General features: G+C 40.1%; 1 protein-coding gene across 1 annotated transcript; it reads left to right on the forward strand.

Annotated features, from left to right (window-relative positions):
* The first annotated feature begins 32,704 nt into the window (after window positions 1–32,704).
* On the forward strand, window positions 32,705–103,862 carry LOC128745378 (calcium/calmodulin-dependent protein kinase type II alpha chain). Its single transcript, XM_053842439.1, has 3 exons — window positions 32,705–33,309; window positions 64,389–68,454; window positions 99,630–103,862. The coding sequence occupies exon 2, from the start codon at window positions 65,103–65,105 to the stop codon at window positions 66,573–66,575; it is 1,473 nt and encodes a 490-aa protein (XP_053698414.1). The 5' UTR covers window positions 32,705–33,309; window positions 64,389–65,102; the 3' UTR covers window positions 66,576–68,454; window positions 99,630–103,862.
* The last annotated feature ends 40,141 nt before the right edge of the window (window positions 103,863–144,003 follow it).

Here is a 144,003-nt window from a genome sequence, read left to right on the forward strand (position 1 = left end):
CACCAATAAAACTTTAGCTTCTCCAAAAAAATCTTAATAAAGAAAAAAAATTCGTTTACTCGAATATTTAGGGATTTCACAAAAATTTAGTAACTTAGGTACGAAGATAAGTTTGAAATCGTCCTACTCTTCTTCTTCTTCTTTAGCAGCGTAGAGCCGGGGTGGCTCGTGCTGTTTCAAGCACTCGTCTCCATTCAACTCGGTCTTGGGCCACTCGTTACCAATTTCCTAGTCGTCTCAGAAGTCGCAAATCGCTTTCGACCTGGTCGAGCCATCGTACACGTTGGGCCCCCCTGTTCCTGGTGCCGGTGGGGTTGTTGAAAAGGACTATTTTCGTCGCACTGTCATCCGGCATCCTTACGACGTGTCCGGCCCACCGTGGCCTGCTAACTCTCGTTAGATGTACGATGGGTGTCTCCCCAAGCAGTGCCCGTAGCTCGTGATTCATACGCCTCCGCCACTCTCCGCTTTCAGTTTGTACTCCGCTAAATATCGTCCGCAGCACTTTTCGCTCGAACACGGCGCGTATGTCCTCCATAAGTAGCGTCACGGCTTCAAGTCCATAAAGAACTACCGGTCTAATAAGAGTTTTGTACATTGTTAGCTTCGTACGGCGGCGTACGCTTCCTGATCGTAGCGTTTTACGAAGGGCAAAGTAGGCCCGATTTCCCGCTAGGATGCGCCGCTGGATCTCCTTATTAGTGTTGTTGTTCGCGGTCACCAGCGTTCCTAAATACACGAACTCCTCTACCACTTCTACTTCGTCGCCGTCAACGGTTACCGTCCGTGGGAGGCGCGCGTTTGTTTCCTTTGAGCCTCTTCCTTTCATGTATTTGGTCTACGATGCATTTATTTTTAGCCCAATTCTCCTAGACTCCGCTTTCAGTCTGGCGTAGATTGCCTCCGCCGTCGCAAAGTTCCTGGCTATGATATCGAAGTCATCTGCAAAGCCTAGAAGTTGGCTACCCTTGGTAAAAATCCGGAAAACCGTGTTCGTGCACTATCTGCCATAGCTTGTCTCGATCGACTGTATCGTATGCTGCTTTGAAATCAATAAAGATGTGATGCGTGGGCACGTTGTACTCCCGACATTTCTGCAAGATCTGTCGGTTAGTAAAAATTTGGTCCGTAGTTGCGCGAGAACCCATGAAACCGCCTGATAATTCCCTACGGAACCTTGTGCTATCGGTGACAGCCGGCGTAACAGGATCTGGGAGAGTACCTTGTAGGCGGCGTTTACCAGCGTAATACCGCGATAGTTGCAGCAGTCTAGCCGATCACCCTTTTTGTAGATGGGACAAACCACTCCTTCCATCCATTCCTCCTCCTCCTTTGCTAGCGTTTCTCCGCCATGCTTATAAAGCTCTGCCGGTAGGCGGTCCTTCCCAGCGGCTTTATTGGTCTTCAGTAGCCCGATTTCTCGTTTGACATCTTGGAGATCAGGTGCTAGGACATTACTATCTTCCATGGGCGCACCTAGGTTAATTTCCGTTCCGCCTCCTTCTGCGACTTCGCCATTGAGGTGCTTATCGAAGAACTGCTTCCATCTGTTGTCCTACTGGTACTTCGTTTTACTTTGGCGTGGCTTAAGCTTGGTCCAGTCAGAATCCGTGCATGAAATTTGTTTTATAGCAGAACCTCTGGTGGTCGGTTCTGGCCTGTTTTGACAGTAGTTTGTCTTAAAACTACCTATCGTTCAGCTCTAAAAGTTTTATGCTTCTACATGCTCAGAGAATTTTAAACAGAAACAAAACTTACTGATCCGCTACGTGAGCCTTTTCAATAAGTCAATTGTAATATGTGGGATGTAGCATGTTGCGCCGTCTTGTTGAAGTCACAGATCGCTGTAGCGGTTATCATTAAATGTTATGTTCTGATCGGCATTATTGTTTGAAGAATGATGGACGCTAACGATTCCGCCAGTCTAAAAACGAGCGCTCCAGACGCATATTGCGGCAATGTCATGAGGATTCTAGCAGGCTTCTAGCAGCAGGATCGTAGCAACTGGCCTTGCAATTGGCCTGTACTCTTACAACTGGCTGCAAAGTCTGTCGTATAAAAACAGAAGGTCAAGTTTCGATAACGGAATGTAGCACCTAGGATTTGCTTTGCATGAGGATTATCTTGGTACCAAATCTGGCAGTATTGCTTGTTGATGCATTCACAAAAACAAAACAAGTGACAGCTGTCAAAATAGCAAACAAATCAAAAAGTGTTGCCAACTTAAAGCACAATAGCATTATAAGCATCCGTCAAGCGGTTTCGCAATTTTCAGATCCTAAAAATTGTTTCCTAATTTTGATCACAAAGTTAGGTAAATTAGTAATTTGTTAAGTCTGACGTCTGACGTTTCACAATGTCACAGTTCACAGCGAATGCACATTTCAAAAGTTGCTTAATTTTTTTTATTTCATCCTGTGTTCTTTTGATTTCTAAACGACATTGGCTTTGCCTAAAGTTTTACGTCGATTCCTCTTGTTCACGCAAATCTAAAGTGAGTGAGCATCGAAAAATTTTCTGCATTCATAAGCAACCATTTCAGTACGGATACTCTGAAAACTGACGAAACCTTTCTGAAGGATACTCGCAAAAGTAGAATATTTCCAAAACTTTTCCACTGACGGAAACATCGCCATCGCTCTGGCAAATAACAAATAAAACATATAAAAATAAAAGGATTTCAACCGCCCACAATTCTGTCATCCTCCGTACCGTGCTGCAACGCTTCCGCCACCACCCTCACCAACACCACCGTTCCAACGTTTCGTCATTGACGTTGATGCCCGCCAGCGGACAGGACTGTCCCGGTCCATCTCGGCACGGCACGGCACGGGAAGCAACGATTCGCTCCTTCCCCGTTCGGTATGCTCAGTTGTCTGTCCGTCCGCTTATGTCTGTTCGTGAGGGATGGTTGATTGGGCAGAAGACTACTTATTTGCTCTTCCTACTTCCGGCTCCTCCTCTCCCCCCCCCCCTCCCTCCTACCACACGTCGCACCCGCAGTCAGCGTGGCTCACACAGCGTCGAAACCGGACTGGAACCGAATATTCATCATGCAGCCGAGAGTTGAAAGCGGCTGGGAATTTTCATGTTCGACGGCAGTAAAATACTCGAATGCCCGTGAGCCAACCCGTGTGGCCACGGCCTGGTGGTGGTGATTTTGGCGGATGGTCGAATTGATTGAGCACTTTGGGGGACTCCACCCGTAAATTATTTGTCAGCACAGCACCGAATCATTAAATCAGGAGACATATTTTTTGCTGACGGTCTTGATTACCATCCTGGAAGCGACAGAAAAAAAGACTCACCGCCTTCCTGCCTTGCAATCTCTTGCGGAGAAATCAATCTTTCTCAATCAATATTATTTGACAGATCGGAAGCGACGCACAAGTAGCGTCACGTGGCCAGCACCAGCGTTCCGGCGTTCGCCATTTTGCCTTTTGTTGAAAAGGAAACACAGTCCGTGTGGGACGAACACACACGTGCAGCAGCTTTAAAAATTTCATATCCTAACACAACACGCAGCCTTGTCGGCACTGTCAAACAGTGTTACGTAACTGGCAGAGTTTATCCACGTAAACATCGAAGAATGCCATGTCTGGCAGACGTTGTGTATTTTCCTTCAATCAAGTGTACACCGACGAACAATGGGGTGTGCCTGTAAATTGTACAGCGCGTCCCTAGAGGTCTCTACGATTTGCCATTGTACGGTTTCCGACCATCCCTATACAACATCATGGGGGAGGCGGTTGATGGGCGTACGAAAACAGGATGGAAGCTAGCTTCGGTTTGAAGTTACCTACCAGGTGTAATAATCCCGAGAGGGTGAGAGACAGAAGTTGCTTTGACAGTCGTCAACCTGACAACCAACTCCCGAAGAAGAATGTTTGCAGCAGGTTAGGACACGTGGACTGACGTGAAGGAACATGGGGGAGGGGAGGGGAGGAATACTTGAACTAAACTTTTCCCAAATCTTGATCGAAAGAATCTGAATATAATGGAGCCGATAAATTCACTGCCGTTCGCATGCGACCACCCGCCGCTGGCTGCCGCGCTCTGCCGAAGGAATCTTGCGACACACTGTGAAAGTTTGGATAAATAAATAAACAAACAAAAACGAACGAACAGTAGGTATAGGCAGGCGTGCGGAACGCGACAGCAGTCGAGTCGCACCCGGGCACGCGGTAAACAAACAAATGTCGTCTGCTCGATTGGGACGCTTTGCACGACCGGCCCGTAGTGAGTAGGTAAATAAAGTGTCGCAGATTATCATGACAGTTGCTGGTGCGGTCCGGTGCGGTGTTGTTGCATCCAATGGCCAAAACACCGGGGCAGCGGGGGCAGCATTCCGGGTTAGAGTTACGAATCGTAACGAACGTCCGGCTTTGAATGCATTTGTGATTTCCGGAAGGATGTTTGTCTACTCTGGGTCTAAAGTTTCAAACCGAAACTGCAGGCTTTCATTTGTTTTGGGACCTGTTTGCTGTTTTCCTGTCCTGTGTTTTCTCGGTTATTGATTTTTTGTTGCGCTATGAATTTACTCTAAAACAAACAATAAATTCAGCTGGCAAGTCATGTCTTCGAAAAAACAAAATAATTAATTATGTATGTATAATATAGATTTGTAGAATATTCTGGATAATAAGATTTCTGGAAAATTTATTTGAGATGCACATTAAGTTGCAAATCTGTGCAAAATTAATATTGTAGAATACAACCGTTTTGCTTTATTGACACCAATATTCCTAACTACCCAACAGCTCTGGCAGCTTCTAACCGATAGAAGGGAACGTGGCATCTACATGGATGGTAAAAACATTAAAACACACTTCCCCCTATTCTGAAATGCTTAGCTCCATTTTTTTAAACTACTCAAATAGAATAGTGACTAAAATACTCCCGTGAGGAACATCAAATATCGCTCAATTGTACGACTGCACCGTCACTATTTCATAACATGTTTAGAAGCGTCTCCTTTAATAGTTGGTCTATGGATTAAACTGCTAAGTTTTAATTGAGCCCTTGTTAATAACCCTTAAAGGTTTCATCTTCCCAATTCCGTGTTGCTGCTTTCTTTTTTTCCTGTATGGGCTCATCACTGCGACCAGTGTCGTTGATCTATTGTGATATCACCCGGGTGTTTGCTGTAAAACTTGCACTGCTTTTTTGGCTATAATCGCTATTGACTGAGCGATATGCTTATTAAATTTTTATGCATGCTTGCGTGTAGTGGGATTTACCCTTCCTTCAATGCTAGATCTACTTTATCCACCTTGCTCCTCAAAAGACGAAAGTCACAAGACGAAAGTCAAAAGGCGATATTTAAAAAATGAAGATCAAAAGACAAGAAACGAAAAATGACAACACGAAAGGCGAAAAACGAAAGAAAAAAGACAAAAAAGACAAGACGAGAGACAAAAGAAAAAAGCGACAAGCGATAAGACGAAAACCAAAAAGTGAATGCCAAAAGTCAAAAGCCAAAGACAAAAAACGACACGGCAAGACGAAAGGCGAAGGGTAATAGACGAAAAACAAAAGACGAAAGTCAAAAAAATGAAAGTCAAAGGATGATACAAACGACAAAAGTAAAAAAGCGAAATTAAAAAAATTCATCTTAAAAGACAAAAACGACAAACGACAAACGGCAAGCCGAAAGCCGAAGGGCAAAAGACGAAAGACAAAAGTCAAAGAACGAAACTCAAAGACGAAAACCAAAAGACGATCAAACGACGAAAATCAAAAGACAAAATCCAAAGGGCGACGGCGACGCACAGTGGCGCTCCTCCATACAAAGCTTGGCCGAAAGTCAAAAGTTACTTCAAATCGGCTAAATATAACATCTTTAACTAATTTTGGGTTTCTGATTTCAAATTTGGGATCAGAAATCTAGAAAAAAAGATCGCTCATTAGGGTGGTTCACAAAATTTTTAAAAAATTGTTTCGTTTTTTACTTGTTTTATTGTGGTTTTTGTTTTTGAGACGGCAAATATTGAATTTGCCGTTGAAAGCATAAAAAAATTGTATCATAATGCATTAGGGTGGTTCACAAACCATAAAAAAAATTATTCCAAAAAAAACTTTAGTAAATTGCGATATCCACTAAGCTCGTTCAAGCTGTAGAATTAGCTCTTCGAAGCGCCATCGTAAGATATCTTCACTATATAAAAATAAAGTCAAATCGGTTCAGTAATTCAACAGTTACGAATTTTTAAAGAAAGAAAATTGGTCAAAAATGATGAATAACTAACTCAGAAAGAGACACCCTAAGCGCCAAGTAAAAAGTCAGGGATCTAAAATTTTCCGAAAAGAAACAACTACACAAAATTTGAACAAACCCGGAGTATTTTTAATAAGGACTTTCGTGGAATTCTCCTATGGAAGAGAAAATCATTCCAATCCATTCCAACAAGAAGAAATCACTTCTATTATACCCGCCAAAAATCGATATTACTTCCTTAGCGCAGCAAAGCGCAGAAAGCCACCTAGTTTTCCGAAGAGAAGAGAAAATTTCCTATAAGATGCATTTAACGTGATCGTTTTCTGACGTTTCCCACCATACTTTCTTGAGTGCTGAATGTTGGTGTTGAGTTTCCCATACATTTTGTATGGAAGAACAAAATATCATTCTTCAACATGTTCAACTTCAGACATTTGTCAAAAATTCATTTTAACTTCAAACTGGCTAGAATTTTCAAGTTAACCTTCCAAAGTATTCTAGAAAATGATGCAAATATAATAATGGCAAAAGCTTGATATTGGATTTTTGACTTTTGGCCAGCTTTGCGCCATAGTGCGACGGCCAAAAGACGAAAAAGCAATGCGTTGAAATTAAAAAAAAAAAACGAAAGTCAATAGATGAAAGTCAAAGGACGAAAGTCGAAAGTCGTCTTTTGACTGATGAAAGTAAAAAAAATGAATGTCAAAAGAAAAAAATAGAGATAAAAAACAAAAAACCGATAAACGACAAGTCGAAAGGCGACAGACGAAATTCAAAGAACGAAAGTCAAAAAACAAGATAAAAAATAAAAGACAAAAGAAAACGAAAAATAGAAAAAATCACGGAGACAAACGTGACAAAAACTGGACAAACGGGATAGAAAAAGAGGAAAAACGTGAGTGAGAAAAAGAAGAAAAACTGGCATAAAAAAAAGAAAAACAAAAGGAAAATCTTGGCACAATGGGAGAGCAAACAGGATGTAAAAAGAGAAAAAAATGGAAAAGAAGAAACCGAGAAAATGAGAAAGAAAATGAGGACAAACTGAACAGAGAAGAAAAAAAAACGTAATAAAAAAGAAAAAAAAAGGAAAGAAAATATGGAAACAAGGAAATTGAGAAACAAGAACAGAAAAAGAGGAAAATGGAGAGAAAACGAAAACAGAACGTGACGTCATAGGAGGAAAAGTTGTACACAATGAGAGAAAGAATGGAACATGCGAAAACAAAAAATAGAAAAATTGGAAAATAGGAAAAACGGCCTGAAAATGGGAGAGAAAAAAACAAAACAGAACGGAAAAGAGAAAAACAAGAGGAAAACCAGGGCTGAAAAGGGCAAAAAAACGGAACAGGAAAAGAACAAATAGTGCAAAAAGCGTGCAGAAAATAGGAAAAAGATAGAGCAAATAAGGAAAAGGAGACAAATAGAGGGAAGACGGGACAGAATTAAAATTAAATTAAGGTGCGAAAACAAGACAAGAAACGGAAAACTTAACAGAAAAGAAGAAAAACCGAAAGGGAAAAAAGACTAGCGAGAGAGAGAACAAAGAAAACCGATAGAGCAAACGAAGAAAACCGAAGAAAGATGTCCAACGGGATAAAATAGGTAAGACAGGAAAAGAAGAAGGAAAATCGGACCAAATCTATACCTATAAAAATGGATTTCTGTCTGTCTGTCCTTATGTTCCTTATAGAATCAAAAACTACTGAACCGATCGGCGTGAAAATTTGCATATAGGGGTTTTCGGGGCCAGAGAAGGTTCTTATGATGGTTATAAACCCCTCCCCCCACTAAGAGCTAACTCGAGAGCTAATCAAGCAAATGGAACCATATTTGGCATGTGAAGGTTTTTGGAGGCAACAATTTTTTCTATGGTGAATTAGGACCCCTCTCGACTTTAGGAGGGGGGGCTCCTATGCAAATGAAATACAAATTTCCTCATAACTCGAGAACTAATTAATCAAATGGAACCATATTTGGCATATGGGTGTTTTGGAGGCAGGAATTTTTTTTATGATGGTTTGAGACCCCTCACCTCTGTGGTAGGGGGATAAGGACTCTCATACAAATAAAACAGAAATTTTTGCGTAACTAATCGAACTCGAGAAGTTTTAGACTCTTTCATAAAACATGAATCAATAACAAGACCAACAAAAACTATCAATAGTAACTTGCGTTAGTTCAGCGCGAGACGGTGTGTGCCGGCGACCTGCCGTCGGAAGTGCCGGCCACTGCGGGGGAGGGGGGGGGCAACCCCCCGTTGAGATCACCTCTATCTAGGTTTATTTATTTTCCTAGATCTACTGACCTCTATTACTTTCCTTCAGTTGGGTCACCCCTGCGGAATGGTACTTTCTACGAAAAGATTTTTCGTGAAATGCTACATCCCGCGTAAGGTTTTTCGCGAAATGGTATTCTGCGAAACTCTATATTCCGCGATATGGTCAACCGAGAATTGGTGTTCCGCAAAATGGTCTTCGGCGAAATGGTTTGTAATGATGGCCAATATTTCAATGCTATCCGCTTTATTTTATCAGGCTAAGCAATGGGGGGAGTTGTTTTCTATTTTACTGTGAGGAAAATTTGTATATTAAAACACCCATGAACTCCCCAGCAACTTGCAAAACTCGAGATTGTGAGAAAGGTCATCCGAGATTCACGATTTATGTACAACATAGTTTACATTCTGGCAATACGAAGTTTGTTGGGTCAGCTAGTAAAAATACAAAACTAGAGAGATAAGATCGAAAAAATCAGAGATCAAATAAGAAAACTAGAGAGCTAACAGCAAAAGGGGAATCAAAAACAGAATTAACGTCATAGAAAAAAACAAGAAAAAACCGCACACCTAAAGCAAGAGGACAAGAGGAAAAACGGAACAGACGAGCAAAATGATGAAAAGGGAACAGAATGGTCGCAACAGAAAAAAAAATACAAAAACGAGCGAAAAACAGAATTAAGTAATAACCGAAAACTACAGCTGTAGCGCACTTTTCCGACACAGATATCAAATTCGCCTAGGTTTAAACGTTTCGCCGTAAAGATTTTGCAATTTGTTGAGACAACGGACTTTAGTCATTTTTTCTGGCACACTTCCCTAACGCAGACATCAAGCTGGACTAGGTTTAATTGCGTTCGAAAGAAATTTGTTGGCACGAGGGGGCTTTGTCACTCTTTGTGGCGTATTTCCCAAGCAAGGACATCAAAATGGTCTAGGTTTAATCGTGGTGTTAAGAGAGCTTGTTGAAGCGAAGAAACTTTGTCACTTGTTTTGCCTTACTTCCCAAGCACAGATATCAAATTGGTATAGGTTTAGATCATCGCAAAGAATCTTCCTACCAATCATGTAGCGAGGATTTCCAGTTGGACAATGCTTCATTATTTTCAATTTTTCAATAGTACGTGCTTTGGAATCAATAGGTTTCATTACTGGTGTGAATGCGTAGAAGATTTTCTGATCGATTGGTGTAAAAATATTTAAAGTCGATCTGGAAAACGCTAAGCTATTAGCGTTCAAAACCTATCATTTTTCGTGACGCTCGCATTTTTCGATTTTTTGGAATGTCACCCTATTCCAAACCCTGCCGTAAGACGTATGTCAAAATTTAAAAGTCAAAATAAATGTGGAATAGTCGAAAAATCAACAAACTGTAAATCAATAAGTTGAAAAACCAAAGCACGGAAAGACGATATTTTTTTTATAAATATTAGATTAGACACCTGATTTTCGTCCAGCGAAAATCTCTTCCAAAGCCAAACCAAACCGGTCCGGTCCCGGATAGTTTTGCCCCGGTGCATTTCGGTGCCTTCTTCTTCTTCGAGTGAAGTGGGTACGGGTACGGGTGGGTGGTACAGTTTGTGGCGTTGTTTGCGCGCCGAGTCATTCCTTTGTATGTAACTTCAAGCGGGGATTACCGGGGAAAGCGCTTTTCGCTCATTATTGATTTACATTCATTTCGTCGTCGTCGTCGGCGTCTTCTTCTGCCGGGAATAAAAGCAGCCATTACTAATGCAGAGAGGTACCAACCAACAGCACATCGTCAGCCAGCGCAGCTCGTGAATGTGAATGTACGTGAAGTTGCGCGCTGGTAGGTTGGTTGGTGTGACACCGGCTGGATCGCTTCACCGAATACAACTGTTCCGCGGTTGTTGTAGTTCCTTCTCTCCGCCCGACGACGGTGCCATCGCGTGTGGCAAATCGAAGACGGTGCGGCCTGTTGTCGTCGGGTTCTCGACTTCGTCAGCATTATCCTTATTCCTTAGTCGTCGTCATCGTCGTCGTCGTCGCTGTGCTTCTTGCAGCACTATAAGTTAGTGAATGGAAAATAATCGCCTGAAAGTCTGCCACAATTCTTTTTTCTTTCTCATCATATAGTCGCGCGACCAGGATCGGTGGAGCTCAGTAGGCGGAGGCGCTGAAATGAGCTTAGTATTTTATAGCTTTATTTTTTTTTTGCTCTTCTGTTACGGTGGGTTTTTTAGCTGGCTGGCCCGGCCCGGAGATTCATCCTGGCTGGTCCCGTCTGACGCGAGTGCCATTAGCTAATGTGCATTAATTAAATTCCTCTTGGCTGGGTTTGCCAAAAGAAAGTACATTTTCAGCCACTCTGTCTGGGGTGTGCACAAGCCTTTGGCAGACGGAAAGAAATTTGGATTCAAGTTTTTTTTGTACGTGTACATGGAAAGAAGGGTAATTTGAAGCAATTTCCAATTCGAAATAGGTATTTTTTGATCCTCTCCAAAGCCTGTATGTTCATATACAATAAGAAGCTCACTGGAAATCCGATGCTCGTAAAAATATAGCGAAAGAAGAGCTGATCATGGTGTCAAGTTTTTTTTCTCCGCTGAAAATGCGTCATTTTACGATGGAGACGCCAAGTAGTCTGCCAGCACGTATATGGAGCGGCTTGGTTGGGGACGAAGTTGTTCCAGTTCGCACGTAGCAACCGGTTTGCAGCCAGTTTTCCATCGCCTGCTGGAAGTCTATCGAACAAAACATGCCAGCAACGTTTGTCCTTTTCGGTGCCGCTTTGGTGACTCATCGGATTAAAATTGTGCCGATTTAACGAGGCGAACCTGTATTCACTGTGAAGGGATTGGCTAGGAGGATAAGCGTGGATCGCTTGATTTAACAGGATTAAACTCTGAAAGGGATTACAGTCCAGTCCAAGCCGATGGCTGTCGACGAGTCGGAATCAATAATGTCTCTTTTCCCGTTTGCATACTTCCAATTGTAGTCAACGAAGAAGTCCAAGATAAACAGGCAACCGAAGTCAATATTCTATCCCGCTTGACTTTACGACTCTCTCGAGCCGGTCCTCTTTTATACACTTCCAAACCTAACCCATTATTCCAAGTTGGGACGAGGAGAGAGAGAAAAAAAACAAATCAAGAAGCACCAACACCCGGACATAGCTTCTTTTTTTTGTCAGCGAAAAAACGGAAGCTATTGATTCATCGACCGGGGTCGGGGTTGGCGAAAAAAAAGGCTTCCAGCGAAAAAAAAATAGGCAAAACAGCACGGATAGCTGGATTGTCCGCAGCGCACGCACCCGGCGGCGGCGGCCAGTGTGTGCCATCGCTGTTGGAATGAGCCAGCAGACACGTACATAACTGCGCGTTTACAACCGTTGTCATCTATATTAGTTTCGTAAAATTAACGACGCAGGGCCAATAATCATAAATTTGTTCGAGTCGGACATAAATGTCTGTTATTTTGGTGTCCATTTGTTACCACCGCTGTATCTCATTCTCTCTCTGTCTCACTCGTATGTGCATGCATGTATCACATGCCCAACCACGAATGGAAATGGAAAAAGGGGATCAGAATTTTGAACGACAACGCAATGGTGGAAATATTAGCTTTTTTAATAGTGGGCTTTAGCCTTATTTGGTTAGGCTGACAAGATTGAGACAAATCGTAATCATTACGGTGCGTCGAACATTTTAAAACAAATTCAAATTCGGTCTCATGTTCTCTAGGTTTTTTACACGATGGTCGTTTCAACCTGGCCCTACTAATAAAATGACAAGTCAGTCGTCAGTCAGTTGAGCAAATATCTTGCAAAAAATCACTACTGATTTGGTTATTTATTTTATCATCGCACCCGTTACGACAAACTTAGACACATGCGTTTTCGTTTATTTCAAAACTAGAAAAAAGTCAGAATCTTTCCGTCCCAATTGGTCAAGAATTATTTATTTCGATAATGCCTAGACCAAGTTGATGTCCTGAAAGAAAACAATCTTGTAAAGGTGTAAAACTATTTCTTGCTCTTCTATTTGGATAAGGTTTCGATTTGGAATAGATTTGAATCAAATAGGGATTGGGCTTCAAATCGGATTTTCATTTGATTTGAGATGAATTTTATTTGGTTTTGGATTTAGATTCGATTGGAATCGAATTTGGATTCAATGTGGAATGGAATTGGATTTGGATCAGATTTAGATTGGATTTGCAATCACAGTAATGTTCCAATTTGAGAGCTCCCGATTTTGTCTGCCCCCGAATTTAGCAGCTTTTATCCCGATTTTGTCAGCCTCTAAATTTTGTTTAACTTTTGTGCTTTTAAACATGATTTACAAAACTTTTCAGTCTGCATGAAACTATTCTGTTTCCCTGGAGAGAGTTTTTGAATAAAATGATGTCTTTTTTACGAGTAATTCGGGGTCAAAATTGGGGTATTATTTAAAAAGTTCGATAGTTGCTAAACAAGCAAAGATGGAGGTATACTATATTCAGCAATGTTGTGTATTTTGACTATTTATATAACTCTGTAAAACAGGAAAAAGTCATACAACAACTACAAAAACCGCTAAAGTAGAAAAACTGATTTTAATGATTTTTCATATATGAGAGATAGAATTTTTCTATCTTTGCTGAAGAGATAGAAGGTTACTATCTTCAGCAAAATTTCTTGTAATAATCTATACCTATAAAGAAAGATTTCTGTCTGTCTGTCTGTCTGTCTATCTGTATGTTCCTTATAGAATCGAAAACTAGTGAACCAATCGGCATGAAAATATGCATGTGGAGGTTTTTTGGGGCCAGGAAAGGTTTTAGTGATGGTTAGAAACCCCTCCCCCCACTAAGAGGGGGGGCTCCCATACAAATGAAACACCAATTTCTGCATAACTCGACAACTAATTAAGCAAATACAACAAAATTTGGCATGTGGGTGTTTCCGGTGACAAGAATTTATTCTATGGTAAATTGAGACCCCTCCCCTCTTTATAAGGGGAATTATAACTCCTCTCCTCTTTAAAAGAGGGGGGGGGCTTCCATACAAATTTCCTCATAACTCGAGAACTAATCAAGCAAATGGAACCAAATTTGGCATGTGAAAGTTTTCGAGCGCAAGAATATTTTCTATCGTAAATTAGGACCCCTCCCCACTTTAAGAGGGGGGGCTCCTGTACCAAAGAAACACAATTTTCCTCATAACTCGAGAACTAATCAAGCAAATGGAACCAAATTTGACACGTGGGTGTTTTTGGAGACAAAATTTTTTTCTATGATGAATTGGGACCCCTCCCCACTTTAGGAAGGGGGGCTCCTATACAAATGAAATGCAAATTTCCTCATAACTCTAGAATTAATCAAGCAAATGGAACCAAATTTGGCATGTGAAAGTTTTCTAGGGCATGAATATTTTCTATGGTGAATTAGGACCCCTCCCCACTTTAAGAGGGGGGGCTCCTATACAAACGAAATACAAATTTCCTCATAACTCGAGAACTAATTAAGCAAATGGAACCATATTTGACACGTGGGTGTTTTTATAGACAAAAATTTTTTCTATGATGAACTGGGACAAATGAAATTTAAATTTCCTCATAACTCGAGAACTAATCAAGCGAATAGAACCAAATTTGGCATGTGGAGGTTTCTGGAGGCAAAAATATTTTCTATGGTGAATTAGGACCCCTCCCAACTTTAAGAGGGGGTGCTTCTACACAAATAAAATACAAATTTCCTCATAATTCGAGAACTAATCAAGCAAATGGAACCATATTTGGCATGTGGGTGTTTTTGCATGCAACCATTTTTTCTATGATGAATTAGGACCCCTTACCTTTTTAAGAGGGGGGCTCTCATACAAACGAAATACAAATTTCCTCATAACTCTAGAACTAATCAAGCAAATGGAACCAAATTTATCATGTGGGTGTTTTTGTAGGCAAGAATATTTTCTATGGTATATTTTCTATGGATTTCCCCACTTTAAGAGGGGGTGGGCTCCTATACAAATGAAAAACAAATTTCCTCATAACTCGAGAACTAATCAACCAAATGGAATCAAATTTGGCATGTAAGTGGTTTTGGACGCAAGATTTTTTTCTATGGTGAATTGAGACCCCTCTCTTCTTTAGAAAGCGAGTTATGACCCATCTCCCCTTTAAGAGGGTGGGCTCCCATACAAATGAAATGCAAATTTCCTCTTATCTCGAGAACTAATCAATCAAATGGAACCAAATTTGGCATGTGGGAGATTTTGGAGTCTTGAATTTATTTTACGATAGTTAGAAACCTCTCACCCCTGTGGTAGGGGGATTTGGACTCTCATACAAATAAAACAGAAATTTTTGCGAAACTCAAAAACTAATCGAACTCGAGAAATTCGAGACTCTTCCATAAAACATTAGTCTATACAAGACCACAAAAACTATCTATAGTAACACTAGATCATTCAGGACGAGACGGTCGCGAGTGTTGCCGGTGACCTGCCGTCGGAAGCGCCGCCCACTGGGGGGCTTACAAAATTCGAGATTGTGACAAAGATCATCCGAGATTCATGATTTATGTACAACACAGGTTAATTTGTGGCAATACGAAGTTTGTCGGGTCAGCTAGTATACTATAAAGCTTGGCCGAACACATCAATGTGTTATATTGAAACTGAAGAAAAATAATTTTTTATTGCACTTTCGCCGCGATTAATCAAAATTTCAATTCCGCTAGACGATAGAACTATTAATATGAAGAAACTCTTCCAAAGGTTCCATAAACCTAAAACCAAGTTTTCCCGCTCATAGCTCTAAAGCGCACCGAAAATGGTTCTAGACTAATGTGCTTGTGCGTGGTTGATTAGATTGCGTTGAGCTTTCGGTTGATCAATTGAGAATTAAAATTTAATTTTTAGTAGAAATGTCAACCAACATTTGAAAAGGGTGGATAAGCCAACTGTCAAACAGAACGAGTGACAGTTCATTTTCCTATGCTGCTCCAGCAAAAAATAACCTTCGCTCGGTCTGTTTGACAGTTGGCTTATCCGCCCTTTTCAAATGTTGGTCGACAAATCTTGCGATATTGCATGGTCGTAAGTCTTGAATTATGAAAAAAAATCTCCCGATTTTGTCAGTTTCACCATTTTGTCAGCCCAAAATTCAACATGGGGCTGACAAAATCAGAACATTACTATAACTTCAATTGGGTTTTATGATTGGATATGGAAAGGATTGGATGGGACTTGGTTCAGGAAGAGTTTTTCGCTGGACGAAAATCAGGTGTCTAATCTAATATTTATTTATAAAATATCGAGTTTCCGTGCTTTGGATTTTCAACTTAATGATTTTCAGTTTGTTAATTCTCGACCAGTAAACATTTCATTTTCTTCGTGATCGCCTTGCCTAACAGACAGGAAAGACACACCGTCGTCACACAAGACTCGTTTTATACAATTTTTTTCGCCTTTTCCGACTTTTTCGTTCCCTTTTTGTCATTTTCTAGCTGTCCTCCTCGCTTTTGTCTTTGTCTGTTCCATTTTTGCTCTTGCCCTCTTCCTTTAGATGCCTCGTATTTTGTTCTCTTTTCTATCACGTTCATTCCGCTTGTAATTCCCCTTTTGCTGTTTGCTCTCCAGTTTTGTCTATTTCATCCCCGATTTTTCGTTCTTTTCTCTCTAGTTTTATATTTTTCCTAGGTCAGTTTTTCCAGTTTTTTCTTCTTTTTCTATCCCATTTTGTCCCATCTTCCTCCTTTTATATCCCGTGTGACCTATTTCTCCTGTTTTCTTCGTTTCCTCTATCGGTTTTCTATGTTCTTTCTCGCTATTCTTATCCCATTTTGGCTACTCTTCTTTTTGTTTTGTTTTCCATTTTTTTACCTTTGTTATACTATATATTACCTTTGTTATACTATTAACAAACAAAGGTTAACAAAGGTTTAGAAATTGGTCGAAAAACACGAAATTGATCTGAGGCCCGGAGAGCCAAGCAAGATATACCAATCGAATAAATTCGAATCTCCGCTGGTAAAGGCTGTTAGAGTCATCGCATAGGATCGAAGCACTAGCCCTGCAATTGTCCTGCACTCTAACAGCAGTGGTCGTCTGTCGAGTAAAACAGAAGGTTTACATTGGAATTGGATGGAATTTGGATCGGACTAGGGTTTAGAATAGATTTGAGTTGGACCGGGATTGGATTTTAATTGGCTTTGGAATAAATTTGAATTGTATTTGAATTGGATTTAGATCGGATTTGGATCAAATATGGATTGGATATGAATCTGATTTGCATTGGGTTAAGAAGTAATGTTAATTAGATTTGGTTCGAATTTAAATTTGAAATGGGTTTGGATTTGGGAACAATTTTAATTAAATTTGAATCAAAATGAATTTGGCTTGGATTTGAACTGAATTTTGATTGAATTCTGATTTGAATTGGAATTGTAATGGGTTTAACCGCCCAGCAAGCATCGAGGTGGTCGATGCTGGTCGTCGTCCAGTGGCCTGGGGCCAGTCGTCGTATGGTCGAATATCGAAACTGGGCTTTGCTGGAGTCAGCAGGATCGTTGCATTGGCCCGGTAATTGTCCTGCAATAGGCTGCGAAGACTGTCGAAAAAGGATCAAGTCTTAATGACATTTAAGCCCAAGGTGTTGGTATTTTTGGATTGAATTTGAATCGAATTGTATTTGGATTGGATTTGAAGCGAGTTCGGACCTGATTTTGATTGGATTTAAACGGAATTTGGGTTGAATTTGAGACGAATTTACCGTGAACGTACCATATTCTGCGCAGTTAAGACATTTTTATGACTTCCGCTATTCTAAGTATTCTAGATTTAAATTAACAACGTGAATAGCAGCAACGTGTAGTGCTACGGTCTATAATATCTGGTAAAAAAATATGGGAATCATAAGTCGACCAACAAATGAGTATATATTTCGTTTTGTAAACTTATCCACGGTGCCTAATTCTGCGCACTTTCTTGCCCATGTTCCTAATTCTGCGCATGTTTGCTCCTAATTCTGCGCACCCAAAAAGTGAAAATAAATACTCCTGCCATGCTGTTTTTGTCTTTATACGCTGAAAGCACACCAAAACATTCGGCATTAGCCATTACCATAATTAAATCCATGATCCGGCCTTCTTGTGCTGTCCGGGTGGCAAAGGAATATTGTTATCATTTTGATTGCCTCATTTTAAATATTTTATTCTCGATAACGTGCAGACCGAATTGATTCGGGTTTTCTGCATACTGAACCTTACACTTTAGACTAATACTAAAAATTGTGTTTTCATATAGAATCCACTTCCCCACTTTCTGACAGCCCCATGAGGTTGGACATTAAAAAAAATAGAAGACATGGTTTAATGAACTGGCACTCGTAGGTTCGAACCTCGAGACACAGCACAGGATGCCAATCAATGCAAGTTAAAGATTCTACTTGAATTTTCATGCCTCTATACCGCAGCCATTTTTGGGTGAGGTTGCGTATTCTTTCGCGATTTCTTCGTAGGATACATTACTGCGCAAAATTTGGAACATGAATAAAAAATCTGTGCCTAAATCTGCGCATTATTGCATCGCATTTTTCTAACGAAAGAAATGCATGGAATCTTTTTTTTTTGTCTAAAACATGACTAAAACTAATTATTCTTTCTAGTTATGCTGGGTAATTTGATCATTGCAAAGAATTTCGATCATAAATTTGTTAATTTTCTAGAAGGACAATCTTAGCGTTGGTGCTAACGGCAATGTTTTCTGCCATATAAAATACTTTCAGTTTGACGTTAAACTATTTCGCTCTCAAATATTATGGCCCGTTTGTGAATAATGGCGTAATATTCAACAGACATTTATAAAAAAAAATAACGCAATGATTATAGTTATGCACAATGTTAAGAAATACTTATATAAAGAAAAATGCGCAGAATTAGGAGCTGCGCAGAATTAGGAGCGGTCACGGTAGATCAAATTTGGTTTAGAATTGAATTTGGATCATATATGAATCAGATTTGCTGGGAGTTGGAAGAAATTTTATTTGGATGTGGATCAAGTTTCCATTTTGGAATGAACTCTGACTGGACATGAATTGGATTTGTATTGAATTTGGATTCGGATTGAATTTGGTTTGGCTTTGGATTGAATCAGGATTCGGACAGGATTTCCTGTTAATTTCAAATAGATTTTGGATTGGATTTGGAATGGATTAGGATTAGACTTGGAGCAGATGTTGAATAAATTTCAATTGTATGTTTTAAGAATAGGTTCACATTGGATTTGAATCGGGTTTGGATTTGGAATAGATTAGAATCTGATTTGCGTTTGATATCGGAGAACTTTTCACTGAATTTAGATCGGGTGCAGATTTCAATTGGATTAGGAGCAAATTTGGATGAATTTGAATCGGATTTGCAATTAATTTCAATTGGATTTTATATTGAACTAGCTGACCCGACAAACTTCGTATTGCCACAAATTAACCTGTGTTGTACATAAATCATGAATCTCGGATGATCTTTGTCACAATCTCGAGTTTTGCAAGCCCCCCAGTGGGCTGCGCTTCCGACGGCGGGTTACCGGCAACACTCGCGACCGTCTCGTCCTGAATGATCTAGTGTTACTATAGATAGCTTTTGTGGTCTTGTATTGACTAATGTTTTATGGAAGAGTCTCGAATTTCTCGCGTTTGATTAGTTTTTGAGTTTCGCAAAAATTTCTGTTTTATTTGTATGAGAGTCCATATCCCCCTACCACAGGGGTGAGAGGTCTCTAACTATCGTAAAATAAATTCAAGACTCCAAAATCTCCCACATGCCAAATTTGGTTCCATTTGCTTGATTAGTTCTCAAGTTATAAGGAAATTTGAATTTCATTTGTATGGGAGCTCCCCTCTTAAAAGGGGAAGGGGTCGTAATTCACCATAGAAAAAATTTCTGCCATCTTAAACTCCCAGATGCCAAATTTGGTTCCATTTGATTGATTAGTTCTCGAGATAAGAGGAAATTTGCATTTCATTTGTATGGAAACCCACCCTCTTAAAGGGGAGATGGGCCATAACTCGCTTTCTAAAGAAGAGAGGGGTCTCAATTCACCATAGAAAAAAATTTTGCGTCCAAAACCACTTACATGTCAAATTTGGTTCCATTTGCTTGATTAGTTCTCGAGTTATGAGGAAATTTGTTTTTTATTTGTATAGGAGCTCCCCCCCCTCTTAAAGTGGGGAAATACATAGAAAATATACCATAGAAAATATTCTTGCCTACAAAAACACCCACATGATAAATTTGGTTCCATTTGCTTGATTAGTTCTAGAGTTATGAGGAAATTTGTATTTCGTTTGTATGAGAGCCCCCCTCTTAAAGTGAGAAGGGGTCCCAGTTCATCATAGAAAAAATTTTTGTCTCCAAAAACACCCACGTGTCAAATATGGTTCCATTTGCTTGATTAGTTCACGAGTTATGAGGAAATTTGGATTTCGTTTGTATAGGAGCCCCCCCTCTTAAAATGGGGAGGGTTTCTAATTCACCATAGAAAATATTCATGCCCTAGAAAACTTTCACATGCCAAATTTGGTCCCATTTGCTTGATTAATTCTCGAGTTATGAGGAAATTTGAATTTCATTTGTATGGGAGCCCCCCCTCCTAAAGTGGGTAGGGGTCCCAATTCATCATAGAAAAAATTTTTGTCTCCAAAAAAACACCCACGTGCCAAATTTTGTTCCATTTGCTTGATTAGTTCTCGAGTTATGAGGAAATTTGTATTTTGTTTGTATAGGAGTCCCCCCTCTTAAAGTGGGGAGGGGTTCTTATTCACCATAGAAAATATTCATGCCCTAGAAAACTTTCACATGCCAAATTTGGTTCCATTTGCTTGATTAGTTCTTCAGTTATGAGGAAATTTGTATTTCATGTGTATAGGATCCCCCCCTCCTAAAACGGGTAGGGGTCCCAATTCATCATAGAAAAAAATTTTGTCTCCAAAAACACCCACATGCCAAATTTGGTTCCATTTGCTTAATCACTTCTCGAGTTATGAGGATAATTGTGTTTCTTTGGTACAGGAGCCCCCCCTCTTAAAGTGGGGAGAGGTCCTAATTTACTATAGAAAATATTATTGCCCTCGAAAACCTTCACATGCCAAATTTGGTTCCATTTGCTTGATTAGTTCTCGAGTTATGAGGAAATTTGTATGGAAGCCCCCCCTTTTAAAGAGGAGAGGAGTTATAATTCCCCTTATAAAGAGGGGAGGGGTCTCAATTTACCATAGAATAAATTCTTGTCACCAAAAACACCCACATGCCAAATTTTGTTCTATTTGCTTGATTAGTTGTCGAGTTATGCAGAAATTTGGGTTTCATTTGTATGGGAGCCCCCCCCCCTCTTAGTGGGGGGAGTGGTTTCTAACCATCACTAAAACCTTTCCTGGCCCCAAAAAACCTCTACATGCATATTTTCATGCCGATTGGTTCAGTAGTTTTCGATTCTATAAGGAACATACGGACAGACAGACAGACAGAAATCCTTCTTTATAGGTATAGATTTGGAATAGATTTGCATTGGGTTTGGGTAAGACTTGGATTGGATTTTGAATTAATTTCAATTGCAGGATTTGGGAATGGATTTGGAATGGTTTTGGGATTGGATTTGAATCTGATTAGCATTTGATTTGGAATGAATTTCAATTGGGTGTTTTAGCGGTATATAAATTTTCACATATTATGGTAACATATGATGCCACTGTATCGTCATGAAGACTTTTTCACAAAGACTTTTTCGACATCCGACATGAAGACTTTTTCAAATTTGACGAGTGAAAGTAATAAAAATAGCATTTTTTCAATTTAAAAAAAAATTTGGGATAAGACGATAGCTGAAAAGTAAACCACTTTTCTTCTCAGCTCACCTCAGACAACACAGTGAATAGATAAACTATGGTCATCGGACGATACAGGTTTCATATGGGAGCTGTCAAAAGCTCGGTCAAAATGAAGAGCTCTATCAGAAAGATAGAAGAGAGGGAGAGAATTTTTGACATCATTTCAAGCAATCAGCTTGGTTGATATCTGTCAAACAGCAAATCATTCTATTTTTGATTTTTATTAATTTTTTCATTAAATATTGACTTGAAATAAAAAAAGAAAACTTGAAATAAAAAAAGAACTGTTAGATTCAGAAAACGACGGGCTATCAGATAAGGTGAAAAAATCCGCTTTTCTGGGGAAATTAAAATACCCAATTGAATTTTGATTGGATTTGAATTGCATTTTGATCAATTTTGGATTTGAAGTGGATATGAACTGGATTTGGATTGGATTTGGATGCAGTTTAGATTTCGAATAAATCTGGATCCCACTTGGATTTGAATCGAATCTGGATTCTAATTGGATTTGGATCGAATTAAGATTGAATCTGGAAAGGAGTGGATTTGATTTGGATCAGGCTTGGATCGGGTTTTGAATGAATTTCAAACGCAGGATTTCGGAATGAATTTGCAAAGGGGTTTGATTTGAGAATAGATTTGCATTTGATGAAATTGAGTTGAATTTGGATTGGATTTGGATCTGGTTTGGATTTCTCAATTTTGAATTCGAATTAGATTAGGATTGAGTTTGTAATGGATTTGAGTCGGATTTAAATTGGATTTATACCAGAGAATTGAATTTTGAAAATGAATTTGGATTTGGATCAGACTTGGATCAGGAACGAATGTCAATTGCTGGAATTGGGAATGGATTTGGATCGGATTAAGGTTTTTTTTCTATCGGATTTGTATTAAGATCGAACTCTATTTCAATTGGATTTAGATCGAGTTTGGATTGGGATTAGATTCGGATCAGCTTTGGATTGGATTTTGATTGGTTGTCAATCGACTTAGGATTTGAATTGAATTTGGATTGATTTTGAAATAGATTTCGAATGGTTTTGATTTAGATTCAGATGAGATTATAGTTGGATCGAAGGTCTCGATAACCTGCACCTTTAGCGTCAAAAATTCGACTTTTATAAACTAGAATTGGTTCGAAAGTTTGAGACAACGTACTTGGATACGAAAAGTGCCCATCATTTTTTTATAACACGAACGTTTGTCATAACCTAGGTTATGGTTCTACTAGATTTTCAAACAAATAAGTCTCGACATCCAATGAAGCTATCAAATGGAGTAAATCTTGGCGGAAAACTTTCCTTATTAACAAGCCATTAACCATTTGGATCAATCCGGTGGAACTTTTAGCGCCGCTGTATTCAATAAGCGAACTTCACATGAAATCGAGAAAAACAACCATTCATAATCCAACTTTTTTTTTCGTTGTTGTTTCCAGTCGCGCGTCCTGACGTTGACCGGAACCGCGGAGCCAAGTCAACGCTGGTAGTCACGCAAACATCATCTCCCTCGTTAGTCGTTACTGCATCGTTCCTATCGTGGCTCCGTCCGGTAATCGGTATTTATGAACAATATAGGGAGTTAATAGAAACTCATTTGAAAACTTTTTCCCCCCTCCCACTGAGCGACGTTGTTGAATGCGTTGGGCCACGCCTTTGATGGCTTTCTTCCAGCGGGTTGTTCCGGCCTGGCTGTGGGTGGGTGAACGTTCGATTTGCTCCAGCGATAACGAAACGAAACAGCAAACTAATGACAGTTACATTTGGTTGGTTGGTTGGTTGGTTGGAGTCCGCTGTTCGGCGAACGACGGCAAGGATGCTATTTGACGACACAAATTTGTGTTTATTATGATTGCTACCCAAACAAACCCATTTTGCTCCGAAATAAATAACGACCGCCGCCACCACCGCCTCGTGGGATTCCCTCCTGTGCATTTGTTCGGTGTTAATTATTGCTTCAGCTGACTTTTGAATCTTGTTTTCCAAATGCCAAACTGATTGTGTTTCCGGAAAAAGGAAGGGGGAGGATGGTGCGCCGTCAGCAGAAATCCTTCGTAAGCCAACCTTTGCTTCACCTTCATCCACCTGTGCGGGCGGCAATGCGGTGCCGTTGGCAATGAATAGTTAACGTTAAGTTACTATCGAAAGCGGCGCTGAATGTCGCGGCGCTCCATTTGTTTCGAACGGAATGTTCACTGTTTTATGATACCCCCTTTTTTGTGTTTGGTACCCTCTGCATTGATCGATATATGAATATACAATGTTTTTTTTCTACTGAAACGTGCCCACCAAAGCGGATTCACTCGGTTCAGGGCAGGTCAGTTAATCAATATAATCGTAATAGATCATACTTAGAATGCATACCGGGCACTGTAATTATATGTCAGCTTATGAAATATGCAAGCAGCTAGCTGTTCGTCTGCCTTAAGCTGGGTATTATAACGGTTCTGTTTCACGACATCGTTACATATTCGTTAACATCATGCTACATTTTAGCACGAAACTATCGATTATTATGCTTCTTGAAGCAAACTTCTGTTGGTCGACACAAAAAGCATGATAGTTATAACTACTGGTTTTAAAACTTTTTTCAGAAACATCACTCAAACCCATTTTGTGTGACTAACTGCTACACAGCACGAGGTCGCATCCTTTTGTGAAACACAACCAATGCCGAAGGTCGCCATTTTGTTATCAACAAAACCGGCCTGCCATACTCCGGCAGAGAAGGAGCGAGAGAGAGACGTCAACCTTAACCGAAACAAACAGCCAGGCAGGCAGCCACTTGCAGGATTCACAGCCAAGCATTAAACCGGCTGTCTCAGCTGGCGTAAAAGAGCATTAACTTTTTAAAACACTTCCATTTCCGTTGCGAGTTCCTCTTCTGCTTCTTCATGGTCGAATTTTCCTTGCTCGGTTCCTTCCTTCTTGCTCCGATCGAAGTAACAAAGCCAGTCAAGGTCAGCACACCAAGGATGGCGGCACCGAACGAACGACCGACCGACCGACCGTGGGAAAACAAGGCACATTAAGGTAATCAACGGCAGGCCCACCTCGTGTTTTACGTTGCTACACCTGTGCCGTATAGTGAAAGTCAAAGCCGAGCCCACAAAATTTGACACACGCACACACACACACACACAACCACGCACCGTACGCAATAACAAAAAAGGTCGTGACTGCTGGCTACAGATGGTGGTGCTGTGCTGTGTTGTGCTTGTGCTTGTGGTATAGTTTTTCAGGTGCGTGACTCAACTCAATGTCAAAGCCTGCCACGTTTCTGCGATGAGCAGCAGCAGTTGTCAGTCATTCGGTGGTAGAGGCAATGGCAGAGCGGGGCGCCGGTCGAACGGAGGGATTCAATTTGATATTCTCAACCAGCATTCAGCAAACGCACGTGTACACGAGTCGTCGAAGTTGGCTGTGATTTATGCCTGCCCAGCAGAATCGTCGGTCGTAGACTTTTCGCTCCACTGTACGGTCTGTAGGGCGTCCTACAACATGTGCAATCATCTTCTTCTGGGGCCGCTTGTTTGCCGCTTGCTTGGTTTTTCTCTCCATCCGGTTTCGATTCCGGAACTGCGCGCATTCGGCTTGTTTCGGTCTGTTTCAGTCGCAGAGTAAACATTGATCTGCTCTGCTTTTAGCTTGGTTATTATATTATATATGTACTTTGAATGTTCGTCGTGTGAATCCCTCCTGTATCCAGGCATAACTTATTGGTTAGATGTCAAAATGGATAAAGTCTAATTTTTACTCATATTGTCGCATTTTTTTCCTCTTCTTGTTACAGGTACGGCCACTGAACGGTAACAAAGTCTCACCCAGCAGAACGTAATGGCTCTGTGGCGGTAAAAGCTCGGTAATCCTCTAACAATCAAGGCTCCCATCTTGAATGAAGAGGAAAGGCTTGGGATGTATATGTAGACCGGTTTCAAGGTAATAAACTGCATTATTAAACCGACGACCGAACAAAGAAGATACAGTGAAAATGGGTGCGCGACAGAGAGATACGTGTGGCCGTCTTTTTCACTGCCCGAAATATTGGAACTTTTCCAATGGTGAACTTTTCTCCGAGTAATTAAAGCATTTACTAAGGGATTTGAAATTCATGAAAATGAAGATACTCCATTAAACTCTTGCACAACATTCGACCAAACCGTTTATTTATGCAAGGATTTTGAAAATTTGTTGCCCAGATAAAGAAAAAACAAGGCACCTCCATCGTACGAGAGCAAATGGAAATACACGGTTAGCTGTGGAAAAGAATAAGCCAAAGTTGGAACCGAAATAAAATTTCAGCATCGATCACTTCTTTGACACTATTTGACACGTGTCTTAATGCATGTTAAAATTTCAATTAGCGCTCACGTTTTGATTCATTGCTCTGATTTGACTGAGCTGAAATGTTGATACAGGTTATTTAAAAAGTATTGAAAGTAAAAATAAAAGAAGCTTCAACGCACTTTTTCCAACGAATGTTTTCCAAAAACATTCACTTTCAAAAACTGCAACAGTTTCTTTATTCGACGAAGAGCGATCTCAACGAATGTTTTACTTTAAATGTCTGAACAGAGTCGCCGTTAGAAACCGACTCTGATGAATATGGCGGATGTAGAAGCAATTCGTATGTTAAAGGTTAATGTGTGGTATTCAGCCACCTAATAAATAAGTGTATTGCACGTATCGTGAAAGCCATCCCCCGGCGCCATCCCGAACCCCGAAGGCTTGCTGTTCGTTCTTCGGTTCGTATGCGCAGTGAGTTCGGGCATGTTGCCATCGTACGATAATCTTATCCCTCAGTGCGTAGTTAACCTCTTTGAATATAAGTTGTGTGTGTGCTAGATGCGGCATGTTGGGTGAATTCTAGTGGATAGCAGTGTTACACAGTTAAGTACGAGCAAATTAAGATACAAAAAAACTTATTACAGTAACGTTAATCTTAAGCTTATTTAGACCCTCTTTTTTCTGCATGGACATTATCACTTCGACCAGTATTTAGGTCTATTGTGATACCGTCAAGGTGTTGTATAGACCAAATCATCATACCGTTAATTGATATATACTGGCGCCCTTGTTTACATTTTGGAAAATTTTCCTTTTCGTTTATAGCGAATGTAGCGTGTGTTTTAACATTTTAAAGGCATAATGGCGTTTTAAATTTATCCTAATGCTGTTTAAAACAACAAACTTGCCGTTTAACAGCTGAAACTTTTTTGGACTCTGCGGTCTGTTTGTAAACAAGGGCGCCAGTATCTGCCAGATGACGTCACCTTGATTTGGTCTATTCCGCACTTCATTTTTTTTTGCAGTAACGCTATGGAGTGGGCGAACTGCTTGTTATCCGTGCTTAAGTGTCGGTTTTTCACTCTTTTTCCCTTTTTTATGCGCTTCTACTAGTTTTCAACCAATCTCGCTCTCTAGAGCTAGGAAGTGCGGAGACTACCCGGGTAGAAATGCATAACGAATATTAATGTAAAAGCATTACGATTACTATGAATTTTACTGTTTACAACACTTTATGCTGTAACTTCACTGTACCGTTCTTGCTAAAATTTTCATATAATTCGGCAAAAATCCGAATTTTTTCGAAGCAAATGGCCGCCGAAAATCATCTCTATCTAAGGTCCAATCCTTAGCAGGTTAAGTTATTTTTAGTCACAAATTGTGTCTCTTCCTCCGTCTAATGTAGAAACCACCGATCGAGAAGTTTAATCTAACTCGTTTTACTGACGGGACGACGACACTATGCAGCCGCTTGCGACTTACGCTATTCGTCTGTCAGCGTGTCAGCCGCGATTCTCAACGCGGGTGTTCGGGGAAAGACTCCGTTTCTATGGAATAAACCAACCTCGTTGTTTTTATGTCTCGACTTTGAATGATGTCAGACATACATAAGTTTTTATAACGGTAGATTTTACGATTGACGGAGGGCACGATAGTAGACAGTAATGAAACAAATGTCGAATTTGTTTATTCAATCCGGGTTGAAACTGGATGAATTTTATCTGTCAGATAGGAACAAATGAACACAAAAAGTTCATCCAGTTCCAATCCGGATTGAATAAACAAATTCGACAAAAGAGTCGACAGGATTTAACAGATTGAGACCAGCCTAGGCGTGAAGGGGAAAGAGCGGAATTTGTTTATGTAGGTGTGCTGACCTCTAGCCGTTCCTAATATGAGCGATGAATGCAGCTTGAAAATCATAATAGTTCGAAGTCTGTCAAATTCATTGTCATCATATGATATCCTTTCAAAAACATAATAAATACTAATAATCCAAAAGCCTACAATTTTATTTGCAGAATTTACCTTAAATTTCATTGTAAATTCATTGTAAAATAGTGTAAACTTACAGTGAATGTACCACAAAGTTCACTGTTTTTGGTTTTTATTTCTATGGGAAAAAGCCGAAAAATTTAGTGCAACAGCACTTAATCACCCCCTTATTCGCTGTAAAATTGGTGGTTTTCATTAAAATTTACTGTGAAAATAGCGGTATTCATGGTAACTTCAGTGTAACTTTTACAAAGATTTTCACTGTTCCAATGTGGTTTTTCGATGTTTTGTTACAGTGAAATTCAATGTTTTTTCGCTATACATTTTTATTCGGATAGTTATAATTTGCCCTTGGACAAGAGGCTTCATTAGCACCTCAAGCAAGTACCACTCTTGTAGCTTGCCCTGGCAAGAGAATAAACCCATGCTAAATTCACTTAACATTGAATGGCCTGAATCTACTAAGATACGAAGCCACGACCACTCGCTTGTCAAGGCAGACTGAGTAACCTTGCGGCTACAGAACCCCCTTCTAACCCTCTTTAAACCCTCTAACAAGCAGCATCGTAAGAACTATCTGGAATGAAAGTAACGTTGAAATGAAAGATTTCAAATGCTGAAAACTACTAAACTACTGAACGAAACTGAACAATTTATATTTCGTTGGAAAGACGAAATGATCAGCACTTTTATGGAGGGGGTGAGAGAGCAATTTTATGGACGGCGTAAGAGAGGGGAGGGGGGGGGGTGTCTCCTATACAAATGAAACACAAATTTCCTCAAAACTCGAGAACTAATCAAGTAAATGGAACCAAATTTGGCGTGTGGGGGTTATAGAAAGCAGGATTTTTTTACAAAACAAATCGAATATAGCCTAAACTTATGCAGTTTATTCAAGAAATGGAGAGTTATTTTCAGTTAAAATTGAGTGTTCTTCATTTGACAAAAAAAAGAATTGAAATAAAATAAGAGAAATAAGAGAAATTTTACCTCTAAGTTGGCATCGAGGCATGTGTGTTCGAATCTCGGCTGGGAGAGGCTGTAAGAGTCCATAGGATCGAGTCTCTTCGAGGCGCGGCCAGGGTCGAAACAATCTGACAACTTATCCTGCATGCTTTTCAAGATCGCTCTTGAGGGTGTAACTCGACAAGCAGATATCCAACCAAGAAGTTTGATTTTCAATAATTGTAGCAAACTACGCAAGCTATGCGCTTTGATATTAAAGCCAGAAGCATTATCATGGCGCAGGCCATTTGCGCTAGACTGATAGCAGAGGCCAGAAGGATTGAGCTTAAAATTAGGATTAGGGAGTTTTTAGGGATTTAACAATGCGCACTGACGACATATACGACCTGGCGGACGATATTTGGCGGAGTACAAGCTGGAAGTGAAGAGTGACGCAGGTGCATGAATCAAAGGACACTACTTGAGGTGACTACTAACGGATTTGGCGATAGTCGGTAAGGTACGGTGAACGGGATACGTCGTAAGGAAAACGACCGGCACTCAGAAAAGTGAAACTGGCTCGAAAGAGGTTGATGATCTCGGACATTATAACACCGTCCGTTTTTTGTAAGAAAATGGGTAGAATACCATCCGGACCTGGAGATTTCATTGGTTGAAAAGAGCTGAGTGCCCAATTGATCGAAGGTTCCGTAAACAATCGACGTGCAAGTAGAACCGAATTATTTGGCACATTGTGTAATGACCCATTCTGCTGCTGCCCGCCTGTGTTTTGTCCAGTGGTCACTGTCGAACCAGGGAAGTGCGTGTTCATTAGAACTTCCAGAGTTTCCCTGGTGGTAACAGTGAGTCTCCCATCCTCTTTTTTTAATTGCCCTAGACCATTGCAGTGGTCTTTGCACATTGCATTCTGCAGACGCGTAGCCTCTGGCAGAGTTTGTATGCTTTCGCAAAATTTAACTCGTGATTTCCTTTTGGCTTTGCGTAGCTCAGCGTTGTATTTGAACGCTGTAATGAAAACGAATGGAAAGTGAGAGCAAAAACCAAGAAGGTGAGAAAAAGGAACAAAAACTGGAAAAACGGGAATGGGAAAGAGAAAAAGCGGAACACAAAAGAGGTAAAATGCGCGATAGAAAAAAACTACAACTGTTAATTTCTATTACAAGTAAAACTTCGAATCTAGTTTCCTGTCTATGTCTATGTTTGAAGTTAAATTTCATTGCTTAACCCTCTAACGGGCAACAGCGTAAAAACGATGCGATCGAGCAAATGATCACTTTATCATGAAAGTGCACTCAAAAGAAGCTCTAAGATTTTCATGGGAAAATATTTTTCTGGAGGACCGCTAGGTATGAAATAGTTCAATTTCTCTTTTTAGTTTTTTATGCCTAACGATCTACCCAAATATTTTTTCAGTTCAAATATCTTACAAAATTGAAAAAAAGCATGTACATTACTCATAGGAAAAGTTTGAGATTGAACGTTTTGTTCTAGATGTCCTTTTTCTTCAAACGTAAAATAGGGGATTTTCGCACCATAATTTTGACGTAGGACTACGTCTTTGTTTACTATACTGAGACTGGGTAGCACTTTGTGAAAATGAAAATAGAAGTGTAACGTTTGAATGAAAGATTTCAAATGCTAGTAACTACTAAACTACTGAACGAAACTGAACAATTTATATGTTGTTGGATAGATAAAATGCCCAGCAATTTTAAAGGGCGGTAAGAGAACAATTTTAAGGAGGGCGTAAGAGGGGGGGCTCCTATACAAATGAAACACAAATTTCCTCATAACTCTGGAACTAATCAAGCAAATGGAACCAAATTTGGAATGTGGGGGTTTCAAAAGGCAAGAATTTTTACTATGGTAAATTGAGACCCCTCCCCTCTTTAGGAGGGGAGGGCTCCCATACAAATAATATACAAATTTCCTCATAACTCGAGTACTAATCAAGCAAATGGAACCAAATTTGACATGAGGGGGTTTTTGGAGGCAGGAATTTTCATATCATATTTGCGATGAACGTGCTTTGGCTTTAATGTTATTTGTAACCAATGGGCCTTTTAAAGGCCACATACGAGTTAAAGTAAGATTATTGAAACTAATCAAGCTAATATTCAATACAATAATCTATCATTCATTATCCATTCCAACCTTTATGATGCACACAAGTGATTTTTAAAAGAAATCTCTATGTCTGAAAGGTTGCAGGCGTTGTACTCATGAAATCCCGTCCACGTATTTTCATAGCCACCGTTGCATTCAATGAAGAATCGAATCTGAATATTTCGCTCTTTTCTTCTAAAAATTCACTTACCCAATGGCACTCACAGATTCTGATAAACATACATATGCCAGAAATGCAGTTTACATTAGTCTTAAATCTGATGATCTGATATAGTCCTACGTCACCCTTTCGTACAACCCTTAGGGCTGTATACCTTGTAGTTTTTTTCGGAATTTTTCGAAATGTTTTTGAAAGATGATAACTTTTGAACGCATGGTCAGGATGTTGTGATATTAGTATCAACATGTCAGGAAATCTATTCTGAACACATTTCTCATTTTGTCAATTAAAAAAAAATTCGTATGTGGTTCTGAAGCTTCAAAAGCGAAGGCCGTCTACAGACGGTCTTACCCGTTAGAGGTTTAAATTAGTCCGAATTCAAGTCTAATTAACTGCTCTATGTTAAGTCCGATTTCAAGTCCAATTTCCAGTCCAATTTCAACTCAAATTTCTAGTCCAGTACCAAATCTAATTTCTAGTTCAATTTCATTTTCAATTGTAGATCCAGTTGCACCCGAAAGTTCGGATTTTTCAATTTAATCGGTCGGTTTTTTGTGATATGTAATAATAGATTCGCCATCCGACGATTACTCCGTTTTTCCAGCCCAAAACATTCTTCTGAAAGGTCGGATGCCCCAGCTTCTGTATATGTCCAGCGCGTAGCGTAGTGGCTGCAATGTCCTTTGACTTTAACTAGGAACACCATTGAGGCGCTTTGAACTAGACCTTTACACTGCAGTTTTGCTAAATTTCCATGTGAAAACATAATTTTTTTCTCACTTTTCCACTTGACTCACTTTTATGTGGACTACATTCAGAATGAAATACATCATTGACACAGTTACGCAGTCCTCCACAGGATGAAAGCTACGTAGCTCAAAGGAAAACTGTTCGAAATTATTAGGAAATACCAAAAAACCAAGCGAAATTGAGGCTTTTCAAAGCGCACACGCTCTTGTGAGTTAACTTTTTCGAGAACCCACTGTAAAAACAATTATATTTTATTACTATTGGTACCAACGCAACAGTTTTGTGTTCATTTTCACAATGTGCTAGTCAGTTTGTTGAACAAACAAGTATTCCAATTTGTGGTAGTTCTCCCATTTTATTGGACGAAAATTTAAACATCACCGAAAAAATTATTTTCTGCTTCTCTGTTGTTGTTGTTGTTGTTGTTGTTGATTTCACATTCAAAGAGCTTTGAGTAGTTTCAATTTTGGGTAAAATATTGGTCAACGTAAAACATTTGTGCTGTACCGAGAAGAGTGTTATTTCAACATCATAACGATTTAAAATAAAATTCGAAGGAAACGTGGGTCCATTTACCACGGTGCTTCCATTGAGCTTTCGGGGAGGAAGTTTCGCCACAAAAGCAGCAGTTCCACAGTACCAGAAGATAGACAAAACAGGAAACAGTAAAAACGATAAATTCTCCTGAATTCAAAAGGACACATAGAGTGCATGCTGCTGATGGTACGTATTGCTTGTGCAATTGTGAGCTGGGGGTTCTCCACCTCGCCGACGAGGTGGAGCATCCCCAGCTCCGGCCAGACTGGCAGCACTGCTGGCTTCTCCGCTCCGCGGAAGTATCATGCTATGCTGAGCGGCTGCTCTTTTAAGAGTTGGCTCCCCATGGCCATGCGGTATGTAGCGGCGGCGCGTCCTATTCGGCACGGTAACACGGGAGGGTTTCTCTTTATTTTTGCTCCGGTTTGAGCACGAACCGGAGCTGGAGCTGGAGCTGGAGCAGCAGCTTGCTTGCGTGCTTGCGACTTGAACGCGAAAATCACTCTCAGTTTATCACCAGCGGCGAGCGGAGTGCTCGAAAAAATCGTCTCCGGCCCCAGAAGTGTGGAGGTAACCTCAGTAGTGGTAGCAGCAGCAGCAGCAGCAAAAAGAAGAAGTTAGTTTCACCTTCATCAGTTATTTCTTCTTTTCTGGGCCACTACTGCACTGCATCGGGGACACATCGCGGGGACCGTTAATCAGTTGACCGTCGGACGGAATAGAAGTCCTTTCCGAAGACAATGCGGAATTCGGGGAAAAAATTGGTGCGAGTAAGCAAATAGTGCGTTTCGTTCGGTGCGTTCTTAAGTGTTAAGTGTGTTGAAGGCTGCGGCAATATTGAAGAGTTCGAAGTTCGAACCGCGGCTGGCTGGCAACCGGAGGTGAAATCGATTCCTATAGTGTAGTTTATTATTGTGTCCGTCCAAAAATCTGGAACAATCATAGGCTGGGCCCTTCTACCATTGTGCACAGTGATTGTTAGTGCAGTCGATATAGATAGCCCAACCAGCTAGCAGTGTTCTGCTCATGGTCATCTTTACCTTCGAGGTCGAACCAAAGAGTCCCCAAAAGCACCATCATCATCAACAACAATAACAGCAGTGGCAGCAGCAGCCGCAGCAACAACGACAGCAACAGAAAACCGATTCTCTTATCATATAGAGGTATATCATCATCATCCTATTCGCTAGTGTATTCTCATTTCCAAGTATTATTTCCATCCTGCTTCGCCACGGCCATCCGTATAAATAATTGATCACAATGCTGAATGTATAGTATTATATTCTCCGACGAGGTATCGCCTTTCTTGCTCTCTTCTCCCGTTGTTGGCCCAACGCCGGGCAGGGCAGTCAGCCACGGTCGGCCGGGTTGCCAGTGCATCCGTGAAAGCGCAACCCTGTTTGCAGCCAGCAGCAGCAGCAGCTTATCAGCTTCAGACTGCGTCGCACGCCGTCTTTCTTCGGTTGTGCGAGGAACGGACTGCGAACGGACGACTGTGTACGTGTATGAGTGAGTGTGATAAGAAACGGACCTCTGCCTGGTTGCCCGCCTGCCTGCCTACCAGCACGGCGCGGCGGGCGGTTTGGTCAGGCTACTGCAGCGAACCAAGAGGACACGCTGTCGAGGTAATGTTTCGTGAAAAAAAAACCCTGTTTACTTCGTGGCGGAAATTAGCTGCGAGTGTCACTCAGCGCCATCCACAGTGGCAGCACATTCATTCCCGTCCCATCGCCTTCGCACACTTCACGGGTCGGCCGCCCGAGCCGAAAAGGATTGGCCAAATCGGAACGACCGACCGACCGACGAGTGGGTGTTTGCCGGCGCCAACAGCACAACAAACCGTGGAACCGTGTGGCCGGTGTGGTGGGGTGGGATGGGGGTGGAAAATTCTCACAGAACCAACGACAGCAGCGGTTGATTTGTGATTGCGTTTAATTTTTTTCCCCCGACGTTGCACAAGACGGCATTTTTTGTGTCTTGCTCGGTAGAAAAGCATTCCATACAACGGATGGACACTAAAAACAATCACAATTTAAAGGAAAAACTCAAGTGGTTAAAACTCTCGAATGCTCTATTTTCGTAATGAGCTTTTAGCAAGAATTCACCGGGAAACAGCTGTTAGCAATCCGGGTCAAAGCGAAGGGCGGTGTATGTCAAAGGTTAGTCTTTTTTCCGGACTGGAAGTTCGGATTGGCTCGAGAGAGCAGGAATAATTAGACAGATTTTATTACGATGAGCACTAGCGTACCCAGACATTAGCAAAAGGTGGGGAACCTGACCTTTCAGAAGATTGTTTTGGCTTGAGAAAAAAAAAACAGAGTAAACGTAGGATGGTGAATCTACTTATTACTTATGACAAAAATACCGGCCTATTAGATGCACTGGTAATTAGATGACTTTTAGGTGCAATGGTATTTAAAATCAAAGTTGAAATTGGACTAATTTGGACTTGGATTTGGAAATCGAAATTAAAGTGAGATTTGAAATTGGACTAAAATTTTGAGTAATTTGGACTAGAAATTTCACTCACAAATCACAATTAGACAAGAAATAGGACTAGACTAAATAGCAGAGAAAATTTCAAGTTTTTATTTCAAATTGGACTTGAAATTTCACTGAAATTGGAATGGATTTGGGCTTGAAATTATTTGTGTTCCCTTTTTTTCTCTTTTCCAATTCCGTTTTTCAATTTTTTGTATCGTTGCCTTGGTTTTGGCTTTCACTTTTCTTCATTGTCACATGTTTTCTATCTAACAGTTTATTTTTTCTTCGTTTCCTGTCCCATAGTTTCTAGCTTCCAGTCCTGATTTTCCTCTTGGTTTCACACTTTTTTTTTGTAATTTTCTTTCCAGTTATTCCGTCTTTTCTTCCCTTTTTCGATTTTTCATTCCCAGTTTTTATCTAATCCCCTTGCTCGTTTTTCATCTTTATCTGTTACATTTTTCCTCATTTAGATGCCCCGTTTTTTCTTCTTCTGTCACGTTTAGTGCTCAAAACATTGACAGCCCTGCATGAAGGCGAATATAAAAGTGCATTCAGCGCATACAGCATTTACCCCCGACATGACATGTCTAGTATGAGACAAGTAGACATGGTTACTGAACTGCTCACAGTATTTGTCTTTCTTAGTTTTCTACCCTTCAAAACAATACAGCCATGAATTGCTGTGCCGAGTGATTGCTCGAGACTAACCGGTCACTCAATTATCTTGACTCTCTTGACGGATATTTTAGATTTAAAAGTTTAGTATTTTGAACTGTCTGCTTTTTACAATCAAGCAAAACTTGGCAGAAGGAAATTAATTAAAACTTTGGAGCAATGTTTACGCGTTTATCGTAATTTTGTTTGCCGTTGTCGGCAGTTCAATACGAAGGAATGATTCACATTTGATTTCATTCACTATTGTCGAGACGGAATAACACGAATATCAGCGCAAGTGATTCACTCGAATCGTTAAAAATGCTGGGTTTTTTTCATCTGTACTAGAAACAGCAAAGAATGAGTAGTATATTGCATTAATTCATGCGTATTGCATAATATGAATAAAAGGTTTCTAAGCACTGGTCACGTTCATTCTATTCTAAGCTCCCTTTGTTCACTTTAGTCTCTGGTTTTCGGGAGTAGAATTTTTCCTCTTTTTCTCACCAGTTTTACTTTGCCAGTTTTTTTTGGTATGATTTGGGTCCCAGTCCCAGCCCATTCCCATTTCCTTTTCCCGTCTTTCTCTTTTTACATGTCGTTTGACCTTTCCTGCTTTGCACTATGGGCCAGAAATTCAAATTTCGGGACAAAAATATTTTCTGTTGAACGGCATGTCTCAGCTCAATGTGGTCTTCGGCAACTTTTTGAATAAAAAATTGTTGCATATTTTGAAGGGGTCGTCCAATATTTAAGCGTTACTTAAACAATAATTTAAGTAATAGCTTTTTGAGTAAACTTTTTTTCATCTTTTTGGTTTCAAAATATTAAAGATAAACCAATCTCAAGTAATTTTTCTGAAGATATGAAACTTCTATCTTTTACCCATTTTCAGTAATAGACCTTTGTTTATAAACGATTCCTCAAATCACATTTCTTCTTGTAACATGTTTATTTCAACAGACAGCTCAATGTGATGTTCTAGAAAATATTTTGCACATAAAAGAGGAATATTTCTGCTGAAGACTGTTTTGCTTCATATGCATTATTTAATAATATATAAGTGATTTATATAAGTACTAGCTGACCCGGCAAACTTCGTACTGCCACCAATTGAATTAAATGCCGTAAATAGTAAATTTTGGATGTACTCAAACTGTAGGTTAAGTTTTGTGCGTTTTTGAGAAGTTTATCTTTTGAGGGAATGGTTAATTGACTACCGGATTTTCATCTGTTTCTTACAACTGTGCTAAACCATTAGTTAGAAATGGCAATCAAAATCGTAAAATGTATTGCCAAATATACGCCAAAAACATATAGAAAATGTTGATTTTTCAATTCTCAGTAGCCAACAGTTGTGCTGAGTGTCAATTTATTTTTTGTAAAAGTAGACTCGATGTTATTATATAACGCCTAATTCCGTCTACTGCAGTTAACTATCTAATGATATGCAATATACATTCAAAACTTTTTGAGAACAGAATCGTTTCACCACCAACTATATTTTCATTGCCGCCGAAATCTATGATTGTTCTGTTCAACGCCCTCAAATGTTTTCTTTCGCCTTTGTGCATTCCCCCATTATTGATTTGAAATTTTGTTTGTTTTTTTACGCAAATTTTTGGTTTATTAAACATATAATTTGTTGACACTTACGATTTCCTCTATCGAAGCCAGAGCTTTGTTGTGATTGCCACCGTAATTTTTGAATTTAAATTTGATATTCATATGTATGAAATGAGAATGTCAATTAGATTCATTAGATTTTTAATTTTACTTATCAATCGATTGGTAAGAATTTATCGAATGAATTATACTCTACTGAAAGTCCTCAAACAATTACCTTTGTTAGTATATTAAACCAATCTGATAGGTTTCATTATTCCTCAAAATATAATCAATGTTATTTGCTAATTTCGTTTCTTGCTAGGCTCCTCAAACATACGAAAATGTAAATGTAAACATGCATTAGAAACGCATACAACGTAGAAAGTTTCCAGTTCTGATTAATTTCAATAATTTGATAAATGATGTGAAAGAATTAGTTTTAGACTATTAGGCTCTTTTATAAACTGAACCCCCAACGCATTATACAACATTTATTATTTTTTAAATTTGCTAGCCCATAAAACTGTTTATTAGCAAGAATAAAGATTCTGTTTCAATATATGTATATTGCATACCATATTAACGGACAACTACAGCAGACGGAATTAGGCATTATCTAGAGCTATCGAATTTACTTTTACAAAAAATAAATTAACAGCCAGCTTAACTGTTGAGTGCTATAAATTGAAAAATCAACATTTTCCACATGTTTTCAATGAATATTTGGCAATAAGTTTTAGGATTCTGGAAAGATTACCATTTCTAACTAATGTTGATTTCAGATAATCGCCGCCACCGCAATGTTTGTTCGATTTAATCGTCGTTTTCGGCGAAAGAAGTATGAAGATTTTTAAATACCAGTTAGTCCGGACGTTTCGAGCTACTACTGGTCTTCGCTCATCATCTGCGGACAACTTTTTCGTCCATTAGGTTCTACTTGGACTTGGAGAAAGATAAACCAAGTAGAACCTAATGGACGAAAAAGTTGTCCGTAGATGATGAGCGAAGACCAGTAGTAGCTCGAAACGTCCGGACTAACTGGTATTTAAAAATCTTCATACTTCTTTCGCCGAAAAACGTCGATTAAATCGAACAAACATTTCTAACTCAGTTTCTAAGTATTTCAGTATTCAGTATTTCTAACACAGTTGTAACGAACAGATGTTCTGTGAAAATCAGGCACTATTGGCCATTCAATCAAAGTTACCCTCATCAACATGTTTGTTAGCCCAGCAACGACGCTTCATATTGAATGCGACGCCGGTTGATTTGCACCGAAAATAATCATAGTAGTCTAAAACATTATCTATGCGACGAATGGCGGGAAAAGTAAAATATCGGGTTTTTACTATTTTTCAGTTTTTCGCGTAGATTTTTAATATTTTTTTTGCGTATAAACCTGACGCAAACCAAAACACATCAACTGAAAAAAGAATCATCCAATTCCGTCCTGCCGTTCTTGAGTTTATCCCTTACAAACAAACGAACCAACTTGGTTTTATTATATAGAAGATGTTCTGCAACTTTTGGAGAAAAAAAACTTTTTTTTAATTATTTAAGAAAACAAAAGTTTGTATGACCCTAATAGTGCAGGAAGATGCGCTATATTTTATTATTTTACTTCTCCGAAGACACCACCCTTGAAAAAATACACGTTTTTCATCAGGCGGTTTTTAACCTAAAAACAGTTATATCTTATTAATTAATATTGCAGAAAAAGCAAAACAGTCTTCAGCAAAAATATTCCTCTTTTATGTGCAAAATGTTGTCTAGAACATCACATTGAGCTGTCTGTTGAAATAAACATGTTACAAGAAGAAATGTGATTTGAGGGGTCGTTTATAAACAAAGGTCTATTACTGAAAATGGGTAAAAGATAGAAGTTTCATATCTTCAGAAAAATTACTTGAGATTGGTTTATCTTTAATATTTTGAAACCAAAAAGGTGAAAAAAATGTACTCAAAAAGTTAATAGTTAAATTGTTGTTAAAGTAACACCTAAATATTGGAAGACCCCTTCAAAAGATGCATCATTTTATTTCAAAAAGTTGTCGAAGACCACATTAAGCTGAGACATGCGGTTTAACCGCAAATATATGTGTCCCGAAATTTTAATTTCTGACCCATAGTGCTTTGCTCGTTTCCTGTGTCAGTTTTCATTTTCCTCTCTCGCTAGTCTTCTTTGGGTTACTCCTGTTCTCTGTTCCATTTTCCCTTTCTTGTCACGCTCTTCACTTTTCCCAACTTTTCTGCTCCGTTATTCGTCATTTTTGTCCCAGTTTCAGGCTAGGTTTTCCACTTTTTCAGTCACGTTTTTTGTTATCTGTTCTGTTAGTTAACAGGACCTTTTCTATTCTGTTTTGTTTTTGTCACTTATGCCCTATTTTCCTCCTTTTCTGCCACGTTCAATTTTTCGTTTTGTTTTTTCCTGTTGGTTTAATGTATTGATATTCTTCTTTTTCTCGTTTCGTTTCTTAATTTTCCTGCTCCCGGTATTTCTCCTTTTCGTCCTTTTCCATTCCGTTTTTTTCCTTTTTGGTCTATTTTTCCATCTCTGTCCATTTTGGGATCATTTTCTTTCTCGTTTTCCTCGTTTTTATCGTTTTTCCATCTTTTATATTTAGATTTCCCAGTTTTCCAATTTTTCTCCGCTAATTTTACTTCGTTTTCACTTTTTTCTCACGCTTTTTTCGTTTTTACATCTCGTTTTCTCTCCCTTTTTTCTTTGTCCGTTTTTCCTGTTCCATTTTCAGGTCCGTTTTTCCTCTTCCCCAGTCTCGTTGCAGTTTGTTATCTGTACAGTTCATCTGTTTCGTACTTCCTTTTACTATGTCCTGCTTTTCTGTCACGTTTTGGTTTTCGTTTTATCTTGTTAGTCTTCTGTTTGTTTTTTTATTCTCCATTTCTTCTTGTTCTGTTCTCGCTACTCAATTAATTTTTCTGCTCCTGTATTTTCTTTTCCTCTATTTCTATCCCGTTTTTTTTTCATTTTTGTTCTGTTCACCTTTTCTGCCCAGTTTGTGTTTCGTGTTTATTATCTTTCCCGTTTACCACTTGTGTTTTTTGCTCTTTTCCTGCCCCGTTTTTCTTGTTTATGTATCGGTTTTCTTGTATTTATGTCCTGTGTTTTCTATGTCATTGTTTTCTGTCCCATTTTTCACTTTTCGTCCAGATTATAACCCTGTTTTTCACTCACTTTCCGTCTTGTCCCTTTTTCCCTTTTTTTCAGCTCTTCGTTTTCGTCTGTTCCTCTTTTCTAAAAGAATTCCTTTTTTAGATGTCCCGTGTTTGCTTTTTTCTTGTACGTTTAATCTATTTTAGGCTCCATTTTCGTCATTTTCTCTTCAAAAAGCAAAACTTGACCCTTGGACCCCCTTCTTTATCGACAGACTTCACGACCGGCTGTGATCCCAAAATGGCCAGAGATGAAAAACGAGACCAAAAAAGCGGAAAAAACGGAATAGAAAACGACGAAAAGGAGAAATACCGGGAGCAGGAAAATTGAGTTTCTTATTAGTTTTCTTATTATCTTCTGCTTTTTCTCCTTGTCTGTCACGTACTGGTTGTGTTTGATCCAGTTTGTTTTCCGTTTTCATTTTTTTCTTCATTTTCTTCCTTTTTCTCTGTTCTTTTTTCTTAATTTTCCTGCTCCTGTATTATCTTTTCCCTATCTTTTCTACCTTTTCTATCCGGTTTTTTCTTTTTTTTTTGTTCTGTTTTGCTCCTTTTCGGTCCAGTTTGCGGTTATTTTCTGGTTTTTCTTTCGCTCATGTTTCTGCTTTTCTCATCTCTCTCCCGTTTCTCCCTCTTTTTCTGTGCAGTTTTTTGCATCTTTTTATTTTTGCGTTTTTTTTTCGTTTCTATTTTTTCTGCTACGTGTTTTCTATCTTTTTGTACCGTTTTTCTTCGTTCCTGCCTCATTTTTTCCTACTTTCAATCCTGATTTTCCTCTTATTTTTCGCTTATGGTTATATTTTCCGTCTTTACTCTTCCCTTGTTCCGTTTCCCGCTTTTTCTAACTCCTTTTCGTTTTCATCTGTTTCGTTTTTCCTTCTATAGATGGTTCGTTTTTCTTTTTTTCTGTAACGTTTATTCTGTTTAGGGGTTGTTTTACCTTTGCTCTCCGGTTTTCCACTCTAATCTCTCGTTTTTAGAGTTTAATTCTCCAGTTTTACCATTCAGTTTGGTCCGTGTTTCTCGTTTTTCCTTCTTTTTCGGTCCCATTTTTCCATTCCAATCCCATTTTGTTCCAACTTTCTCCTTTTATGTCCCGTTTGACATCTTCTACCCGAGAAAATGTTTCTAAATGTTCTTCGCAGCCGGTCCTTAGAGTAATGGAAGCTAATTTGGTGGTTATCTCTTCCCGTTTTCCTCGTTTTTTCTACCGGTGTTGATTATTCTAGTTTTCTGTGCCGTTTTCTCTACCCCGTTTCGTCTCTTTCCCGTTTTCCCACCTTTTTAGCATTTTTTTCCTTCTATTCCATATTCCCTTTATTTGTCTCGTTTTTTTTTCTTTTTTCGTTATTTCTTTTTTGTACCAGCTGTTTGCTCCAACTTTTATTTTACTGTCCCATTTTTGGTCGCTTTCAGTCCAGAATTGCCTCGTCTTTTTCATTTTTCTGTTTCATTTTTCGTCCTTTTTCTTCCATTTTCAGGTCTATTTTTTAGTCTTTTTTTTTGCTTTCTGTCCCGTTAACTCCTCTTCTATTTTTTTGGTTTGGTTTTCCTCCTTTTGCGCCCCGTTGTTTGACGTTCGATCCCGTTTTCAGTTTCTTTTCTCAATTTTCCTTATTTTCTGTTATTTCTCGTTGCTCAAATTTCCCGCTACCTTTTTTCCCTCCTTTTCTTTTCGGTTTGTTTCCTGTTTTGTTCTATTTTTCCTCCTGTGCTGTTCTATTTTTGCTCCGCTTCTGTCCAGTTTGTGTTCATTTTCGTTCCGCTTTTCCTCGTTTTACCTTCTGTTCTCTTAATTTTCTGCTTTTCTCATTCGTTCTCCCTCTTTTTCAGTCTAATCTGTTCTTTTTTTGCCTCGTTTTCTCTTTTTCTGCCGTTTTCGTCTTTTCCTCTTATTACGTCCCGTTTTCTTTCCCTTTGTGTTACGATTTTTCTTCCGTTTTTTACCAGTTTTCAGTTTTTTTTCTTTTTCTATCCCGTGTGTCCAGTTTACGTCACATTTTCGTAAGAAACTGTTTGCTCGAACAACGTACTGTTCGGTACATGAAGAATAAACTTTTGAATTAGGCAAATATTCAGGAAAACCGAGTTTTTTCGACCATAACTCAGGAACAGGAAAAATCCAGGTGACTGAACATAATTCTCCGACTTTTCAACAAACTTTTCCGCCATCACTCAACTTAAAATTGGACTTCAAATATAAGATGGGTATAAATTGGACTTGAAACTGAATTAGAAATCGGACTTGAAGTTGGCCTTGAAAGCATTTAAAGTTGAACATGAAATCGGACATTAAATTGTACTTGAAGTTGGGCTTAAAATCAGAGTTTGAATAAGACGTCAAATTGAACTTCAAGTAGCAATTAAAATAGGACTTGAAATTATATTTGTTGATTTGTCTTTATTGATGTCTAGACTTTGACCGTTACTTCAGTTCATACATGGTTATTATGTTTTAGCTGCCTACTTGACAGCCTTCATTCGATAGATGGGCTCATTCCGGAAATAATTCCGCGACCTGTTCGTTAAATGGAACGGCCTAACTCTCCTTAACGCCACACCACGTTTGCATACACAATTGTCGTATGGACCAATGCCGTTTAAATAACGACTATCGTATAGCGATCGTCTATTTCACGGCAATGAAACGATTTCATTATTTCAAATAATAAATTTGATTTCGTTACTATCTGCTCTATGTGCTTGCTAAAGGTCAATTCATTATTCATTTTAATACCTGACTCGCAGTGGCAAGTTTTGCTTGGGACTAAATCAGCACCTAGACGGTATCCGTATTCGCTTATTTTGCGCGATTTGCGACTGAAAGAGACCACAATGCATTTGGAAACGTTCACTTTTAACCCTGTTTGGCTTTGCAAAAGCCAAGAGAATGATACAAATTCTCTTGAAGAGTCGTACAATCCTTCGGGGAATGTACAGGAACTATTTACGTCACCAGCATAGATTAACATAAAAACATCAATTACTGTATTGGGTAATTTGTTCACGACGATAGCAAACAGTAGAGGGCCTAAATGACCACCTTGAGGTACTCCTGAGCGCATTGTGAGCAGTTTGGAATTTGTATTGTCCAGAATTAGCGAGAGCAGCGTGCAGTAAGCTACCGACACAAAACTAACCCTTAGAGTAACTAAGTTAAGCAAAATTGGTCCAATGAACATCTGTTAACAGTCGGAACAATGTTTGCCAAATACCGTTCTCTCAGCAAGTGTTAGTCCCGAATGCGCTCTTCCCCCCAGATCGGTTCGCGAGTTAGCCCCCGGTAGGTTAGTGTAGGGCGCCTACTACACTAGCCGATGGTTGTCCTTTATGCCCTGTTTGGTCGGCCGTCCGGATTCACCCAACGTTAAGTTGGTCAGCTTTTTGTCTGTAAGTTTTAGTCAGACGTTTGAGGGACCTGCCCTGAACAACCATCGGCTAGTGCAGTATCCCCTAGGCCTCCTACACTAACCTATCAGGGGCTAAATCGCGAACCGATATCTAAGCAAAGAGCACATTCGAGGACTTTCCGAAAACACATATCGTAGCAAACACCATCTCGAGGGTTAACAAATCTTCATTTTTCACGTTTGCTTAATGTAGTGGTTAGTTTTCTTCGGTTTTTCCTATGCCATCCTGCTTCTTGTCGTCGAAGTGTCTCTGTTGTTCCGAGGCACAGGCAATACTGATTTTAGCGCTTCTTGAAACCGCCTACAGGAGATCGTGATTGGCTACGGTGATAGATGCAACGTAATGAGTTGGTCTCGGATGATTGCAAGCCGCGTCCGACGACCGGCAGACGTCACACACTCGGTGAAGACGATAGTGATTGCTCGATTGCAATGCCACTGTTGAGCGTTGTTTGAGGAATCTGTGTTGACAGTTTAGCATTAGAGGCTCGATCCGTATATACCAGGTATGGTTATATCACAATACTTTAAAACATCTTTGGTATGGTCAACGAAACAGAAACGCTTCTATGGTTTTTACTGATATCTTCAAACCATTTTTGTGAATCGGTGCAATATGCGATATTTTTCAGATATCTGGTAATATTCTAGTTGTCAAAGATGCGTTGAAGAGTATGTAAAGCGAAAGTAGCAAACCATCCATGCAATATTTGGGAAAGAAGTTCGGTATTTCAGCCGGTCTCGATCTTTTTGATACATCCAATTGAATTTTTTCCATGTTTAAATCGATTACAGACACTCACATATATTTGGAAATGAACTTAAAACTAGACATAAAATTGAACTTGAAATCTGTTTTGTAATTGGGCATGAATCTAGAACTTAATTTGGACTTGTAATTGATCTCAAGTTAACTTAAAGTTGAAAATTAATTTAAAACTGGACTTGAAACTGCGACTATTTTACGCAGTTAATTTACTCATCACAAAATTGTGGTAAATTAATACGAAAACTGCGGACTTCTGGGTTACAAAAAATATTTTGTTTGATATTAAATTTTAAAGAAAGGGTGGGGCACGTACCCCAGTGCAGTGTGCCCCAGCCTAGGCACGCCAGTGAGGACGAGGTCATCAAAATAATGCAATTTCACATAATATTAAAACCGTGTTACCTTTGATTTACAGTCATTATTTTGATTCCATTATAATAAGTTAGTGCGTTTGCAAGCCTCGAGACTAATGAGAGCTCGTTAGCATTCCAAAAATAAGCATCAACTTTTTTTTCTCTGCTGGTAGGTACCAGCTTTTAATTATTCCCGTCCCAATTTCTGATGGAAGCCAAAATGTCAAACCCGTAATGCCGGCTTAACTTAATAATCTGCAGCCTAATTACGAAAGCACTGCACGTATGCGGCGGCCTGCTGGCAGAATCCATCAGCTTGCTAAACTGTTTTCCCATGCAATTCACGCGTATACTTGCCTGGTTAATTGGGATCGATTTTTCACTGCCCGTTTTCGTTGTTCCACTCGGGGAAAAAATACGGAGGAAGGACACTGCTCTAGCTCTGTTCTCGGCTGCAACGGACCGGTCTATGAGGCTCGTCGTGCCGCAGCAGAAATTGGCACGCTGTCTGCCTGTCCGTGGTATTTATTGTTTTGCTCTCGAACTAGAGAAAGACAAAAACGCCACTATTCTTTCGTCACAGCAATTCAGATCGTTCCTAGCGACGGACGGACCTTACCTCGAAAGAAGGATGATGCTCTGCCCGTGATGTGGTATTCAATCCCATTTCTCATGCAGACACCGCTGACATTGATGGATTCTTTCGATAGGAATCTGTTATAACCCGTTGCATGACGATAGGCCACTTTTTTCCAACCTAAAATCGAAATTAAATTCACACCACTTTGAAAAGATTAGCGACAAACAGAACTGTCAAAAGTGAAACGAAAAACTTTCCATTTTTTCAAAGGTTGCTGCGATTGAAATGTTAACCGAGGCTGGGGAGGGAGCGTCGCCAGTGAGCAGTGAATGGGTTTTGAGACCAACACATGCGGTACTCTCGTCACAGCACAGCACAGCACAGCAACAACAACAACTAAATAGTCCGATGCGCTAATCTTGGCATTTCGATCGCTGCAAACATGAACAACACACAAAAAACAACATACCTACCTAGAACACTACACAGAGTAAAAACCGCCGTCAGAGTCGTGGCCAATTTGAATGTTCACAGATCAACAGCTTCATAGCGGCGAGTGATCAAATCTCAAAACAAAAAAAAAAGAACCTACGAATGATGAAAGACCAGCGAGCTAGAAGAAGAAAGCAAACAAAACACTAGACCGACCCATACCGAAAGGACGGACGGACGGAACGGTGGGCTGGGGAAGCTCTTTTTCGGGCAGGCAGGCAAAAGTGGCCGGTGTATGGTGCGCCCCCTACGAATATGATCGGCTGTCCGGTCCGTCCTCTTTCCTCTTTGCCAAATTGTCTCGACGCGGGAGCTTAGACGAATCACGCACTGACATCGGCAGACAGCGAGACAATGTGTTTTACTTCTCCGGGTTCCGTTGATTACGCGCTGGCCTATTGTCGTAAACTTTATCCCGGATTGATTTTGGCTCCTCTTGTTTACGACTTTGGGGGAAAAGTTTTTCGTTTTTTATCTGTGGTCGTTAATTTTCGCAAGCGATGAGTCTGTGCTTTGTCACGTTGCCCGTTGCAGAATCTATCGGAATCAATACCCCGTACCTAATTGTCTGCTGTTTGCTTACGGGATTGAAGCGAAGAATATCCGCATATTCGCTGGTGTCATTTATTAATCTCTAACATTAGCTTTCAATTTTACCCCGATTCACGGACGGTACTGTGCCGATGTTTACAAAACATGCAGCACTTGATGACGCACGAAGCAATTTTCGCAGCTTCTGTTGTTAGACTAAAAAAACAAGAGTCAGCATCGACTTCGTCTCTGGTTGACCTTGCTTATCTTGAAAAACCGCTTTTATTTCTGTTCTGACCGACCAACCAACTAACACTAGCACCAGCTACAGCCAGCGCCGCCAACAGCAGCATCAGCATCAGCTTCGGCATATGACAGCCCGTCCGTCCGTCATGCGGCAGTGTCATACATCCGCGCATTCCGCGTGACTTTATTTTGACAACAGACGGTTGTCATGTCAACGACAGCACAACAGGCACAGCGTTTAGAAGAGGGGAGAAAATAAACACGTGACGATGATAATATGGTGCTGAGCTGTGCTGCTGCTACGCAGCTGCTTTCCCTCGCAGACTCTTTCTAAACATGTGAGTATGAATTTCATATCAGAGTTGATGTTAAATTACCGGCAAAATATTTTTTCGAAGAAAAAATTGCTTCAACAATATTGTAGATAATAATTAAATCTACAATTGCCCTTTACACTTTTTTTCCGAATTCTTTATCGCTGGGGTGGCTTAGTAAAATGAGCCCCCCCCCCCCCTTTGTCAGCCTTCCTGTTCTGATTCTTCTATATCAAGGAAAATGTATGCCAAGTTAGATGAAGAACCGTCCAGGCATTCCGAAGTTATGGTGGAACATAGATGCCTTTTAGATTTTAGACGATTTTTAAACTCTTTGATGGACCATTAGGTGACCTACATGGCCTTTAGCAGATTTTCAATACCACATTTAGACTTTCAGACAATTTTTGCACAGCTTTTTGACAATTTTTAGATTTAGATGACTTTCAGAGGGTTTCAAATGACTTTTAGGTGACTCTTGGACGATTTTTATACAACTTTCGACTAGGGATGGGAAAACTATCATTAACTACTGATAGTTATCAGTAAGCAATAATATCACTAAGTATCAGTAAGGTTTCGCTATTATTGATATTTACTGATATAGTTACGTTGTCCCGTTAGAAAAATTAATTGAATTAAATTTATTGGTCAGTAGTTGCGTACGATAAACGTGGATGACACAATATATTGTAGTCATCGTCAGTAGCCTAAAGCCGGGGTAGCTCGTGCTGATTCAAGCAGTCGCCTCCATTTAACTCGAACTTTGGCCACTCGTCGCCAATTTTCCAGTCGTCTCAAAAGTCACAAATCACTTTCGACGTGATCATGCCATCTTGCACATTGAGCCCCTGTTCCTGATGCCAGTACGGTTGTTAAAGACAACTGTTTTCGTCGCACTATCGTCCGGCATTCTTACGACGCGTCTGGCCCACCGTAGCCTACTGACTTTCGCCAAATGTACGATGGGATTCTCTCCAAACAAGGCCTGTAGCTCGTGATTCATACGGTAAAAATCCTAGCAATATGTATATCAAAATTCATGAAATCACTCCTGCAGTTGATTTTTATCTATTTTATGTCGATTTGATGAGTTGTCTCCGAAATGGCCACTCCGGAGTAGGGGCCCCGTGGGGGCCTATGAGGCCACTAACATGTTTGGATAGAAATCCTAGCAACATGTATGCCAAAACTCATGAAATCCGTCCAGGAATAGATTTATTTCCGTTTCGAGTACATTTAATGGGTTGTCCGCGAAATGGCCACTCCGGAGCTTGTTCCTGTAGGTCCCTGTGAAGCCGCTAACATATTTGGATAGAAACCCTAGCAATATATATGTCAAAGTTCATGAAATCACTCCAGGAGTTGATTTTTATCCATTTTGAGTCCATTTATTGACTTGTTCCCGGAATGGCTACTTCGGGACAGATTCCCGTGGGGTCTATTATGACCACAAACATGTTTGAATAGAAACTCTAGCACCCCCTAGAAACCCTGTCAAAATTCATGAAATTCGTCCAGGAATTGATTAGTATCTATTTTGAGTACAATTGATGGGTTGTCCCAGGAATGGCCATTCCGGAGTAAGTTCCTGAGGGGCCCGATATGGCCACTAACTTGTTTGACATAAAAAGAAACTTCGGCAATATATGTGTCAAAATTCATGAAATCACTTCAGTAGTTGATTTTTATCCATTTCAAGTCCATTGGTTGAGTTGCCCCCGGAATGGCCACTCCGGGGACAACTCGTCAGTTGGATTCAAAATGGATAAAAATCAACTCCTGGAGTGCTTCCATGAATTTTGACATACATTTTGCTGTTGCTGAGTTTCTATCCAAACATGTTAGTGCCCTCATATGGCCCCACGGGAATCTACTCTGGAGTGGCCATTCCTGGGACAACCCATCAAATGTACTCAAAATGAATAATGATCAATTCCTGGGCGGATTTCATGAATTTTGGCATACTTATTGCTAGGGTTTCTATTCAAACATGCTTGTGGTCATACAGGGCCCTACGGGAATCTGCCCCGAAGTGGCCATTGCCGGGACAAGTCATCAAATGGACTCAAAATTGATAAAACTCAACTCCTGGAGAGATTTCATGAACTTTGACATACATATTGCTAGGGTTTCTATCCAAACATGTGAGCGGCCTCATAGGGCCCCGCAAGAACCTGCTCCGGAGTGGCCATTCCGAAAACTACTTGTTAAATGGACTCAAAATGGATAAACATCACCTCCTGAAGCGATTTCATGAATTTTGATACCAATATTGTGTAGTTTTATTGACAACTAGCTGACCCGACAAACTTCGTATTGCCACAAATTAACCTGTGTTGTACATAAATCATGAATCTCGGAAGATCTTTGTCACAATCTCGAGTTTTGCAAGCCCCCCAGTGGGCGGCGCTTCCGACGGCGGGTCACCGGCAACACTCGCGACCGTCTCGTCCCGAATGATCTAGTGTTACTATAGATAGTTTTTGTGGTCTTGTATAGACTAATGTTTTATGGAAGAGTCTCGAATTTCTCGAGTTCGATTAGTTTTTGAGTTTCGCAAAAATTTCTGTTTTATTTGTATGAGAGTCCAAATCCCCCTACCACAGGGGTGAGAGGTTTCTAACTATCGTAAAATAAATTCAAGACTCCAAAATCTCCCACATGCCAAATTTGGTTCCATTTGATTGATTAGTTCTCGAGATAAGAGGAAATTTGCATTTCATTTGTATGGAAGCCCACCCTCTTAAAGAGGAGATGGGCCATAACTCGCTTTCTAAAGAAGAGAGGGGTCTCAATTCACCATAGAAAAAAATCTTGCGTCCAAAACCACTTACATGTCAAATTTGGTTCCATTTACTTGATTAGTTCTCGAGTTATGAGGAAATTTGTTTTTCATTTGTATAGGAGCCTCCCCCCCCCCTCTTAAAGTGGGGAAATCCATAGAAAATATACCATAGAAAACATTCTTGCCTACAAAAACACCCACATGGTAAATTTGGTTCCATTTGCTTGATTAGTTCTAGAGTTATGAGGAAATTTGTATTTCGTTTGTATGAGAGCCCCCCCTCTTAAAGTGGGGAGGGGTCCTTATTCACCATAGAAAATATTCTTGCCCTCAAAAACTTTCACATGCCAAATTTTGTTCCATTTGCTTGATTAGTTCTTCAGTTATGAGGAAATTTGTATTTCATTTGTATAGGATCCCCCCCTCCTAAAACGGGGAGGGGTCCCAATTCATCATAGAAAAAATTTTTGCCTCCAGTAACCTCCACATGCCAAATTTGGTTCTATTTGCTTGATTAGTTCTCGAGTTATGAGGAAAATTGTGTTTCTTTGGTACAGGAGCCCCCCCTCTTAAAGTGAGGAGGGATCCTAATGTACTATAGAAAATATTCTTGCCCTAGAAAACTTTCACCTGCCAAATTTGGTTTCATTTGCTTGAACTCGAGAACGAGTTATGAGGAAATTTGTATGGAAGCCCCCCCTTTTAAAGAGGAGAGGAATTATAATTCCCCTTATAAAGAGGAGAGGGGTCTCAATTTACCATAGAATAAATTCTTGTCACCGAAAACACCCACATGCCAAATTTTGTTCTATTTGCTTGATTAGTTGTCGAGTTATACAGAAATTTGTGTTTCATTTGTATGGGAGCCCCCCCTCTTAGTGGGGGGAGGGGTTTCTAACCATCACTAAAACCTTTCCTGGCCCCAAAAAACCTCTAGATGCATACTTTCATGCCGATTGGTTCAGTAGTTTTCGATTCTATAAGGAACATACAGACAGACAGACAGAAATCCTTCTTTATAGGTATAGATTGCTGTACAAGGTATAGTAAAATATTGCGTACGCATTCAGTAATATGACTGTCATCAACATTTAACACCAATTTGAGCAAGGCCCTGTAAAACCATGGTGGTCGGCTTTACCCCGGCGGGCGTTGTTACCCCGTTTACCCTTATATAGGTATTTCAATACGATAAGATCCGATTAAGTGCGACAAGCTTCATACAGCTATACGACTTTGTGCTGAAAATCGTATGTTTGTCAGCTACTAGCATTATAAACGATAGAATAGCAACTTGTGCACTTTGTTAGGCTATATTTATGAATCCGAGTTTGTTAAGAGATATTTGCGATAATTTTCCTACAATGATATACGAATTGGTGCTGGCTGGGACGTTCATTATGCTTATCGTCCGTTATGCCAAACGTCGCGCATCCGAGCAAACGAGGGGTCCACTTTTTCGAGGTATTAAAAGTGTAATTCTCATTTTTTACCCATTTTCAACCAATCATGTCCAAAAGTTCCAATATTTGAAGACCTCGTGTCAGTAGAGGCCCCGTTTCAACGAGAATTACTCAACTGTTGATTCTTGGAAGTGAACTCATGATTTTTCATTTCACCGGTGGAATAATTCAAGTTTTAAAGACACAGTATGGAAACTGCCCGTCAGTTTAAATTACTTAAATGTGCTATATCTTCACAACCCATAATTCTTCAGCATGTTCGTTACAAATATTCGCGAATTGTCTTCTTATTTCATAAAAAGTCAACAAAGACAAGTCATTACCTAAACACACCGCAAAACCTCGACCAACCTAGCTAACGACGGCAAGGAAGAGAACGACGACGACGACAACGACAGCGACATTCAGTTTATTTAAAATAGCATTATCTCCATCAAATAGCATTCGACTAAATTAAACAAAATTTAGCACAATTTTTCCACACCTACGACGGCCGGCTGGCGGTTCCACCCGAACCGCGCACCGGTCGAACGACCAGAAAAACTTCGCGCATATATTTGTTGTTTTCCATCCCATGTTTCCATCCAATCGCACATCTTGCTCGCTGAAATGCTTGCAATGTTGCCACCACTTTCCTTTCTGCCTCTCTGCCCAGTCGACCAACCCCACCCAACCCCACCCAGTCGGTCGAACGGTCACTTGTAGGAAAAACACCGGCGTCCATCCAGCAAGCAGTACGCACGGAAAACTGGGAAAACATCGACCAACCGAGGGCGGCAAGGAAGGAAGAAAAAAAAAACGTCAGACTTTGGTCGGAAACCGGAGCAACACCGGGTCCGGTACGGCACGGCAGGCAGGACCGCAGTTGTTTAAAAATAGCACTCAAGAATTGGATAAAATCAAAATATTTCTACTTATAGAACACACATTCGGCCATCGAAATACCGACCGCTGCTGGCTGGCTGGCTGGCTGGCTGTAGCGCAGATGTATGGATGAACGGTCACGGCCGGTGGCGCTCAATCTTCGCCAGCCAAACGCCACCGCCGTCGCCGCCGCCGCCGCCGCCCCAACCGGGTGGTTTGGGGCTGAGCTTTCCCGAGCGCAGCGGCAGCATTTTGGCAGACAGCCATCGCCATCGTCTGTGTGTCTCAACAATGTGTCAAAAGCAAAAATTCGACCGGCCGAGTTCATCAGCTTCTTGCTTATTTTGCATGCAATTTTTTCTTCGCTGGTTTTTCGCAATATGTACTCTTAGGTGTAAATCCTTGGATATGTTTTTGTCGTCGTCTCTGTTCGTTCGCCGCCGGATGCTTTGGAGTGGACAATCTGAAATTATTCCACTGAAATATTGCGTTTTGCGAGTTGGACTGGATTTCTTACGATTCAGCGTGGGTGTACGAATCACACTGACACTGAACAGCCCCAGCCGACGATCGCTAAAACTGTGTTCCTCGTAGGTTGCGAACATGAATCTTCCAGCCGGCCGGCCGGCCGGCCAGTGTTGATTGATCGTGATTAAAACCGATCGCATCAGCATCAGCATCAGCAGTGCAATCTATGCTAATTGTTTTGGCCGTCGGCGCTCTGGCGGCGCGCGGCGGCACACTTCGCAGCACTTATTGAAATTGCGTTCGCTAGAGCTAGGGGAGCCGGCAATACATATGCTTAAAATAAAGGGAAAACTCAATTGCATGCCATCGCACCGGATCGGTCAGACTTACGTTACGATGTCATCGGCGTCGACATCGTTATCGTCGTTAAGTTGATTGCTGTTAGCTAGTGCCTAGCGCCATACCCTCATCGCGTTGAGTTCGACTCGTTTCGATTCGACAGTAACAAACAGTTGCGACTTTTCGCTCTCCATTTCAATGAACACTAATTGACAGCCTATAATTTTGCGGCCGAAGGGTGCCGACTGTCAGAAGACGCAAAAATCAGTGTCCCAATAACTCGACGCAGTACTGTATAGAGTAGACCGTCCTATCTATCAATAATGGTTTTGGCCTCCATTAGGCGCTCATCAAAACAAACAAACTTTTTTCCGTTCGTTCGACTGGACTACTGTCATTCGACACAACAGTCTTTGATTGCGAGCTGATTTGATTTGACCTTACGGCTTCTTCGGGTGAGAGAAAACACGCGGAAGTATTGTTATTGTTGTTTTACTGCTTCCGTGCTTACTTGCTTGCTTGCTTGCTTGCTTGCTGGAGGAATTTATTTAATTTACGATTTTCTAAACAACAACGCCTGGAGACGTATGGTTGATTGATGGGTACAAATCGTCAGATCAGAGAAAGATTGTATTGGATTTTTTTTGGTAGGAAAAAGTTAAAAAGTTTGGCAGATTAATGGGGTGATAAATGTCGAACGCAGATCTGTTCGGATTCGGCATTTCATGAGAACTAATAACATCTAATAGATGTGGCTGAAAAATGACTGACATCGAATGGGGTCAGTTATTAATATCCACTCTTTGAAGCTTTGAGAATTTCAGCGAATGATTTGCCCTTAACTCGTGACTCTGATTGAATCTGACAATCTGACTGATTTTTTTTTTTTTTTTTTTTTTTTGATAGGTAGAATAGAAAAGGAAGATTTTTCAGAGCATAGAGCAATTCTGATCGAAATAACTCGTGAATGTTGTGGGTTGCCTTCCAGAGCTGTCGGGCAATCACAAATGTGATCTCAAAAATATATGATTTTTCACTCAGAAAAAAAACTGTCATCTAATGCGTGGGTGTGGTTTTTGGGATTCGTGCCGGTGAAATTCACCGGCTTTGGCTGATTTTTCCGTTTCACTGTCGTGGCCGAGGTAGCATATTTTTGCACGAGTCATCACATCTGGAATGATAACCATCATATAAGCGCACTTCACAAGATTGACGAAGATAATATAAGGCATTACGTCTTAAATCAAATTTAATCGTAAGGTGACGTATTAATTTTTCATTCGTAGGATTTTTGGATGTTCAGTAAACTACTCGTTTCCGGCACAGACAAGCCTGTTGTTTTGTAAGAAATACGCAATGCATTAAAAAAATATATATAGGGGAACTGTGGGTAAGACGAACAGGTTAAGAAGAACATCTAATATAATACAGAGAACTTATGATTTATAAAACCTAAATACAGTTTACTTCAGTTCAATATATTATTTTCAAAAGCTGCTAATCTAATCTCATCTTGGGATCATGGTGGGGCCTAGTGCCGAAAGTCTGTCAAGTCTCCATTGTGTTTAGGAGGGGTAATGACCGAACTAAGCGTTGCAACTCAAGTGAACGTCATGGGATAGGAAATGGTGGGTTGGGGAAGGGTAATGACATTCCCAAGTAACAAAGTTCATTTTAAGATGCACTTCAAGAGGTTTCCAGCATTTTCTTCTTAAAACCGATCATAAATCTTATAATTCTACAAAATTGCGATAAAACAGTCATAAAACCCTTTTAAAACTAGGGAGGCCCACACTAAAGAAGGTTCTCAAGAATAATTCCAAAGGTCCTTTTAAAACTTGTAATTTTTATCGATACCTATTTATAGTGACTTTCAAGAGTCGCTTGAAACTAAAAGAAAACCGCCACAAGTGTTGCTGATTTTATGGTTGTCTTCTCAAAGAACGCTTGCAAGACAACATACACTTTTTGCAGCCTTAAAGTTTTTAATTGACTGATAGCTATAAGAAAAAAAAGCATTCACAGATATTACTTTTCCAAAATGGATATAAATGAAAATTGAAAATAAAAATGGTAACAAAAGCAGCTGCTTTGTTATTCATAAATAAAAAAAAAATCATGCCACGCTCAGTTTGTCGATGTTTTGTGACATGAAAGTTATAAAATTTTAACGCGCCGCTTATTTTTGCTAGATTATTGAAAAATATAATTAATAAAAAAAATTCAATAGTTTCATTAAAAAGTTGATAGCTACCAAATTTTTAACAAATTGCGACGAAAAGCCTTTTATATGTTCAAACATTTATTTAAAAAGATAAGATCACTTATGGTATTGCAAAACACTATATTTATAAACGCCCATATGCAATTGGCTACAATTTCAAAAGCAGTCAAAACAGTCCTGTTCGCCATTTTTTCAATGGTTTTGTCTAAATCAACCAGAAAGCGATTCTTAGACTAACATTTCTTGCACAAGACAAAGAAAACTTTTCCAAGAGGGCAATAAGTTCATCTATACTTATTGCAGTCTTGAAGAAGACAAGCTGCGCTTGCCTAAGAATTGTTAGAATTACTTAAGGGAACCAAGCTTTTCGCAACCATTCTAGTATAAACAAAGAAAACGTCAACGACGTGTCGATGTGCTGATGTGCTGGAGATTCATATACTTCCCCTTAGCGCGATAATTTCAAAGTATAGCAGACATGTTGATTGTCAATATAAATTGATTTTCAAAATTAAAAGAGGACTGCACGACAGTACCATGCGGAAAATTTATTCTACAGAATTTTTTATACACTTTGATGATAACGATCGCTTTTACAAAATACGCTTCAATTGCTTCGATCCCTTCAATCATTTTCCAAACAAAGATACTAACTAGTGATATAGAGGTCACAACTCTAAAGGAAACCCGCACCGTCTCCGGCAAAACACAATCGAACCAAATTTATCTAATTACGTACAAATCTACCACTGATAAATCATCACCGGCACCGTCATTCCCCAGCTCTGCTGCCCTCGTCATTCATTTTGTGACTCCGCTGATTGTTTATATGAAAGAGTTTTCAAAATATTGGGCCGATTTTTGCTTAATTTCCGTTTGAAAGATCCATATTTCTTCAATTTTCTCCTGGTTCAGCCATCCGTTTTGACAGATCAGTTGTTTACGATTGAATGTTCTTTCTTAAGAGTATGATTTCTCTTTCAAGAATACACGGTTTTAAGAGAGTTTTATGGCAGTATTGTTGAGATAAACCAATCTTGCAGAAGAATGTCATAAATTTTTGTCAAATCTATTGCTAAACTTTAAGGAGCGTCGTTTTTAAGCATAAATCAAGTATCCCTTAAAACTGCTTATAAGGTGAATTACACTTATTGATAATACAGTTTTATGCGTGTTTCTTCAAGTCTCCTTCAGTCATACTTCAGAAATATTAATCAAATAAGATAAAATTCACTTGGGGAAAAACATTATAAAATCTGATGCACTTAACAATGCTTTGATAAAACTACTATAAGAAATGAATAAGACCAATTGGCTTTTGGATTGTTACTTGGGTTGTGTAGGGTGAAGTGTAGTGCATTGAAAAATAAAATAAATTGCAATAAAACATCCAATTGGTACATTCCAAAACCTAACGAACAAGAGTTAACTTGTATACAAAATGACCTCCTATTTCATCTCACAATGTCAATGTTTCATTTTAAATCAATTATTTTTAAAGAATTGTTGTCCAATCTTTTACCTCTGTTCTCCATTATCTATTTTTGTTTTCATATTTTTCCTTTGTAATTGCTTTAGTTCTTCGATGTAGGCCATTTTGTTGATTCCAATACAGTGGTAACCCGATTTTGTCACTCCCCGATTTTCTCACTCCCCGATTTTGTCACCCCCGATTTTGTCACGTTTTTACCCGATTTTGTCACGTTTTTGATTTATCAAAAGCTTAGTTTGAAAATCATTTTGAAACATGTCAAATATGTTAAAACACTGTGAAAAGAACTGTGTTGATTATCGTGGAGTTTTCACAAAAGTTGTTTCTTATCTCCACAACTATAATAGCTAGAAGGTCACTTTCTTTGACAAAGTTCTTTATAATCATCTTCTCAAAAATTTTGTAGAACATTGTTTTGCTCTATCTCTTACTGCTTGAAAAATAAATGTTCTATCTTACTTTTAGGGGGGTTAATCAAAGAATCGTTCCTACCAAAAGAAAGAGTTTTTTACGCTTTGAAATTTCTATGAACATAGTTAACCACTATAATCAACCATTTAGGCGCAATTAAAAAACGCGTGTTTTCATACCTGAGGGACTGCTGTGAACAGGTGACAAATGTCCACAGAGAGGTAGATGGAAGTGCGAAATGTCCTAAAAGTGATCAGAATGAAATATATGTAGTTCGTTCTAAGTTATCTGCAAAAACTAGAAATTGAAAAAATACCCGATTTTGTCACTGTTCCGTTTTTGTCACCCCTAAATTTATCATGGGGGTGACAAAATCGGGTCATTACTGTATTATATTCAATCCTCGACAGCATTTGTATGACGTGAAAGTACAATTAAAATTAATATTAATATGCAAGTTAGTAAAAATACATATCTTACCAATGTTTTAATAATGTAACATACATATACAAAATAACAGTAATTTTTAATATTTCACCTGGGAATTTCAGTTACACTAGTTACATTTATAAGTATACTAGCTGACCCGACAAACTTCGTATTGCCACAAATTAAACTGTGTTGTACATAAATCATGAATCTCGGATGATCTTTGTCACAATCTCTAGTTTTGCAAGTTTCTGAGGAGCTCAACCTTAGATGATTCATTTTGGCAGTTACGTAACTATGAAAGCATCCCAGGTAACCAATAAGCATCACCAATGCTATTCAAATGTAGGCCAATAAGCATTTAAGTCGCCTTAAATGCTACTTAAATGCTATTTTGACAAAATATACAGCTACTTTACTGATAACCTTCTTATAGTGCTGACAATGCTAATTTATAGCTAATTACCGACACGAAGAATTTGAATTCAATTTTGGATGCCAATTTACACACCTACGCAGTCAAAAAGCTAATATACAACAACATGCAGTATAAAATGCCAGATACGCTGATTTACTGCTTATGTTACTGCTTATTAGTTACCAGGAATGGGTAGTTTAATATACAAATTTGCAATTTTTCCTCACAGTAAAGTAGAAAACAACTCCCCTGTCCCCTCATTGCATAGCCAGAATGCGGACAGTAATATTCGCCATGATTGTACAACATTTCGCCGAATGTCATTTTGCGAAAAACCTTAAGCGGAATGTACCATTTCACGGAAAACTTTTTTGTGGAAAGTACCATTTCGCGATCTTCTCCTTACTCGCTGTCGCTCATTCCAGGAAAGCCAGGTAGACCTAGGAAAACAAATAAACCTAGACAGTAGTGATTTCTGCGGGGAGTTGCCTCCCTCCAGTGGGCGGCGTTTCCGACGGCGGGTCACCGGCAACACTCGCGGCCGTCTCGTCCTGAATGATCTAGTGTTACTATAGATAGCTTTTGTGGTCTTCTTATTGACTAATGTTTCATGGAAAAGTCTCGAATTTCTCGAGTTAGATTAGTTTTTGAGTTTCGCAAAAAATTATGTTTTATTTGTATGAGAGTCCATATCCCCCTACCACAGGGGTGAGAGGTCTCTAACTATCATAAAAGAAATTCAAGACTCCAAAATCTCCCACTTGCCAAATTTGGTTTCATTTGCTTGATTAGTTCTGGAGTTACGAGGAAATTTGTATTTCATTTGTATGGGAGCCCCGCTCCTAAAAAGGCAAGGGGTCCTAATTCATCATAGAAAAAATTCATGCCTCCAAAAACAGCCACATGCCAAATATGATTCCATTTGATTAATTAATTCTCGAGTCATGGGGAAATTTGTATTTCATTCGTATAGGAGCCCCCCTCCTAAAGTGGGGAGGAGTCTCAATTCACCATAGAAAAAATTCTCTTAAAGTGGGAGGGGTCATAATTCGCTATAGAAAAATTCCTGCCCCCCAAAACCCCCGCATGCCAAATTTGGTTCCATTTGCTTGATTAGTTCTCGAGTTATGCAGAAATTTGTGTTTCATTTGTATGGGAACCCCCCCTCTCAGGGTGGAGGGGTCTCTAGCCATCATAAGAACCTTCCCTGACCCCAAAAACCCTTACATGCAAATTTTTACGCCCATCGGTTCAGTAGTTTTCGATTCTATAAGGAACATACGGACAGACAGACAGAAATCCATTTTTATAGGTGTAGATAGATACCTATAAAGAAGGATTTCTGTCTGTCTGTCTGTCCGTATGTTCCTTATATAATCGAAAACTACTAACCCAATCGGTATGAAAATATGCATATAGAGTTTTTTTGGGACCAGGAAAGGTTTTAATGATGGTTAGAAACCCCTCCCCCCACTAAGAGGGAGGGCTCCCATACAAATGAAACACAAATTTCTGCATAACTCGACAACTAATCAAGCAAATAGAACAAAATTTGGCATGTGGGTGTTTTCGGTGACAAGAATTTATTCTATGGTAAATTGAGACCCCTCCCCTCTTTACGAGGGGAATTATAACTCCTCTCCTCTTTAAAAGGGGGGGCTTCCATACAAATTTCCTCATAACTCGAGAACTAATCAAGCAAATGGAACCAAATTTGGCATGTGAAGGTTTTCGAGGGCAAGAATATTTTCTATAGTGAATTAGGACCCCTCCCCACTTTAAGAGGGGGGGGGGGGTTCCTGTACCAAAGAAACACAATTTTCCTCATAACTCGAGAAGTAATTAAGCAAATGGAACCAAATTTGGCAAGTGGGTGTTTTTGGAGACAAAAATTTTTTCTATGATGAATTGGGACCCCTCCCCGTTTTAGGAGGGGGAGATCCTATACACATGAAATACAAATTTCCTCATAACTGAAGAACTAATCAAGCAAATGGAACAAAATTTGGCATGTGAAAGTTTTCGAAGGCAAGAATATTTTCCATGGTAAATAAGGACCCCTCCCCACTTTAAGAGGGGGGGCTCCCATACAAACGAAATACAAATTTCCTCATAACTCGAGAACTAATCAAGCAAATGGAACAAAATTTGGCACGTGGGTGTTTTAGGAGACAAAATTTTTTTCTATGATGAATTGGGACCCCTCCCCACTTTAGGAAGGGGGGCTCCTATACAAATGAAATGCAAATTTCCTCATACTCGAGAATTAATCAAGCAAATGGAACCAAATTTGGCATGTGAAAGTTTTCTAGGGCATGAATATTTTCTATGGTGAATTAGAACCCCTCCCCACTTTAAGAGGGGGGGCTCCTATACAAACGAAGTACAAATTTCCTCATAACTCGAGAACTAGTCAAGCAAATGGAACCAAATTTGATACGTGAGTGTTTTTGGAGACAAAAGATTTTTCTATGATGAATTGGGACCCATACCCACTTTAGAAGGGGGGCTCCTATACAAATGAAATTCAAATTTCCTCATAACTCGAGAACTAATCAAGCAAATAGAACCAAATTTGGCATATGGAGGTTTCTGAAGGCAAAACTATTTTCTATGGTGACTTAGGACCCCTCCCAACTTTAAGAGGGGGTGCTTCTACACAAATGAAATACAAATTTCCTCATAATTCGAGAACTAATCAAGCAAATGGAACCATATTTGGCATGTGGGTGTTTTTGGAGGCCATTTTTTCTATGATGAATTAGGACCCCTTAGCTTTTTAAGAGGGGGGATCTCATACAAACGAAATTCAAATTTCCTCATAACTCTAGAACTAATCAAGCAAATGGAACCAAATTTATCATGTGGGGGTTTTTTGTAGGCAAGAATATTTTCTATGGTATATTTTCTATGGATTTCCCCACTTTAAGAGGGTGGGCTCCTATACAAATGAAAAACAAATTTCCTCATAACTCGAGAACTAATCAAGCAAATGGAACCAAATTTGACATGTAAGTGGTTTTGGACGCAAGATTTCTTTATATGGTGAATTGAGACCCCTCTCTTCTTTAGAAAGCGAGTTATGGCCCATCTCCTCTTTAAGAGGGTGGGCTTCCATACAAATGAAATGCAAATTTCCTCTTATCTCGAGAACTAATCAATCAAATGGAACCAAATTTGGCATGTGGGAGTTTTAGATGGCAGAAATTTTTTCTATGGTGAATTACGACCCCTTCCCCTTTTAAGAGGGGAGCTCCCATACAAATGAAATTCAAATTTCCTTATAACTTGAGAACTAATCAAGCAAATGGAACCAAATTTGGCATGTGAGAGATTTTGGAGTCTTGAATTTATCTTACGATAGTTAGAGACCTCTCACCCCTGTGGTAGGGGGATATGGACTCTCATACAAATAAAACAGAAATTTTTGCGAAACTCAAAAACTAATCGAACTCGAGCAATTCGAGACTCTTCCATAAAACATTAGTCAATACAAGACCACAAAAACTATCTATAGTAACACTAGACCATTCAGGACGAGACGGTCGCGAGTGTTGCCGGTGACCCGCCATCGGAAGCGCCGTCCACTGGGGGGCCACTTTAAAAAAAACTGCAAAATGTTTTTATATATATTGTTTACATTTTAGGCCACCACCAAAACTAAATGAAAGTAAATTAAAAAACAAAGTAAGAAATGGAATAAAATTATTTATTATAATATTCATATCATATATGGGTTACTCCACAGGAAATTCACAGCCAAAACCCTCCTCACGCTCTTTGCCAAAAGAAAAACCAAAAAATAAAAATAAAAATAAAATGACTCATTTCTCCATCTCGGCAAACATTTTGCGCAACATAAGAAAAACCCGATTTAATCCACCTAGTGGTGAAAGGAACCTTTGTTATACGGTCTTACTTGCTATTTGAGATAGAAATCGACACGCTTTCGGAACATAATTCATCTATTGGCTAACGTTGCGTAGTGCGTTGGTTTTCGTAAAATTTTTGGAAATTGAATAAGTTTACAAAATTTGAACAAAATAGGAGCTTTTATAAATTTTGATAGATCCTTTGTTCATGAAATTACTGAGCAAAGGTAAGTTGGTTGTTACTAATTTGAGTAAGTGCAAGTATAAGCAAGTTGTAAGAGGAAATATTATTCTTTAACATATACATTGCGTAGTAAAGGTCTAGTATATAGGTTCTTTAATGTCATTCTTTTTGATTCACATCAATAAAGTTTTCTTGAACAAATTTCATCAATTTTTATTAACCTTCAGTTACTCACGCTTTTACATTTTGTACAACACGTGTAGGGTTTTGAATGCCATATTATTATATATAAATCGCTGTTTAACTAACGTATCAATTAACTTGTTATGAGCAAAATGTCATAATTATTCAATGCATTAATACTTTAAATTGTTGAGAAAATAGATTAGCATAAACTGACAGCACAGAAACGAAGCAATCAATCAGCATGTGAGGTGTACCGCGATTGGCCCCAACTGGAATTTTCTCTCGTATCTTCATATGGAAAAATGGCGTCTGTATGCAGCAAAACTGCAAAACTATCAGCAAATGTAAAATGTTTAAAATGTATCCGTCTGTTGGTAGTCGAGTAATTCGGGGTCAAAATTAGGGTATTTTTCATAATCAAAGTTCTACAGTTCCTAAACAAGCAAACATAGAGGTATACTATATTCAATAAAGTTGTGTGTTTTTACTATTTGTACAATTTTGTAGTACATGAAAAAGTCATACAAGAATTACAAAAAGAGCTAAAATAGAAAAACTAATTTTATAAGTTCATATACAATAAATAAGATTTTTCTATCTTCGCTGAATAGATAGAAGGTTACTGAATTTAGCAAAATTTCTTGTAATAATATGTTCTAAAACTTTGCAGAAAACATCAATGTGTTATATTGAAACTGAGAAAAAATAATTTTTTTATTTCACTTCTAGGGGGATTAATCAAAATTTAAATTCCACCAGACGATAGAGCCTTCCAATTTCAAGAAACTCTTCCAAAGGTTCGATAAACCTAGAACCAAATTTTCCCGGTCAAAACTCTAGTGCACACGTTTTCTTTGGTTTGGGCCTATTTTGCGCGCGAGTGTTACAAAAGTTGGCGCGAGTATTGGAGGGTTAATATCTTTTAATCGGCCCAACCAATTCCTCTGAAATTTTTCAGATATATTTGCAGCACAAAAAAACTCTAATTTGATGCCAGAATAATTCAAACTAGATAAATTATCTTAAATGAAAACGTTATAAATTATTGAAATCAGCTGAGAGGTGTCTGCAAGACGTCCGAAAGTGTTTGACAATCGACTTAATGAAGGGCGCTATCTTAGTAATAGCATTCGTCGACAGCTGCCAACACTGTCGAGGAAAATGTACGCATTTACATGCGATTTCTTTTCCGCCTACGCTGAAATGCCAGCAACTTAAACATGGCAGATGATGCCAGTGTCTCAGAGTCATTTGAAAGCCGCCTGAAAGACATCTAAAAGCCATTTCACACGCGAAAAAATCAAATAATTACTAAATACTGGGCAAACGATTAGGTGTTTTTTCTTAATCCACTTGTGTCCATGGTTTATGGTTGCATAAGTTCCCGTTTTTTTTTTGAAAAACTGACATTTGATTCATTTTGGGGTTCGAGTTGAGAGCAACATTTTTATCATCCACTCTGTAACGATCTTGCAAACACAGTAAAAATACATTAAATACTCTTGCAAATTTGTAGTGAACGCTTCAATTTGCAATTTTTTCACTTTTTTACCAGCCATAGTGCTCATCGTTGAACGAACGAAATCCATTTGTAAAAGCATTTTCGATGAAACAGAATGGTGCGGGTACTTACTTACTCTGTTTACGGTATCCCTCTCGTTCAAATTGCCCGGTTCGACTAGCACTTGCGATTCGTTGATTACGTTTTTATTTGTCTTCGGGTCCATTTCCGAGTCAGGCACTGCAACAGTTCTGTCTTTCCGTTCAATCCGACAGGGCACTTCTTGTATATTTCCACTGATCGGCAAACTTTTCACGTCATCTGTGAGCTAACTATCTGTCAAATTTTTCTGTTCAGTTACCAGGAGTATGTCATGGCATGCTTGTTCCGAAAGCAAACTGTAAGTAGAGAGAGTTGATTTTTAATGTTTTAAATTATTTTTGTTGTGTCATGAAATGAAATTTGGTTGAAACAATTTACACCTAACCAATCGCTTAGGGAAAAGCGGTTCTTTGATCCACTCAACTTTATCAAACGTTCGAGATTACGGAAAATGTACGGAATAATTATAAAGTTTCCCACCATTCCACCTGATTGTTGACAAAAGTCTCCCTCACCCCCGCTTGTTATCAGGCATTATGAATATTCAATCTTATCGGCAAATCAAACAGAAATAAACCCCCTCACCCCTCTGTAGTACACGTACCGGTTGGGGAACCGCTCCGGGTCGTTCGGTACCGGCCGATATCGATTAGCTCAACTTAATGTACGGCAAATCTCTTAATCATATAGCATTACCCTCTCCACTCCAGCAGGCACACACTTTGCTGTGCGAGCGAGCACAGCTGAAAGGGGTGTCTGCTGTTAGCAAGCACGCATCAGGCCCGAGCCCACTCCGAAGCCCGCCGGGGGTTCCGCCGTCAGTAGTCGCAGTCGCAGTCGCACAGAGATATCTAATTTCCGCATTTTGTTTCCGTCTCTTTTGCAGGCCCAGTTGCCACCGCCACCACCAGTAGTGGAGAGGAGGATTGGTCCAATAATCTACCCGCCAGCCACAGCCGCCAGTTTCGGTGGTTTCGGTTCGGTTGAGAACAATCAAAGGCACGCACACACGGCGGCCACGGCAGCAAACTCGAACCGATCCCCGATCCGAGGAGAAAGGGATTTCGGTGTGTTTTTGCGTGTTTCTTCGATCGGTTAAGGGAAATATGAGAAATGCCGCTGAGGGCGGATGATTAAATCATCGACGACGACGACGACGACAACGAAATCTTAGGAGTTGAAGGCAGCAGCATCATCATCATCATCATCATCATCGTCGGTGGAGTAGATTACAAACCATCATATTTGTGTTGTTTCTCAGCAACCCCTCGAAAGGAGTGACCCCCGGGGGAGCCGCCGTCCCTCCGGCAGCAGCAGCAACAGCAGCAGACAGGGGGAGACAGTTTGTTTAGTGTGCACGTGCCGCATTGCGATCGTGACTTTACCGACTGCACTTGTTTGACAACAGCAAACAACAACGACGGCACAGCGGAGAGCCGCTGATTGATTCTGGGATTTAAAACGTGATTAATTGTTTTTGTCTTTTTTTTTTCGACCGCTCCGGTGTCACCCCGCTTAGGTTCGGTGCGGTGGTTTTGATTAGTCATTTAGCACTGTAATCTCGTATTTCGGCAAAATTCTCGCCAACCTAGTGAACGACATGGCTGCCCAGCCAGCTTGTACCCGGTTTTCGGATAACTACGAAATCAAGGAAGAGCTGGGAAAGGGTGCGTTCTCGATCGTGAAACGATGCGTGCAGAAATCCACCGGATTCGAGTTCGCTGCTAAGATTATCAACACAAAGAAGCTCACGTCGCGGGACTTTCAGAAGCTAGAACGGGAAGCACGGATATGCCGCAAACTGCAACACCCGAACATCGTTAGACTGCATGACAGTATTCAGGAGGAGAATTACCACTATCTAGTGTTCGATCTGGTGACCGGTGGAGAACTGTTCGAGGACATCGTAGCACGTGAGTTCTATTCAGAAGCGGATGCGTCGCACTGTATACAGCAGATTCTGGAATCGGTCAATCACTGCCACCACAATGGAGTTGTGCATCGAGATCTGAAGCCGGAGAACCTGCTGCTAGCGAGCAAGGCCAAAGGTGCTGCCGTGAAGCTGGCCGATTTCGGTCTAGCGATCGAGGTTCAGGGCGATCAGCAGGCATGGTTCGGATTCGCCGGTACACCCGGTTACCTCTCGCCGGAGGTGCTGAAGAAGGAACCGTACGGCAAAGCCGTCGACATCTGGGCCTGCGGCGTTATCCTATACATTCTACTAGTTGGCTATCCGCCGTTCTGGGATGAAGATCAGCACAGGCTGTACGTGCAGATTAAGGCCGGTACTTACGATTACCCGTCGCCCGAATGGGACACGGTCACGCCGGAGGCGAAAAACCTAATCAACCAAATGTTAACAGTTAACCCCTACAAACGAATCACCGCAGCCGAAGCGCTCAAGCATCCCTGGATCTGCCAGCGAGAACGCGTCGCCTCGGTGGTACACCGACAGGAGACTGTGGACTGCTTGAAGAAGTTCAACGCGCGGCGCAAGCTTAAAGGTGCTATCCTAACTACGATGCTTGCCACCAGAAACTTCTCCAGCAAGAGTATGATCGCCAAGAAGGGCGACGGCTCGCAGGTCAAGGAGTCGACCGATTCGTCAAGCACCACCGTCGAGGATGACGACTGCAAGGCACGCCGGCAGGAGATCATCAAGATCACCGAGCAGCTGATCGAAGCCATCAACAATGGCGACTTCGAAACGTACACCAAGATCTGCGATCCGCATCTGACCTCGTTCGAGCCGGAAGCCCTCGGCAATCTGATCGAAGGCATGGACTTCCACAAGTTCAACTTCGAGAATGTGCTCGGCAAGAGCAACAAGGCCATCAACACGACCATCCTAAATCCGCACGTGCACATCTTCGGCGAGGACACGGCGTGCATCGCGTACGTCCGGCTGACGCAGTACGTCGACAAGCAGGGTCACCCGCACACCGTGCAAACCGAGGAGACCCGGGTATGGCACAAAAAGGACAACAAGTGGCAGAATGTGCATTTCCATGGCAGCCGCAACGGCAGCTTCAGCCAGACGGCCACGCAGTACGACTTCGTGAATCACAAGTAAACGTGCCGGCGGCGGCACCAAAAGCATTAGCAGTAGCAGCAGCAGCAGCAGCAGCAGCAGCGGCAGCAACAGTAGCCGGAGCGACGGAAAAGCTCTCGTCAGCGCCGTCTCCCAAGCGGATAGTTTTGTTTGATTTAAATTCTGAGAAGAAAAAAAAAGCAACTACAGATTATGCTTGTTCGTTAAAAAAAAACAGAATAAATTATTGAAGAGGAAACTAGTTTAACGATTCTAATATCACTGTAAAAGCAAACAAAAAAAAAAACAACGGAACGGAAAGCTAGAAAATGAATCAACCGTGTGGTGGACGCGAGTGAAGTGTCAAAAAAAGAAAAAAAGAAACCGGCGCAGAAAGTAGGCGGTGCTGAGAACGATGCTTTAAAAAGAAAACGTAAATCCCTCTCAATCAACAACCGCGCATAAGCAAAAGTGAAACCGCGTAAGCAAAAATCATATTTTCGTAGAAAAAAAAACTATTGAGGAAATTTTAAAGGAAAGCTAACCGTTTACAATAATAACACATACACATACAACACAGTCAGTCACAGTCATACATTTTTGCCGAAAATAGAACCTCGATCTCTCGTAGAATGCATTGAAAGAGTAAGGAAAAATCTTTAAGAAAAAATTAAATGCGATTTTTTACATGACTTAAGCAGGCACTGGACCGGCATTAATAGATAGATTGGTAAAACAGCCATGTTTGATAGTACATCCAATTGCATTACTCAGTGAACAACAAACAGTTTCGTATCTCTCCCGTTTTTTCCAACAAAAAAAAACAAAATATATTTCTCAAGTTCTCTCTATAAATTCATGTTTTAGAGTATTTAACAAGCAACAGAAACCAAAACCAATCAAGTGAATGTAATCAGTAAGAAACGAACACAAAAAAAAAACTTAAGAAAACGAATCTTGCCCACTGCTGAAAAAGAACAACAACAACAAGAACAAAATCCTATTAAACGCATAACTATCGTTAGAGTGCTGTGCTATTTGAGAAGAATAAGATCAAGTAGAAATTTAGGAAACAAAAAAAAATACAAAAGAATAAAACCAAAACACGGAAAACGCTGCTGTTAGAGTGAGAAAGAGACTTAGAGACTTAACGCAAACAACAACACCCATAACAAACACACAGAGAACACTCTGCCCGATTCGCCGGGATTGGTCCGGGAACGGCCCATGGCAGGAACACGCGAGAGTAAGCCTAAACAAAAGGGAAAACACAGAACAGCAGCCAAAACAGAACACACAAGCAGAAGAACAAACAGAAAACTGAAGGGAAAAAGAAACCAAAACAAAAACATCGCATCTTACTCTACTCTACATCGTCACCGTATTAGATAGAAAACGTTTATATAGTATGTATTTTAAACAAAAGAAAACAAAAGGGACAGGAAAAAACCATAAAAATCATTAGAAATTCTGCGCAGCGCAACGCAAAAAAAAACATCTCTGCAAAACGAAGCAAAGCAAAGGTCGAGGAATTGATATCCTCATCCAAAAAAAAAAACTTACACTATCTTACATTATCACTAAAACAGAACAAACTAACAAACAGAAAACATTTAAAAAAAAGCAGCCAGGTGGTTGGTCGGTGATTTGGTCGGTCGGTCAGTCAGTCGGTCGGTCGATCGGTCGGTGACGGAGATAAACTTGATGATGGTGATGATGGAGCAAAGCAAACTTTTTTGGCGAAGCAAGTTTCGCGCGTGGAAACACAGAAGACACAGAAAAGAAAAGCTGATGGATGGGAGCGCAACCTGCCCAACCTTGATTGGATTGGAACTAGCTGTAGCTGGATGGTGGTCGTGACTGGAAGCCCCCCCCCCCTCCCGCTTCCGCCGGAAATGGTGCTCCAATGTTGTCTCTTAAGGTAAGAATTGTAACTTTTCCGATGCTAATTTGACTAATTTTGGGAGAATAGTTTAATATTCTCTCAAAACTAGTCAAATTAAAATTATTATTACCAATTTACCGTTCAAAATAAGCTTTTACCGAAAGTTTTTTCCGAATTCAGTTGCAGCAACTCATTTGCGACTATTTCAAGTCATAAATAGGTTGCGTAGCACAAGCGTTCCTTAGACTGGGGCCCAATTTGAAACCCGTTTATATTCATTTTGAATTTTAAATCCAATTTTGAGTGATGGTGATGTTGGAAAGCTCCAGCGTAAGGTCGAAAAATCATATTCTGTCTGTATGGTTTGTCAATTTGTGATCTTTTACCTAATGATAAAATCTTCACGATAACATTTTTTGTTGTTCCTGAGTAATGGCCGAAAAACTCGGTTTTTCCTGAATATTTATCAGCAAGCGAGCAAACAGCTCTACATGGTTTGGTTCATAAGATACAACGAGAGGTGATAGCATGCGAGAGAGAGAGAAAGGGGAAAAGCGGCCATGAAAAAAAAGAAAACCGAAAGAAAAAAACATGAAAGAATGGGAGAGAAAACGGGATATAACAAGAAAAAAGTGGAAAAGAAAAAAACGGAAGAGAATACGAGGGAAAACGAAGCAAAAACGAGGAAACTGGACAGAAAAACGAAAGAACGAAAGAGAAAAAAAGAACACCAAACGATAAATGGGATAAGTTAACGATGGGGTTAAGTTAAACAGAAAAGGAGAAAAAAACAGGACAAAAAAAAGCAGAGCGGGAAGAGGAGGAGAAAATACTGGAAAAGAAAAATGAAAAAATGAAAACAGAAAAAAATGGGAAGCAAAAATGAAAATCAAAAGGGGGTTAAAGGGAAAGAAAAAATAAGGGCAAAAACGGAACAGACGAAAAAGAAACATAGAAACAGGACGGGGCAGCAAAATAGGAAAAACAAGTGATTTTAAAGTAGGCAAAACAAAGGAAAAAAGAACTGAAAATAAAACGGGAGATGAAAAGAGGTAAAACGACATAATAAAAGAGAGACGGAACAGAAAACAAGAGAAACCAAAAAGAAAAAGAACAATAGCGCGAGAGGGAGAGAAAAGAAACCCGATAGTGGAAACGAGGGAATCGCGAAAAAGAGGTCAAATGTGATGTAAAAAGTGAAAGATGGAACAACAAACAAGAAAATGGGAGATAAAAGCAAGAGAAGAAAAACAGAATAAAGCGTAAAGCAAAACGAGAGCGAAAAACCGGCCGATGAAAATGGAAAACCGGAGAGCAAAAGCAAAACAGAGAGTGTTTAGACTAGCAGAATAAATGGAACAGAAAAGAAGGAAAAAGGGACTTTCAAGAAGAGGAAAAACGGAACAGACGAAGACGAGGAACGAGAAGGAAAGTTTATACCTAGAGTCAGAAAAAACCAAAATTGGAAACGAAAAAAAAAAGAAAACAGAAGACGGAAAATGGGGAAAAACGAGTAAAAAGCAAGAGGAAAAATAGGATTATATTTAAAATACCGGTACAAACAGGAACCACGAGATAGAAGAAGAGATAAAACATAACCAAAAAAAAAATGCAGTGAGAATGAAAATCAAACGGGATCTAAATGGAGATGGATGGGACAAAAACTGGGAAAATGGGACAGGAAAACAAGCGAAACAAAGAGAAACAGACCAAAGAAAAGAGTTAAATGGAAGCGAAAAAACTGAAGGTAAAATCAGAGAGCAAAGGAAAAGAAGGGAGCCAAAAGTAGAATAAATGAAACAGAAAAGAAGGGAAGAAGGGCACCAAAAAGAGCAAACACGGAATAGACGAAGACGAGAAACAAGAAAAAAGGATATAAAACGATTTAGAAAAAGGTACAACTGGCAACGATAAAAGGTGGGAAAAGAGACTGAAAACGAAAAAAAATAATCAAAAAACGAGTAAAGATAAAAGGAAAAACAGGACTGAAAATAGAAAAATCGGTACAATAAAACGAGCCGATAAAAGAAAAACGATAGAAAAAGGGAAAAATCATAAACGGAAAGAAGAAAAGTGAGAACGAAAACCAAGAAAAAGGTACTAGAAAGGGGGGGCCGCCCATTTGGCATAAAGTTATTTGGCATAACGCTATTTGGCGTAACGCCATTTGGCAGAATTCCTCAAACATTATTTAATGACCTAATGTTCGCTTTCCTAAATGATTCAGGGCGAGCCGGGCGTAGGCACCGGCGAGTGTTCGCCGGTGACCCGCCGTCGGAAGCGCCGGCCACTGCGGGGGGCAGCCCCCCTACAGTTTTCCTAGGTTTTATGACCTCTAGTTCTTTCCTTCAGTTGGGTCCGAACGAGCGATAGTGAGTAAGGACGGATCACTCTTTCTTTGTGAGGCGACGAAGCACCAAACAACAAAATCTGGCTAGATTATCAATTATGCCAAAAAGTCGTTATGCCAAATGGATTTAGCCCCCTGGAAAGGAGCCAAAACGGAACAGAAAGTGAAACGAACTGTCTGGTAGTTAGCTTTTCGGCCATAACTCAACAACGAAAAATTATGCTATCTAGGCATATTCACCATTGGAAGACTTTGAAAATATTTTGAAATCAAAAGTTTGTTCGTTTTTTTCACTTTGGAGTGTTTCAACGCCATGCATCCAACCAAGTCGGACTCTATTTTGGTAGTCGAATAAAGTGTACGAAAAGCCAAAAATTGGTATTTTTGAAATAGGGGTGAATTGTAAACACCCAAAACCAATATTTCAAATTATGAACTTCAAAATAACGAATTAATAGTAGTTGGCTTTGAGCGCTTTGCCTAATTAAGGCTAAATGACTTCAAAAACCAAGAATCACTATCACTAAGTTATTTTTATTTTATTTTTTAGAACGGAAATCATTCGGAGAGCGTCTAACGCTCATGTTTCGTTATAACATTTTGTCTATCGACGAATTACTGGGAGATTCGTGCTCCGCATCAGACAGTGCTGGTTAGATATGATCGCTTCTGTCTCTTCAAACTCGATAGGTAGATACTTCAGGCTTTGAATTTACCATATAGCCAGTCTCCATGACAAGTGTCTGCAGTCCCTGATCGTCCAGTTTTCTTTCGGCATTTGCTTCAGCCATAACCGCTTTGACCGGTTGTACCAAGCGTTCCCAGGTCCCGCCCGTGTAGGGCACTCGCGGTGGTATGAAATTTCACTTTCTGTAGATACTCATGAAAGTTGTGGATAGTCCCTGGTTTATCTGGTGCTGCAGTATTCTCTAAGCTCCCTGGAAATTAATTCCATTCCACTGAAGAATTCCGCTGGTCGCCACCCAGCAAACATTTTCCTACGTATATCAAAGTAACAAATATGATATATATATACCGATATATATCTAGAAAAATCGCATTCGATGCACGAAACCAGCATATGCGTACTGTTTTGGAGGCGATATACGTACTGCAAATTATATGAGAACAATTCACATTCATAAGTATTTGTATACGATGAAATCCGACTCAATATGATTAGTTCCCTAATGCTATACAATTCTGCGACGAAAATCGTTTGTGAATCAGTTATTATCATTTTGTACGAATAAATGTAAACTAGGGTGCGCTTTATTAAGCTTTATGTAGGATTTTGAGTTTGTTTAGCGATATTTAAGATGATGTTCACACATTATTATACGATTTGTGGTTTGCTGGGCATTCAAAAGACGAACACAAAAACACTGTGAATGCTTAGAGCTTAAAGCTCTTGGTCAATTTAAAACATTTAAGGCTGTGAAAAGTGTATGATGTCTTGCAAGTGTTCTTTGAAGAGACAACCATAAAATCATCAACACTTGTGGCGGTTTTCTTTTTGTTTCAAGCGACTCTTGGAAGTCATTATAAATAGATATCGATAAGAATTTCAAGTTTTAAAAGGATCTTTGAAAATTTTCTTGAGAACCTTCTTTAGAGTGGGCGTCCCTCGCCTTATAAGGGTTTTATGGCTGTTTTATCGCAGTTTTGTAGAATTACAAGTTTTGAGATCGGTTTTAAGCAGCAAATGCTGGAAATCTCTTCAAGTGCACCTTGAAATGTGCAAAATTGTGCAGTGCAAAATTGAAATTGTTACTTGGATACTGTGGTTAGTCAACCTTGAATGACTCTGTAGAAATGTTTGTCACGCAAATTTTTAATTTACTTCATTGCAATAAATGCTCTGAAACATTTCTATAACTTTGATACAAGAAGACAAGTTTAAATTTCCTTAATGTCCGTGCTCTGTGCATCAGTTTTATCACACTTCTACTTGTGATTGGTGCGATATCTTGATAGTACTACTCAACTTTTCGTTGTTCTAGGATCGCCCAAGTGTTAGCGTAATTATTGTCCTGGATGGTTCGAGAATCTATAACCAGTGCAGAATCGCCTACCAGAAACTTCTCTAAATGATAAGTTTTGATGACATCGCAATCATCATTGAAACATTACTTTGAATCGAGACCAATGTTCGTACTTACCATCGAATCTCGGTAGTGGTGCCATTAATGGCTGTTGCTGCACGACCAGCTAAACATGCTTGAACCCAGATCCAGATCCAGACAGAAAAATGGCCGTGGCTTAGTTAGGTAACAAACTATCCTTCAACGATTCCATCAAAAGGCAGGTTTCTTTGTACGCCTTCTAGATGTCGCTCTATCGTAGAATGACAATCTGGAAATTCCCTGGTCCTGGCCATCTTTCCAAATCAATCCCGTCTCGAACCATTCTGCCACACGTCGAGTAGTAGTTTCCATTACAGTCAGCATTCGCTTCTCCTCTTCCATAAAAAAGTCCCCATCGGGCCGCCTCCAACGCTTTCAATATCGAAAAATGGTTTTACTGTTCCATGGAACTTCTCGCCACAGCTACAATCACCAACGGGGAAGCTATAAGACTCACGCACGGATACCGCTTACTCGAGGATCGTAGATACACCAGTCTGGTCTGGTTTTTACAGCCATTGGAGCTCTTGTCTACTGAACTACTTGATTCATTCGACGCTTCTCCCCAACTAGCTGGGCCGCTATGATTAGCAACTCCGGTCGTCTAAAGCGCATTTGCAGTATTTCACTTGCTTTATTTTTTCTTTATTTTTCAATTCATCTGATTCTGATCTATTAGTCTTAAGGAACTAAACCAATTTAGAGCTTATAATCATTCGCTCCAATTTATGCAAAGGTTCACCAAAATCCAAAGCATTGTTAAACACGGCTAAACGTTCTAGTCTAGTAGATGCAATCGGTTCATTACGGCCAAACTTAGAAGCGGTTGGTCAGCAGTGAGTCAATCTGGCCAATATACTGCAATCTGTAACAGTTTAGTCACAAACAAAGAGACCAAGCCCACGACAGTGACCGGGATACGGAGGTAGATTTTCCGGATCATGCCAAGGTAAACTACGCAGGGCCAATCTTACGAAACTTCTTTGCACTCGTTCAACTCGAAGGTTCCAATAGAGTTACAGGGCTTCAAGGCAGTACGAGTCATTAAAATCTCGTCCAGTTTTTGCAATAAATCCCAACTGGCGAGTCGCTGTTGAGATTATCGTTGTACGGTGACGATCGTTAAAGAATAAAATGAACGAAAGTGGTCCCAACTTACTACCGTACGGCACACCAGATTGATTCGTAAACGGGACGATGCCTTCGCACGATATCACACAAATACGAGCGTAACCATATGACAAACTGTTGCGAAACACCCAGTCGTGACATTTTAACAAGCAATATGTGATGATTGATGCGAACGAAGGCAGCTTTCTAATTACCGTGAACGTCCCATATTCTGCGCAGTTAAGACATTTTTATGATTCTTCCGCTATTCTAAGTATTCTAGATTTAAATTAACAACGTGGATAGCAGCAACGTGTAGTGTTACGGTCTATAATACCTGGTAAAAAATATGGGAATTTAAAGTCGACCAACAATTGAGTATATTTTTCGTTTTGTAAACTTATCCACGGTGCCTAATTCTGCGCACTTTCGGGCATGCGCATCAATGCATGTTAAAGATTCCACTTGAATTTTCATGCCTCTATACCTCATCCATTTGGGTGAGGTCGCGTATTCTTTCGCGATTTCTTCGTAGGATATATTACTGCGCAGAATTTGGAACATGAATAAAAAATCTGTGCCTAAATCTGCGCATTACAGCATCGCATTTTTCTAAGGAAAGCAATGCATGCAACCACTCTTTTAGTGTAAAACATGACTAAAACTAATTATTCTTTCTAGTTATGCTGGGTAATTTGATCATTGCAAAGAATTTCGACCATAAATTTGTTAATTTTCTGGAAGGACAATTTTAGCGTTGATGCTAACGACGATGTTTTCTGCCATATAAAATACTTTCAGTTTCACGTTAAATTATTTCGCTGTCAAATATTATGGCCCGTTTGTGAATTATGGCGTAATATTCAACAGATATATATAAAAAAATAACGCATTGATCATTAAAATGCACAATGTTAAAAAATTGTAATATAAAGAAAAATGCGCAGAATTAGGAGCTGCGCAGAATTTGGTGCGGTCACGGTAGTAATGCAATTAGAAGTAAAGTCAAGTAGGTTCGTCATCACGGAGCGATCAGCCACGAATCCATGTTGGTTAGAAAAAAGGTAATGTTTAGTGCTACGAATTAAAGCATCGCTCACGATTATTTCAAATAATTTGAAGGCGCCGGACAAACTGGTAATACCACGCTAGTTTCCGAACACTTCGGCGATCTCCACTCTTGAACCGTTTCCAACGTTGGACCAGTTCGGCATTGTTCTAGGCCAAGCATGATTTTAGCTTACGAAAAACCACAGTCTACAGTCCGTGGTCACAGTATGTGGATGACTGGTGTTTCCAGCCATAAGCGAAGGGTGGGGCACCGACGTTTCAAAAATATATTTTCATCTAGAAAAACCAAGTAATCGTGGGATGGCAGATCTAATTCACAATTTATTTTAATTACCAGTCGCAATCGTTGTTGAAAAGCGTTACAGCTGGCACGCACGAAATCCTGAGGTATTTCATCCGACCGAAATCTTCTCCAATAGTTGCTTGAAAATATCCACAGTCAATCCTGGTGCTTCCTACTTCCTAGTTTACCTATCATGTAACCCTATGTACAAAAGTCGAGAGGATTCGAATCAGGCGAAGAGACAGGCCACTCTTTCGAAGAAATAAAATCCGGAAAATTGTCCTCTCACCAAGCTTTTGAAGCTTCCGCCTGGTGAGACGGTGCTGAATCTTATTGGAAGCATTCTTGTAGTGTTTTTTGACGGTGGGAAGCAAATGATTGTTCAAAACGTTATCGATGCAATATTTAGTGTTGACGTGCAATGATGTTCAGACACCAGGGTCAATGAACAGCAATGGAACCTTTAAATTCTTGGAGAAACATCCCCACACCACCACCCTGGAAACATTCTGGAACCTTTGAACAGCTAATTTGTGTTGAGGAATATCAGAAATATCCGATCATTCTATTGGTTGTTCCGACACAGCTCCTGGTTTATGACCCAGTGGGTGTATTTTTCTGGTAAATGGCTGGATAATGCGGAATATAGACCCCACAGTGATCGCTAGCCTCTTATTCAGCAACTTCGATCCCGACCTCCTCGTGGTACCAGGCGGAATACGAGCAACCTTAGCGGAGATCGGGTAACCAACCCGAATGGAGACTTGGTACTTGGAACTGCAGATCGCTAAATTTCGCAGGTTGCTAGCATATGCTGATTAAACAGCTTGAACCCCGCAAACTCGGCATCGTAGCTCTGCAGGAAATCTGTCGCAAAGGAGAGAAGGTATGAAAGATCCGTGGCGGAAAAGCCCAGTTTTACCAGAGCGGTGGCGCTACCAACGAACTGGGAACGGACTTTGTAGTGTTGGGTGGAGCAAGGTTCGCGTGATAGATTGGAAGGTGATCAACGAGAGAATGTGTGTATTTAGGATAAAGGGCCGTTTCTTCAATTCTAGCATCATTAACGTGCACTGCCCGCACGAAGGTAGACCCGACGATGAGAAAGAAGCGTTCTACGCGAGGCTAGCGGCAACGTACGGTACGACAGCTGCTAGCCACGGGACATCAAGATCGTCGTGGGGATATGAACGCCCAAGTCGGTAGGGAAGCAATGTATCGACCGGTGGTAGGACCCCATAACCTGCACACCGAAACGAACGATAACGGCCAACGATGTATAAACTTCGCAGCTTCCCGAGGCCTGGTGATCCGAAGCACCTTTTTTCCGCGCAAGGATATCCACAAAGCCACCTGGAGATCACCTGACCAACGTACAATGAACCAAATTGACCACGTTCTCATAGAGGGCCGGTTTTTCTCTAACATCACGAACGTACGCTCCCGTCGGGGTGCGGATATTGATTCTGACCATTACCTAGCAGCAGTACATGTGCGCTCAAAGCTGTCCACCGTATACCGGACACGTCAAAGCCACTCTCCTCGGCTGAACCTAGAACCCCAGCTAGATAACCCGCAAACTGCCGAGAACTTAAAAAAAGGTATTTTGCTTATAATTTTACATAAAAAAGGGGTATTGCTTATTTAAAACGCTATATCTCGGGATCGGCAAAGAATACCTCGGGACGATAAGTAATTCTTATGTAAAAACCTGATTTAATCCACCTAGTGGCGAAAGGAACCTTTGTTATACGGTCTTACTTGCTATTTGAGATAGAAATCGACACGTTTGGTTTACATGAAATTTTTGAAAATTGAATAAGTTTACAAAATTTGAACCAAATAGAAGCACTTATAAATTTTGATAGTTCCTTTTCTCATGAAATTGCTGAGTAAGTTGTTACTGATGCGAGTAAGTGCAAGTAAAAGTAAGTCGTAAGATGAAATATTATTCTTTAACATATTCATTGCGTAGTAAAGGTCTAGTTTATACGTTTTTGAACTATGCATAATTTCCTGTAATGCCTTTCTATTTGATTCACAACAATCAAGTTTTCTTGAATAAATTTCATCAATTTTTATTAACCTTCGGTTACTCACGCTGTTGTATTTCGTACAACATGTGTAGTTTTTTGAATGCCATATTGTTATAAAGTTACAAATCGTATATTACGTATATACTAACGTATATTCTTCAATAAACTTGTTATGAGCAAAATGTCAGAATTATTCAATGCATTAATACTTTAAATTGTTTGGAAACAAGATTAGCATAAACCGACATCACAGAAACGAAGCAAGCAGCATGTGAGGTGTACCGCAATTGACCCCAACTGGAATTTTCTCTCGTTTCTTCATATGGAAAAATGGTGTCTGTATGCAGCAAAACTACCAGCAAATGTAAAATGTTTAAGATGTATCCATCTGCTAGTAGTCGAGTAATTCGGGGTCAAAATCAGGTTATTTTTTATAATTAAAGTTCTACAGTTCTTAAACAAGCAAACATAGAGGTGTACTAAATTCAGCAAAGTTGTGTATTTTTATTATTTGTACAACTTTGTAATACATGAAAAAGTCATACAACAATTACATAAATAGTTAGAATAGAAAAACTGGTTTTACAAATTCATATACAATAAATAAGATTTTTCTATCTTCACTGAAGAGATAGAAGGTTACTGTCTTAAGCAAAATTTCTTGTAATAATATGTTCTAAAAGTTTGCAGAACACATCAATGTGTTGTATTGAAACTGAAGGAAAATAATTTTTTTATTTCCCTTTTAGGGGGATTAATCAAAATTCAAATTCTACCAGACGATAGAGCTTTCAATTTTAAGAAACTCTTCCAAAGGTTCGATAAACTTAAAACCAAGTTTTCCCAGTCAAGACTCCAATGCGCACGTTTTCTTTGGTTTTGGGCTATTGTGCGCGTAAGTAACCGTGTTGTAAAAGTTGGCGCGTGTGTTCGAGGGTTAATATCTTTTGACCGGTAAAACCAATTCTTATGAAATTTTTTATATATATTCGTAGTGTGAAAACCTCTCGTTTTATATTAAAATAATTGAAATTAGGTAAATTATCTTGGTTAAAATCATAAATTATTGTTAATTTTGGTGTGGGTATTGGATTGCTCATAACTTTCGAATTAAACGTCCAATCAAAAAACCATTGAATAGTGATCTATCCGACTAAATTATCTGCCAAACGAAACTAATAGCGCGTAAATCGGTTTGGTCATCTCTGAGAAACAGGCGTTCATTTGTACCTAGTCAAAACAGGTTTTTCAAGGCTAACTTTTAAACTGCTTGTCCGTTTTCAATAAAGCTTGGCGAAATGTTTAGTAATAGTAAGAGTTTTCGTTTGGTACTAAGATTGTTAAAATTGGTTGCGTGGTTCCGGAGAAAACCGTGTCACGTAGTTTTCACATTTTTGCTTATAACTTTCAAACGAAAAGTCAGACCACGAAACCATTCAATAGTGATATACTAGGCAATAATACCTTTCAAACAAAAGTAATAGCGGTCGAATCGGTTCAGCCATCTCCGAGTAACTCCGAGTGCTTAACTATATTTTTTCGATTTTTGCTTTCTGACCGAAAACGACCAATCTGGCGAAATTGGGTTCAAATTCGTGAAGGTCGATTACACGGGGCTCGGACACTTCGCGTGGAATGACCCATATAGAATCCGACATCCAAGTGGATATGCGCTAGGCAGACGTCATTAAAAAAAGCGAGAATAACTGCGGTCCCAAATTACTACCTTGCGGTACACCTGACTGAATCCGGAACTCCTGAGACTTGAAGTCTCCAAGCTGTACGTACTATTAGAAAGCGGTTGGAGCGAAACGATGTTAGCCAGCGCAGCGTATGAATGAATCAGACGCTCCCAGGCTGTTTCTTGAGAACCGGTTCATTTTAACGTTTCCACGCACAGAGATCGATTGATCATCTTGCGCAGGGGATGCATGAGTGGAATTGCACCGAAAATATCTTCGAGACTGCCAGGTGATTGCTGACCAGAATTGTTTACCGTTTTGCCTGGAGATGCCACCTTTCCATAACGGTCCCGAAGTAAAACACTATCGCAACGATTGTCTGCCATCTTCCTGACCAGGAACATTATCAATGAGCCGCTGCACAATTTCTGTACTTTCAAAAAGAAACATTTTGCAAATATAATTTACGGCGTTTAAAAAGGTTACACATCCGGAGTGTCGGACTCTGTAACTTCAAAGTAAACCAGAACTCGAAGCAAGACTTTCGACCGTTACTAGCACTTGCAGCCTGTTTGATGATCTAAGATTCAGCTGTTGGCCGTTCGTTCTTCTACCATTGTTGAATCATTTCACATTGATGATTAACACAAGTTTTACTGGAAATAACGCTTCGAACGATCGAATTCAACCGTATTTATGACACAAGTATGAAACTGACCTAAGAACTGCACTATTACGAAACCGTTGCGTAATTTGCGCACAACAAGCGATCTGTCACTGGCGTGGGTAGATTTTTTTTTCGCCGCCAGCTTCGATTTGCCTTACAGTTTGAAGTTTCGCTATGACTAACGGCTCTCGGTTTTTATCTTCAAGGGCTTGCGCCACTTCCTGGCAGCACCATTTATCAAATCAAACAAGGCTCCAATCATCCCGTGGGCATTTCAATTGAAAGAAGAAAAGTCCTGAAGCAAAGCAAAAATAAAGTTTTATTGTTGGTTGATCTTCCGCACTTGTATCTTATGCTGCCTGCCATCCCGGACCCTCCGTCCGTGACCGATCCCAAAAGCCTGGAACAAAGCAAACAACTAGAACCCAAGTCAGAAGATTAAATGACTCTCGCTTAAAAAGAAAAGGACATACACACAGGAACGCACCCACCACACCCACAGCCAGACCGGGGCAGCCGGACAGATAATCAGGGAAACAAAAGGAAAACTGCCATCAGCGCGCGAACTGAACTTTTTTTTTTGTCCGATAGTAGGTATTAAACGCCATTGTTCGCCGCGAGGTCGCCCGGGCTCCGAAGCGAAGGACACCGGAAAACAGAAGAAAACAACACCAAATAATGCCAATCAGCAGACCGCACTTGACGGTCGGTTGGTCGTCGTTCGATTTCCCCCTGTTTCCCATTTCGTGTCTTTATCAAATCGGTCATCAAAACCCTACCGGGTGTGCTAACCGGGGCGTCAAAATATTTAACTGCAAAACAGAGCGAAAAAAAGGGCGAAACGAACGACCTTGTGCAGCAGCAGGATGGAGCCGAACTGTCGAATACAATTGCTTTCCATTTCCTTTCCACCAGGCGGCTCCTCCGCCACACTCAACGGCTCAACACACCCACACAAACCGGAATCGTTATCGCGCGATTCCACTAAATCAACTCAACTGTACAACGTGCGACAGGGCACCGGTCCGGCCAACCAGCCAGCCAGCCAGACCCCCGTCCAGGAAGGACAGATGGATGTGTCCTCTATCCGGCGGCAGTGCGATTGTGAACCGTGAGAAACGTACCTACTGCTGTCCTCGCAGCTGTCATGCAGTGTGGGGATTTATCCGGTTTCACACCGTGTACGTACGAAGCCAGAGCCAGAGGAGATCCTATTGTGACGGACGGATTGCATCGTTTGCCGAAGATATCAGCGACGAGTGCTGCACTGTTTGAGCTGATTAGAGAATGGCCCTGACCGGCAAGGCAATGCTGTTCTTTTCGGGCGATAGCTTGTGCTACCGCTCGGAATGACACACGCAACGCATCGCCGCACAACTGAAGACACTGGCCTGGCACAGCACAAGGACAAGCACAGCACAGGCGAGTGCTTTGCTCGGTGGGTTGGGCGTTCACGACTGAGTAGCGTGCTTTCGTGCTTTATACGGACGAATCAAGTGTCAAACTCAGATTGAACATGATAAATATTGGCGGAATGTCGACGCTTCGTCAATAGCTTCGATTATGCAGCACAGCGGGGCCACGAGGCAGCCCCGAGTGATTGAGTGAACGGCGGACGTCCCCATCGATGAAGTAAATAAGTTAACACTGAGTAGGAAGCAGCGCGAACGGTGGAACGGTGCGGAAAAGTGTTCCGTTGAGTGTTTTGTTATCATCACCGACCGCCGAGCGGCGGAAGGAAGGATGATTAACGAGCTTTACCGGTCGGTCGGAAAAGTGAAAGAGAGAAAAATCAATTCTGCACGTACGAGGACTCGAGGAGCTGCTGCTGCTGGTCAACAATCGGAAGTGCCTGCCTGCCTGCTTGCGTGTGATTGCCACCACCTTCCCAGGACCCTGGCAGCCCGGCAGGCAGCGTGAAGGACACCGTGGCCTAATTCCAACTTTCAACAACGAGCAAAACGGTGAGCTTCGATTCAATCTATTTTGTATTGTTATCGAGTGTGAAGATTAATTCTCAGCACATCGAGCACGAGGCGAGCCGTGCGGGCGATATTTCCGAAGCAATTAGATTCATCCCCATGAATATTCTATGATCCAATTATGACTTCAAATGGCACCCAAGTGCGAAATAATACACAAACCGGATAATTGATGTTCAGTTGGCTGATGGTAATCTTGAATAATGACCGGGCGGTTTCACGGGCGTGGCGGCAGCATTCCAAGTGTTCGCTCATCGGTTTGGTGCACTGTCAATTGATTCATTTGATTTCGTGAACCGAAAACCATTTTTTTGCGAAACTCTTAACGATTAAATTACTTTTTAGCAGATAATGGATACTCAAAAGGATACTCTGCTGGTCGGATGCGTAAAAATCTAGACGCTTTGACCTAATTACCGACTGTTGTGTTCGCTCAAGCGAACTTTTATTGGGAGCGGTTTTGAGTCGTGAAATCGATACTGAAGAATGGTGGGGAAAAAAGTGCTTTAAATTGATTCGCCGACCCACACCAAAGCGGAGTCGAGTGGACAATGCTAAAGACTATGCTTCTGCGGTTGCAGTTTGTGGCACCGGATTCATTCAGCGTACAATTAGAACAGTTGCCGATGAGCGGCATCAGTTTTGGTTATATTTGAGCCGTCTGGATCCGAGCCACCCAGTAAACATTTTTCATATGCACATCAGAGTAACAAATGAGTTATATGTACTTATATATACCCTGGAAAATCGTATCTGATACACAAAACTAGCATATGCGTACTAATTTGGAGGCCATTTGTAGTACCTATACAAAATATATATTAACAATTCAACTTTATAAGTCTTTGTATGCGATAAAATCCGACTCAAAGCGATTAGTTTTATAATGCCATACAATTTTTTAGTGAAAGTCGTAGGTCAATCACAGGGGCGGACTGGCCCACCGGGCAACCGGGCAAATGCCCGGTGGGCCCCAGTAAAAATTTCGTTGTTACACAAAATGAGATTTTCCAAAATTTTTATTCCAGCTAAACTCTTTCTGCGACTCACGAATGTTCAATTCCTGGGGCCCCATGATTTATGAAATCAACCGATTTGATGATTGAAAATTCAGCTTCGAATGGGACTGTTGGGGCCCCGAACTTTCCAAAATTTCTCTTTCAAGTAAACTTTTTCTATGACTCACGAATGTTCGATTGCTGGGGCCCCATGATTCATGAAATCATTTAAGTTGAGCTGTTGGGGTCCAAGCCCCGAAAATATTACCAGCTTCATTTCTGAGTATTTAAAATTAGAATTAGTATTTCATCCGCAGTTATTTGACTACTTATAAATATTGAACTGTCGGCTTAAGTTCCATACTCAGTTTACTTCAGTGGCGACGGTCCGTTATCGATCCTGCGCCGAATGAATTATGGTCCTACCTTTCTTCAAACCTCTCGAACACCAGCTGAACGTGCATGCTCTTCTTGATTCTCTGCTTACAATAATTTTGGCTCCTCTTTCGACGGGCCTTCTAGACACGTGACCAATCCAGCGCAGACTTCCACACTGTGCTATCTTCATTATAACAGCATATTTGCATTCTTAAGATAGCTCGTGGTTCATGCGTCAGCGCTACACTCCATTTTGGTTTTTGCCAAATTTTACGCTAAAACCCCAAGCATTCGTCGATCAGCTTCTTTTAGCGTCCATGATTCATGTCCGTAAAGGGCCACCGAGAGGATTAGCGTTCTCTACAGCGTCTGTTTTACGCGAATTTGCAAGCTACGGGACTTCAGCTACAAAATATAATGCCTGCGTAAAGGCCAATTCGCAGCTGTAATTAGTCGTTTTATTTTGCGACTTACATCGTTGTCACATGTCACGAGCATACCAAAATATATTCAGTTCCTCTTCGACACCAACACCATTTGGATTTCCACGCCATGTACTTCGTTTTGGCGGTGTTAATGGTAAGTCCCAATTTCTCAATAAATGACCTAAAGGCTTCTTTCGCTGCTCTACTTTTGATTTTGGTATATCGACGTTATCCGCAAAATCAAAAAGCACGTGAGGTCTCATCTGCTATTCTGACTCATAATTTTTACTCATCTAGCGTCACACGAATCAACGTAATTAGTCCTGTGGGAAAACCATGTCCTAGCGTTAACTGTTACAGCTCATTTCGTTTGACTGAATCGTATGCCGCCTTGAAATCCATAAAAATATGATGAGTCTGCAAGTTGTACTCCCGGAACTCGTCAGTTACTAGACGCATGGTAAATATCTGATCCATCGTGAAGCGACCCTCATGAAAACCAGCTTGATACTCGCCAACGAAGAACTCAGCTAACGGACTCACAAGGAAACATCACTATCGGTCACAGGCTTAGAGCTTAACCATATACACCATAGTGTAGTCCTGTCGATCTAGAACTTCACTGCACTGCTCGTATAGGTGTAGCCTATGAAACTTTTTTGAGAAAACTTAACTTGAAATTTATATGGGCATTTGACTTAATGGAGGCGCATGGTACATTGTGAATATCCCAAACGTTTAAGTGACAGATCAAAAAGAAAATGATATTGCTTGAAAAAGGATAATTAGATTATGCAACAAGCCTTTCTAAAATCCCTTTTTCGTTCATCTGAAAGTGTTATTAAACTTTTCTCCTCGTTAATTCCGGTACGCATGTTTGGTGTTCTGAATTGAAACTACAAATGTAATTGAAAAAGCAAAAATTCGTGCAAGATTGTTTTTTGCATGTTGCGTATCTGGAAAAATCAGAACAAAATTGCGCTGGGGTATTAAATTCATATGGATGTTCATCAATGAAGTCGGTCCGATACCATGAATACCATGATACCATAAAAACTTTCAAGCCTTGATACCAAAGCATGTCTAGAATTGCCCCTTAAATGGCCGATTAATGTATATATCTGCCGTTTACAGAACCGAGATTGAGTCAGGCGGAAGTAAAATGATTTTCAATTTTTTCTGAGCGATTTGCGGCTACTCCATCATTTGCCTATAACCGGACCACGAATTAATTTTTAAAACTAATCTTTAAAATTAATCTTCAACTATGTCCAATAACACCTCCTTCATCCTTTACTTACTTGACTTTTTTGGCGACAAGCCACTTATCGAATCCATGCCGAATTCAGGAGCCGTCTCCACATTTCTCAGTCTTGGGCTGCCGCTCTCCAGTAGCCCCTAACACCCGTTGCTCTAGTAGCTACGTCAACAGCGCTCATCCAACGGGTACGTGGTCTGTTTTCGTTGGTCTCTCATCCAACATCCTTGCTACGTGACCAGCCCATTCTAGCCTGCCGTGGTTTAGTCGCTTCACAATATCCACATCTTGGTTTACTTGGTAGATTTCATGATTCATGCGCCTGCGCCACACTCTTTTGTCTGATATGCCGCCAAGAAGTGATCGCGAAAATGATCAAAAACGACAAGAGCTCGTTGGCCGCTTTATTTCAATTTCCACGGTTTGTGGCCGTAGAGTACCACCGGGAGAATTAGCGTCTTATAGGGCGCGAGTTTTGTACGGAGTTGCAGCCTACGGGACTTCAGCTGGCTACGTAATCCATAAAAGGCCCTGTTGCCATTAACGTACCAAGGTAAACAAATTCGTCGATCACTTCAAAAGTATCTCCAACTATCACCACCGCAGTTCCAACACCCACGGGCCAGCATATACTTTGTTTTAGAAGGATTTATGAAAAGCCTCATGCGCGCAGCTTCCACTTGAAGACGCGTATTCGCTGTTTCCACAGCTCTATGGTTAACACCGATGATACCGATGTCGTCCGCAAACACTAGGAGCATATGAGATTTCGTGAAGATGGTACCGATTCTCCACATGCCTGCCCTTCGAATAGGATCATCCAATACAATGTTGAAAAGCAAACTCAATAGCCCGTCACCTTGCTTCAAACCATCTAATGTCACAAATGAGTCCGATGTTTCACCCGCTATCCTAATGCTTGATTGGAACCATTAACAATAGAACGTTTCAACCTTATCAGTTTTGTTGGAAAACCATGTTTGAGCATAATTTGCCACAGCTCATTGCGTTTAACTGAACCGTACACCGCCTTACAGTCTATAAAGAAATGGTGAGTCTGCAAGTTGAATTCCCGTAATTTATCGAGGATTTGTCGCAAGGTGAGCATTTGGTTCGTCTTGGAGCGTCTCTTTCGGATACCGCACAGGTATTCGCCAACGATCCTCAGCTTGTCCATCATCTTCAGTCGTTGTCCTATTTCTGTTGAGCGCTCCATCTTGTTGACCATTCAACAATGTATCGAAATGTTGTTCCCAACGTCCAGCAACCTACTTCATGCATTCCTTGGCAATTTCGCCGCCCATCAAACCAGATTTGCTGGAGTATATTTGCAAATTTCCAATTGCTGTTTTATTCAACATGATACGTAACAAAGAAAAGGTAAAGAAGAATGCTTTTCGGTTATCCAGCAGCAAAACTATTGTAAACATCTCTGAACGTTTGCCTCAATAATGCCACCGTATTTAGTTGAATAGAGAGAAAATACCGTCATGTATCGTAAACGAATAACTTGAACCGCAATTAACGTATTATCAATATGAGAAAAGTTTAATAACACTTCCAGGTGGACAAAAAAGGATATCAGAAAGACGTGTTGCGTAATCAAATCATCCTTTTCCAAACCGTATCATTTTCTTTTTGATCTGTTACTTAAACGTTCCGGATATTCACAATGTACCATACGCCTCCATTAAGTCAAATGCCCATATAAATTTCAAGTTAAGTTTTCTCAAAAAAGTTCCATAGGCTACACCTATACGAGCAGTGCAGTGAAGTTCTAGATCGACAGGACTACACTATGGTGTATATGGTTAAGCTCTAAGCCTGTGACCGATAGTGATGTTTCCTTGTCAGTCTAAAACACAGAATAGGGAGAGCACCTTATAGGCAAAATTGAGTAACGTAATGCCTCGATAGTTTTTACTCTCATGTCGATGTCCGTTTTTAAAATTATGGGAAATGAGGCTAATCAACCACTCCTCCGATATTTATTTTCCTCCCATATTCTGTTCCTGACCATGAGGTGGCGCTCGGTCCCCGTTTTTAGAAGTTCAGCCAGGATACCATCCTTTACAGCAACCTTACCGTTTTTCAGGTCACTGATTGCTCTTTTGGCCTCCTCCTGTGTTGGCGGCCCCACAGCTTGGCCTTCGCTCAAAATTCTTATCCTGTAGCTGCTGTTCTTCGTGTTTACTTCTCTATTCAACAGCGTGTGAAAATACTCTTCCACCTGGCTGCTACCGTCGTTTGGTCAGTAAGCAGGTTGCCAGCACTATCGTTGCACATCACAGGCATGGCAAAATTCTTGCACCTGACCGTTTTGTGGAAACTCCGTGTGTCGTTGCTGACGAACCTCTCCTCTGGACTGGCGAGCACGTGCTCTTCGTACTGGCGTTTTTAGACGGTGGGTTCTTTTTTCCGCAGCTCTACCAGGATGAACCAAAAAGATTCGCGCAGAGTCTCGGGCATTCCTCACATTGAAATCGTGTGAAGAAATTCTAGGATTCGCACAGAATACCTTGCTTATAGAAGCATGATTCTTCTAGGAGAATCCAAGAGTTGAATCCCAGGGATAGCTATAACTCGGCACGGGAATCGCCTGCACTATGAACTGTTCTGTTCTGACGTGTAGACGCAGTAAGCTACTCATATATATTGAACTATTGACATCATATCATTTATCACGCAAATCAAATCAAATGTTCACGCTGCGGCAGATCCTCCAAAAAGTCCATGAATAGAGAATTCAACGGACAAATATTTCATTGATTTCAAAGTTGCGTATGATACCTTCGACCGTAAAATCATGGCCATTCTAACCTCGCAGGGGACTTTATCAACGTAATGGTTCCTTATGTGGGCTGTTCAACATGCTGTTCAACACACAGGCACAATCTTCAGCAAATCTAGTTAGTTCGTCTGTTTTCCCAATAAAATGGATATTGTCGATAGAACAGAATCTGGGGTGGTGGCTGAACAAACTAAAACTCAAAGCAGCGAAGATTGGGTTGAAGAAAAATGCGTCAAAACTAAAGTACCGTGAACCGCTACTATGACGCACATGCTAAAAGCTGGTAACTCGGTTCTAATAACGACTGAGTTTGTTTTGTTTCGAGCATCGAGCCGCTATGCTGCCCGTTCTCCCGATACTCGACACTCGACAGTGCCTGAGTCGAGTCGAGTTGCACGACATGACTTACAAAATAGAGCCCATATTCATTCGATTTACTGTTCTTGTAACGCTGATGTCTTTAGAGTTGATGTCTTTTTTTGTGTTAATTTACTATCATGAGAATATTGCAAACTGGGGCCCCTAATATCAAAGGTCCGGTGGGCCCTTTGGCTCCCAGTCCGCCCCTGGTCAATCACTTCTTATCGTCAAATACGACAGAATATAAATTTGTGTGCATTTCATTAGGCTATATTTACGATCTGAATTTATTAAAAGTCAATAACGATAATTTTCGTACATTGGTATACTGCCCATAAATGCATAACAGTTCCATCTGACTTTTCACCACTTTTGAGAAAAACCTGGGAATCATCTTTAAATTAACTGTTCTTTCAATATTTCAAACAAAAAACTTATGTTTGTTCCCCTGTAAACTATGTCAGTCCCATATTACAAATAAACGCAAAACAGTAACAGTAGTAAAAATATATCAATAAGCATCTGTTTTTTGGAAATGCCTGGACCGAATCGCCTGCAGCAACTACCAAACGGAAGATTTTATGGCCTAGAAGAACACTATTGAGGAGAATTTGGATCGGATGTACGATTCCGAAGTTACAGTGGGAACAAGTTTCGGAATATATGGGACTTGGACATAGAAGCACCTTGAATCACAACAAACCCATCAATGGACACCTATAAATACACGGATTTGCAAATCTAGACTATTGAAAGTCGTATAAAATGTTCAAGACGACATTGGCCACATCTAAGCATGTCCGTGAATGTTCCAGATACCTCTACGGGGATCAGTTTTTGAATTTAGCTAGAATACAACATGTGACATCTTTAAGTCGGTACTCGAAATTGTACGAAACTAGTTTTGGGAGTGTTCCAGACACACAGGAAAGCGACCAGCTTCTGAGTCAAACAAACCCCATCATGCGACCTCACTATAAACTCAAGATAACAAATTACAATAAAAAGCAGAGAAAAGGCCAGGAAGAGATTTGAGCCAAAAAGGACATTTTGAACAATTGAACAAGAACAAGAGGACTACATAAGTCTCTTCCATGAAATACTATCTACAAATTCACTAGAGCAGTAAAGTAAAGAAAAATTCTTTTATCTTCATATAAGAACGTTTTCGTCCTCAAAAGGAGGGTTTCTGGTAATTGAAGCAATTGCTAGGAACTTAGACTTCTGTTTTGGTTGGCAACAGATCGACTTGAATGTTCGATAACACACCACTATTTCACTATTTTCTTTTCCGTAAATTGCCGTACCGAAAACTGCAAACCGGCACCGTGTTGTAGCGAGCCAACCGGGAAGTCTCAACAGCTATGCGATCTAAAATATCACCGACTAAACCGTTAGTGCCGATACCAGGTACGATACCGTAGTTGCGGAATTCTGGTCTTTTTGTTGTCGCGAGCCGCATTTTCTCCCAAATCAAGCACTTCCTCGGCTAAATATTTCATCGCGGCTGGATAAACTGAATAAACAGGAGCTCCAGCTCTGCTCGGCATAGTTTTCTTTCCTCAGCAGCGGGTGAATGTGACCGACCAGGAAATGCAGACCTGCATGACTCGAGCGTGCCTTTCGCTTGCCCTTGATGTTTCCTCCTTTGCCGCGTCCAGACATGCCGATGAGAGTTATATATGTGTTATATACCAGAGCAAGCGACAAGAATCGGTTCCTCCTATATTTCATAGTCCGTCATTCCATCACCTACGTTGAATAAACTGGAAGATTTCAATTTCAGTCTGAACAAAAGAGCAAAGTTACCAGTGAGCCGTTCACCGTTTGCTGCCAAAGAAAAATAACGCTACGTATTACTGTAGCAACGGTGATGGATAGATTTGTGTTGCTAAAAAAAACCGAGAGGAAAGCCCTAAGTTCCAAGTTTTCTAAGTTTCATCAATTGCCGAATTGCCGTTCTTTTAAGAACGGACAAATTCTTATATGAAGATGCAAAAGAAAAGATGTCACTAAAACAATTGCATTTTATTAAACCCATAGTTTGCTATGCATTTTGACGCATTTGCGGTGGGTTAGGGTTTAGTTTCAGCTAACTTTGGTTTGACTTATCTGCAATTTTGCAATAGCATGCACTTGAAAGTTTTCCATATTGGAGTCGATGCGTAGATGATTTTCCGACCAATTGATGTGAATATCGCTAAAATCTAATAAGAATTTACTCAATTATAAGCGAGAAAACGCGTTACCCCTTTGATGACGTCATTTCCAGCCATCAATCAATTAATTACATCTTCATTCACATATTTGGCCTAGAAAAGGGTCCCAACTCTACCGGCAGCTGCAAGCGAACAGAAGCGTGAGAGGTGATCGGTTAGAAAATTTTTGATATGAAAGGAACAATTTGAATCAATCGAACTAAATTGAATTAAAATCAGTGAGCGAAATTTCCTTAAATCTTCATGAACAGATATTTCGTCCTTAAAAGAACGGGGTTTCGACGTGATATGTTGGAAACTTAAGCCTTCTTTTCCGTCTTCTTAGGCAGCAACGAAACAGCTTAGATGTTCGGAAGGACACCTCTCTGAGCAATGGTGACACCGGACAGCAATTTGTTCGACTATTCGTCGTTGCGGATGGCCAGCTGCAAGTGACGATAATTCTGGTCGTTTTGTTGTCACGAGCAACATATTTCCTGCCAATTCCAGAACATCAGCAGCCAGATATTTCATCACGGCAGTTCATTCAAATGCTTTAATTCCGGACTGCGGGAGTACACTAACTCTCGCACAAGTTAAATACCATTTTTTTATGTTCCCGATGTTATCAATTATCAAAACGCTGGCGGTATGAATTCAAACATGGACAACTACTTGCTCGCATTTTCGGATGGTTTCTTCGACATCATCGCGCTTACGGAGACTTGGTTCGATGACCGCACCCCATCTGGCTACTTGTTGTGATCGCGGCCCCAACATCAGCATGAAGAGCTGTTCGTCGCAGTTTGAAAGCCCACATTATCAATGAAGCTGCATGGAACATCCTCGGTCAAGTTTGACTCTCTGTACAATTAGCCGATCACAAACTATTTACTTGTGTTATCTATTTTCCACCGGATCGAGTTCGTGACAAGAAACTTATCGATACACATATTCAGTATGCATTGTCGATCACTACTAGAGCAAAGCCGTCCGATGAGCGATTTCAATCTGCCGAGTGTTTATTGGTGCCATTCCCGAGATAGTTTTTTATATTCTGATCCAGATCACTCTGTCTTGCATACCTCGGCTTTGGATCTTCTCGATGGATACAACACGGTAACCGTGCAGCAAATTAATAGCAACGTAAATAAGAATGGGCGTTGTCTCGATCTCTGTAGCGACACCGCTCCCAAGCTAACGCACCTGCGCCTCTCGTTAAGCTGGTTCCTCGTCACCCAGCCCTCGTTCTGTCGATGGCTAACCGTCACAGTGTTGTGCACTCTGATCCACATACTCGTATTCATTTCAACTGTCGCCAAGCTGACTATGAGAGCTTAGTTAGCGAACTACATAACATTCATTGACTGGGTGAGGGTCTTAAATCGCAACAGTATCGAATCGGTAGTCAACGAGTTCTTATTCATCATGAGCGGATTGATTGACCGTTACGTTCCGTAAGTTCAAAGACGTTCGAGAAAAAATCTTCCATGCATTATTGCTTCGTGAATATTATCGACGTATTAACTATGAATGGACGCCGAAAACTATGTTCCTCGTCTTGCACACTCCTTCGCTTTGATTGACATCGATAACCATATGATTCTGGCCGCTGCCGCCAAACTGAAGCATTCGTGTTCTCCTGGTCCGGGCGGGATTCCGGCTACGCTGATTAAAAAGTGCATCTCTGGCTTGCTCCAACCTTTGACTCATTTGTTTCGCCTATCTCTTTCCACTGGAAGATTTCCAGTATTCCTATACGGTCCTGTACCACAAATCTACCTTGTTCCACAAGCTACGTGACGGACGGATGCGGTACATACAGACCTGTCCACTGCCTTCGACACGGTTAATCACCGCATTGCAATCGCTACATCGAATCGGTACGGTTTATGTGGCAATCTGTTAAGCTGGTTAGAATCTTACTTAACTGGACGAATCCTGAGTATAAAAATTGGTGACTCCGATTCGTTCCCCACGACTCCACTACGGCCCGGATGCGCAAGGCAGTCATCTGGGTCCACTAGTGTTTGTTCTGTATTTCAACGATATAATCCGTTCACTAAATGTCCATGACTCGCCTTTGCGGATGGTTTGAAGCTATTCAATGCAATCCACAGCACTACCCAAGAAACATTTATGCGCTGAATAAACATTTTAGCAGCCAAAATTATTCAGCCATAGCTGAATATGCATAGAATAAAATTTATGTAAACAACTGTACAATACTTATTCAGCCGAAATTGGAGAACTTATACAACCTATTTTATTCGAGACGGAAAAACACTTGTTAAGCAGTTATATCGCCTCTGCGTGCCTTGTTTCCAGCTTTGCGCAAATTGGTTATTTGAAAACGCGCAAAAGCCTCTATTAAGCTACATTACAGCTTCAAAGCAGCTATTAACAAGCTCGAAGCTTGACTTAGATGTTTAAGAGCTGAAAAAAGGTTTTTATTTCCAATACTAAACCATAGTTCGGCCACAGGTTGAATAAATTCAGTTAAAAAATGTTTGATCAGCCTAGAATTGTTCCTTGGGTAGCTGCCTCCAAAATGCAATGGAGCTTAATAGAGGCTTTTGCGTGTTTTTAAATAACCAATTTGCGCAATGCTATCAATTCTATTTTTAGAACGAGAAATAGTATTGCAATGCTTTTTCAGTCGCTTAATCAACGTCTCATCAACCTTTATGCAGCCAAAAAATAATCTATTTTTAAATTTAAAAATGAATAGAACGCTTCATATTTATTTTGCTATGGCATCGTATGCTATGTTTTAAATTTTGAATAACTTGAATTCGTATAGGCAAGCTAATTAAAATAGCATGTCGTCATCTTTCGGGAATTGAACCGCCATCTTCTGATCCATAAGCACTCATCGTATGATCCGCCCCATCTGCATCTGCAGAACAGACAGTGAAAATATCTTTACACTTGAAGCAGTCGATAATGTCGATAACTGACGTATGTTTGCTGCCAGTCGAATTGCGAAACTCTATGATATGACAGTAGGTGTGCTGTGAACCAAACGAAAGCTTGGTATTAGTTTGTAAAGCCACTAAAACACCCTTAAGTAGCTTTAAAGTAGTTTGAAAGCTATGAGCCTAATGAAAGCATCTACTGGTTTATAAAGCCACTTTAACACCTTTAAGCAACCGTAAAACGGTTCTATGTTTATGGCTGTTTAGAAGCGGATTGTTTAGCAGAAAAATCCGCTATTAAGCTTGTTTATCAGCTTTGGAGGAAAGCTGGGTTGGAAAAACTTGAAGTAGCTTAAACATCGCTTGGTCAAACACCATTCGAGTGCTTACTTTATGCAGCTTGGATCACGTTAAACCAACAGCAATTGCTCTTGTTGTTTACGAGCTGGTTTAAGGCGATCCAGTGTACAAGATTTTTCGAAAAAAGATACTGATGAAGCCTGCATGTCATAGGCGAAATAGATTATTTTTTGGCTGCATAAAGATTGATGAGACGTTGATTAAGCGACTGAAAAGCATTGCAAAACTATTTCTCGTTCTAAAAATAGAATTGACAGCATTGCGCAAATTAGTTATTTAAAAACACGCAAAAGCCTCTATTAAGCTCCATTGCAACTATGAAAGCAGCTACCCAAGTAACAATTTCAGGCTGATCAAACGCTTTTATAGCTGAATTTTTTCTACCTTTGGCTGAACTATGGTTTAGTTTTAGATATAAAAACTTTTTTTCAGCTCTTAAGCATGTAAATTTGGTGACTTTATCAAGCTTCGGGCTTGCTTAGAGCTGCTTTCGAAGCTGCAATGGAGCTTAATAGAGGCTTTTGCGTGTTTTTAAATAACCAATTTGCGCCAAGCTGAAAACAAGACGCACAGAGGTTATATAAAGGGCGGTATAATTGTTTAACAAGTGTTCTTTCTTTCTCAAACAAAATAGGTTGTATAAGTTCTCCAATTTCGGCTGAATAAGTATTGTCGAATTGTTTACATAAATTTTATTCTATGCATATTCAGCTATGGCTGAATAATAATGACTGCTAAAATATTTAATCAGCGCATAAATGTTCCGTGGGAGATTTGTTTATCAAGATGAAAAATCGTTTATTCAGCTAGTATAGCACAATTATTGAGAATATTGACGGGTTGCGGAGAGGTTGAAGATGCGCCTAATCTGCTTGTGACACTATTATGTGAAGCAGCTGATTTACAGCGCGTTCGTTCGCTGCTTAATCACTTATAGAATACTGAGTCCTTTGCCTAAATTTATTCAGCGTCTACCACCTGTATTCAGAGTTAAATCAGCTGTGACCAAACCAGTAGCATTTTAATTCAGCTTCGGTGTTTGTTGGGTACCGTGGCACTATTTCTTCAACAACAACTTGATATGTTTGCTAACTGGTGCGAGCTGAATCGTATGCTGCTTAACCCAATTAAGTGCTCTATGAATACGTTTACGAGGGAAAATCAACCGTTACGCTTCGACTATAATCTCAACGGAATTCCAATTCAACGAGTCGGCCATGTCAAAGGTCTCGGTGTGCTGTTAAATGTTAAACAACTTGGCAATCTTTTCCGTGGGTGGTTTGTGTATTTTGGATTGCCCTTTTAACCTGAGTAAAGCAAGGTTTGAAGTCCGTAGTTTTCCGCTGCAATCTCCTTGCGCTACTTGTCTCATTGTGCGATTACCTTGTTTCACTATTTTGGGTTGGGGGCGGTTCTTTGATGTCTACATAGGCCATTGTTGATTTTCTCCAGTATCTGTTTATCGTAGTCCTTGGCCATTATGGCCACTTTGTTCGCTTCACGTAGTATACTGAGCATTTCAGCTCCTTGACGATGCGGACTCCACTGCGTAATGAAAATCCTGTTACGCACAAAGCCTAGTCCGTCCATGCAAATTAAGATCATCATCGGATAGGGGAAGCTTTTTTGATTTGCATAAATGACATACGCAATTAACGGAATCCACAGAATCATTGAATCGTTGATTATGCTCAGATAGTTGTTTCGGCTGGATTATTCACGATATCACTGGAAGGTCTGTATTCAAGAAGTCAGAGGTTGCAAAATCTTTTTCTGTGAATATATCCGGTCAGTCATTTTTATCACTTAAGATGGACGCATTTGCGGAGTATGCGCCACTTTATCAAAGCGTTAACGTTGAAGATTGTGACAGCTTTTCTTGGATTTCCCGCTTGGAACTTCTTGAGGGCCTTATTGTAGTTAAGTTCGACTTAAGCAGACCCATGAACGTCCAGGGGCTGCAACTTAGGTGAGGTGTAATAAGGCGGCGTTGAAAGAATCTGAATATGGTTCTTCTTTGCCTTTCCTATAGCACGTTCAAACCCTTGGTGTTGCATGAATGCTCGCCAGCGATCAGGAGTGCAACCGAGACTATATGACCGTTGATTTTGTGTGCGCCGCAAAATGATCAAACCAAATGGAGAACTTTATTTCTTCACATGGAGAACGTATTTGTTGTGCATTGTGCTACAACCGTTCTCGTTAAACAAGACTCAGATGTCTAAAATCCCTCTAACCTTCAGAGCCTCATTCATGCGTTTCCGGGGGAAAACTATCATTGTAGTGGTATATTCCCCGATGGGGAAATATGGTCATTATGACTGTTGTATTTACACCTCTTTCTGCCGGAATTGCTCTCACTATTTCACGTGATTCTTTGTTGGCCAAAACTTTGAAAGCCTTGGTTACAACCTATAAAAACGAAATAATCTCAGACACGGTTTCCAACACGAATAACATATTCAACTAGGTATTTACGGTACTGAAACCAGTCCCATCTGCATTCACATTCGACTCGATTCGGGGCCAACTAACCACTGTTTTAAATCTCTCGAAGGAACTCGAAATGCAACGGTCAACACTGGATCGGTTTCTACAGAAACTCCACTCTGATCTTGTCACTCCTAGGCCATACTGGTTCGTTTCCAGGGTATACTTTATTAAACACCCTGGACACCCATTAAACCGACGAGAGAGATGCTTCCTAGCTCCGATAACTTCGGAAAAGAACCAACTCCGCTGGGGCGGTCCTTGCTGAGTTATCGCGAAAGGCTTTTTCTTGGTATTTTGTAGGTATAAAACACACCTGCAGCTTTGACGCTTTGACGTTTGTTGACACGCGCATGGACTACTAGATCGACGAACGTTTTATTGCCACTGCAAGCACTTTGGGTGGCAAATTCATACTTCTCATGGGGCATTCTGACCCGCCCCGCATTGTTTGATCAAAATCGTTTTAATGGGTTTATATCTATACCTATAAAGAAGGGTTTCTGTATGTCTGTCTGTCTGTCTGTCTGTCTGTCTGTCCTGTGTTCCTTATAGAATCAAAAGCTACTGAACCAATCGGCGTGAAAATTTGCATGTAGAGGTTTTTGGGGCCAGGAAAGGTTTTAGTGATGGTTAGAGACCCCTCCCCCCACTAAGAGGGGGGGCTCCCATACAAATGAAACACAAATTTCTGCATAACTCGAGAACTAATCAAGCAAATAGAACCAAATTTGGCATGTGGGTGTTTTCGGTGACAAGAATTTATTCTAGGGTAATTTGAGACCCCTCCCCTCTTTATAAGGGGAATTATAACTCCTCTCCCCTTTAAGAGTGGGGGTTTCCACACAAATTTCCTCATAACTCGAGAACTAAACAAGCAAACGGAACCAAATTTGGCATGTGAAGGTTTTCGAGGGCAAGAAAATTTTCTATGTTGAATTAGGACCCCTCCTCAATTTAAGAGGGGGGGCTCCTGTACAAATGAAATACCAATTTCCTCATAACTCGAGAACTAATCAAGCAAATGGAACCAAATTTGGTATGTGTGTGTTTTTGAAGACAAAATTTTTTTCTATGATGAATTGGGACCCCTTCCCACTTTAAGAGGGGGGGGGGGCTCCTATACAAACGAAATACAAATTTCCTTATAACTCGAGAGCTAATCCAGCAAATGGAACCAAATTTGGCATGTAGGTGTTTTTGGAGGCAAGAATGTTTTCTATGATGAATAAGAACCTCTCCCCACTTTAGGAGGGGGGGCTCCTATACAAATGAAATACAAATTTCCTCATAACTCGAGAACTAATCAAGCAAATAGAACCAAATTTGGCATGTGGGTGTTTTCGGTGACAAGAATTTATTCTATGGTAAATTGAGACCCCTCCCTCTTTATAAGGGGAATTGTAACTCCTCTCCCCTTTAAGAGGGGGGGCTTCCATACAAATTTCCTCATAACTCGAGAACTAATCAAGCAAATGGAACCAACTTTGGCATGTGAAGGTTTTCGAGGGCAAGAAAATTTTCTACGGTGAATTAGGACCCCTCCCCACTCTAAGAGGGGGGGCTCCTGTACAAATGAAATACAAATTTCCTCCTAACTCGAGAACTAATCAAGCAAATAGAACAACATTTGGCATGTGGGTGTTTTTTTTGGTGACAAGAATTTATTCTATGGTGAATTGAGACCCCTCCCCTCTTTATAAGAGGATTTATAACTCCTCTCCCCTTTAAGAGGGGGGACTTCCATACAAATTTCCTCATAACTCGAGAACTAATCAAGCAAATGCAACCAAATTTGGCATGTGAAGGTTTTCGAGAGCAAGAAAATTTTCTATGGTGAATTAGGACCCCTCCCCACTTTAAGAGGAGGGGCTCCTGTACAAATGAAATACAAATTTCCTCATAACTCGAGAACTAATCAAGCGAATTGAACCAAATTTGGCGTGTGTGTGTTTTTGGAGACAATTTTTTTTCAATGATGAATTGGGACCCCTCCCCACTTTAGAAGGGGGGGTCCTATACAAACGAAATACAAATTTCCTCATAACTCGAGAACTAATCCAGCAAATGGAACCAAATTTGGCGTGTAGGTGTTTTTGGAGGCAAGAATTTTTTCTGTGATGAATTAGGACCTCTTCCCACATTAGGAGGGGGGGCTCCAATACAAATGAAATACAAATTTCCCCATAACTCGAGAACTAATTAAGCAAATAGAACCAAATTCGGCATGTGGAGGTTTTTGGAGGCAAAAATATTTTCTACGGTGAATTAGGATCCTTCCACACTTCAAGAGGGGGGGCTTCTACACAAATGAAATACAAATTTCCTCATAATTCGAGAACTAATCAAGCAAATGGAACCATATTTGGCATGTGGGTGTTTTTGGAGGCAACCATTTTTCCCATGATGAATTAGGACTTCTTACCTTTTTAGGAGGGGGGGGGGACTCCCATTCAAACGAAATACAAATTTGCTCATAACTTTAGAACTAATCAAGCAAATGGAACCAAATTTGGCATGTGAGAGTTTTAGATGGCAGAATTTTTTTTCTGTGGTGTATTACGACCCCTTTCCCTTTTAAGAGGGTGGGCTCTCATACAAATGAAATACAAATTTCCTTATAATTTGAGTACTAATCAAGCAAATGGAACCAAATTTAGCATGTAGGAGATTTTGGAGTCTTGAATTTATTTTACGATAGTTAGAGACCTCTCACCCCTGTGGTAGGGGGATATGGACTCTCATACAAATAAAACAGAAATTTTTGCGAAACTCAAAAACTAATCCAACTCGAGAAATTCGAGACTCTTCCATAAAACATTAATCAATAACAAGACCACAAAAACTATCTATAGTAACACTAGATCATTTAGGACGAGCCGGTCGCGAGTGTTGCCGGTGACCCGCCGTCGGAAGCGCCGCCCACTGGGGGGCTTGCAAAACTCGAGAAGTGACAAAGATCATCCGAGATTCATGATTTATGTACAACACAGGTTAATTTGTGGCAATACGAAGTTTGTCGGGTCAGCTAGTTGTAAGATAAAAGCGACTGGCCTTCGAATTTGACTGTCGCATCCTGGGAAGTTTTGAGCAGAACAAAACTGTCGTAACATTCGTGCTCCGCAGTCGCGAGCTTCCGCGCTTTAGACGGATCAGCCGGAGATCGATCTAGAGAAGGTTATGTCGTTCTCGGGTTCTCGTGGTGGTTAACGTTTGCTCGTTAGAGATGGGTTACCGGTACCTGAACGTGAATGTTTCGTTGCAAATGTTGGCAATTATTTTCATTATGTATAAACTTTGATAGTAAAACGACTTACTTTAGTTGAGGAAAACAGAACGTAAAATTGGCAGTCCGGCAGGATATATATTACTGTTAATTCCATCACAATTGTGACCATGCCGTGGCCAATCATTTAAGCTAGGACACCCCGTTCAGGTCAGTTCAGGACCATTACACTCACTCGCGCAGAAATCCTGGGCAGTTATGCAACGCTGCAAATTATGGTAATTACACTGCTGATGTACCTGCTGCTGATGATGGCGGCCATTGCGGCGTGTCAGCCCTTGAACGTTTTCCCTACCATGATTTATGGTGGTGGTGGTGGTATTTTTCCTCTGCCCATCCGACTAAACGACCTTGTTTAGCAAGTCAGCAACGCAGGCCAGCAGTAAAGTAACGAACAATTTTCTATTATTCTTTTCTCTGTCTCTCTCTACTCTACTTTCAGGTGTCGACATCCCCGCCCCATTGTTGTTGGTGACGGTCCTACGGTACGCAGTGGTGTGCTGTATTACTTTTGTTGCGAAAATCCTTCTGGCGGCGCATCGAATGGCCTTCCTACCCTGCCAGCCGGGCCAGGTTAACGGGGAGGGAAAAGTTTGCTGTTTGACCTTCACCGGGGAAAAAAAGAAACGATTCACCCAGCCTACTACTATAGTACACTAGTACTAGTGCGAAAGAACTGGTTTAGAAGCTGTGTGCGGGGGTCAGCTGATTGACATGAGAATTCCATTAACCGTCACGGTGTTTGGTGGAAAACCGGAAGAAGAAAAAAACAACGGGTTCCTAAACTATACACCAATCGTAAACCGGGGAAATTAAAATTAATTGACCAGAAGAGGATGGACAGCACTTGGGAAAGCTTAGAACAGCAGTTTAGATATGACAAAAAAAAGAAACGACAATTGGAAGATTCTACAAGAATGCACTTTGATGACAGTTGCTCTTTAACGACGCGAAGCGTCGTTGCCAGCGAAACGGATAAACAACAACCGTTCATCATCGTCATCTGCTTTGCTGCTTTTTGTGATTGAACGAGAAAAAAAGGACATGAGTTGTGTTGAATTGTTGTTAAGTTTTCAAGTAACTCTTTCAGATCAGTGTTAGCAAAATATGTTGTTTTTTTCCCCTGTATACAGGTTTCACTCAGTTGTTTTGTCAGTTCAGAATAATTTGTTAGTAGTTTTTAGGTGGTAAGCTGGGAAAGGAGGAACCAACCATCAGCAGAGAAGGTTGAGCTCGAAAAATAGGACAATGTAAGCGAAATCCTCAAAGCATATGGATCGGAATAGAACAACGATTCGCGGTAGAACGTACCGTCAGAGGCTGATCGATCGAAATGTTAGCAGTTGTGTGTTGTGCCGACAGACCGAGTACGATTCATTATAGTCATTATTTTGTTTGTGTTATCATGTTGAATTATTGCATATGAAGAAGGAGAAAGCAACCGTACGTGAGTGTGTATAAGTTTGCCCGAAAGAGATCGCCCCTAATTGAAGACAAACATAGAACAGGGCACAAACGTGCACACATACATGTACCTGTACAGATACATACAATCATACGAACACTTAACGAGGCAGACATAATTTGAATTTTAAATGACCACAGAGAAAGAGAGAGAGAATGCTCCTCCGACCAAATGAAGCTTGCACATGCATTTGACACCACACAGGCAGGTTAGGCAGGGTCCCCTCCATGTCCAACGAACCATCGAGCGCGGACTGTTCGAATTCAGTTTAAATTATAAATAATGGAACGTCGTCGTTCGATAATCTTGATTGATGCTTTTCTACAACTGACGAGGAAAGGACTCACCTGGTCGCAGGCGGGTCGCTTGATCCATCCTGGAAAATAAATGAACTTTATTTAAAAGCACTTGATAGGAAGAAATTCCATCCCGGATGGACTCACCTTTCTGGTGTCAATTTACCGAGCATCAATCGGCGCTCGTTGGTACGTTCGCTCGAGACACCGTAGTTCCGTTTGTCACCGCCACCGAAAAAGCAGCTCCTGAAAAGTAGAAAAACGAGAAAACCAATAACAATCAGCAACAGTATAGAATGTGCCAAACGATAAACGTCGTTATTGTTTAAATTTCTCCCCTTCTGAATCCCGTCCATAGTCGGTGCTCATTCGCAATTTGTTGTTACATAATAGACTCAAATTCCTTATAATCCAAGATCAAAAAATAGCATCAGTTTCTGCCAACAAAAGACAGTTGAAGCAAGACTGCGTCCAAACCGACCCAATTACCTACGCATGCACACATACGGACAGACACACACACACACACATACACTCACATCAACTACACAACAAAAGGAAAAAATCGAAAAATATAGCGCAATCGCATTTGTTAGGTTATGTTTCGTTGCAAACGAGGATGAGAGTTTTGTGATTCTTTCGACGCGTTTTCACTAGAAACGAGATGACTCTATATCTGACCAAGAAAAAAAAAACAATGTTAGTTCAATCTTAATCGAGTGTTAGATAACGAAGCCGGAGGCTGGAAGAGATATGTAAAACATTGAACCACATTATTGCATCGCAAAATGCAAAACGTACATACATACAACATAGAGTGTAGTGCAAAAAAAAACAAACAAAAAATCAACAAATAGCGCACCATTCAACTTTCCAATGTTCGCACTTTTCCCCCGTTTAAATCGACTTTTTCCCCCCCAAAGCCGAAGTAAAACAAGCAAAAAAAGAAGCCCCTTAAAGCGTTAGAAAAATCAACGGCAACCAACCAACCAAGCTGAAGTAAAAGCAAACGATCTCTTAATATATTACATATAGCATACATATATGAATCTTTAAATTCTTTAATTTTTTGTCATTGTACACGAGATGGAATCACTTGTTATTAAATGCAGTTGAAAACAAAAAGGGAATGAAGAAAACTATAAACAACCACCAAACGTAAACAAAGTAGGCGAAGCGACGGCTCATTCTACTGACACGAACACACATTCACACACACGCAAACAAACACCCATTCAGTCACACTTTCTATCTTTCACAAACACACACACACACACAGATACGCCGCCAACATCCAACAACGCAAACGCTAGTATAGCCGCTCTTAATTATACTTAAGCAAAACAAAGCAAGCAGATGTTTATCGCAAAAGATTAGCTCGATATACTACGATTGAAGAACTCTTTTCTCTCCTTTGAAAAAAAAAACCCCTTTGATGATGATCGAATTGACGCTTGTGGAAGCAGTTGTGTAGTTGCAAAACAGAAGAAGGCAAAAAAAAGCAAAAACCCAGATTGAATTTATTGACGAATTAAGAAAAGGAAAGAAAAAAAACACACACACACACTTTAAATCAAATTTAAGCGAAAGTGGAATCGTTAAGAAAGAAGAAAAAAATATAAACACAAATTACATCTAGCATTTTTTTATTTTTAAACGTGACCATATATAAACAAATAACAACACTAAAAAAGAAAATATTTATATGTAAAAGTGCGTGCATTTGTATTTGTATTTTGTCTCTTTGAATGAAAATACTTAAATATAATAAAGAAGAAAAAACAAACACACACACTCAGATAGAAATCAGAATTATGGAAGTTAGCTATTTAAATCAAGTGGCAAACTACTGTACGCGATGGGAGTGATTAGAGAAATACCACACAAAAACATACACCACAAACACAAACACATACATACTTACAACAACAACAAAAAAGTGGAACGAAACCAGCAAAATCGGAATCAACAAAAGAAAAACAAAAGCAAAGCCTACTACTACTACAACTACTACTAGAGAAAAGTAAAAAAAAGTAAAACTACTACTAAACAAGCATACAAGCAAAAACCACACACAACCATATACCTTCTCTCTCTCAATCGTCATAGACATACGAATATAAGAAAGTAATAGCAAAATAAAAACATCATGGTGCGAATCGAAACTGTGGTAAAACATTAACCCGCAACCGACAAGCACACACCCACACACACACCCACACACACACACACAAACAAATACATACAGACACGCCGACACTCAACAACAAAAATGCGAGACATACTACATATACTACTATAGCGCATAGTACGATTAAAATAGCAATCATTAATGAACACCATACCAACAGAAGGGACACTCATGAACATTATTTTAGTAACGTAAAACCGACGGAAAGAAAGAAAATCTCAAATAACAACTTAGAGGGAGGACTCCTCCCTCACACATACACACACATACATACGGACGGACGAACGGACAGCCCAGACACCCCCGAACACACACACGCATACACACAAACACAGAATACACATAATATTAAATTTAATATTAAATTATATATTAAACATGAGAAACAAGAAAGTGAAGAAGCAGAAGAAGAAAAAAAAAACAAAGCAAAAAAAAAGCAAGAAAATGCAGAAAATATTTAAGAGTAAATTGTTTAATCTAGTCTTCAAAGGTAATTAAAACATTAAAAGAAACGTAAAACAACATTTAAAACAAAGCGAAGAAGAAGAATAAGAAGAAGCGAGAGGAACGAAAGAAGAAAAAATGTGGACGTGAAAAACCAGCGCCCAAGCAAGTAAGCAAGCAAGAAACGAAGGGTAAGAAACCACACAGAGGCAGACGCAGACATGCAGACAGACACACACACACACACACACACACACACACACGCATACACACACAAAACAAAATGAACCTATTAAATATGAATAAAATAATTTAAAAGAGATAATAAAACAAACAGCGTCGGAAGCGTTTCGCGCCGATATTGAGCGGAAAGTTGAAAGAAATGTGTCCACACAGTCCCCCTCCCCCCCCGACGTAGGACTACTACGTCTTACGGCAAGGCACTATGGGCCAGAAATTAAAATTTCGGGACAAAAATATTTGCGCTTAAATAGCATGTCTCAGCTCAATGTGGTCTTCGGCAACTTTTTGAATAAAAAATTGATGCATATTTTGAAGGGGTCGTCCAATATTTAAGCGTTACTTAAACAACAATTTAAGTAATAACTTTTTGAGTAAACTTTTTTTTACCTTTTTGGTTTCAAAATATTAAAGATAAACCAATTTCAAGTAATTTTTGTGAAGATATCAAACTTCTACCTTTTACCCATTTTCAGCAATAGACCTTTGCTTATAAACGACCCCTCAAATCACATTTCTTCTTGTAACATGTTTATTTCAACAGACAGCTCAATGCGATGTTCTAGAAAATATTTTGCACATAAAAGAGGAATATTTTTGCTGAAATCTGTTTTGCTTTATATGCACTAATTAATAAGATATAACTGATTTTAGGTTAAAAACCGTCTGATGAAAAATTCGAATATCTTAGCCATCTGCAAGTATCTGCAATTAGTTTGCATACCAATTTGTAGGGAATTATTAAATCTATCTGCCCAAATGTGTATTTCAGAGAATACCTGGGAATACCATGGCTGGGATCTGGGAATACCTGGGAATAGCGCGGTTTTTTTTTCATACATTTTATAACCTAATAAATATGCGTCCTAGCGTCAAACATTCTTCACAGAAAATATGTATTTCAACATACTAAGTAATTTTGTAGAACATTTGTAAGCAATAAAATAATCGTGTGCAAAGTTATTGAGTGTAATTGATTTTTAATTGCTCTTTTTTAACACATCATTATATTTCGTAACCGGTAAGAGATAGATAGTTACTTTATTCAGCAAAGTTGCTTATTTTAGTATTTTCTACAACTTTTGGAGAAAAAGACTTTTTTTTTAATTATTTAAGAAAACAAAAGTTTGTATCACCCTAATAGGTGAATTCATGGTCACCCTAATAGCGCAGGAAGATGCGCTATATTTTATTATTTTACTTCTCCGAAAACACCACCCTTGAAAAAATACACATTTTTCATCAAACGGTGTTTAGCCTAAAGTCAGTTATATCTTATTCATTAATGCAGAAAAAGCGAAACAGTCTCCAGCAAAAATATTCCTCTTTAATGTGCAAAATGTTGTCTAGAACATCACATTGAGCTGTCTGTTGAAATAAACATGTTACAAGAAGAAATGTGATTTTAGGGGTCGTTTATAAACAAAGGTCTATTGCTGAAAATGGGTAAAGGGTAGATGTTTGATATCTTCAGAAAAAATACTTGAAATTGGTTTATCTTTAATATTCTGAAACTAAAAAGGTGAAAAAAAATTTACTCAAAAAGTTATTACTTAAATTGCTGTTAAAGTAACACGTAAATATTGGACGACCCCTTCAAAAGATGCATCATTTTTTCATTCAAAAAGTTGCCGAAGACTATATTGAGCTGAGACACGCCGTTTAACCGCAAATATATTTGTCCCGAAATCTCAATTTCTGGCCCATAGTGCAAGGTTGGGCTGGGTATAGGGTGTCATTCCAAAAAGTCTTTCTCGAAAAGTGGTCAGGTTTTGAACGCTTAGCTAATAGCTTAGCGATTTCCCGATCGATTTTCAATATTTTTGCACCAATCGATCGGAACATCTTCTAAGAATTGGCTCAAATGCTGTTATTTCGTAAGTGTACACTATTGAAAAACTGAAAATAATGAATTGGTCACAGCTGATTTAACTGTGAATATAGGTGGTAGACGCTGAATAAATTCAAGCAAAGGCGTCTGTGTTCTATAAGTGTTTAAGCAGCCAACGAATGCGCTGTAAATCAGCTACTTCACATAATAGTGCCACAAGCAGGTTAGGCGCATCTTCAACCTCTCCACAACCCGTCAATATTCTCAATAATTGTGCTATACTAGCTGATTAAACATTTTAGCAGCCATTATTATTCAGCCAAAGCTGAATATGCATCGAATAAGCAATTAAGCAATTATATCACCCTTAATATAACCTCTGTGCGCCTTGTTTCCAGCTTTACGTGAATTGGTTATTTAAAAACGCGCAAAAGCCTCTATTAAGCTCCATTGCAGCTTCGAAAGCAGCTATTAGCAAACCCGAAGCTTGATGAAATCACCAAATTTTGCATGTTTAAGAGCTGAAAAAAGGTTTTTATTTCTTAAACTAAACCATAGTTCAGCCACAGATAGAATAGATTCAGCAATAAAAGCGTTTGATTAGTCTGAAATTGTTACTTGGGTAGCTGCAATGGAGCTTAATAGAGGCTTTTGAGTGTTTTTAAATACCCAATTTGCGCAATGCTGTCAATTCTATTTTTAGAACGAAAAATAGTTTTGCAATGCTCTTTCAGTCGCTTAATCATCATCGTCTCATCAACCTTTATGCAGCCAAAAAATAATCTATTTTTAAATTTCAAAAATGGAACGCGTCAAATTTATTTTGCTTTGGCGTCATAAGCTATATTTTAAATTTCGAATAACTTGAATACGTATATGCAAGGTAAATAAAAACGCATGTCGTCATCTTTCGGGAACAGCAAGAGCAATTGCTGTTTACGAGTTGGTTTAAGGCGATCCAAGCTGCATAAAGTAAGCACTTAAATGGTGTTTGACCAAGCGATGTTTAAGCTACTTTAAGTTTTTCCGAACCAGTTTTCCTCCAAAGCTGATAAACAAGCCTAATAGCGGATTTTTCTGCTAAACAATCCGCTTCTAAACAGCCATTAACAGCAAACCGTTTTACGGTTGCTTAAAGGTGTTCAAGTGGCGTTATAAACCAGTAGAGGCTTTCATTAGGCTCACAGCTTTCAAACTACTTTAAAGCTGCTTAAGGGTGTTAAAGTGGCTTTACAACACTAACACTAACACACATACTGTCAGATCATAGAGTTTCACAATTCGACTGGCAGCAAAAATATATGTCAGTTATCGACATTATCGACTGCTTCAAGTGTAAATATATTTTCAGGACGTGGTAAGGTGAAACGTACGGCCAAGCACTTTGAACTTTGTTGAGATGCAGTTTTCCGCTCTGCCGTCACGATGTGGTTTCCCGAACCTCCTGGAGCCACATCCGCATAACAGCCAACGAACTTACAACCCTCCAGCAACGTCTAGCAGCAGCCGCTGCATCCTCCGCCGGCCGTTCCCCCAGCTGATCTTTCCACTTATCTCGGCGAGTAATCGCCACCTGGAAACAGTCATCTTTTCTCTTCGGAGGAATTACTGGTTATTTTCCAACAACTACACGCGCTTCTGAATGAGTGTAAAACTCGTGAAGATCAGGTGCTTACCGTGGGAATGTCGATCATCCAGTATGACCGATAATTGCCGACGCATCGTCAACTGTGGAACGCCTGCTCTGTAACGAAGGCTGTCGAATTTGCTCATTACCACGAAGAGAGAAAAGCAGATGTCATCATAGAGCGCGTCAAGCGATTGACGAGGCTCGCGACTGAACGGTTCCGATACAACATCTCAGGTGAGTACCTCTCTCCAAATCGACGACTTCGCAATATCTACCGGCGAGTTTGAAAGTTTCGGTCAATTATTGGGGCAAAATATCATCAGTCCTCACGAGCGGGCCGTTGCTCTGGGACGGTTGCTACGGTTGATCAATCGGTAAGCTTGGTTCCGGAGAAGTCGAGAGTCACGCCGGATGTGCTGATGACGTTTGTGAAATCATCTAGGAACATGAAGGCCCCCGGTTTTGACATTACATTTAGCATCGAGCTAAAACATCTGAGCCGCTGCTACTTCACTTCTGTTTCGAAGTTAGCCAAAGTTATCCCAGTTCTCAAATCGGGAAAAGATGCTGTTAGAAAAGACAAGTCCAACACCGAATTCTGTCCTTCGCTGATGGGAATAGTGTGTTCCTGGAGGAACAGTTCCGGGGGTTCCGTAAAGCAAGATTCACGATTCACCAGCTCAGCAGAGTTACTAACATCATACAGCAGAACAGGCCAGTATCGAAATCGACAGCAATGGCGACTTTTGATATAGAAAAGGCGTTCGACAACGTGTGGCACAATGGTGTGGTATCCAAGCTGCATGGTTTCAATTTTTCGATGTCTGAATCATCTGTTTAAGATCATCCGTAATTATCTTTCGGACAGAGCATTCCAGGTATGTCTGCATGAAGTTTTGTCAGAGCAATTTAACATTCCAGCAGATGTGCCCCAGGGAAGTATCCTTGGGCCTATCCTGCATAACATTTACACCTCAGACATTCCACCTCTCGCAAGTGGTGGCGTTCTGTCTCAATTCGCGGATGATCCGGCGATCATGTAGAATGGTCGCATCGTTTACGCTCTGACAAACAGGTTGCAGGCCGGGCTGGATGCTCTGCCTGAAAATTACACAAACTGGAACATTGTAATAAATGCGGCAAAAACACAGACAGTCTTGTTTCCGCATTCGAAATCACCCATGCTTGTTCTAGCTGGAAACTGCAGAATTCGGTTTGGCGGCTCCCACATTCAATGGCCCAACGAAGTGATCTATCTTTCTAGGACTAACTTTAGACAGACATCTGATTTACAGGTCTCATGTTGACAAAATTATCACCAAATGAAATATAAAAAATCAACACATATTGCGAAAAATTTGGAGAGAAGTGCTTAGCCTCTGAATGTGATATCATACGTAATTCGTGCCGTTTATTTAAAGTTAGTTTGTATGTAGATAGCGGGTGAGACCTCAGCTGCTTTCGTGACGTTGGATGGACTGAAGCAAGGGGACGCACTCTCTAACCTGCTATTCAACATTGCCTTGGAAGGTGCATTACGAAGAGCAAACGTGGAAAGGAATGGAACTATCATCACGAAATCTCACATGCTTCTTGGTTTTGCGGATGACGTCGATATCATCGGAATCAACCGTAGAGCAGTAGAAGAGGCCTTTAGGCCCTTTAAAAGGGAAGCTGCGAGATTGGGACTTACCATTAATACCGCCAAAACGAAGTACATGGTTGCTGGTAGGGAACGTGGGAGCTCAAGTGGTGTTGGTGCCGAGGTGGAGTTAGATGGGGAACGATATGAAGTAGTGGAGGAATTTATATACCTTGGTACACTCGTGACATGTGACAACGATGTAAGCCGCGAAGTGAAACGACGAGTTGCAGCCGCGAATCGGGCTTTCTACGGATTACGTAGCCAGCTGAAGTCCCGTAGTTTGCAAATTCGCACAAAACTGGCGCTCTACAGAACACTAATCCTCCCGGTGGCCCTTTACGGACACGAATCATGGACGCTAAAGGAAGCTGATCGGCGAGTGCTTGGGGTTTTTGAGCGTAAAATTCTGCGATCTATACTTGGTGGCAAAATGGAAAATGGAGTGTGGCGCAGACGCATGAATCACGAGCTGTACCAAGTATACAAATATGCTGATATAGTGACGGTAGTGCAATGTGGCAGGCTGCGGTGGGCTGGACACGTGGCCAGAATGCCCGATGAAAGAGTAGCCAAAACTATTTTCAGCAGAGAACCAGGAAGAGGCCGTAGACTCCGAGGCAGACCCCGCACCCGGTGGGTGTGTGCTGTCGAAGACGATGCACGTTCAGCTGGTGTTCGTGGGGATTGGAGAACGGCAGCCCAGGACCGACGGTACTGGAGGACTATAATTCGTTCGGCGCAGGATCGGTAACGGACCGTTGCCACTAAAGTAAAAGTAAGTTGTATGTAGATAGCAATATTTTAATGGTTATCTTTTAAAACTTTACATCTTCAAGACTATCAAAGATGAAAAGCAAATTCAGCTAACCAATTTGACCATTTTACTACCAAAAAAGTTAAGAAAATAAAAATAATTTAGTAAGTAGTCGTAGCGCTACTACCGACAAACTTCAGATAGATACTCGACATGATGAAACCTGGATGAAACCATCAGTGCTGTAAGCCCACTTTCATCCTCAGCATCGACGTCCGCTCCTGCTGCAACCAATAGTTCAATGATGTCAACGTGACCATTTGCTGCTGCCGAATGCAACGCAGATCGTCCCCTGTAGTCCTTAATCTCAACATTGGGACGTTCCATTAAAAGACATTTCACCACATCGGGAAAGCCTGCATAGGAGCAAAGCATCAACGCAGTTTCTTTGTCGTTAGTAACAGCATCAACGTTTACTCCTACGGCAATCAACTGTTTCACAATTTCAAGGTGGCCAATTTTTGCTGCCAAGTGTAATGTTGACTGTCCGTGCTGATCCACAGCGTGAACATTCGTTGTATTCTCCATTAGGCAAGTAGCAGCATCACAATGTCTTGCTTTCAATGAAAGCATAAGCGCAGTTTCTCCCTCTTTAGTAGCAATATTAACGTCCGCCTCTGCTGTGATCAATTGTCTAATGATTTCAAGATGGCCGATTTCCGCTGCCAAATGCAACGCAGTACATCCATATCTATCCACAGCATCAAGGTTGGGGTTCTTCGTTAGTAGGTATTCCACAATATTGGAACGGCCAAATTTCACCGAAAGCATCAGTACATTTCGGTCAAATGCCATATCGAAAGCAGAAAAATTCAGTATTCGCAAGTCTTTGTAGTGTTGACTAGCAACGTTTACTTGTGCTCCACCTTCAACTAATATTTTGACGGCTTCGATGTGACCTCTCATTGCTGCCATGTGTAATGCCCTCAATCTATACTTTTGGTTTAGATTTTTGGCAAGTACATGTTTTATGATTTCAGAATAACCACGTTCCGATGCTATCACCAAAGGTGTTAACCCATACTTATCAGCAGTGTCAACGTTCACTTCTAGTTCTATCAACTGCTTGACGACTTCACAGTGGCCTTTTTTTGTTGCAAAATGCAAAGCCGTAGATCCTTCTGCATCCCTAGCGGTAGTGTTTGTGGTTTTCATTAACAGTCGGTCTACAACATCAAGATGGTCCGCAGCTAACGAAAGCATTAATGCAGTAGCTCCTCCGCGCGTAACAGCATCCGCATTAGCTCCTGCCTTCAGTAACTGTTCAATGATGTCTATATGGCCATCCTGTGCGGCATAGTGCAAAGCTGTCCACCCCTTCAATGTGGCAGCATCGATGTCTACCGCTGTTTTCTTTAGCAAATACTCTACGAACTTAGAATGACCATATTGTGAGGCAAACATTAGTGCAGTTTTTCTTGTCCGGCTAGCGCTGTTAATATTTGTTCCTACTTCAAAAAAATGCTCGGCCATTTCCGTATGTCCTTCTCTTGCTGCGATGTGTGAAACTGTTAGATAATCTATACCGTCGTCCACGTAATTACTGCAGCAATAAGTGGCGTTGGCATCCCATGATTCGATTGTTTGCTCTAAATGTTTCACCAAATGTAGATAGTTCATTTTCACGGCAACACAGAACAGCGATTTAAGATCATCGGGTGTTAGATCTGGAAAGCTTACCCCGACATCAGAGCCTTCGGCGTTCACCGAAGAAATATATGAATCAACTATTCCAAGCAATGTTTCCATGACATTTCGCCTAAGATAGATCACACTCAGGTTAATTAGACTCCTACAGATGCGAAGTAAAGGTTCCGTTTTAATTATTTCTTTGGCGGCTTTCTGCTGCAAAAAGCGACAAATTTGCATTCTATCGTTGTGTACAAACTGCTTTAGTATGTCCTCGAGCCCGAACGAATTGCTTTGCTCCACTTTTGTCCAAAAACAACTGATAAGAAAAAACTCAGCAAAGGTTTGATGAACGAATATTGGTTTGCCGTTTTCGATTCGATACACAATGCCGGTCTTTTCGCTAGAATCGGCTACCTCCGCCAGGAGTTCGTTGCCACGCGAGAATTCCTCCGGCGTGAGCAATATTTTACACAGCTTTTCATCGAGCATCGCAAGTGCGGCCATTATCTGATGGTCTCTAATCAACACAAGTTGTAGTTTTCTGAGCTGATTCTTGACGTTTATCGATGCCAGTTTTGTGCCATCTTTCTCTTGATTCAAGACTACTTTGAATTTGATCCTGAAAAACTCCTCGTACAAATCAATCAAATTCATTCCTCCCATTTTCGTCTTGAATTTCTCTGATAAATCTCCACCGGTTGATTCGCAAAACTCTTTACACTGGTCTGCGAAAACTTCTGCAACCATTCTCAGCTGCAAAGGAATTCCCACAAATTTCGCTTCCTGATCGTTAATCGTGCGTGAAAACTGGCGTAAAACCTCTTCGCTAAATGCAGCCAAACGATCAGCATTTAGATCTTTTCCTATTTTTCTTCTCCAAAAATTTCGTAGAAATTCTTTCTGATCACTTTCTCCAAATGGTTTCATCAGTAAGGATAACGTGCTTAACTCATCCTCCAATTTGCACTGAAGATTTGGTCGGCTCGAAATCCACAAACTTTCTATGCTATGACGTTTTAGTGTGTTTACTAAAAGTAACGCTTGTTCTTCATAGTCGGGACTGATCTCGTCAAATCCGTCAAGGAATATAATTATCTGTTTTTCCTTGTACAAATGGTAGAATAACGCCTTTTCCAGCAGAGCCGGCCCAACTGGTTCGTTCTCGTTTCGATTCAATCGCAAGTCGTCAAATAAGAATTGTATCCATTCGTTGATGCCTGCTGTGTTTTTTGTTGTCCACTGAAGGAAATTTTCTGAATGTTCATGCAAGTTTATATTTGCCACCCAACAGGAGGGTGTTTTCGTTTTAATTGTATTCGCTAGGAAGGAAAACAGTGTGGACTTGCCCATACCGGGTTCCGCAGCTACCAGCACTATCGGTTCCAATTCGTTGTTTTCTGGTTGAAAATCTACTGTTGCGGAGGCAATTCTACGGATTTTCGTTAAACTACCGTGAGTTTTTTGCCAGAGTAGTTTTCCGTTGAAATCTTTTAGCCAGTGAACGTTTCGACCGTTGAATTGGTTGACTAAAGTCCGAAACACGTCATCGCGATCGGATATCGTCACCAGGTCGCAGTATTTTGGCAGTTCAGTCACTTGGAAATTGCTTGATTCGACCACGAAAAAGTCTGAGTTACCGTTCAAATTCTGAATAATCGTTTGCCGCAATAAAGTACGCGCCACATAATAATCTTCGATGCCTTCGGAAATGAAAGTGGCTGGCGCCTTGCCTAGTTTTATTTGCTCCTTGGTTAATAAAATGGAAAGTGTTGTCGAATCAATCGCCTGTCTGAGCGGTTGAGTTGATATCAAATGCTCTAGGGAAACTATTTCACCCTGAAAATTAACTGTTTTGCTTATCAAAATTTGTTCTTGCGAATCAAGCGTCAGGTCTGTTAGACCGTACAATTTATCTTTAACTGTGATACAGTCAGCGTCGTTTCGAATCACTTGTTTGGAGACTAAAAAGCACTGTTTTACTTTTGTGCAATTCAGTTCGAATTTGTCCGGAACATTAATGACGATCATCATCGTTGCGTTAATCTCTTTAAGCTCCTTTTCAAGATCAGTATTGCACTGTTGCGCGATGACATCATCCCAATCAACGAAATAACAATCGCTTTCTCCTTTGTAATGTTGCAATAATTTTAAACCGGTAAGTGAAGTATGATCGGTCACAATATTGAGAACGCCGTCCGACAAATCATCCAACTTTAAAACTTCCAAAGCCTTACCTGAAAATTCAAACAATTCAATTGAATTTTCATTTCGCCTTCTGAAGAGCCAATTCAGAATGGATAGAGTTGGAATTTTTTTCAAGTTTTCTTTTGCCTTCTCTATGTATTTACATTCATTGGTCAACCATCCGTTGTCGGGGTCATCCGCAGTTGTGGAGTTCATCCACCAGGTCTGAATCCTACTGTGTACGTAATGAAAAACATAATCAGCAGCAAACTTGTCCTGAAAGTGACTGTCACTGGATCCGCAATGCTGCTCAGCTAGTTCAAGTTTCAGTTCCCTTTCCAATTGATCTTCTTTAGGTTGCTCAACGTAGAACCATAATTTCCTGAGAAATTCTTCGACCAACTGCTTGTCCCTTTCGGTAATTAACGGAAAACCGGGTACATTATTTACAAACTGAACTTTGTTCAACTCTTCAGATGTCCATTTGAAAAGCAGACGTTCAATAAGAGGTTTCCATCTTTTTGAATCAAGGTTCAATTTATACATTTGGCTGTCCCTAGCCGTAATAAGCAGACTACCTACGAACGCGGTAAGTTCGTCCAATCCAATTTCACAAATCAGCTGTTCTATTTGTACTTTGCCGTTTTTGGCATTGCTGATTGCTTCTGTAAAGCTCGCTACCAGACTCGCTAGTTTTTCGAGTTCGACCTCAACGCCTCCATCGATAGCAGTGAAATATTCGAAGGTAATAGCTTTTAACCGCTCCTTTCCTGCCAAGTTTATCGCGTAATCAATTATGCTCTTTGGAACATGCAAAGTTTTAAGACGACGTTCGATTTCCTCCATTCTGCTAATGAATTCTTTCGGACATTTAATAGCTTTCTTTACCAACTCCAACTGTTCCTTGTCCGAATTGTACTTCACTTCTAATAGTATGACCTTACTAATAGCTTCAATCGTTGGCTCGTTGGCTATAGCTTCAAGCAACTCGATCTTCTCCTGCGTAATATTAGCAGCCAAACGTGTCGTTAGTAGCTTCTTCATCATAGATTCCCTAAGCACTGACCACAAGGTTCCACTTTTCTTGAAAAACTCTGGTTTGAACCGCTTCGTGTCAACATCAATTACCTCTTCGGCTAACATCATTCGATTACTCCAGATGTCACTGTCAGTCATAATACTTGTTTCTGTACTCAACTCGACCAGTTTGTCCGCCAGATTTCGAACTTGCGGTTCGGCAGCCATTTCAAGCAACCCGTCGAGATAGTAGCTTTTGTTCAGTTGAAACTTTTTTCCTCCACGTCGAGTAGAAATTAAATCGTGCACATTGCACGGTCGATTCATTGAATTCTTAAGATCCATCTCATTAATTTTCCTACCACCATCCAGCCGCTCACCACCGCTAGTGTACAGAACACACGTGACTTCCATAGTTCTATGAACGTCGGTTATTTTCCGGAAACTGCTCAAATATTTGCGCAAGCTGAAATCACCCTTCTCACTCAGCAAAGCCTCGTTAGTGATCGTTTTGTCGCCGTGTTTGGCCTGCAAGAAAAAGGCCCTTCTGGGTTGGGTATTTTCTATGAACACCAAATCGTCGAAAGCGCCAATTTCGTCCACGTTCGATGACATTAGGAAAGAATTCACCGTAGACGCCATGGCGCGAAAAAACACCAACGTAAACAGTTTCGTCTCGTACAGGTATCCTTGCATAGCGCCGGTAGTTCCCGGGCGTTTTTTCACCTTCGGCAAGTTGCTCTCATTTTGTTTGTTATCATCGATTTCACCTCTTTTTTCCACGGTTTCAGCCATTCTACAAAAGAGAAAAGTATTGAAATAGCTGCAGGTGATTGTTAGTTGATTACTTACTGAAACTAGTTGCCGGTCTTCGATCACGACGTGACTTGAATTCACTTTCTACACTGAGCCACCGGTTTCTGAAATAAACAAATAAACGTTATCTGGATGGCTCGTGTTTGCCGAAGAACGTGGTGATAGCTCCGATAAGATCTCCACTTCACGCACACTGGACCGGTGAAATCGAAACTATAGCGAGCCAAACAGACAAATCAATTCGCGATTTTGTGATTTTAGATCAGAACGTTTAACGTGCATTCACCAAAACAATAAACTCGAAACAACCCAGAAATATTCTAACCATTTTCAAGTCATTCAAGACGATTCAGTGTAAGCTTTCGTTCACATTTTTACTATTTTTAGAACCTACTCAAAACGATCATTTTCAAAGACGATGACCATTCTCTCTCCTATAAGCTTTAGGATTGCACTTTTATAGACACTGTTTTGATTGTGTTGTTTACGAATGAATTTTAAGCCTCCTCCCTCACTCTAGCTAATAACTAATGTGTATTTCCAAAATGATTGGTTCTCGCTGATTTGATCTATCTGAAACGTACATCAAATATCGTATGAGAATTATTATTTATCCCATCAACTCACTTGAATAGCTTCTGTCCTGATCTGAGCTGACTTTAGAATTCACAACAATTTTGCTTATCATTTGAGTTGACTCATGGTGCCGGCACAACAAGAAACATCCACTTCAAGTGAACGTCAAAGTGCATATTTAAGCTAGCTTGGCTGCATAGTATGAATTTTTATTTGCTATATTTTTCAATTGCCTGTTCGTTTTACAGTTCGACCTGTTTACTTGACATTTCCAAGAGCATATTGCCAAAAATATAATCGGGTATATGAATTCTTTCCAGGGGCGGACTGGGAGCCAAAGGGCCCACCGGGCCTTTAAGATTAGGGGCCCCAGTCTGCAATACTCTCATGACAGTAAATTAACATAAAAAAAATCAGAGGGGTTGTGCACAAGACACGACCGCATAGGTGACGTAGGACCACGTAAGTCTCTTTGTAGCGATAGTAGGATGTATCCATGTATGTAATAATACGATTCTTCACGTATACAACCTACATACGTAACGTTTATCAAAGTAGTAACATTGTATAGGTTCAATCATCAACCGATTTTGGAGTTATGCCCATGAATTGATTGAATCTATTTTATTAAAACGGAACCAAGCCAGTAACTAAACCAAACAGTAAATACATTTTTATGATCTGTTCCTACGTTGAATAGTGCTTTTCCTCCGTTAATCGGTAGACGGTACACGAGTTTTCAAAAAGTTGAAAGTTTTGCGAAACTTTTCTGCGGCTTACAAAAGAACACTGATAATAAAGCATTAACAAGCTGCAGACGTTTTGGAAGTTGCAGAAAATGTCGCCCGTGACCAGAAAACTTATTACCGTCATTGGTTGGTCGTCCGCAATGGTGAAAAATTCAACTTTTCCCTCGTTGACTGTAATAATGGTTTTAACTGGGCAAGAAAATATAATAAACTCTTCAATCGTTGTGTGGCCTTTAAAAGGACCGATTGTTTGAATATATTTGCTTTGAATATAGATTGCTTGCAATAAACTTGCACTAACGCATTTAACTTAATTCTCTGTTCGGTAAATTGGAGAACCGATAACCGCTAACCAGGCACGACTTATTGCAACGGAACAACGGAAAGCCTCAGCAGCTATGCGATCAACGAAGCCGTTCGCGTATGGTCCTGAATCACGATGAAATACCACTCCAAGTGGCCAGCTGCAAGTGACGTGGGATGCTTCTGGTCGTTTTGTTGTCGCGAGCAGCATATTTCCTGCCAATTCCAGAACTTCTGCAGCCAGATATTCCATCACGGCAGCGAAATGAATGCTCTAGCTCCAACACACACACACACACACACACACGCTCAGTAGCCGACCGGGAACTGCACACGTGCATGAGTTGACTTTCGTTTGCCCTGGCAAACGATGTTAGCAGTAGCTCAGCTAGCGTTTGAGTAATGTTGTTCGCCGGCTTACCACGTATTATGTACCAGAGCAAGCGACAAGAATCGGCCATACCTATTGTTCATGGTCCTTCATTCTATCATCTACGTTAAATAAAATAGAGCATTTCAATTTCAGTCTGAACAAAAGAGCAAAGTTACCTGTGAACCGTTCGCCTTTTGCTGCCAAAGAAAAATTACGGCCCTAAGCTCCAAGTTTCCTGGGTTTCATCAATTACCGAAAACCGTTCTTTAAAGAACGAACAAATTCTTCTATGAGGATGCAAAAGATGTTACTTAAACTTTCATTTTATTAAACCCATGGTTTTATGCATTTTGACGCTTGACCGAATACATTGAGCTGGTATATTTGTTGGCTGCTTCTTACCTTCCAAGACGGCCAACTCAACCAACAGCAACAAGCGAACAGACGCGCGAGAGGTGATCGGTTAAAATTATTTGATAAGAAACGAACAATTAGAATCAGTCTAAAGTTGAAAAATCAGTGAGCGAAAGTTCCTCAAATCTTCATGAACATTATGTTTTGTCCTTAAAAGAACATTTTGTCGACGTGATATGTTGGAAATTGAAGCTTTTTTTTCATCTTCTTGGGCAGCAACAAAACAGCTTGGATGTTCGGAAAGACACTTCTCCGAACATGGGGACACTGGACAGCAATTTGTTCAACTCTTCGCTGTTGCGGATGACCAGCTGCAAGTGACCATAATTCTGATCGTTTCGTTGTCGCGAGCAGCATATTTCCTGCCAATTCCGGAACTTCAGCAACCAGATATTCTTTCACGGCAGCGAAACGAGTGCTCCAGCTCCAACACACGCTCAGCAGCTGCTAAACAATTTTCGATCGGATTCTATAGGGCGTAAATTAAATATAATCATAAGGAAGCTTAACCCATAGCTTATATCGTATAGATTTCTGTTATCCGTGCTAGGGAAGCACTGACGAGGGAAGGCAACAATATGAAAATAATTCAATTTTCCTATGACGCGCAATGAAAATCAATATTTTTCTGTATTTTCAATATTTCCAAATCGATTTTCCGAGCAATTGGTGTAAATATCTTGGAAATCTATTGAAAATTGACTGAATTATAAGCCGAAGCGTGAAAACGCGTTTCTACTTTGATGACGTCATTTCCAACAACCAATCACGAAGCAAGAATTCTGGTAAAACATAGGTTCATTATTTTCAATTTTTCAATAGTTCAACATCAAGAATCCATACTTTTCTTCATTTGGGTCAATTCTTAGAAGATTTTCCGATCGATTGGTGTAAGAATATTGAAAATCGATCGGAAAACCGCTGAGCTACTGGCGCTCAAAACCTATCATTTTTCGTGACGCTCGCATTTTTCGATTTTTTGGAATGACACCCTATCTCAAAACTTGCCGTAAGACGTAGTCCTACGTCAAAACGGCATCTACTCAAGAGACATCAGCGTTACAAGGACAGTACATCGAATAATTACGGGCTCTATTTTGTAAGTCATGTCGTGCAACTTAACTCGACTCGAGTCATTGTCGAGTGTCGAGTACCGGGAGAACGGGCAGCATAGCGGCTCGATGCACGATCGAAACAAAACAAACTCACTTGTCATTAGGACCGAGTCGCCATCTTTTACCGTGTGCGTCATATTAGCGGTTCACGGTACTTTATTTTGGACGCATTTTTCTTCAATCCAATCTTCGCTACTTTGAGTTTTAGTTTGTTCAGCCACCGCCACAGATGTTGTTCTATTTTTTGAATGCAAATTTGAAATCAATGAAATAATTGTGCATTGATTTCTATATTCATGGCCTTTTTGGAGGATCTGTCGCAGCGTGAATATTTGATTCCTTACTGATCGTCCTTCAGCGAACCCGGAAGAGTACTTTCCACATTCTGAGTGCCACTGTGCATCTTTGTCGCCAATGCAGCGGTTTCCTCATATACCACCCATATATAATTCTGCAGATACAGGTCGGACTCGATTATCCGGGTGAAAAAAAAATTTTTTTTGATCAGGTTTTTTGAAATGTATTTTCGTTCAAAACGTGTTTAACATTATAAAAAAAAAATTTTTTTTCACCCGGATAATCAAGTCCGACCTGTAGTTATTTCTGCAGTTAAGTTAAAAGGTTAATTACAAACAAAATTGCAAGTATCAAATAAGCTGATATAAATGATAGGATCTCAACAGTTCAATATACATGAGTAGCTTCTTGCGCCTACACGTCAGAACAGAGAAAAGAATCGAGAGACCAGGATTCCTGCTTTTAGAATCCAGAGCATTCTTATTTCATAGTACAGGCGAAACCCGTACCGAGTTATAGCTATTCATGGGATTCAACTGTTGGATTCACCGTTGGCTCACAGCGAGTCGACGCTTAGTACTGGTTGGAGTATTCCAACAGATGGTATCCTGGCTGAACCTCTAAAAGCAGGAAGCGAGCAGCTGTACGAAACCATTCACCGCAGCATTGTCAGGATATGGGTGGAAAATAAATATTGGAGGAGTGGTTGATTGGCCTCATTCCCATAATTTTAAAAACTGACATCGACTCGAGAGTAAAACCTATCGAGGAATTACATTGCTCAGTTCTGCCTATAATGTGCTTTCCCTGTCCTGTCTTATAGACTGAGACCGTTAGCGGAGTTCTTCTTAAGCGAGGAGTAAGCTGATTTTCATGAGGGTTGCTCCACAATGGATCAGATATTTACCCTGCGTCTAATAACTGACGAGTTTCGGGAGTACAACTAGCAGACTCGTCATCTTTTTATGGATTTAAAAGCGTCATACGGTTCAGTCAAACGAAATGAGCTGTGGCAGTTAACGCTAGGATATGGTTTTCCTACAGAACTAGTTGCGTTGATTCGTGTGACGCTGGATGAGTAAAAATTATGTGTCAGAATAGCGGATGAGACCTCACATGCTTCTTGATTTTGCGGATGACGTCGATATCACCGAAATCAGCAATAAAGCAGGGAAAAAAGCCTTTAGGCCATTTAATTGGGAAAATGGGTCTTACCATTAACACCTCCAAAACGAAGTATATGGCTAGCAGGGAACGTGGAAGTGCAAATAGTGTAGATGCCGAAGAGGAACTGAATGGGGAACGATATGAAGTAGTAGATGAATTCATATATTTTGGTATGCTCGTGATAGGTGACAACGATATAGTCGCAAAATAGAACGACTAGTTGCAGCTCCGAATTAGGCTTTCTACGTATTACGTTTTGTAGCTAAAGTCCCGTAGCTTGCAAAATCACATAAAACTGGCGCTATAGAGAACACTAATCCTCTCGGTGGCCCTTTTACGGACATGAATCATGAAAGTTAAAGGAAGCTAACCGACGAGTGCCTAGGGTTTTTAGCGTAAAGTTTTGCAAAATCCAAAATGGAGTGTAGCGCAGACACATGAACCACGAGCTGTACCAAATATGCAAATATGCTGTTATAATGAAGGTAGTACAGTAGTACAGACTGCCACAGTCTGCGGTGGAGTGGTCACAGGGCTAGAATGCCCAACTAAAGAGTAGCCAAAATTATTTTAAGCAGAGAATCAAGAAGAGGCCGGTGACTTCGGAGCAGACCCCGCAACTGATAAATGAGCGCCTTCGAAGATAATGCACGTTCAGCTGGTGTTCGAGGGGTTTGGAGAATGGTAGCCCAGGATTGAGTACTGGAGGACCATAATCCATTCGATGCAGGATCGATAACGGACCGTCAGCACTAAAGTAATCTAATTATGAGGCTTAAGCCGGCAGTTCAAAGTGTATTAATAGTAGTAAAATGACTGCGGATGAAATACAAATTCTCAGAATTGAGGCTGCTTATATAAGTATTTTCGGAGTTTGGACCCCAACAGTTCAACTTTAATGATTTCTTGAATCACGGGGTCCCAACAATTCAATATTTATAAGCAGTAGAAAGAGCTCGACTGAAATAGTAATTTTAGCTAAATTTGCAAGTATTTAACCTGCTCGTATTCTATAAAGCTATAATCATGGGGCCGCAGCAATTGAGTAGAAAGAGTTTAACTGAAATAAAAATTTTGGAAAGTCTCATTTTGTGAAACGACGAAATTTTTACTAGGGGCCCACCGGGCAACCGGGCAGTCCGCCCCTGATTCTTCCACTACTTCAAATCGTTCCCCATCCAACTCGACCTCGACACTAGAGATGGTCGGGTCTCGGGTTTTCAGACCCGAAATCCGAAAAAAAACCGAACCCGTCGGATTCGGGTCGGGCTCGGGCTTGACACTTTTACCAAGTGTCGGGTTCGGGTTTGGCCAACAAAAATATTCGGGTTCGGACTTAGCCGGGTTTCGGGTTTGGGTAATGAGAAACCGAACCATCCCCACATTCAGTACTTCTAAAAGTATTATTTTAACACAGTAAAATAAGCAGTACTTTAATGATATTTAGTATGACTCAGATATCAGCTACACTGGACTGGTTGCTTTTTAGACGGTTTAGTGTTTTCAGATTTAGATCGAGTTTAGACGAAAAGTTATATATTCCAGAATTCGCCAGAATTCGTTAGTTGGATCATGTCATAACTGCGCCCAAACTAGTGGTTGGGTGGACTGACACAAGACTAGAATTGTCTGCTATCATAAATTATTGGTTTCTATTCCGATTTTCAAAAAGTTTCGTGCCTCGGAATAGTTGTAAGTTTAGCTGTCTTTAACACTAAACATACCGTAACCCCGTAAAGGGGTCATTTGACCCATTGCTTTTTTGGTTCATTTTCATAAACACAATTCTATATAGCTACTTTTATTAGAAAATATATTTAAAACATAATGCAAAGTTTGGTCCTCTACTATTTCTTTTTTCATCGAGAAAAATATTAACGCTAATCTATTGATAATCGCGGGATTTCCGATCTTCTCGCGAAAAATATTCGTAGAGCGAAGTTCAGTGTTAAAATCAATCCCTTTTATGTTTGCTACGTTTAAACTAAGATGCTAGTGCTTTAGACTAAGAACTAGCTTTCGGCTATTAGATACCGGTATAACAAAATGAAACAAGATCCAAGCATTTCAAAATAATTTTTCATGTAAATTTTTCTTTTCGCTTTTTACAGGTTTCATAGAAAACTTAAGATATATTCCCGCAAAAAGTAAAAGAAACGATTCTAGTGTATACTTTAATTTTTTAGAATTTTCAATTCAGTTCCAAAAGAAATAGAAGGGTGAAAAAAACCTTAAATTTCAATTGAATTTTAGAGCTCGAACGTTATAGAGAATGCGAAAAGAAAACTGCCGAGATTTAAGGGGGCATAGTACTTTTTACACCATATTTTTTGCCTTATTTCAAAAATTTATTTCTCGATAATGCGAAAAGCCAATCGAATCAGGTTTTTTTGCATTCAAAACATTACATTTAATACTAATATTCACAATTTTGTTTTCATATGAGAACCTCTTCCCCTTTCCCCTACGACTCCTTGAAGATAGTCATTCAAAAAAAACATAAATTGCGGTACCATGGATAGGCACTGGGAGGCTTATCCGAATTGAAAAAATCCAAAACGACATGAAAGTATATTAAATTATCTCGTGTTTGACCCATCCTTTTTTTAAAATTCGAACGCGTAACAAAATGGCGGACATTCAAACATAAAAGTAAGGTTTTTAGTCGAAAAAATTGACTTTAAACATTTCTAAACAATACAAAAATTACAATATCGAAAAAAAGATGGGTCAAACACTAGATAATTTTGTTGGCTTTCAAACAAAAAAAAAGAATCATGAGAATTGCTTGAGCCGTTCTTGAGATATTTATGGTACCGACTTTGAAAACCTGGTTTCGAGAAAAACGGCTTTGAAGTTTTTATTCGCTGTGTAATCGCTCCAGACATGCGCGTTACAAATAGCTGTAACTTTGTCAATTTTTGGAATTCATCCAAACGACTTCAAACACATATGGTCAAAATGTTAATCTTTCGAAATAATCAATAAAAAAAATTCGGTTTTTACAAATTGAAAAAGTACTATGCCCCCTTAAATCGAGGTGTGAGTTTTATGAAAATTAATATAAAATTCAAGTTCAGGGCGGGATCAAATTTAAGATAATATAAAAATTCGAGTTCGGATCGGGTTTTGGTTTGGCCGAAAAAAAAATTCGGGTTCGGGCTAAGCGAAAAAAATAAATCCGGGTTCGGGTTTGACTGAAAATAAAACTTAGGGTTTGGGTTTTTCAGACCCGGGTCGGGTTCGGGCTTGGAAAATATGAAACCCGACCATCTCTGCTCGACACCAGCTCCTCCACGCACTATGGGCCAGAAGTTAAAATTTCGGGACAAAAATATTTGCGGTTAAGCAGCATGTCTCAGCTCAATGTTGTCTTCGGCAACTTTTTGAATAAAAAATTGATGCATATTTTGAAGGGGTCGTCCAATATTTAAGCGTCACTTAAACAACAATTTAAGTAATAACTTTTTGAGTAAACTTTTTTTCACCTTTTTGGTTTCAAAATATTAAAGATAAACTAATTTCAAGTAATTTTTGCGAAGATATAAAACTTCTACCTTTTACCCATTTTCAGCAATAGACCTTTGTTTATAAACGACCCCTCAAATCACAATTCTTCTTGTAACATGTTTATTTCAACAGACAGCTCAATGTGATGTTCTAGAAAGTATTTTGCACATAAAACAGGAATATTTTTGCTGAAGACTGTTTTGATTTATATGCATTAATTAATAAGATATAACTGATTTTAGGGTAAAAACCGTCTGATGAAAAATCCGAATATCTTAGCCATCTGCAAGAATCTGCAATTAGTTTGCATACCAATTTGTAGGGAATTATTAAAGCTATCTGCCCAAATGTGTATTTCAGAGAATACCTGGGAATACCATGGCTGGGAATACCTGGCAATAGTGCGGATTTTTTTCAAGCATTTTATAACTTAATAAATATGCGTCCTAGCGTCAAATAGTCTCCTCAGAAAATATGTATTTCAACATACTAAATAACTTTGTAGAACATTTGAAAGCAATAAAATAATCGTGTGCAGTTATTGAGTGTAATTGATTTTTAAGTGCTATTTTTTAACACATCATTATATTTCGTAACCGGTAAGAGATAGATAGTTACTTTATTCAGCAAAGTTGCTTATTTTAGTATTTTCTGCAACTTTTGGAATTATTTAAGAAAACAAAAGTTTGTATCGCCCTAATAGGTGAATTCATGGTCACCCTAATAGTGCAGAAAGATGCGCTATATTTTATTATTTTACTTCTCCGAAGACACCACCCTTGAAAAAATACACATTTTTCATCAAACGGTTTTTAGCTTAAAAACAGTTATATCTTATTAACTAATGCAGAAAAAGCAAAACAGTCTTCAGCAAAAATATTCCTCTTTTATGTACAAAATGTTGTCTAGAACATCACATTGAGCTGTCTGTTGAAATAAACATGTTACAAGAAGAAATGTGATTTAAGGGGTCGTTTATAAACAAAGGTCTATTGCTGAAAATGGGTAAAAGATGGAAGTTTGATGTCTTCTGAAAAAATACTTGAAATTGGTTTATCTTTAATATTTTGAAACCAAAAAGGTGAAAAAAAATTACTCAAAAAGTTATTACTTAAATTGTTGTTAAAGTAACACGTAAATATTGGACGACCCCTTGAAAAGATGCATCATTTTTTCATTCAAAAAGTCGCCGGAGAGTACATTGAGCTGAGACACGCCGTTTAACCGCAAATATATTTGTCCCGAAATTTGAATTTCTGGCCCATAGTGCCACGTTGCCTACCAGCAACCATGTACTTCGTTTTGACAGTATAGGAGGGGCGTTACAATCTCGCTGCTTCCAATTTAAAAGGGCTAAAGGCCTCTTTCACTGCTATGCGCTTGATTCCGTCCGTTCCATTCACGTTCCTTCCTTGCAGTGCAGGCTTCCGACCATCCCAGCCATTTTGAGCCAGCCAGCGTCGCACAAATCAGCTCAACTAGTTCCGTCGGAAAAGCATGTTCTAGCATTATCTGCCACAGCTCATTTGGTCCTTAGCCTCTTATTCAGCAACTGAAATCCCTGCCTCCTTCTGGTACCAGATGGAATACGAGTAACCTTCGCGAAGGTCGTGTGAATGCTGAGTGCGACAACGAGCAATAGATTCCTCAAGCAAGTGCGCGGTCGTACGTCAGGTTAGAAGCGGCTCACGACAACGTTTGATCCGAAGTGGGCTGCTGAACGAAGAAATGTGTTGTCTCGGCTCCGTTTTACCAGAGCGGTGGCTTTACCCACGAACTGGGAACGGGCTTTGTAGCAGTAGATTGTCATCGAGGAACGGGACGCCCAGGTCGGTAGGGAAGAAATGTATAGACCGGTGATCTGACCCCGTGGCCTACGATCTATAAACTTCGCCACTTCCTGAGGCCTGGTGATCAGAAGCACGCAAAGCCACCTGGTTCACCTGGAAACGGCTTTCAACCGGGGTATTTCCAAGATTTGGAAAGGGGAGAAACTACCGGAGGAATGGATGAAAGGAGCGGTTTGTCCCAACGTTGGCCGCCTACAAGGCATTCTTCCAGATTGTGCTACGCCAACTCTCACTGATGGCACAAGATTTTGTAGGAAATTGTCAGATGGGCTCTCTTCCAGGGTCATACAATTTCAGGGAGTACAAGGTGACCGCTCATCACGAAGTCAATCAAAGCAGCACAGCGATACAGTGGATAGCGATCAGCTATGGCAGATAATGCACGAACACAGTTTTCCGAACAAACGGATCGAGTGAGATATTTTATGAGAATTTCGGCGAAACTGTCGAGTCCCCTTGAGACACGGCGAGGGTTGAGACAAGGCGATGGCTTATGCTGCATGCTGTCCAACATCGGGCATCGAAACGAGAGACACGACTTTCACCTTAGGCAATCAAGTCCCAGGCTTCGCAGACTACTTTGGTATCATAGCCTATCATAGGAGCTTTGCAACGGTGGAGGCAATCTACGCCAGACTGAAAGTGGAGTTTGAGAGGATAGGGCTAAAAAGAAATGCGTAGAAGACCAAATACATAAAAGGAAGATGCTCAAAGGAGACAAACGCGCACCTTCCACGGACGGTAACCGTTGAGAGCGACGAACTACACGTGGTGGATGAGTTCGTATATTTTGGATCGCTGAACATCAACACAAGTAAGGAGATCCAGCACCCCATTCAAGCAGGAAATCTGGCCTACTTTGCCCTTCGCAAAACGCTATGATCAAGAAGTACACGCCACCGTGGTGACGAGCTACAGGCACTGCTTGGAGAGATTCCCATCGCACATCCGGTGAAAGTCGATCGGGTACGGAGGGCCGGATACGTTCTCTTCAACAACCGCACCTGAGACAAAGAACAAAGAGGTTCAACGGGCAAGATGACTCGACAAGGTCGAATGTATTTTGCGACTTCTGAGACGCCTGGTAAACTGGCGACAAGTGGCCTAAGTTCGGGTTAATCAAATGACACCCTCACTCATGTTAAGAATGAAGAGCTGTACGTTGCTTAAACGCCAAAAATGCCAAAAATGCTGCTTAAACGCTATGCGGCGACATCAGACAACTGTTACCTTTAGACCACAAATAATCTGCATCACATAAAAAGCAAAGCCTTTGGATTATACCGTCTTTAGACATTGCATTACATCCTTATCGACAGACTTCACAGGCAACTGCTGTTGGAGTACAGGGCAATTACGGGGCTAGTGCAACGATCCTACTGACTCTAGCAGCACCGCTCAGACGAAATTCGAACGAAACGACGACTGGCTTGTTAGACCAGCATCGTAGCTAGAAGCGACCTAGCCGGCTAATCTGCACTCAATACGACCATGCTACTCGGCACTCGTCTCGATCAGCGACACAATAGGTACTTTACCACAAAAATTGCATATAGACAGTTAGTTCAATATAGCAACTCGATCACTATAAGCAAGGGCTATCCGAAATCCATTTTGAGGAACAAACGTACCCCATAGCTACTACGAGCTACTACGGCTGATTGTGCGAAGGAGTATAAAGTGACCGCGGGAGTTCCGCAGGGCTCAATTCTCGGTCCTACGCTATAAGGGAACGCCTTGTACGATGAGGTGCTGAGGCTTAAGATGCCCGTTGGGCTCGAGATGACCGGCTTCGCTGACGATATCGACCTGACCGTGGTAGTTGAGTTTCTCGAAGAACTGGAAATAGTGCATAATAGAGAGATGGGTGACGTGATAAGACGGAAGTTGTAACGATCAGCAACCGTGGACGCCGAAATTGCGGTAAGAAGGACCAGTGATTGTCTGTAAACGTAATACCTGGGTGTTACGGCAGGCAATCGACGGAACCTCGACCAATAACATTGATTATGCTTATGGTAAGGCGACGGTTACGGCGGTCTGTTGCAAACTTTCCATATCTCGTTCTGGCCAACATTTTGGTTGTCGCTGTGCAATCCATATGGCTAGAGGAATAAACTAATTTCATTTTCACTCGTTATTTTTACTTACTCGGTAAAGTTTTCTTACAATTTGCGATGTCTTATATAAAATGTTCGGACCATAAATAAAGTTGCGAGTCAAATTTCATACATCTTTATTTCCGTTATGACATGACAAAGAGTAGATGTAATCTGAAGTTAGTTGCCCACTATACAGTGCTAACAAAAAGTTTCAAATAATGGAATAGAGAAAGTAGAGAATATGATCTTCAATAGTCTTCTTTAATCTAAAGAATTAATTAGTTCAAACTAGGAATATAAATTGGGAAATCGTTTACTATGAAAATTTTAGCGAATAAGGAAAACAAAAGGCAAACTGATTCTTTAATTTTATAAACCAAATTTCCTCCATACTATTTCTCATCGGTCACCTTTGGTTGGTATTGGTATAGATCACACAATTAGTGAGAACTTATTTATTTATTTATTGTCGCCAATCAATATTGTAGGCCATTTTGAGAAACACTTAATATTATCTTACGATCTAGCTTATTAAATTAATGTTAGGAATTATTACTGCGGAGTAAACTACCAAAGTATTGCTTAAGTTTTATTTTGGACATTGTGAAGTCAATATTGTTGCAATGTATATTGTAAACTGCCATCATTTGATTAATAGGTCCAAATTTTGCATAGTTCGTTCTATAATTGTTAATTGCAAATATTTGTCGTTGTCTCAAATGTCTTGCTGGCACATAAAAGTTTAATTTTGATAAGATTTCAGTTGAATCGATTTTATGCAAGACGATATTATTAATAAAAGATGCCATTGCAAATTCTCGCCGTTCCTTTAATGTTTGAATATCAATAAGCATGCATCTGTCTTTATAAGACAGTAACGGGAATTGAGTCCAACATATCCTACGCAGTGCATATAATAAAAATTGTTTTTGTACTGACTCTATTCTTTGTTCATGTGTGATTGTAAATGGAGACCATACTATACTGCAATATTCTAATATTGATCTAACATATGTAACGTATAATGTTTTAATAGTGTATGGGTCCTGAAAGTTATAGCAAAAACGTTTAATAAAGCCCAACATGTTATTAGCTCTGTTTATAATTGTATTATAATGATCAATGAACATTAGCTTTGAGTCAAGGATAACCCCTAAATCTCTAACTCTATCGCACTTTTTCACATTCTGGTCACCTAAGGAAATTGACACATCAGAATGCCGGTGAAACTAGAATTTACATGTTTGCACGAGTACGGAAACTTAACTCCGTTTTAGTATATTACTCAGACCAACGGTCATTATGACTTCGATGAGCTAGCATATGCAATATTACAATAGCAACTTTCAGGATCGCAATCGTCATCACAGGATGAAAGCATTAATGCAGTTTGACCAACTCGGTCCCTAGCATAAACTTCGGCTCCTGCTTCAACCAACAGTTCAATAATGTGTTGACGACCTCTTTCTGCTGCGAAATGCAGCGCAGTTTGTTTATTTGAATCCACAGCGTTAACGCTGGCAGTTCTTGGCAATAGATACTTCACAGCATCCAAGTGGCCATAGTAAGATGACAACATCAATCCATTTGGCCGTCCTCATCCGTAGCATCGACGTCCGCTCCTGCTTCAATCAACAGCTCAAGAATGTCTTTATAGCCTCTTTTTGCTGCAAAATGCAGCGCAGTTTGTTTATTTGAATCCGCAGTGTTAACGTTGGCAGTTCTTGGCAATAGATACTTCACAACATCCAAGTGGCCTTCGTAAGATGAAACCATCAATGCATTTTGACCGTCCTTATCCGCAGCATCGACGTCCGCTCCTGCTTCAATCAACAGCTCAAGAATGTCTTTATGGCCTTGTGCTGCTGCGAAATGCAGCGCAGTTTGTTTATTTGAATCCACAGCGTTAACGCTGCCAGTTCTTGGCAATAGATACTTTACAGCATCCAAGCGGCCTTCGCCAGATGAAACCATCAATGCATTTTGACCGTCCTTATCCGTAGCATCGACGTCCGTTCCTGCTTCAATCAATAGCTCAAGAATGTCTTTATGTCCTCTTTCTGCTGCGAGATGCAGCGCTGTACGTTTACTTGAATCCACAGCGTTAACGCTGGCAGTTCTTGGCAATAGATACTTCGCAGCATCCAAGTGGCCTTCGCAAATTGAAACCATCAATGCATTTTGACGGTCCTTATTTCGGGCATCGACGTCCGCTCCTGCTTCAATCAACAGCTCAAGAATGTCTTTATGGCCTCTTTTTGCTGCGAAAAGCAGCGCAGTTTGTTTATTTGAATCCACAGCGTTAACGCTGGCAGTTCTTGGCAATAGATACTTCACAGCATCCAAGTGGCCTTCGTAAGATGAAACCATCAATGCATTTTTACTGCCTTCAATCGTAGCATCGACGTCCGCACCTGCTTCAATCAACAGCTCAAGAATGTCTTTATGGCCTCTTTTTGCTGCGATATGCAGCGCAATTTGTTTATTTGAATGCACAGCGTTAACGTTGGCAGTTCTTGGCAATAGATACTTCACAGCATACAACTTGCCATAGTAAGATGACAACATCAATGCATTTTTACCGTACTTATCCGTAGCATCGACGTCCGCTCCTGCTTTAATCAACAGCTCAAGAATGTCTTTATGGCCTCTTACTGCTGCGAAATGCAGCGCAGTTTGTTTATTTGAATCCACAGTGTTAACGCTGGCAGTTCTTGGCAACAGATACTTCACAGCATACAACTTGCCATAGTAAGATGACAACATCAATGCATTTTTACCGTACTTATCCGTAGCATCGACGTCCGCTCCTGCTTTAATCAACAGCTGAAGAATGTCTTTATGGCCTCTTACTGCTGCGAAATGCAGCGCAGTTTGTTTATTTGAATCCGCAGTGTTAACGATGGCAGTTCTTGGCAACAGATACTTCACAGCATACAACTTGCCATAGTAAGATGACAACATCAATGCATTTTTACCGTACTTATCCGTAGCATCGACGTCCGCTCCTGCTTTAATCAACAGCTGAAGAATGTCTTTATGGCCTCTTACTGCTGCGAAATGCAGCGCAGTTTGTTTATTTGAATCCGCAGTGTTAACGCTGGCAGTTCTTGGCAACAGATACTTTACAGCAGAAAAGCGGCCAACGATACAAGAAAGCATTAATGCATTTTGACCGCCTTTAACCGTAGCATCGACGTCCGCTCCTGCTTCAATCAACAGCTCAAGAATGTCTTTATGGCCTCTTTCTGCTGCGAAAAGCAGCGCAGTTTGTTTATTTGAATCCGCAGTGTTAACGTTGACAGTTCTTGGCAATAGATACTTCACAGCATCCAAGTGGCCTTCGTAAGATGAAACCATCAATGCATTTTTACTGCCTTCAATCGTAGCATCGACGTCCGCACCTGCTTCAATCAACAGCTCAAGAATGTCTTTATGGCCTCTTTTTGCTGCGAAAAGCAGCGCAGTTTGTTTATTTGAATCCGCAGTGTTAACGTTGACAGTTCTTGGCAATAGATACTTCACAGCATCCAAGTGGCCTTCGTAAGATGAAACCATCAATGCATTTTTACTGCCTTCAATCGTAGCATCGACGTCCGCACCTGCTTCAATCAACAGCTCAAGAATGTCTTTATGGCCTCTTTTTGCTACGAAATGCAGCGCAGTTTGTTTATTTGAATCCGCAGTGTTAACGTTGGCAGTTCTTGGCAATAGATACTTCAAAGCATCCAAGTGGCCTTCGCAAATTGAAACCATCAATGCATTTTTACCGTCCTCATTCGTAGCATTGACGCCCGCTCTTGCTTCAATCAACAGCTCAATAATGTCTTCATGGCCTCCTTCTGCTGCGAAATCCAGCGCTGTTTGTTTATTTGAATCCACAGCGTTAACGTTGGCAGTTCTTGGTAATAGATACTTCGCAGCATCCAAGTGGCCTTCGCCAGATGAAACCATCAATGCATTTTTACCGTACTTATCCGTAGCATCGACGTCCGCTCCTGCTTCAATCAACAGCTCAAGAATGTCTTTATAGCCTCTTTTTGCTGCAAAATGCAGCGCAGTTTGTTTATTTGAATCCGCAGTGTTAACGTTGGCAGTTCTTGGTAATAGATACTTCGCAGCATCCAAGTGGCCTTCGCCAGATGAAACCATCAATGCATTTTTACCGTACTTATCCGTAGCATCGACGTCCGCTCCTGCTTCAATCAACAGCTCAAGAATGTCTTTATGGCCTCTTACTGCTGCGAAATGCAGCGCAGTTTGTTTATTTGAATCCGCAGTGTTAACGCTGGCAGTTCTTGGTAATAGATACTTCGCAGCATCCAAGTGGCCTTCGCCAGATGAAACCATCAATACATTTTTACCGTACTTATCCGTAGCATCGACGTCCGCTTCTGCTTCAATCAACAGCTCAAGCATGTCTTTATGGCCTCTTTTTGCTGCGAAATGCAGCGCATTTTGTTTATTTGAATGCACAGCGTTAACGTTGGCAGTTCTTGGCCATAGATACATCACAGCATCCAAGCGGCCATAGTCATATGAAACCATCAATGCATTTTGACCGTACTTATCCGTAGCATCGACGTCCGCTCCTGCTTCAATCAACAGCTCAAGAATGTCTTTATGGCCTCTTTTTGCTGCGAGATGCAGCGCATTTTGTTTATTTGAATCCACAGCGTTAACGCTGGCAGTTCTTGGCAACAGATACTTTACAGCATCCAAGCGGCCTTCGCCAGATGAAACCATCAATGCATTTTTACCGTACTTATCCGTAGCATCGACGTCCGCTTCTGCTTCAATCAACAGCTTAAGAATGTCTTTATGGCCTTGTGCTGCTGCGAAATGCAACGCTGTACGTTTATTTGAATTCGCAGCGTTAACGCTGGCAGTTCTTGGCAATAGATACTTCACAGCATCCAAGTGACCTTCGTAAGATGAAACCATCAATGCATTTCGACCGTCCACATTTGTAGCATTGACGTCCGCATTTGCTTCAACCAACAGTTTAATGATATCTATATTACCACCTACCGCTGCCCAATGTATTGCTGAAGATCCAACGGATTGCTTAGCCTTAATGTCCGATTTTTTCGTTAAAAGATATTCCACTAGTTCAAAGGAGTTTTGCTGCGAGCAAAGCTTCAACGCAGTCGTCCCGAATTTATCAGTAGTGTCAACTTCTACTCCTAATTCAATTAATCGCTTGACGATTTCACTATGGCCTTTTTTTGCTGCAAAGTGTAATGCCGTAGAGCCTTCTTCGTTCTTAGCAGTGATGTTTGTGGTTTTCGGTAATAAATAATCTGCAGCGGCAAAATGATCCGCTTGCAACGAAAGCATAAATGCAGTATTTCCTTTGTATGTAGTAGCCTGAGCATCAGCTCCTGCCTTCAATAATAGTACAATGATGTCAATATGACCGAAACATGCAGCAAAATGCAATGCTGTCCACCCACGCGGCATATAAATATTGTTGTTCTCAGTTTTCTCTAGCATACTTACGATATTATGATGATCATGTATTAATGTAAACGGTAGCAGAATTTGTTCCTGGTTGCTAACGGCGTTAATGTTTGTTCCTACTTTAACAAAGTGCTCGACCATTTCGATATGTCCATGTAGTACTGCAATATGCAAAGCTGTTGCATACTCTTTCTTGGAACCGCAATAGTAATAAGTATCGTTAGGATTCCATAATTCGATTGTTTTCTCTAAATGTTTCACCAAATGTAGATAGTTCATTATCACGGCAACACAGAACATTGATTTAAGATCATCGGATGTTAGATCTTGAAAGCTTAGCCCCACATCAGAGCCTTCGGTGTTCACCGAAGAAATATATAAATCAACTATTCCAAGCAATGTTTCCATGACATTTTCTGTAAGATAGGTTACACTCAGGATAATTAGAACGTTACAGATACGAAGTAAAGGTTCCGTTTTGGTTATGTCTTTGGCGGCTTTCTGCTGCAAAAAGCGACAAATTTGCACTGCATCGTTGCGCACAAACTGCTTTAGTATGTCCTCAAGCTCGAACGAATCGCTTTGCTCCACTTTTGTCCAAAAACAACCGACAAGAAAAAACTCAGCAAAGGTTTGATGAACGAATATTGGTTTGCCGTTTTCGATTCGATACACAATGCCGGTCTTTTCGCTAGAGTCGGCTACCTCCGCCAGGAGTTCGTTGCCACGCGAGAATTCCTCCGGCGTGAGCAATTTTTGACACAACTTTTCATCGAGCATCGCAAGTGCGGCCATTATCTGATGGTCTCTAATCAACCCAAGTTGTTGTTTCCTGAGCTGATTCTTGACGTTTATCGATGCCAGTTTTGTGCCATCTTTCTCTTGATTCAAGATTACTTTGAATTTGATTCTGAAAAACTTCTCGTACAAATCAATCAAATTCATTCCTCTCATTTTCGTCTTGAATTTCTCTGATAAATCTCCACCGGTTGATTCGCAAAACTCTTTACACTGGTCTGCGAAAACTTCTGCAACCATTCTCAGCTGCAAAGGAATTCCCACAAATTTCGCTTCCTGATCGTTAATCGTGCGTGAAAACTGGAGTAAAACCTCTTCGCCAAATGCAGCCAAACGATCAGCATTCAGATCATTTCCTATTTTGCTTCTCCAAAAATTTCGTAGAAATTCTTTCTGATCACTTTCTCCAAATGGTTTCATCAGCAAGGATAACGTGCTTAACTCATCCTCCAATTTGCACTGAAGATTTGGTCGGCTCGAAATCCACAAACTTTCTATGCAATGACATTTCAGTGTGTTTACTAAAAGTAACGCTTGTTCTTCATAGTCGGGACTGATTTCGTCGAATCCGTCAAGGAATATAATTATCTGTTTTTCCTTGTACAAATGGTAGAATAACGCCTTTTCCAGCAGAGACGGTCCAACTGATTCACTCTCATTTTGATGAAATCGCAAGTTTTCAAATAAGAATTGTATCCATTCGTTGATTCCTTCTGTGTTTTGTGTTGTCCAATGAAGGAAATTTTCTGAATGTTCAAGCAAGTTTATATTTGCCACCCAACAGGACGGTGTTTTCCTTTTAATCAGATTTGCTAAGAAGGAAAACAGCGTGGACTTGCCCATACCGGGTTCCGCAGCTACCAGCACTATCGGTTCCAACTTGTTGTACTTTGGTTCAAATTTTAGTGTTGTTGAAACGATGCTACGAAGATTTGCTAAGCTACCGTGAGTTTTTTTCCAGAGTAGTTTTCCGTTTAAATCTTTTAGCCAGTGAATGTTTCGATCACTGAATTTTCCAACTAAAGTCTGAAACACGTCGTCGCTATCGGAAATCGTCACCAGGTCGGAGTTTTCTGACAGTTTACTCTCATTGAAACTACTTGATTCGGCCACGAAAAAGTCTGAGTTGCTATACAAATCCCTACCTATCGTTTGCCGCAAAAGAGTTCGCTCCACATAATAATCTTCAATACTTTCGGAAATGAAACTGGCTGGTGATTTGCCTAGTTTTATTTCTCCCTGCGTCAATAAAATAAAAAGCATGGTAGGATCAATCGCTTGCTTGAGCGGTTCAGTTGTTATCAAACGCTTTAAGGAAACCAGTTCACCTTGAAAATTAACTGTTTTATTCTTCAAAACCTGTGCTTGCGAATCAAGCGTCAGGTCAATTAGACCATTTAATTGATCAGTAATGGATTTAGTGACATTGTGAATTCCTATTTTACTAACTAAAATGCACTTCTTTACTTTTGAACAATCCAATTCGAATTTGTCTGTAATAATAACAACAATCGTCGTCGTTCGGTAAACATTTTTAAGTTCTTTCTCAAGATCAGTCTTATACTGCTGCGTAATGACATCATCCCAGTCGACAAAATAGCAATCGATTTCATCTCTAAAATGTTGTAATAATTTTAAACTGGTAAGGACGGCATGATCGGTCACAATATTCAGAACACCGTCAGAAAAATCGCTCAACTTCAAAACTTCCAAAGCATTAGCTGAGAATGTAAGCAATTGTAATGAATTTTCAAGCTTTCTGAAGAGCACGTTTAAAATGGCCACAGGTGGAGCTTTTCTGAAGTTCAATTTTGCTTCCTCTAAATATTGACATTTATTGGTCAACCACCCGTCGTCGAGATCATGCTCAACCGTTGGTTGTTTCCACCAGTTTTGAATGGTTTTGTGCATGCAATCAAAAATGTAATCGGCTTCGATCTGTTGCTGAAAGTGACTGTTACTGGTTCCACAATACTGTTTAGCTAATTCGCGTTTCAGTTCACTTTCCAATTGATCTTCTTTAGGTTGCCCAACGTAGAACCACAATTTCCCTATAAATTCTTCGGCTGATTCTTTGTCCGTTTCGGTAATTAACGGGAAATTGGGCACATTATTTACAAAGCGAATTTTATTCAACTCTTCTAATGTCCATATGAGAAGCAGACACTCGATAAGTTGTTTCCATCCTTCTGAATTGAGATTTAATTTATACATTTGACTGGCCCTATCCATAAGAAGTAAACTGCCTACCAACCCAGCGATGTTATCTAAACCAGCATCATGAATCAATTGCCCTATTTGTATCTGGTTATTGTCGGCATTTTCAATTGCTATCATAAAGCTTGCCACTAAACTCCTAGTGTTGGTATCGTTCTTACCAACATCCTCATGATCAAAACTATTAGAGAAATTTTGGAATACAAGAGACTCCATTCGCTTTCTTCCAGCCAAATCGATCGAGCAGCCTACTGTATTTTTGGAAACAATCAAAGTTTCAAAACGACATTCGATATCCTTAATTTTGTTTCTTACTTCTTTGGGCCATTTTACAGCTTTATTAACTAACTCTAACTGTTGCTTGGCTGGATTATACTTTACTTCCAGTAATATTGCTTCACTTATATTTTCAACAGTTGGCGTGTTTGCTATATTTTCAAGACACTTGACCTTTTCATGCAGTTTCAACTTCAAGCCTGATATTCTCAGTGCCTTTTCCCTCATAGCTTCCCTAAGCACTGACCACAAAGTTCCGTTTTTCTCGAAAAATTCTGGTTTGATCTTCTTCGTTTCAACATCAATCACCTCATCGGCTAATATCATTCGATTACTCCAGATTTCATCATTTTTCATGATATTATCACTTGCACTAAACTCGATCAGTTTGTACCCCAGTTTTCTAATTCGCGGTTCGGCGGCCGTTTCAGCTAGATGGTCGAGATAGTGAGTTTTATCCAGTTGAAACTTTTTTCCTCCACACGTAGCGGGAAGTAAATCATCCACACTGCGGGGACGATTTGCTGAACTCACTGCTTGACACAAGTTCACAAGTTCCTTAACGTTTATTTTTTCATCATCAGCCAAACGCTCACCTGCGGTAGTGTACAGCACACACATGATTTCCATTTCCGTATTTTTGTACACTTCTTTAATTTGTTGGAAACTGCTAAAATACTTGGACAAACTGAAATCTTCCCTCGCACTCAGTAAGTTCTCTTTCAAAATCGTTTTTTTGACATGTTTGGCTTGTAAGAAAACCCCCCACCGAGTGTGCGGTGCGGTATTTTCTATGAATACCAAATCGTCCAGAGCCTCTACCTTGTCTAGATTTGACGCTAAGCAGAAAGAACTCGCCGTGAACTTCTTGGCGCGGTAATAGACGAACGTTAACAGTTTCGTCTCATAGAAGTGCCCTTGTATAGCACCGGCAGTTCCTGCACGTTTTTCCACCTTCGGCAAATTGTTATTCGCCATGATTTCCGAGACTCTACAAACGAAAATGATATAGAAAGAAGTTGTCGATTGCCAAGCTAATACTCACTTCTTGTTGTTGAAGTTCGTTTAGGTAAAAATTAGTTTGCACTTAGGCATAGATTAGTGACAAAACCAAATGGGATTCGAAATTCACCTTAATCAAGTAATTTCACGAAATCGAAGTACTCGTTATGCGTCGACACTAACATCCGAAATGAATGAACGGTAAAAGACGAATGTGGAAGACGAAAAAGCGCCTTGCTGTTGTCGAATGTTACCGGGCTGATAAGATTGTATGGAAAAAAACGGAAGGAATATCAGAAAAAGTCACTCATACGAAATGATTGAAACAGTTTTTCTTATCTTTCTTCTAATATATAAGTATTTGTTTAATTAAGTGATACCCCTTCACCACTCCCAGTTGGCTTCGAGGTATGACGCTGGCCTAATAAGCCAGCCGTCGTATGTTCGAATCTCGACTGGGAAAAACTGTTAGAGTCAAAAGGATCGTAGCAACTGGCCCTGCAATTGTCCTGCACTCTAACAGCTGGTTGCGAAGTCTGTCATTTAAAAAACAGTAGGTCAAGTTTCGATAACGGAATGTAGCACCTAGGCTTTGCTTTGCTTTGATACCCCTCCAATGTACATTACCAAACAGGCCATTAGTCAGAATTATCAGTTTTCCAATGCATCGATAAGATTTACGAGTATCGGGGTCTCATTGGTGGCACCGCTTGTTGCTTGCAGATATATGACACATTCCGCGGGCCGGTATACCAATCAGACATTTTATAAAACATGCTTTTAGCATTGTTAATTATTTTTCCATGATTTGGCAATGTTTGAACCGTTTAAAACTGCCATAACTGGTAATCTAGCATTTTCGGAAGTTATATAAAACGTGTATCGAAAATAAATGAAATTTACTAGAAATAAATGATTTTTCGTGATATTTTTGAAAATGCTGCTGCAGTGCGCTAAAACTTTTCCTAGTATCACTTGTTTTCGACCAACTTACAAAGGAATATATACTGAATCCATTCCAAAAATAGTTTGGATGTAATTTTGCAGTTATTTTGTATTTCAAGTGGATGAAATAGGGCCATTTTCTTGCGTTGTAACGTCACGAAAAAGGCGTACTTTTTCGCTTTCGCAGAAAAGTACAAATTCGAACAATCTAATAATCCGTAAGTATTCTCTTTATACTCAAAAATACCTTTAAAACGGTGCCTACAGAATGATGATAAGTAAAGTAGAACCTAAGTTACAACTGATTGAAGCTTGCGTTGTAACGTCACGGCGCACAGAGGAGTAACTAGGGCAAAAAGCTGGCCAAAATAAGAAAAACATTTTTTTCGGTCTTCTAATATAATATATATATTTTTGTATGCTTAAATAGATGCTGCACAAAGTACTCTTAGTCAAAACACATGGAAACATACCTGTAAGTTTTGGCAGGTGTACAAACATTGACAATATTTGAAACATTTTTTTGAAAAATCATCAAGCATCAGGAAACGGATTCCATCAGAAGCAAACAAAAAGATTAACAAAGGATATTTATCAAAACATAGGTTCATCATAAGTAATTCTAACTGGTTTGTAGGAAGAAAATTTAAAATTTTGAAAATATGACTTGTTTTAAATAGTTTTGTCAAACAACTATTTTTTTGCAATTTTGTGCTTTTTCAACGGTAAAAAAGTTATCTAATCTTGCAGAATCTGGTCATACATTCTATGAAGGAATGAATCTTTGTGGTATTCTGAACAAATCGGTACCTAAAGCTCATCCGGAAACGTCCGGACTGGCATTTGTGACCCTTTTGAAAATTGTATGTTTCACATTGTTTTGAAGGAAATATCGACCATTCGCATCTAGTTGCGTACTATCTTCTGTGCAAGATAATTCACCTTCAATACAATGGGCACACTAGCAATACTACATGTCTAGGGATTATGAGGTCTATTCTCCAAATATGTCACTATTTGAATCTACATTCCCATTCAACAAAATTCGCTGACAAAAATAATAGGAAAAATGTTAGTTGGGTGACGGTAAAGTATGTAATAGTATGTGTGGCGCGATTGTTATTTGATAAATTGCATAACAGAAGTTATATATCACAGAGAAGACATCTGCGTTGATTTAGTGTCGAAGAATCAGTCTACTCCAGTATCAACAATTTGGTATTAACCAATGTCATTTTTTTATATGAATCAGAGACAAACAAGATACTCATTGTTTTACTCATGCATTTGTAGGTTTTGGAGAAGGCTAAATAGTGAATAGTGAATAGAAGAAAAGCATAATTTGCACTATTAAGTGAATTGAAATGACTTGTAATGGCACCAGTTTGTTACAAAATTAACTATTTTTACGTTTCATTTCATATTCGAGCGAAATATTACTTAATACGTAAGAAAATAATTCTGGCCAGCTTTTTGCCCTAGTTACTCCTCTGTGCGGCGGTCAGCCGGACGGATTCAAAATAAGTGATACATAAGTAATAGCATCGAAACCTTAAGACATTGCATAAAAGTGGCTTCAGAAAAGTTTCTTCATTTAAAAAGCACTTTCTAGTGGTGAAAAAATATTCGGACATTAGGGTGTCCCCAAGCAGATACAAAAAAAATATTTTCTCTATTTTAAGTCAGAAATGATAGCTGTCTACAGAAAATTTGAAGAAAAACCAATTTCAAGAAACTTCGTTGAATGCTGAAAATTTCTATTTTTTACATGAAAAAAGTTATAGAGCCAAACTCTTAGGGACACCCTCAAAAACAAGTTTTTCGGTCTAGCTCTTTAATAACGCTTCGTACACCTATTAGATGTTTTAATAAATTGGTAATCGAATAAAATTGCACATTTTCGTCGAAGATACTAGAGCTCTATCTTTTTCCTTTTAGGAGCTATCGCTTGTTTCTTTTCTTTCGACATGTTCACCTACGGTTGCCTTCATAATACCTTTTGTTTTAGATGTTCCACAGTGTTCTACCCTACGTTGTACATGGTGGAATACAGCATAAATTTAATCACAAAAAAACGGGAGATTAGCTGCTTTTCCCCGAGATACAGTATATTAAAGAGTACATGTCAAAATAAAAAAGCCAGTAATAGCTTCTAAAGGGAAAAAGATAGAGCCTACTATTTTCAACAAAAATGTGCAATTTAATTAGATTACCAATGTATTAGAACATTTTTAAGCGACGACACCCCATTAGCCATAAATACGATAGCCATACGGACGGTTGCCATACGTACGAATGCCATAAAGACGAATGCCATAATGTATGTTTGCCATAATAGACGGAAGCCATAAAGACGAATGCCATAATGTATGTTGGCCATAATGGACGGGAGCCATAATGTACGTTTGCCATAATTCATATATTCGGCTTTTTTGGTATGGTGGCCCAGAGCATTTCGACCAGTTCAAAGTTTTAAGAACCAGCATGAGCATGTTGCAAGAGATCAGTCAGATTCTACCAAATAACAAATTTCTGATTTTGAGAACGAATTTAACGTTTGCTACTCTGCATTGTTTTTGGTTTTCAATATTACGAAATCATCTCATATCTCTGGCTGTAATAAACATTTTGGTTAGCGTTAAGCGTTTTCGCTAATTTTTATAACCGTTAGCGTTTTTGTTAGCTTCCGCTAAATTTGTATACCGCTAAATAAACCGCTAACTTTTTTTTTTGCAGAAGGAAAATTTGTAAGAAATATCGCACAGGCTTCGGTCGAAGGATTCCATATTCCAAACTTTTGTATGTACTTTACCAGCCAAGAGCCGGGGTGGCTCTTGCCGTATCAAGAATTCCTCTCCATTGTACTTCTGGGTCCTAGGCTACTCGTTTCCAATTTGTTACGCGTCTCGGCACATGCAAGTTGGCTTCAACCTGGTCAAACCATCTAACTCGTTTGGCCCCTCTATTCCTGTTGCCGGTGGAGCTCTTGAAGAGAACGGATTTTACGTTCGGTATCCTTGCGATGTGGCCGGCCCACCGTAGTCTCCCAACTTTTTCCCAAATAGTGACTACAACTCATACGTCTATGCCACTCTCCGCTATCCGTTTGTACTCCGCCAAAAATAGTCCGCAACATCTTTCGTTGAAATACGGCAAGTGCACTTCCGTAAACAAAGTTGTTGTCTCAAGTCCGTACAGGACTACTTTTGTACACGGACTCAAATAAATCGATATTTAAAAACTTCGAGGCCTCTTACATTCACTGAAAACATCAAGGGAAATTTTTCGATTTTCTCGGACATCACTCGTTTTATGAATGCATAAGTGCTCGGCCAAATATCAACGCAAAAAATTTTTCACAACAACCAAGGAAAATTATTATCTACAAAATATTTTTTTACAAATTTTCTACCTTCTGATTCTGATTCCTTTTATTTTGATTTCATTGTATTTTTACTAAAAACTTGAAATTTTATTACTAGATGCGCCACCACTGGTACGGTATAAATAACTTTTTATTAAGCAATCCAGAGAAAATATTATTTGGAAAGCATTTACATAAATTTTTACAGCAATGGAAAACTCCAATAAAAAATCGAGGAATCTATGTCATGGAACATGGAAATGTTTTGTACCCTTTTAATGTGATAATATGCGAAGTGATAATGTTCTTTAAACATTTGTCATGAATGCCTGCAATTCTTTGCACGGAATTATCTCAGGAATTTTTTCTTAGACCTTTGAAACAAAAATTTTCTTTTATTGCTGAAATCAGCGCTTATCAAAGTAATGCTGATTCTACAGTGCTAACAAATTTAGCTGTTAGCGGTTAGCGTTAGCTTCAGCTAAATTGTTGGTTGATTTAGCGGTTAGCGGTTATCGAAGCTAACGTTTTGATTTAGCGGATTAGCTGTTAGCGAAGCTAAAATTGCGGTTAGCGGTGCCCACCTCTGTAATCTGATTAGAGTAAAATGTAGCCTAGGACATTGTCAGTCGCTTGGTGTCATTAACCCATTGTTTTAAATTTTGCGGCTTGGTTCGGTCTGACTTAACACCGAATAATTTATTCAGTCAAAAAAAAAAGCGGCTTTGTTTTATAAAGCTTTTATTTTATAAAGGATATCTCGATGCGAGGACTAGGGAAAACTAACTAGAGGACGGTAAACCTAGGAAAACGAATAGACCTAGACAGATGTGATTTCTGCGGGGGGGCTGCCCCCCCGCAGTGGCCGGCGCTTCCGACGGCGGGTCACCGGCGAACACTCGCCGTTGCCTGCGGCCGGCTCGCCCTGAATCATCTAGGAAACGTTAAATATATGGATTATGGCAAACGTACATTATGACTCCCGTCGGAAGTGCCGGCCACTGCGGGGGGACAGCCCCCCGCAGAAATCACATCTGTCTAAGTTTATTCGCAAAGCCGCTTTTTTAATCTGAATCAGTTAGGCCTCTTGCGACTTGGTCGCGCTGGTCCTTTAAGCTTTGAACTGGTCGAAGTGTAGTTCTGGGTCTCCAAACCAAAAATATGAATTATGGCAAACGTACATTATGGCAAACGTACATTATGGCTTCCGTCCATTATGGCAAACATACATTATGGCATTCGTCTGTATGGCTTCCGTCTATTATGGCAAACATACATTATGGCAATCGTCTATATGGCATTCGTACGTATGGCAACCGTCCGTATGGCTATCGTATTTATGGCTTTCGTCCGGTCACCTTTTTAAGCCATACGAAGCGCTATTAAAGAGCTAGATAAAAAAAAACTATTTTTAAGGGTGTCCCTAAGAGTTTGGCTCTATAAATTTTTTTATGTACTAAATAGAAATCTTCAGTTTTCAACAAAGTTTCTTAAAATTAGTTTTTATACAAATGTTTTGTAGACAGCAATCATTTCTGACTTAAAATAAAGAAAATATTTTTTGTATCTGCTTGAGGACACCCTGATGTCCGAATATTTTTTCACCACTAGAAAGTGCTTTTTAAATGAAGAAACTTTTCTGAAGCAACTATTATGCTATGTTTTAAGGTTTCGATGTTATTACTTATGTCTCACTTTCTTAGAAGCCCTCCCACTGCGCAACGTAATTTGTGAACAACCCCACAATTACGAAGGTAAAATAGTGAAAGTCAAATTAACAACACATTTTTGGATTATCCCTTATGTACAGAGGGCAGCGACAGCGATAATTAACGTATATTAAATGAACAGATTTTTCGTGACGTTACAACGGAGCTACGACCCTCTCTATGCAAAGCAGAGCGTTGTAACGTCACGAAAAGTAAAAGCTGTTTAAAAATTAACTTCACCAAATATCGGAATTCTGAAAACGGCAAGTTGTTCAGTATTCATCTCTTATCAAATCATAGAAGAAAGTCTTTAGATACAATTTGAAAGAGAGCAGAATTTTCATGTTTTTGCCTTTCTACTGTATGAAAATATAGTATAAA

Source organism: Sabethes cyaneus, chromosome 1 (assembly GCF_943734655.1).
Source record: "Sabethes cyaneus chromosome 1, idSabCyanKW18_F2, whole genome shotgun sequence".
Classification (NCBI taxonomy): domain Eukaryota; kingdom Metazoa; phylum Arthropoda; class Insecta; order Diptera; family Culicidae; genus Sabethes; species Sabethes cyaneus.

Excerpts from the sequence above, each read along its gene's own strand:
- LOC128745378 (XM_053842439.1), top strand. The coding sequence starts at position 65,103 with ATGGCTGCCCAGCCAGCTTGTACCCGGTTTTCGGATAACTACGAAATC.